The sequence below is a fragment of the Neopsephotus bourkii genome, unplaced genomic scaffold (assembly GCF_033783945.1).
Source record: "Neopsephotus bourkii isolate Nb327-2 ecotype Australia unplaced genomic scaffold, CSIRO-AGI_Nbou_v1 NB_1511, whole genome shotgun sequence".
NCBI lineage: Eukaryota > Metazoa > Chordata > Aves > Psittaciformes > Psittacidae > Neopsephotus > Neopsephotus bourkii.
The window spans coordinates 4,879,808-5,023,986 of NW_026901987.1; the positions used below are offsets into that span (position 1 = coordinate 4,879,808).

The following is a 144,179-nucleotide window of genomic DNA, read 5'->3' on the forward strand; positions in this document are numbered from 1 at the left end:
ATGCTATTGGCAGCTCCTCTTTTGTGCAATTACAACAGATATGCAGAACCTTATTCTTTCCATAGGTCTGCTGCTCTATTCCAGCATAAAAGGCATAAATTTTTCTATTTCAGAAGCTCTTTTATTGAAACATACCTCTCTCCCCCACCCCCCTTTTTTTGTCATTGCAAATGAAAGCAAGGAGTAATTTAAATTACTACGTTCTGCTCTTTAATAACAATAAGAAATGGGAAATTCTTATAAAATAGAGGGACAGCTCTACGGGACTAATGGAAGTTGCACGTGAATGTTGAACAGAAGGTGTCTTTTTTTCAGTTATCATTTTAAGGTTACTAAAGGAAAGATAAGCCAGACTTCCCTCACCCTGCTATTGTTCCTGATGCACTGGACATCTGTTCCACATCCCAAGGATGATAACGGGCCAGAGGTGAGCGTTATCCTGAATTCTGGAATAAGGACAACATAAAAATGAAATACTTTTTACTCAGCTCTTACTTCTATGTATTGCAAAAAGGAAAGGGCAGAGTAGTCCTCTTACACCCTGGAACAGTCCCCTGGCCAATGCCATCAGCATAGACAAATGCTGACAAAGCTCAGGCCTGGTGCACTTTAAACTGGTCTCCTGTCAACATTATTAGTGTTTCTAAATGAAAGGAGGTAATGGGCACAGACCATGCACCAGGCTTGGGGGAACAAAAAGCTTAATGAAATGAAATAACTTGTTAAAACTCCATTGATGTACAGTGATCCTGTAGTTAATTAATGAATGTTCAGAATGGCTCAATACGACCAATTTTTTGTTATGTAAGAAGGGGAGCAGGACTAGGCCCAGGTGTACATGTTGAGGTTTCTCTCAATTTCACCAGGTACTTTATTTTCAGGACCTTTTCACCTTCAATTACAGCAGTTATAACTGCAGTAAACGTCTGTCCTGGCAAATTTCCTCCTGTTGTTGTAAAACTGTAATGCAGATGCTGGGTGAAAGAAGGGAATGCGTGTGCCTTCCCAAGACGTTATGCAGGCCGAGTTGCTTGCAAGAGTCACTGATCCCTGACAAATGCACAGTCCTCACCCATTTGCTGCAAGCCCCTACAGTAGGGGTTGGCGTGCCCCTGGAACCACAGCCATCACCAGCAAAGAGCAACACCACTGCTGCTCAGGGGCAGTGACGTCCCAACAGCAGTTTCTGTTGTCTTCTCTGCAGTCAGTAACAGAGCTCATGTTAATAACCAGTCTTAGCAGTTACGGAGTAAAGCTTAGTACACATTTCCAGGAAGGTGATCTAGGGACATACCTTCCTCATCTGTTGGAAATCATCACAGATCTGAGGCATGATCCTTTTCCTGTAATCGACAATCTTATCCCAGACTCATGGAAGCTTTGCTTAACGGCTCTGCTGCGATACTCACCTGGGTAAAGTGGCAAACAGGCAACTCATCTGTATTACTTAGTGCAGAGCAGATCATCCTGCAAATGGGTCGGCAGAGAAAGACATCTGCCCAGCACTAGTAGAAGCTTCTGGTAACTCATGGCCTCTTGCTTTTGAGATACAAAGGTGCCAAAACCCATAAACCAGTCAAGGCAGTGACACATCTTCACTATGTGGTCTGCCGAAAATTTCTGTTCTGATGCTCCATGGATTTCTCCCTATACAACCTTGAAAGCAGACGTCTGAAACTGCCAGTCCCCACACCCACTGTGCAGAGGTCACTATCAGTGAGCCTCTGAGATGGGTATATGACTTCCTGGCAATACCAGAGGCATCTCGTGGTTCTGGTTCAATGTTAAAATGCTTACAATCCACCTATGCACACACTGGCAGGAAAACGACTCTGAAGCAGAGAGTATTAAGTAAGTTTAACATCAGGGAATTGCTCAAACTTCTTGTTGGCTGCTGTCCAAAGTCACTGCACACTTAACTATCTGCTGAATAACCCCTAATGTGATGCTTTCAGCTGCCCAGGAGCCAAGTTTCATGCCACTATGCTGTTGATACCGGAGAATTAACAGCAGAGTTGCTTCTGCTTTCACGTCTCCTGCTCTGCCTCCAGGGTCCTGTTCAACGTCCTGTGCCGAGTATCACAGTACACCCCCCAATTTCAGCCCTGTCTTTTAAACACCTACTAAACACATTGTTAAATATTTTGTTATATTATCTGCTCTATCTGTTAAAAGTCACAGGTTTTACTTTCGGGAAGTAATACTAAAGTCAGGCATCTGTTCTGTATTCTACAGAGCAGTGGGACTTGAATTTTGGGGACAACTCTGTATATTAATCTTTCTTGCAGAGGTTTTTATTTTTTTAATTTACTTTTTTCTTTTTTTTTTTTTAAAAAAAGCATCTTTTTTGAAGCACAATCCTCCTGAGATGAATAAAACTCCTCCCAGGTACAGCAGCTCACAAGCAGCTACAATGCGAGTTCAATAAGTCCCTTTCATAATGAAAAGAACGTCCATGTTCTGCACTATTAAGTAGCCTAAAGAGGCTTTTAGTTACTGCATTATCTGAAGTAACAATAGCCAATTTAGGCGAAAAGATTATCTAGTTCAACTTGATAAGATTACTGTACTGAAAGAGAAACTGCAGTGATTTTTTTTGTGGAGCTATTAGATACAAAAAGAATCTTTACTTGCCATTAATATTGTAAAGTTGGAATCTGAATAACTAAAAAACCAGGCAGTTGTTGCCCTTTAAGGGCAAACTTACCACTCCCAAATTCCAATAAGTAGTTTTGGAAATACAGGTTATTGACGGAAGTGAAAAACCCAAATACCACAGCCATTAATGACAGTTTCCTGAGAACTTTAAGGGGAAAAAACCCAGACGTTACAGGGCTAGAGCTGTCCCAAAAGGTAATCCATAACACAGCAAAGTATCCGAAAGATCCAACTTTCCAGGCAAACAGGAATCATTACAAGCTTATAATCAAATGGAATAAATTCCCCAAACGAGTTGTTTTCTTTGGAAGTCTGTCCTCGATTCTTTTTTCTCACATCATTTAGAGTAGGTGTAAGTTAAATGGATAATTAGCAATGTCATGACTAATAAAAAGATTGTGGGATCACTAGAAATTATAGGTTTATTTTAAGAACAGAGGATTGAAGAGGAAGAGAACGGAAAAATCTGAACCCACTTTTTCTTATATTAACCCGCACGGACAACAGAAGAGATTTTACACTGGAATCTGAAAGACTTTAATGTTTTAATACAGGTGGAAGGGTAAGACAGCTATATACATTTTGTGCAACATATACACAAGCCTTCTCTTAACAAACAACAGCTCTATCATACTGGTGCAACTCCAGGTGAATGTACTGCATTCCACAAGTTCAGTACTAGAGACTGCTGTTGTTTCTCATTCTACTAAAACAATAAATTAGAAATTCCAAATTTACGATTACTTTAAGAACATGCTGAATAAGATTTTCAAAAGTACAGTTTTAAGAGGCTCACTCAGTGTGAGCCGAGTTGTGAAGCCACTTTGATCCTCATGTGTTGCAATACAGGCTCTGCTTAATATAGACATTTTAACGTAATAAATTTGCTGTATCTTTCAATTACCACTCAATAGTATATTGAGAGTTCCTCTTCAGATGCATGAAAACATTCAAATAACACTAAAACTATGAAAATTAATATGTAACCTGGAAGGAAAAACCAATAGAAGTGATAAATATGTTGCCATTGTAAAGATAAAGGACTTGGCTAGTGTGTAGTAGAGTGTAGTTCTAGGTATCGACAGTGTCAGAATGTTGAAGAGGAAAGGATTAGTCAGCAGCACACTGCTAACCTGTATCATCTTCCAGTTTTTGTATCTCATTTTGTCCAGCCTCTGTGAGGTAAGATAAGAGTCTTTTATAGGCTTCTCTGTTGAAAAAAAAAAAGAAACCAAAAGGCGGTGACATGTTATTTAAAGAATCTCACACAACCTAGGAGTAAAAGCACATAACTCCCAAAGGCATTGTTTACATATTGGGATATTAAAACACAGTAACTCTCCCCCCCCCATCTGTTCAACTACTTGTTTTGCTGTAAATTTTCAGCATTACCAGGTGGGAATAAGAGTAAGGCCTGCATTGTTTATGGCTAGAAGTGTAGTGAAGATGCTTAGGAGTCTACTTGCTTTGCAAACTGCTGTGAAATAGAACTTTTTCATTTTAAAACATGGAGTTTGCAAACAAGTCCTAGATGAGATGACTGGCATTTAGACTTCATCACATTTGCTATTTAATTTCTGTATGAGAAATAGCTCTGTGACTGATGCTACAGCACAGTGATGTGAGTTGCTGGCATTAGGGCCCCAGACTGGCACTGGCACAGATTTAGATCATCCTTCCCAACAAAGGGCAAGGACTATTTTAAAATAAACCTGGAATTCAGAAAGGGACTGGCACTCAAGTAGATTTTCCAGAAAAGTGCATATGTATTGACAAGGCTTTTCACCTTAAGTTCATTCTAATACTCTCCAACTTAGACAATATAATTAAAGTACTGCCTCTGACATTTAGGTCTATTCTAATTATCTATCTATGGCATGAAACATGAACTTGAGCAAACAAAACTGTAGTTTTCATACTAGCTCCTTGCAGTAATAACACTGGACATCACTGCTATAAGCAGGTAATACAACTTCTGAACTTTTTTTCTTTCATATACACACACACACACACACACATATATATATAAATGCAGGTAGTATGAACATCCTGCACATAATGGTACTGTAATTTGACCTTGGGTGAATTCCCTTAAATAAAAGCAAACGTATTCCTTGGTAGAGGATAATAAAAAGTGAGTAATGTGGTTACAACTGATTTAAATATATTTTTCATTAAATGGAAAACGTTGTGACTACCCTTTAATGCCTCATGAGTTGCATTCTTGCACAACTCTGTCTTTTGGGATTTTTATAACCTGGGCCCTGCCAACATACACCTCAAAGCTTCTCCAGCCTGAGGTGGGACTAGGATCTACCCTTTGATAAGTCCCAGTGTGTGCATCACCTCATGCGCTCTTTCCTCCTAATACTACACAGATTCACAAGTCAAATAGTCCTGTCCTAAGTAAGTTCTTAGAAGGCAAACAGAGGAAGTGTGAGCCTGCTGTGCCAGCTGGTGAGAGAAGGCCAGCCTTTCCTGAATGCCCACAACTCTTGTATGTTTGTAGTATGACAGAACTCTTAAAATCAAGCTATGGGTACTTCTTTTCCAAACATCCCAGATCCTACCTGATTATACTGCTATTTTACATAAGAACCATAAAGTTCTCCAAAACAGGGACTGACAGGAAAATTCGTTGGGGCAGGAATTCTTTTTCAGTCTGTTTTGCAACACACAGTACAGTAAGCAGTGGCAACCTGGCTTCCCATAAATTCTACTGGTCTTGTATCAAAACATCGCTGAAAATACTTAGCATACAGATGGCTTAAAATCATGAAAGGCCTGAGTGAAGGGAGATCTCTGGCTAAATACACTTGAAAATCATTTTGGAGTATCTGTACTGCTGTCTAACACTGCTTTCTTTCAAGAGAATAAACCTCTACTGCTCACTGTCAAAGAACAGTAACAAAAATCAAACCTCTGTGCAGTATTTCTTCCAAGACCTTGTTTGTGCTCCGAATCCTTCAGAGACTGTGTGATTGTGGGAATCAGGCTGGTAACTAATGTCTGATCCAAGACCGCCACTGTTTCTAGTATGCTGAAAACCCGGTGATCATACACAGCAGTATAGTCCTGGATAAACTGCCTGAGGGGGACACAGAGGCATTTAATGCGAGGTCAAAACTAGACGCAGAGAACATGCCAAGAACAACTGAAGAGTTTAATCAGAACAAGCAATCTGGCTGTGTGGCAATTTTCTTATTGTTACACTGAAATACTCTACATGGAATACTTTCTTTAAACAAACCCATGCTTTTGAAGGATAATGCTAAAACCCCCACAAATTTATTTTCAAGCAAATTGGCAGACTCTGCTGCTGCTTCTCCAGGGCTGCCCTGATCCAGAGCTCTTCACTTTGCAATGCCTCTGAATGCAAAACTAAGACACGTATTATTTAATAAACAATAACAATTAAAAAAGTAAAAGACCAACAAAACAAGAGATCTAGAGTCAAGTCTGCAGAAATAATGCTGGCATTTCTTATATACCTCCACTGAATCTTAAGCAGGGAGCACCACTGAAGGGATGGAAGTGCACCCATTTGTCTCCCAAGGGTCTGAGGTTTTTAAAGATCACAGATTACATTAAAATCAGAACACAGACCCTAAGGATGACACGTCCCATGAACGTAAGTGATGCATCCTGTACAGAATGGCATGCCCACAAACAGCCATTCTTCTTTCAGTGAGTCCCTCTGGAGCTTTCATCTAGCCATGACCCAATACAGCACCAGTGTTTGAGTTTGCTCAATGTCTTTCGGACTGAGTCCAAAATTCTCTGCTTTATCCATGGTGAGAAACAGTATTTATTTTGCAGAGGTAAGGAATAAGTATAATTTACACTATAATAATCTATTATTTATTGGTCACAAAATCAAAAAATAAAAAATTAAAACAAAAGCTAAGCTTAATTTACAAGGATTTAATCTCCATTATATGCACTTCAAATCAGGCATGCACCTCTTTCACAGTACCTAACACTGATTATCAGCATTCAGGAAGAGATTTTCCCGTTGCAGCAGCACCACACCTCTACTGCATACGCTTCAACACAGTACCTGATCCATGAGAAAGCAGGTACGTTTCTCTCTTTTACTTTTTTTGCTCTGGCTTTCTGGCCAAGCTGTGTTTAAAACCAGTGCCAAAAGCAGCGTTATTTAAATACCACAAACAAGTGACAATGCAGTATGTTGAGGATAATTAGCTATTTTAAAAAACATGTTTGCTGTCAATTGGCTTGCAGGAGTTTCACTGCCAATTGGCATATTTTCTGGTTACCTAAATACAGAAGTCAGCTGGGTGGCACGCTCTCCTCCTGACCCTGCTTGGCAGCCTTCTACCATGTACTGTACAATGTCGGTAGATAGTTTTTTAACTGTAAAAGAAAAATCACAAGATTCACACAGAGCTCTTGAACTGACCATCTGGAGAATGTCTTTCATGAAGACTAACATTTTTAAACAAGAGGAAAAAAATGGGGTTTATCTTACTTTGATGCAAGGGAAACGACTGTGAGAGCAGTTAGTTAGATTGGCTATAAAGAACAGAATGAATCACAGATTTATGCAAAAGTCTCGTTTTCACCACCATTATCCTTTAAACATACAGATTTTTTAGTACACTATGGCCTCTTTAAGTGAAAGCAAAGAGACACCACTTAGTGGAAATAGAGATTTTATTTAAATTTCAGTTCTGTTCGTATTCTTTAATCATTTATATTTGAATGAAAGAAAAGCAGTTATGGCATTATATCCTGCCCAAAGCTATAGAGGCCTACTCCTTACTTTCAATGGTGGGCTATCCTGAAATCCACCCTTTTTTTTGGGGGGGGGGGGAGGAAAGGGGAAGAACCCCCCTAAAACTCCACTATTTTCTTCCCCTTAATTGTTTCCAAATAATTATTTAAATTGCAAGATGCAGCTCTTCCTTTGGAACTGGGTAGCAAGGATGTTTCTACAAGGGTGCAGTGGAGCTCTGCCCAGGCAGGCAACAAGCTAGTGGCTGCAGCCACACAGCACATTCAGCTTATTCTGCTCCACAGCACATTGCAAAGAAGGTACTCTCACAGATTCAGGAAGATATGGCTATGATGGCAAAAGGGGGAAGAAAGGTGTGTGATTATTCAGCCAATTTCCTAAGCATATCTTGTCCTTGAAACTTTCACAGAGGAGAATCAAAAAGTACTTTATTAGATAAAATTCCCAGGAGAAGTCAGAGGTGAATCCCCATTTTGCTTAATGCCTCTGCTGGCAGCAAGAAGTGGAAATTCTGAGCTTATGCACACATGCACATCCATTATACAACTGTGGGGTGAACAGAGTGTTGCATTTTTAGGAACTAAAAATAAAGAAGATCTCACTACCAAACAAAGCATGCTAAAAGAAGAAAGAAGATTCAAAGATGCCTTCAGAGAGCAACAAGCTACTTTTAATCCATTTATGATGCCTCTATGGGGAGAACATATGCTAGTCTTATTTGGTCTCAAACCTTTAGGTGTCAGAAAATTTCCATGGTTACTAAGTCTGGAAGAAATGAGATGGGAAGTATAGGAAGAACGGAAATGCTCTTCAGACTCCCCATGAATTGATCATTAGAGAGCAAAAAGAGGTAGGACTTCTCTGCCTCTTGGAGACAGGCATCCCAGCTAATGAAAAAACAAAGCTTGTCCAGTTTATCAGGCCAAAGGATCCCATTCACATCATCTAAGAGTCTTAAATATTGGTATGAAAGATGCTCTGCAGTTCAAGAATCTTACAGGTGTGCAGGGATATATTTAAAGCAAACAAGCAGCTCACCTTGTAGCTCGTTAACCAGTACCAAGCATTTCAACACAGCAGGGAGAACTAAGTCAATGTCACATAGCTCAATGCTCTGGGTTCTCTGAAGTACATCAAGAATGAAAGCAAGAACTGAGGCCAAGCGAGGAGGTGGAGCATTGCCCTTGAACTGCAAGTAGTTTTCACTGGGAAGACAAAGCAAACCAGAACAAAGTCTATAATTTGTTATTTCCATTCAATGCAAGCACCATATACCTTACAATAACTGGGATATTTAAGCAGGAGGCTTATTACATAGATTTCTATCTTTATCTAAGCCCAAATAATGGCTTCTTTGTCTTAGTCTTAGCAGTGACTCCAAATATATCAGAAGACAGCGATGCCTTCTGACTCTTCTGTGGAGAGGGAAGTGAGAAATAACAGCTATCAATTATACTTAAAAAGCCAAGTTTGACTGCAAAAGTTAAAATAGGAAAGCTTCATAAAGTAATTGAGTAAAGGGAGGAATCAAGATTCTAATACCCTAAAATAACATCGAAAATACAACTGTTGTTCAATTACTTTATTTAGTTTTATGTGCTTTTGTCAACTCACAACCCAACTTGTGGTAACAGCTCTGCTGTTATACTGGTACTGTTAATTTTATTTTTGTCAACAGTATGTTGTAACAGGAAAGCCAATGTTTGCTTTTGCTCCTCCAGAATTAACACAGTCATTTTCGGTATAAAATTTGTCCCAAATACTAAAAAATGACCTGTTAACCTGCAAGAAAAGCAAATTTTGACTTCGTATGTATTAAGTGTTCCAATTCCAACAACTTGATTTGATATTTTTCTGCAAAAGGATACAAGAATCTGAACTACTGTTGATTTCACATTACAAACTACTGAAATCTGAAGACAGTTTAAAATTGAAGCATTCAGGAGAGAAGAGTGCAGGTAAAAAGAACACAGCATTTATGCATCAGCTAGCAAGAGCACTCCCAAAACCTTGAAAAAACCTTTTTAGATATTGAATATTAGGTACCACCAATACTCAAGCAAGGCATGCATGTTTTCCAAGCAATGCATCAAAACCCACCACCCTTGTTAAAAGGAGTGCTTCTACAACTTTCAAAAGAGACCTGACTTTCATGGTTCCGAGTATTTCATTGCACAGCTTCAGAGCACTGGTATAACTTGGCAAATGAAGGTTGTGACTCTCCTATATTTTTATATATGGCTAGTGAACTCTGTATGTATTTACATATAGACCTAGTGACTTTCTCCTGGCCACCCAATAGTTTGTAAATCAGACTGCTGCTCAGTTCTAGGATTCTCCCCAGATCACTAAGGAACATTTAATGTCTTACAAGTCACCAAGTGCCATTACAGTTTCAGAGCTTTCTTTCCGCTCTCAATCCACACATGCATGCACATATTCAAACCAACTTTATTAAGATGATCAAGTTTAAATGTTCATAACTTAAAAACACATCAGAACTAAGACTGCAAAGTCTTAATTCATTCCTTTAATAAGTGATAATACAGGCTTTATTTACAGGATTCCTTATCATATTTGCCTAAGATCAACACTGAAATTCTTTTAATCAATATGTATACAGACTCTTCAACAAACAAAAATACAATTACCATGGATAAAAGCAGTAACTACATATTTGAAGGGGTTTAATTCCTTTCCCAACACAGACAAAAAGCACAGCTTGCTCCCTATTCTGCATTATATAAAACAAAGCTTTAGCCTTTCAGCAGCAGGGAATCAGCATTTAGAGCTGCTGTTGACATTGTGTGAGTAGTGACAGCACAGTACTGTCTCCCTGCCTTTACATCTTCCTCTTCATTCCCACACACCAAATTCTGAATTTCCCTTTTCCAACTGTAAGCACTGCAACCCTGTGACCCTAAATACAGCCTGAGACACAAATATATGATGATGCATATTGCAGTGTAACTTTTCTAGAAAAATACTTGCTTTTCATGTGATCTCATGTGACTTTTTTTCTTTTAGTCCAGGATCTTTACCCTCAATGGCACTCTCATTGGTCACCAGATTTCCCACTTTTACTCTCCTGATGTATACATGTTGTCTTTCCTTTGCTCCCTGCCCAGCAACTTGGAAGCCTTTCCCACAGCGAAACTATCAGTGGCATTCCCTTGCCCCTCAGCTATTTGTGAGATCTGAATAAGTGATGTTTTTTTACTTCAGTGGCCCTTACCTTATGACATGCAGAGTGGTCTTCCGTAGACGGAGCATCTGGGCAGCTGTAATGGAACTGCATAAAGCAGTCAGCATTGGATGCTGGTTGGCTCCAAGCACAGATGGAGAGGAAGGGAGAAATCGTCCAAAATAATGCTGAATAATGCTCCCAAGCAGTTGATTTAAATAGGCACCCTGTGTTTGGGACTGGCAACATATAAAAGACAGCCCCTGTAGAGGAAAATGTCAGAAAATGAGAAATAACAATACTTTTGAATAAATCTTAATTTAACAACTGAAGTTGTTAAAGTGAGGTAAATACACACGCTGTAAACTGCTGCACACACACAAACAAGCATCAGTAATTTGCTGCAGATATGATGGTCTACATAGGGAGAGAGAGCCAGGGAAAGGCTTGCAAAGAAAACAAGATCTTCTACTAGATCAATTAACACATTGAAAAAAAAGCTCTGGGACATGCAAGCTCCCCTTCAAATTTGAAATAAAACCTTGGCATTTCAGACCTGAGAAACCACCTCTGTGCCCAAGAGCTCCTAATTTTCTTTTCAACCCTGTACATGGTCAAACAAAGTACATTAGTCAGGTAAGATTTATGAAGGGAGAGAGAGAGAATACTTCATCTGTTTGTAAAACACCATGTGAAATTTTTGCAGGAATGACATAGCAGAAAAATAAGCACTTAGAATCGTGGTCTGACAAGAAAAATCTTGCTCATAGCATGAACAAATTAGAGTAAATTAGGCACCATTTATAAGGGATTTAGAGGTTTTTTAAAAATCTGTTTAAGATAAGGCTAAATCTGCTGTCATTTATTCAATATAAGCTATATTGATCCAGAGAGAAATCTGTAATGAAAGTGCTTGTCCAGAAAGTGCCTAGCTGAACACTACCTGTAGTTACACCACATACACACGGTACATCTCTGAAAAAAGGGTATTCTTGTTACTGGTACAAGCTGCTGTGAAAGTTAAGAGCTTCCTTCCCCTTCCTTTGATTGCTGAAAGGAAGAAGAACAAATCACTAACAGAAAATAAAAACCTGCAGTGATCTCCTATCAGAAGGGTCACAGTCAGCGGCACAAACAGAAGCCTCTTGAGAATTCAGTTTTCACAGTAGTTCTGTCCAACAAGAATAATGGCACAAAAGAAGTTCAAGCATAGAGTTCCCTAGGCAGCAACTTCAACAGTATTTCAAACTCCCACTAGCATTGCAATTCAGACTCCAGTTGTGGTAGGAGTACCTGCCTGAATACTGGTGCTTGCTGAGGTAAGCTAATTCCCCTAATGAAGGAATGAATAGCTCACCACAAGCTGTAATACAAGGAGTATTTCTGTAGCTTTTCACATGGGACTCCCTCCCCAAAAACATTTTCATTTACATTTATCTGCATGAACATGACAGAATAATTCTTTCAGAAAAAAAAGCAGGCTGAGACATAGCTAAGGGTGTTCTTGGCACTTCCTTGAAATGGGCAGTTCCCACTTTTGGTTCCACAGTAAACAAACACAGGAAACACGAGCTTTCAAGGAATGAGGTGCTTCAGGACATGCCTGAAGACTTGCTGTAGGTGGCCCTCTTGAATACGGACACGTCTGGTTAGGGTTTAACTTCCCATAATTCTAGAGCTCCTGAGTAATTTTGCTGAGTCCCAACGATAAAAGCCACACTTCCTGAACCAGGGCTTTGATCAACAGTTCAAGTTCTCTTCTCCTTTTGTGTACATGCCGCAAAATTCTGTAGGGAAAAGCAGCTGCTACTGTATCAGAATTCTTAAGAACACTGCTTGGCAAGCAGGCTCAGACCATTACAGATGACAGATTATTTAGTATGTAAGGCTGAGTGTTTGGTGTTTTCAATAAGACGCTGCAGCAGGCACGAAGAAGAGTTGCTGCCTGTGCTTTCTACAGTACAGCACTTTGAAAAAGACAGAAAATATTCCATTGCCCCAAAATCAGAACTGGCACTCTTTAGACTGTTCTAACACTACAGGAAGAAAAAAAATCTGTGAGAAAGAGTACGAATCTATCTGATAAAAGGGACACAAAGAACATCACAACCTTACAGCGGACACCTGTAGGAATACATGAAGAACGTAACACCTATGAACAACTAACTTACTGAAATGAGACAGTTCTTCAAATTGAGGATCAACAAATGCCACACAGTGTCAAGAAAAGAGGGAAGAAATCAGCTATTATTAAATAATATGAGTTACTATTTTTAAGAAATGATCCCAATTACCCTAATAGGTGCAATAAATAGCAAAAAATATTAGAGTTTAGATTATCTGAAGGAACGCTGAATAATTTTTGCAGATCTTCCAATAGTTTCAATTGAAGATGGAGCAACAAACCTAGCCCAACCCTTTGTAAAAGCATTTTCATTTTCTGAGTTGAAGTAAACCGATTCTAATTTCTGGGGGTGGGGGATTGGGAGAGATGTAATATGAAAAAGAAGGAAATGATTAAAGGAAAATCAAAACAAACAAAAACCCATCACCAACAAAACAACACACTGCCAAGAGCATTACTGAGACGTAAGACTAGAGAGCTAAAAAAGGACACAAGTTAACTAGTGATGTTTTTCTTTAGTTATCCGATGAGGATTGAGAGGGCTCTTGAAATCCTGTGAGGAGAGCTGTTGTTAAAAAACATTAAAAAAGAAAACCCCTTTTTTTCTGTAAGCTAATCTTTTCTTTAGGAAAGATTCTAGGCTCCTTTTCGATGGATCAGGTAGAGATGCTGCCTCCGAAAAAAGGTCTTATCTTTAAAGCTACATAGTAATAACAAAATTCTCACTTGAAGAAGGATCCTCATAATTTTTTCTTAATGAAAGTTACAAGATTAGCACTAACAGCTTCCAAGATATTAATTCAGTTCTTTTTTCCAGTGATAAAAGTTGCCTTCTTTTTTGTTAGGAGCCAGAAAAACACCCCCAAGCCAAAAAATCCTTCTCTTCTACATAGTGGAAAAATCCACACACCAGCCCTCACACAGGAAGGGCACATCCACAGCACCAAAGGTCTTCAGGGAAGAATCCTCACACATTTGACTCTGAAGTTTCTACTGTTCCCTAAAAGTTTCCAGAAAAGAACTTGGATTTCCCTTTTGGACAAGAAAGCCCATAGCTCAACACCATGTCCTTTATTTTGGACTCCTCCTTTTTCTTACAAAGCTCAAAGACCTGCACAGGTCCGACCACACCATATTCCAAGTGGCACAAGGGATAAATTACCAACACTGCACAGTAGCTGCAAATGTCCGAGTATAATGGCAAAACATTGCAGGCAGTGCTGGCCAGGAATGTGATTACAAGGAAATAACATGGAACTTTCTTCTTTTTAATCCCACCAGTAATTAACAGAGATGAAGGAAGCTACTGTTCATGTGAGACAGAAAAGGAACACATGCTACTGGACTGCAGTTCTGGACCAGAGATCTGAAATCACTCACATCTGACCCCTAGGACAATCCCTACAAAGCAGATGGACTTTAAAGGCTTGATAGAGCCGCTCTCCTTTTCTTAACTATGTTCTTTATCTATCTTCTGAGGTTAAAAAGAGAAGGGAAAAAAAACCCTAAAGAATTTTTAAGGGGAGCAGAGGGGCATGACAACATCTGCTCCTCATTTTAGCAGAAAGGCAACTGACTCCTGTGTGTGCTCACTGCAGGAACCTTTTGTGGCCAGAGCTGCCTCTTTCTTCTGATTTATCCATATATCTGTAAATCACCTGTGGAGAGCGAAGAACCGATTAGTATGGATTACTGGAACTATTCACTGCAGAAATGCCAAGCTATCTAATGATGACTTATAATATCAGTCCTGCTGTTGGAATAAATCTGCTGTTCTCCAATTAATGTTGTACAATTCCTATTAAACACATACTATAATTCACAAAATGTATTAATAAGCTTGCTCAAATATCGGACCACAGATGTGGCTCACAGGAGGGCTTTTAAGGTCTGATCTCTGACAACTGCTGAGCCTGCACAGACTCATTAAAATCACTGGAAAATGTATGTGCCAAGCACTACTTAGAATTAAGCTCTTTCAACACTCTCCTGTATTTAGACAGCAATCAACCATCTGTATTTGGACAGGATCAATGGTGATAAATCAAGCAGGGTATCTTACCTTTCCCATCATTATGTATATTACGCTTATTCCATGCACCCACGCCATATTCTACAAGATATATTTAAATTATTATTTCTTCTCCAAAATAAGTCCTGTACACCGCTTCTGTTCTTTTCCATATTACTGATAAATATGTCCTAAAATTCCTTAGAATAATCCCCCCCAAAATCCATCCAAGTGCAATCTCAATCTGAAATTTCCCATGGTAGGCTTCAGCAATCCACTATCACACAAATCAGTTCAACTTCTTTTTATAGTGACAAAATACCCAGTCTTAGATTTTACATGTCTCACTATCTCATATTTAAGAACACTTCCATAAAATTATAAAATGGCTGTTCATTCATGTTATTGATGTTTTACATCCTGAAGTCCATTATTCAAACAACTCTGAGGATAAATCCGATACTGTATCCCAACAAAATCTTTCATAGGTCATCAAATATCACCTAAAACAGATGATGCAAGTGAAAGAAGTAACAGCCAGACAGCAACCCTTTAGGCAAGAAAGAAAAAATACCAGTTCAAAAGTTGCTAAAACTAAGCTATTTTTACAAGGCAACATCAGTGACCCTGTTTGAAGGAAACTTCTAGATAAGCTCAATGTACAGTGCAGAACAGCCCAGTTGCCCAAGATCTGTCAAAAGGCAGACCTGTATAGCCCAAATTTATATATACAGTAAACACAAACATAACAAGTAAATACAGTCAGTGCGAACTGAGGAGAGAGAAATGCAATGGCTGGTCTTAATTAGTGCATTTGACAATTATTTGTGCTTGTTAATTAAACAAATTTGAAATTAAACAAAGCCTGTTAATTTTGAGCTATTAAAAATAAATGTGTAGGTTTGGGGTGGTGAAGGAAAGTGAGACAGAGTCACCAGTTGTGATGAATTGGGAAGATAGCAATAAGCAATGCTGTCGGTGGAGAAGGAGCTTCCTATGATGTCCTAAAAGATGAACAATTGTAGGGTGACAATTATAGGGTGTTCATTACAGGGTGATGAACAAAGGCGATGCCCTCTCACAGTACAGTACAGTGACAACACTATCCGTGTTTTATATCCTGCTGCCCAAGTTGTGGGGCCAGTTGCATTACCATTACACAGGGTATGTGACTGTTTGGGGAATATTTTTCTACACAATTCAGGAATTCTACAGGATTCCATACCATCACTGCATCAATGAATATGTGAAATTAATTACCTGCTATTAAGACTGATTTCAAATTCCACATAAAAGGATCAAATAAACCACATTAAGACTAGTTATTAAAAGCTCTGGAAAGAGGGAAGTTTTGTAAACCATTGCTTGCAAAATGTTTTCTGAATATTTAAGGAGGCTTTATTGGACAAAGGAGGAGCAGCCCAGGCTGAAGGAGCTGAAGAAGGAGAATTCAGGACAAGAAAAGCAGACTGAGGAGACTGGAACTTTTCAGAAGGCTGGAAAAAAGGAAAAAAAAAAAAAAAAGAATCAGAAAGACCTCTGAATAGAAATGCTACTCAAGGGCTTTCATGCTCTGACTATGAATAAAGAATCTGCATGTATAACAAGATATTTTGCATCGTGTCCAAATTCCTATTTCTTTATTTTCATGTAACTGCCAAAGGATCAAGTTGTAAACTGGAGTATTAACAGGGACAGAGCTATAAAACAACATTTGTCTAACATTACGGTGGGTGAGTTAAGGCTCCTGCACTAAAACACCACTGCTCCACTTCCATGACTGGGCACCAGATCCAGGGCAGCCACCCAAGGAGAGTCTGATCACGCATTTCGCCATAGAATTATAGAACAGAATCATAGAATAGGGTTGGAAAGGACCTTATGATTACCTAATTCCAACCCCCCTCCCATGGGCAGGAACGCTTCACCCTAGACCATATTGCCAAAGGCTCTGTCTGACCTGGCATTGAACACGGCCAGGGATGGAGCATCTACCATTTCTTTGGGCAAGCAATTCCAGTGCCTCACCACCCTAGCAGTAAAGAACTTCTTCCTTATGTCTGACCTGAACTTCCTCTGTTTAAGTTTGAACCCGTTACCCCTTGCCTTATCACTACAGTCCCTGATGAAGAGCCAGTAGAACTAAGTTAGTCAAGGTGGGACTACTAACAGAGGATGCTGGTTCTCTGTCTTTCCTCCCACCACATTTACGTGCTTTCCCTCCCACATACAGTGTTTTATCAGTTTTCTGGTTTGGGGTTCGGTTGTTTTTTTTTTTTGTTTGTTTCTTGGGCTAGCTACTAGTTGAATTAGCTCACAATTTGCTAATCACAGAACCATTAAAGCAAATTAAATGGGAATGCACATGAGGGTGAAAGGGAATGAATTTAGCCCTAAGCTAACTTAGCTGAAGTCAACTGTGAAACGATAACCTGAGAAGTCAGAGGGAGCCTAGAATCCATTTGATCTCAAAGGAGTTCAGAAGCAGTCCTAAGAGAATTCAAAACTGATATGAAAATATTTTCAAGTTGATTCTAATTTGGAATTTTCCACTTTCCAATTAAAGGGGAAGAAAGTATTTTGGAATGAATGAAGCATTTTGAAGCTCTTAAAAATGTTGCAGCTTTGTAAATACAAGCAGTTCATAAAATGTAGAAGTTCCGCATTGAAACAGGAAAAATAAAGTCTTCTCCTCTTTGTCCTCTTTCCCCGGAAGATTTTGTCAAATTAAAGAATTACTTGTTTTCGAGAAGCAGCAACTGCCTAAAATAAACTATTTGGCCAGTAAGATCACCTAGCTTAGCCGGAAAGCACATGGACTATGCAGCAGACTGCTGAAGAATAGGACAGTGAGGTCAGGAAGTCAGAGACTGACAAAGAAAACAGGAAACAAAGGTCCACAACACTTGGACTTCAAAACAACTGGAGTGCTTTCATCTTAACTCTACATCCGTATGTGCAGACTACAGAGAAACAGTGCTCTCCGACTGAAATCCTAAATTAGCAAATAGTCACACTCTGTAGTAATACCAGTGTCCAGATGGCCCTACATGTATATAGCTTCTGAAAATACCTACAGAGCAGCAAAATCATATTTTGTACATCATTATATAACCATATTCACTTCCATGTGACATGCCATCAATCACAGTGCAACTTTTAAAGGAATAAATCCAAGGGATATTTAGACTGTCAATCCTGCATTGTTTCATAATACAATCCTGTAAAATGATCAGTTAAGATTGCAATCAAAATGAAGACTAAGAGCAAATGGAAAATAGTAAGCAAAGAAGACCCAAGGATTTACAAGGAAAAACATGCCATTTATTTAAAAAAAATATATTCTTTTCTCTTCCTCACCAGAAGGATTTAGTCTTTTTCTACAAGCCTCAGTTTCAACAGTGGCAGGTAAGTTGAGGGAAGAATAGGAGGAATAACAGGCAAGGCTTTAGTCATGTAAGTGTAAGCAGCAGGAACTTGACTCAGGAAAACATATTCTCAAACTATTAAGATAAAACAGTGTCATGACATACAGAGAAGTTTCTTTTGTTCCTAAGGGCAATGGAAAAAAGAGCAGTTCATCTTTAATTATCCACAGTTAGCCAAGTCAAGGATGATTTAAAACATCTGTTTGCTCTGTCATCTCAACAAGTGTCTTGCTACATACTAAGATTATTTGATCCACTGCTTCAGAAATCTCTCACATCAGACCAGTGTAAACAGCAGGCTGGCTAAAAGCTTTATGTATAAAGTGATTAGACTAGCAGCTCTGGGGTGTACCACAGCCTAACTGCATGCAACACGAGGAAAGGGTGGCATTTTTCCTTCTAATTCTACAAGAAGAAAAAGCTCCTCTTGCTGCTTCTTTAAATTCAGTCAACGCTTGTTTTGATTAGGGAAAAAGAAAACATCTCTTGCAATATGAACCTTTTCCTGAAGACACATTTGCCTGCTGATAATAGAGTTCAGACATTTACCTGAAGATAAAGAGGTAGGCTTTCCTGGATGGAAGAGAGCAAAGCCACAGGCAGCTCTTTGTCCTGCTGGAGCACAGAGTGTGGCAGCAGTAAGCAATCCACGATGCGGAACAACAGTTGCTGTGCTTTGGAAGTAGCCAGTATTGGTGCCCAGAACTTTACCAGACAACCTGTTACAAAAAACAACAACAACAAAAAATGCAAGAAATCCCAAAGCAATTTAAGTTCCTTGTACTCAATTCCATGCTATTCCTTTAAAAAATCCCAGTCAAGATAATAAAAGTCCATTTACAGTTCAGCAAAATGAACCTACTAAATTGATTCAACACAAGTTTCTAGGGAAGTGAAGCTGCTTTAGGAAAAGTACAGTAATGCTGAAGAAAGGATAGCCTCCCACACCCATGCAGAAAAATTAACTAAACTTGATACATAACACTACCGCAATCAGCACACGTGCACTTAAAACATTTACCTTACTGTGTGCGTTCATCACATTTTTCAGAGTGACACTGCCTCTGCCCTCCCTTCACATCTATCTAACACTGTGGCCATATCAGCAACTACTCACACAGCAATTCAATGTTAGGAAAACATTATATATCTTTCAAAATCTCTTTAATGCATCTAGTTGAGGAGGCTAAAAAGAATGTGGGGCAGCCAACTCCCTTAAACCAGTATGGTTTCTCCAGACCTTTGTCATTCCTAATTCACAAAATGAGAACCTCAAAGAGCATCTTTCTTGTTTTCAGCACATTAACTTCTCATGTATATAGCTCTGAGCCCGTTTTAAGATCTTTCTTCTGAGTTGCAAAAAAAAAAAAGTAAAAAGATATTGATATGTAAATACCCTAACTTTGACAAATAACTTTAATGCAGGTGAGATAGAATTTTTCTTGAGAAAATAACTCTATATATCATATGAGTGTTAATATTAAAAATACAGATTAAATAAAACAAGATTCCTATGTAGTAGCTCTCACAGACATCTTAACTTTATATTTAATTAGAAGCAAGAAAATGTTTGCTGGGTTGAAAATACAGAAGTATCACAAGAAAATATGCTTAAAACTTTGAAAATAATGAAAGAGCAAAAGTAGGCTGTTACAAGATATTATTAGTCTATAGAAGTCATTCATTACCATCCCTAAAATCAACGCTAAGCAACATTAATCTTCTGGAGTGAAAGAAAACACAACAATCAATCATAGAGAAAGAGAACAATCACTTGACAATACTTGTAATAATATTGTTAAAGCTGCCTGCTTCGAAGGAAATGTGCTCATTCCAGCTAGAAGTACTCCTGCTATCACTGCTGCGATGTAGGGGACAGCAGAAGACAGTCTGAACACAGGAGGGAGGTGTTTAGATTTGGTAAATTTCTTGCTCTATCTTTAGAATTTAACAAACCCACAGAAGGTGAAGAAGTGACTGAACTACACCCAATTGGGCTTTTTTTTTGTCTTTTAAACCTTCATTATGTTTTCATAACTAAAAAGAAAGCCTGTCATAACACTGCTTCACTGTCTTGTGATTGTTTCTGTTTTTGTTTAGGGAAACCCAGTGGTTTTCAGTAGTAAAAGACATGAAAACATCTTAAATATTGATTTACAGGAATAATTAAAAACAAAGCAACACAACAAAAAAACACAAGGAGATTAGATATCAGGATAAAACCCAAAGAAAAATCAGTGGAAGAAAATTAAATATCTAACTGTAACATCTTGGTGACTTTGCTTTTTTAAACCATTAAAATGGACAGTATATGTATTTAAAAATTATTATATATATAAAAATATAAAAAGTCACATTTTATTGATTCCGTAAAACTATTTCCTAACAGGGGTTGCAAAATAATTACCTATGATCCGATATGTAAGCTGCAGACCTTCTGGAGGTCCTTTTATTTTCAGGTAAGGTTTTACGTTCTTTAATACATCACCTAAATACTCCAGAGTCTTTGCTACCATGGCAGATTTCTCAGGGAGTGTCTGAAGGCTGCTGTAAGTTCTACCAACAGCCTGAGAAGACAAAAACACTGAAATAAGTAAAAATGAAATCACTACATTTCTTATGAAGTTTGTGTGATTATTTTCTTTCTGTACATGCAAAAATCTGATAGAAGGTTCCTTTTCACTAAAATTGTCCTGTGAGGCTAGCAGAGATGCACAGTACCTTAATGAACAGGACAAGAGCATTTTTAGGATCTTGCTTGAAAACTGACTCTTCTACATGAGCCTTTGAAAGAATGTTCTGTACTTCTGAGAGCCTGAAGATCAGTCTTGTCATTTCAGTCAGCTGCTCCGTATAGGCTTTCCCTGGTTGTTACAAGAGAGCACAGCAGTAAATATAGTGTACAGTTGTGCTTTCCAATTTATCTTAGTCCCAAAATAATAAAATGAAACATGCTTTCAAAATATCTAAAATACAAAGACTCTGCAACAGACTGCACCTCTCTAGACAAAGAATGTGTGTCCAAACTAGTTATTTTTCTAATACAGTTATAAGAGAATTAATAGTTTTAAGTGCAGATAACAAAGTCTTTAATTTCACTGGTTGCTTTCTTCAAAATCTACAAAATGTGTATGAAAAACAGTCGCTGGAAGATGTATTCTACAGATAAATAGAACTGCAGTGTTTTATAGAAGAAGTGATTAAGTATTGCTCTAAGAAAGCAAAATATCCAAACAAAAAAGGGAAGAATTAATTGCAACTGATTTTTTTTTTCCTTGTTTTTTCTTTTAGGGCATTCACAGCATGATTTCTGACTATTTACTTCAGATTTTCACTTTTTTCAGAGCAGTTTCTCCATGGGGGGAAAATAGCTTGTCTCCTTGGGAGCAAGTTTTTGTTCTTTGCTTCCAAGGAAACAAGCTCTTTTATCTTTGTTTGTGATAAATTTGTCATATGCAGAGCAGGCAAACTATCAATAAATAGCACAAGCAGCGAAAAGAAACACATTTTGTAATTAGGTAAAAGTAAGGGAATACAAACAAAAATACATTTTGTAATTAGCTGAAAATGTTTGCCAGTTTTGCAATATAGAATCACTACTGCAAACATTAGGGAAATGCGAACACTTACCAACTGTTCGCTCAGCATCTGTCTTGGCCAGCATACCACTTGGTTGATCTATGAACATTTGCAAAACGCATCGAAACCAAGAACGTACTGTCAAAGCTTCATAGGATGTATATCCCATACTAGAAAAAGCTTCACACAGTGCGCTGCATGGGTAGAAGAATTAAAAGGTAGAGATCTAACAAAAGTATGCAAAAAAGTGCCAGTGGCTCATTTTGCTGCAGACATACAGAAATAGGGCACAGAAACTATTAGAAATAAAGCAACAGAAAGGCCAACTGGCATTCCTTTTGTGTACTCTACAGACTTTGCTCACAATATCCTGATGCCCAAATACAGAGAACATGACAAATTTGGTAATGCCACACATGGTAATATAAAACAATATATATATATATACATGCACATGCTTTTTGGTACATAAAAACAGAGGGGAAAATTCACACAATGGGAAATGCTTATTCTAACAATGGATAATTTGACAATATGATCTAAACTGACGATGTTTGGTGCTGGAAATGGTTATCTAAATCAACCATGAACTTTGTATTGACACTGCTTTAGCTATTCCATCCTTTCAGACAAAGCTAGCTCAGCAAACTCGATGCATGTATTTTCAAACACAACCAGGTGTCAAGCTGGAGTCAATGGCACCATGAACACTCAGTGCACAATCCTTGAACTCTACTGTTCAGTATTCCCAAAGCTTTCCTTGCCTTACCACCATGAGCAGCTGCTGTGATCACTTTCTCCCAAGCATACCAGCCCCACATCATTAATTCCGCTGAAACCCCTTGATAACGGACAGCAGGTCTGTTCTGCAACCTGATTCCAGTTCCTATTGGACAAGCTCCACGTGTGCTTCAGGTCAGTGAAATTTCTTCCAAATAGTTACACCTTTCATGTGAGAGATTTCCTCCCTGGTCAGTCCTAAGTGCTTCAACTTTGATGAAAAATGCTTGTACTCTTTTTCTTGATATATGTACATATAAATCTACTTATTTTCTACAGAATTTTTCCTCATGCTTGCAGCAGAAAATCAGCACAAGGTCCAGATGGGAACCAAACAGGATTCTGCTTCTCACATTAATAAAGCTTTTCCTTCTGTTTAATTTAGTTAAAACCAGTGTCAACTGCATATTTTGAATATCCATCCCTGCTGAGGTACTACAGGCAAAATAAATAGACCAAATCATAGAACAGTTAGGGTTGGAAAGGACCTTAAGATCATCAAGTTCCAACCCCCCTGCCATGGGCAGGGACACCTCGCTCTAAACCATATCACCCAAGACCTCGTCCAACCTGGCCTTGAACACTGCCAGGGATGGAGCATTCACAACCTCCCTGGGCAACCTATTCCAGTGCCTCACCACCCTAACAGGAAAGAATTTCCTCCTTATATCCAATCTAAACTTCCCCTGTTTAAGTTTTAACTCATTACCCCTTGTCCTGTCACTACAGGCCCTAATGACTAGACCATTCCCAGCATCCTTATAGCCCCCCCATCAGATACTAGAAAGCTGCTATGAGGTCTCCACGCAGCCTTCTCTTCTCCAGGCTGAACAGCCCCAACTTTCTCAGCCTGTCTTCATATGGGAGGTGCTCCAGTCCCCTGATAATTCTCATGGCCCTCCTCTGGACGTGTTCCAACAGATCCATGTCCTTTTTATGTTGAGGACACCAGAACTGCACACAATACTCCAAGTGAGGTCTCACGAGAGCAGAGTAAAGGGGCAGGATCACCTCCTTCGACCTGCTGGTCACACTCCTTTTGATGCAGCCCAGGATACGGTTGGCTTTCTGGGCTGCGAGTGCACACTGCAGCCGGCTCATGTTCATTTTCTCATCAACCAGCACCCCCAAGTCCTTCTCCACAGGGCTGCTCTGAATCTCTTCTCTGCCCAGCCTGTAGCTGTGTCTGGGATTGCTCCGACCCAGGTGTAGGACCTTGCACTTGGCATGGTTAAACTTCATGAGGTTGGCATCAGCCCACCTCACAAGCGTGTCAAGGTCCCTCTGGATGGCATTCCTTCCCTCCAGCGTATCAACCGAACCACACAGCTTGGTGTCATCGGCAAACTTGCTGAGGGCGCACTCAATCCCACTGTCCATGTCAGCAACAAAGATGTTGAACAAGACCGGTCCCAACACTGATCCCTGAGGGACACCACTCGTTACTGGTCTCCAGCTGGACATTGAGCCATTGACCACAACTCTTTGTGTGTGGCCATCCAGCCAGTTCTTTATCCACCGAGTGGTCCATTCATCAAATTGATGTCTCTCCAATTTAGAGACAAGAATGTCGTGTGGGACACTGTCGAACGCTTTACACAAATCCAGGTACATGACATCAACTGCTCTACCGCTGTCCATCAGTTCTGTAGCCCCATCATAAAAGACCACCAAATTGGTCAGGCAGGATTTCCCCTTAGTGAAGCCATGCTGGCTGTCACCAAGCACCTTGTTGTTTTTCATGTGCCTTAGCATGCCTTCCAGGAGAATCTGCTCAAGATTTTGCCAGGCACAGAGGTGAGACTGACTGGTCTGTAATTCCCCGGGTCATCCATTTTCCCCTTCTTGAAAATGGGGGTTATATTTCCCTTTTTCCAGTCGTCGGGAACTTCACCTGACTGCCATGATTTTTCAAATATGATGGCCAGCGGCTTAGCAACTTCATTTGCCAGCTCCTGCAGGACCCACGGATGGATTTCATCAGGACCCATGGACTTGTGCACGTTCAGATTTTTAAGATGGTCTCAAACCAATTCCTCTCCTACAGTGGGCCCAAGGTCTTCATTCTCACTGTCCCTGCATCTGCTGTCCCTCCATCTTCCAAGACTTGGGTGGTGCAGTCAGAGCCTTTGCTAGAGAAGACTGAAGCAAAGAAGTCATTCAGAACCTCAGCCTTCTCCAAATCCTGTGTAGCTAGTTCACCCGAGAGCTTCCTGAGGGGCCTACGTTCTCCCTAATCTGTTTTTTTATTTGCTATGTACCTGTAGAATCCCTTCCTGATATCCTTAATATCCCTAGCCAAGTTTAATTCTAACTGGGCCTTAGCTTTCCTAACCTGGTCCCTAGCTTCCTCCCTGTACTCTTCCCAGGCCGCCTGTCCTTGCTTCCACTTTCTATAAAACTCTTTTTTCATTTGAATTTTCCTCAGGAGCTCCTTATCCATCCAAGGAGGTCTCCTGGCCCTCCTGCTGCACTTCCTTCTGGTTGGGATGCAACACTCCTGAGCTTGTAGCAGGTGATCCTTGAAGACCAACCAAGGATTTTGAGCCCCCCTGCCCTCTAGGGCTATATCCCATGGAACCTTACTAAGCAGGTTCCTGAAGAGGCCAAAGTCTGCTCTTTTGAAGTCTAGGGCAGTGAGCTTGCTGCACGCTCTTCTCACTGTCCTAAGGATCTCAAATTCAACCATCTCGTGGTCGCTGCATCCAAGGCTGCCCTGCAGTGCCACATTTCCAATGAGCCCTTCCCTGTTGGTGAGCACGAGGTCAAGCATGGCACCTCTCCTTGTCGGTTCCTCTATTACTTGCAGAAGGAAGTTGTCTTCCACACAATCGAGGAACCTCCTGGATTGCTTGTGCCAGGCCGTACCGTCATTCCAACAGATGTCAGGGTGGTTGAAGTCACCCATGAGAACGAGGGCCTGTGAGCATGAGGCTTTTCCTATCTGCCTATAGAGTGCTTCATCCGCAGATTCCTCTTGATCAGGTGGTCTATAACAGATCCCCACAGTAATGTCTCCCATCACTGTTTTCCCTTTAACCCTGACCCACAAGCTCTCTGTTAACTGCTCACCTGTCCCCAGACAGAGTTCCATACTCTCAGCCTATCCCTAACATAAAGGGCAACTCCCCCTCCGCCTGCCAGGCCTGTCTTTTCTAAAGAGTCTGTAACCTTCCATTCCAACACTCCAGTCATAGGAGCCATCCCACCATGTTTCTGTGATGCCTATAATATCATACCCCCGTAGACGAGCACACATCTCTAATTCCTCTTGTTTGTTCCCCATGCTACGGGCATTTGTATAGAGGCATCTGAGCCAAGGTGCAAATGAAGCCGGCTCACTGGCTGGAGCAGCCGGAATATCTCTGCATTGCTCCGAGCATTTATTATAGGTGCTGGCAACTGACTGGGTGTGTTGGGATGGAATGATGCCTCCCTCCCCCAACACATCCAGTTTAAAGCCTCCTTAACCAGTCTGGCAAGCCTCCTACCAAAACTGCTCTAGACCAGCTCCACCAGCCCCGCTAGACCTGGCCTACAAACTTGGGTCCCATGTTCAAGACACCCAAACCCCTGACTATGGCACCACCCTTTTAACCATTTATTAACCTGGCTAATCCTCCTAGCTTTTTTTAGGTCCTCCCCTGTATCCTGGAGAATAGACGAAAAGACTATCTGAGCTCCAGAGCCCTTAACCACCTCTCCCAGGGCTCTGTAGTCCTTCTTTATGCTCCCCAAATGCAAGCAAATAAAATATAAGAAATGAAATCAAATTCCAGCACCAAAAAAAACAGGATGCCTATAGACTTAATGCTCTTTATAGTAACGTATAAACAATTCCAGCCTTATGTAATCTTGATGTACACAGCTAGTCTACTTGGCCTCAAAGGCTTACAAAATCACTTCCTGCTGTAGTCTCAACTCTCATTTCTTTTGCTTACTGGTAGGTAAGCCACTCAGGCATCTTCCTAAAACTAGAGCGCAATATGCTCCTAATCCTTAAGAAAGGCAAGAACAATAACTACCTGCCAGAATCATGGCAAGTGGTCCTTTTCAACCAGTGAGTTCATACAAATGCCTGAAGTTAGTTTAGACTGGTTATAATACTATCACACATCACACAACAGATATCTGGAGAGGAACTTCTAGGCGTAACTGCAAAAGAAATGCCAAAGCTTGTGTGCATATTCCCAGAGCTTGCAGGGTATATAACAGCATCAGCAACAAAATAATCTTTCTACTTTTCAACTGAGAATGTTTGATGTGAAAATTATCAGAGCGCAATAACAATGAAGTCTTAAGATCCCAGCACTTAGATACTTTGATAACTTTTGCTCTACAACTGCCTAAGGTAAAGAAGTACATGAATCATGCCACAAAAATCTGCCATCTTATTAGCATATAAGAAAATGTCAGTGTTTGAAGTATGATACCTCTGTATAATTCTACCAAAAAAAGTCTTATTTTAGGTACTCATGAGGAAATCCGAGCACATTACAGCTCTGATGATGACGTAGGAACATACCTTTGCCTAGTCTCATACTTCAGTTTTTAAGGCAACTGATAGGGGAAAGAGACAATTCTCCTTGGGGCTGGACAACTGCAACTCCAACAAAGCAGCAAGAATATTTGCCTCTACGTGAATGCTTTCTGTCCCATGCTTCAATCAGGGAAGATTCAGAAAAGTGAGTGAGAACATATGAGAGAGAACCAGAAAGAATGAGAACATACACATATAAGCAAAAGACAAATACTCTCAACTATGGAGCCATGATTTTTTGCTGCTAGTTCTCTCAGCATGGATCCAGGAACCTGACATGGAATCATAGAATCAATTAGGTTGAAAAAGACCTTTCAGATCACATTTTCAGTTACTCCACGGCACAACCTGCCAGAAGAGGGAAAGGGCCTCTTATTCCTTTCTACAGCATTATTTGGAAACAAAGGTTTGAATTCCCTAAGACTGCAAGACCCACTTAACTTGGGTGTTACAAATGTAATCAAGTAATGTACCCCAGAGAGCTATCTCCAGCACTAACTGCAGTTTTAGATGAAATTATGGCAGAAGGGCTGTATGGGGAGCTCAGTACTAGCTACATGTGTGTGCTCTGCACTTGTAATGCAATCGTGCCCCCAAACACCTGGGAACAGAATGTTTTGGCCGTGGTTCCAAACAAAGTAAATGCTACCTCAGGCAGCATAGCAATATATCTGTGGATACATATAGAAGAATATGTCAGGTGCTTAATCAGTGTTGCTAATGAATACTTAAGTAACTTTAAATCACTTACTTGAGTGTTTACTGGGGGAACTGGTAATTAGACTTAAGCACCTAAATTATACCAAAATTCCTGTTTAGGCATTAAAATGTTTTTCTTGATCTCACCTGAAGAGCAACAAAATTCAAAGTGTAAATGGATATTTATGTGCTTAACTCCTATTTCATTCAGCACGTACTAAGTATCTGCAACCTTGCATGAAACTCATCCTACAAAAGATCATACAAGAGAAATACGGCAAATCAAAAGACTGAACACTTCTCTCCTGAGTTTCAAACTAATACATGAGCAACTACATTCAACCTTTTCACATCTCCCTGCAAGAAGGCCATAGCCTCATCTTTGCCTATCACTTTACTATATCCTGATTTACAGTTTTGCTCCTTAGTACAATACGTACCCTAAAAATGTGCAATATTTTTCACTTTCAAATACAGCCTGACATAAACACTCTCTCCCACCTCTCACCTCCCCTGCTTCCAGAGCCTGATTCAGAAGCAGGGTGAGGGGAAAAAAAAAAAAACCATCAACCCGAAACACCACAACAACCACTGCCACCACCATACATCTATCTTAGGTTCCTAGAGGCTCACTTAAATAAAGTTTCTCAGGTATATAAAAGTCTGACTGGACAGCATCTGGACTGGACAGCATTGGGCAAACTTCTCTAGTTAACTGAAGCAGAAGCTTGCACAAAAGCATTGGACAAATTAGACTATTTGATCTCAAGAGTCCCTTCCAACCTAAACAATTCTGTGAGTCTGAAAATTCAACGTTGGCATGTAAAACACAGAAATGTGATAAATCCTCTAAAACTATTATTTAATTTACAGCATCCATTTAGCAGATCTCAGAAACCTGAGCTACATGAATATTAATATGAACTCAGAAAGCGTTCCAAGCTTGTCAAAAAGAAAGTCTTAATGTATGCATTTCTGCCCAACCTATCCTCCTCAGCTTCCTGCAGAAGTTGTTTGTTTTGAAGAAGTCAAGATATTTACACACTGAATACTTACTATATAGCATCTTCAGGTTTCTGTGACGATGTTTATCACGATGCTTTATGAGAAAATTTAAGTTTTTGTGTTAAGTGTAACCCACAAGGGAAAAATAAGTCCAATCCTTTAAATTTACCAAGCACAACTTCAACTGAAGCCAGGGCAAGAGGCAACTACTACCACCTTGCCACACTGTAACAACTTTATAGTTATCCACCTCTTCTACTGTTGCTATGCTTGGGTAACTATGCAAATTAAAAAGAGGTTATTGCTTCAGGCATTTCACTTAATAGGCATTATCGCTCTTCATGGAAGTACTTCTCTGAAGATACTGTCTAGGTTCCCATTTTCTAGATCTGTTAGTAACACTGCTGTCTCCGTTGGGAAAAAATAAGTGTTTTGCAATAGGAAACACAAATAACATTTTCAGAATGGTCATCTTCCTGACAAATTTTGAGTATCTTTACACATAAAACCCCCGAACAGACCACCTAACACAAAAAACACCCACTGTTCCCTGTGAAACATCACGGATGATTTCAAGAATCCTAGAACTTAAGCAGATGCAAAGAACCTGGACCATCTTAATGAAACATTACTGTTCGAAGCAACATTTTCCACAAGCCTAATGAAGGTACTGGAAGAACAAGTAGTGGTAATTTTTCACCTGTTTTGAATTAGGTGACTTAGATATCTTGACACCAGCTGAGGCCACACCATGTCATCCCATCCAAACAGCTGCATCATTGATAGAACGGGTTGTGGCTGGAGATCTGATAGGGCTTTGCTGGGTATATCCAAAGCTAAGAGAGTAAAACCTGATTTTAAAGAAAGAAAAACATTGCACCATGTTAATGGTTTCTCAGTACATCCCTGTTCCATTGAAAAGCATTCTAAATTAATTACAGGTAAGTATGTGCAGTCTGGAAGTACCAGAAATCTCAATTAAAATTGGGCAACTATTCTAACAGACCGCATTTGTACACATGTTAAAATGTAGTCACTGTCCTGAGGAGCTTGTAAGTCAACATGACACACCAAATGCAATGGAGAGAAAATGGATCCAAACATATGCAATTTTAAGCATCTTCAAGAAACCACAGATTATAAATCCCAAAGGCATAGCTCTACCACCAATGCAACAAAAAAAGTCTTAAAAACTTGCTTTTTTTTTGTCTTCTTGGCTTCCCTTTCTTGCCTCCATCCAGCATTTCTTCCCTTGTACATACAAGTACTATTGTGCTTTACAAGGTTGAGTTTTATTTATTTGCTTTGTTGTTTTCATACACTTCTAGCAGTGAAGAACTATACCTGAAAAGAATTCACTCAGTAAAAGCCGGTACCTGTCCTATTTTTAGAACACACTTTCGTGTACCAGAAGTTACTGTGCAAATAAAGTACTATGGGCGAGCTTATCTGCAAAAAAAGGATCTTCATATAACAGTTGCAGATCTAGAAACTGGGACAATACTTTGCACAGAGTTTTTGCTAATTTTGCTGTTTCTATTAGCTCTACTATGGAATCTGTACCTAACACACCAGAATAAAAGATATAGCACATTCTTTATGCTACAAGTGATAGATGCATTTAAGCTCAAGAAGAAAATGTAATCTGAAATGTTGAGCAGTTATTAGGTTATAGGAAATGAGGCATTGAATGAGTGAGAAAAACTGACTTTGAAGGGCAATGAAATAAAGGAGCCCACTAGTTCCAACATTCTCCAATTCAAGTTAAATATAAATGTAATATTAATTTATTAAAATAATGATTTCTAAACCTGCATGCATTGGGAAGCTGACTTTGAATCAGATAGAAAAAACTGGTTTTCAGAAACAACAATGAAGCTATTTTTATTAATAGTATAGGGACAGACTACCTTAAGCTATGAAGGGCTTCACATTTCCTTATGTACCTCAGAATAAAAAAGGGTAGTACAGAGTCCCCGCTCTGCCTTAGGTAAGGAAGCAATTTGTGCCAGCCTCCTTCCAGATTATCACATTGTTTCTGCAGCATCAGCCATGACATGGGTAGGGGGCAACAGGAGACAGAAATGATAATGTGAGTCCCAGGCTATTTGCCTGGCAGGGGGAGCCGGAGAGCTGTGACAGCTGCTCTTCTCCTCTGGGCTGCAACCTCTAAGGCAAGAAGCTCATACAGCATGGGAAGGGTTTGCCTTCCCCTGTAGTATTGCCTAACATATCTCTATAAAGAAGGTCACAACTGCACTCCCCTGCTTTTAAGTGGAGTTTATAATAGGTTGTTCTCCTTGCTGTTTCACTGTGCTAATATAAAATAAGAAGATATAACACTGTAGGAAATGAATGAGAGTTTTGACATTAACAACCTCTTCCTTTGCTTTGTATTGCTGTTTCGATATGTGCTTCAACAGTGTGAGGCCACTACTATTGCACACTGCCTCTTTCATTAATGTTACCTACTAACTACTGCAGAGCTGCTTCAAATGAAGGGTCTTGCCACTTTTCTATTGCTAACTCGGTACTTCTGAGCTTGTAGCTTCACATAATTTATAACTTGATGGGAAAAAATACTATATATTTCACTTCTCTAAATTTTAGTTAAATGGATATAAGATTTCATTGTAATGACAGAATACAATGCTAGCTACTGAAGTTAAAGATCAAACAGGTATTTCTTTCTATTCACTACCATGCTGACTCATTGCACGTAGAGTTCACATAGACATGAAATGTTGTACTACTGAAGATTAAAATCCTTCGGTGTAAAGCAAGATAAATAATTACAGTTAATTATAAAATATTTTCTAGACCATGACTGTAAGGGTTCCGGAAAAAAAATAAAAATCAAGCTTTTAAAAATAGTCTTAAAATATGAAACATTATTTAAAAAAAAATTAATCATAATGAATAATTCAACACAAAATTGTAACAAGCTTTATAAAAAAGTTGTAAACTCTAGATGTAAAGAAGTTATTCTCATTTATATTGTATAGTTTGCAATGTTGATTATAGCCTATGACTAGCAGTGAACAAGAACTCAGACTTGAACAGCTTTAAACCCCTTTGGAGTTCTCAATCTGCTTGCATTCTATTAAATAATTCACAGTTACAATATTCCTTCTTGTCAAAATATTTAGCAGAGAATCTACTTTTTGCATTTCTGCAAATTTAAGTTACTACATGGAAGTAGAAATATCCCAAAATACAAAATCCTTTAAAGTTTGTGATCCAGAAATAAACCAAGTCCAGTAAGTCATAGGGAGGGTCAATGCTAACCTGCAGCTGCATCAGCAAGCTGAGGGGAAGGTGGCATCTGTGACATTCTCTGGCTCTTCAAGTAGGGAAAGAAATTTCTCCAGAGAGCACTGGCGACAGCAAGGTGGTGCTCTTTAGCCACTAATGGAAGCTGTGCATCCGCGGCCGTGGTCCCTAGTTGAAGTCCCTGGCTTACACGTTTATGCACACTCCTACAAGAGAAACAAAAACAATGTTTACGTTCAATAAGTGAAAATTTCACATCTTTTAAAAGCATATTTACAACTACCTTAAACCGTTGGGCCTGAGAACTGAAGGATCATTTTGTGCAATTAAAACCTTTATGCAAAGACATTATGCACACCAGTTATTTGATGGATGAATGATGGCACATTAAGCACCATAAAGTTAATGTTAATTACTAATGTCAACCATTAATTATATGCTTTTTAATATGCCAGATCAAAATGAGAAATAGGCAGCTTTAGAATATCTGCATTTTGCAACTGCTAGCATGACAAGCAAGTCTGCTGACAATCCAAAGCCAGATGCTTTCTGAAAATTTTTGTCAGTATGGCTTTTAGGATAGGGTTGTGTCCAGTAAATAGTGGCAAATGATTTTGAGTAATTGTACAGCTTTTTTTTCTGAAATCTATTTCTCATTTGTAAAACCCCACTAGGTATGAGTTTAGATAAAAGATTCACTTTATTGCAATCTGCTGCAAACAATTAGCTTTGACAGCAGTGCCCACACCTTTTTTAGTACAGTAAGGACAAAAGTTACCACTACACATAACTCCCATCTCTTCCTGAGACAATGTGGCATGAATTCAATAATGCACTCAATTTTCTTTGATTCTTCTAGTACCATTCCTGCTACTTAATCTAATTTGGAAGTTGTGACTTTCTAGAGGTTTAATAGAGATATGTCTGCAGGGAATCAATGTTCTGAGAGAAATGGGGGGGAGAGCATTAATAAATTTGTCTGGTAGAGCAGGATAGGAGGCATTACTGCACCAGGCTGATCAACTAAATAACATGCTTATTAAAAACAATCTGTAGGAACGCACTATCATTCCTGTTCCTATTTATCTTCTGGTCAACTCAATTGAGATTGTGCATTAAAGCACAGGCAGCGTTATTACATTTGCTTTATTAAATTCTATAAACAGCACTGTAAAGTCAGAGTCAAGATATTTATAAGATAATGGCAAACAGCAGAGGCATCGAGACTCGCCTTAACACTAACAGTTGTGGACTATAATATTTTCTTTCTTAATTGCTATTCTCACAGTAGCAACTGTTTCACAAAACTCTTCCCCTAGATCTTTACTCTGTACTCACCCTAATTTGAAATAAACCGAAACAAAACCAGAAAAAACTCCAGCCACCAGTTCCCTTCTGGGGAGCTGGGAAAATTATGAAAGAATTACCCAACTCACAGCACTCATTAGGACATTTGAAATGGAATAATTTTAAATACAGAGTAGGCTGGCTGCAAGGCCTTCCTGAACTAGGGTTGATATTAGAAGCGCATCTCATTATATCAAATTAGTATCCAAAAATCCTGCCTAACACATAATTTAAAACATAAAACATACTGGCTGTCAAAGGTAACGATACCTTATGCCTGTCTCAAGGCATTATTAGTTTCAATCGGACAGACAGAGAGAATTGAGTACCAGCTACTTTTCGAATGGCTACATTCAACAGACATGGAAAGGTATGTAATATCAGGAGGAATCAAGTATTTCTTTGCGAGATGGCGTGAATCCAAACACAGGAACAGAAGCCAGGAATTCTAAACCCAACATTTATTCCCTCTGTGGCTTCACATAAATCATACAGCCTTTGTGAGCCTCAGTTTCCCAGCCATGATATTTGGATAGTAAGGAAGCTTACCCTTTAAGGATGCTGTGAAAACAATCAATGCTTAGAAACTAAGGATTATATTTAGTATGTCAGTTGGTATTCCTATTTACAAGGCATACTCTCCAAGTCAACATGAACTGAAATAGAAGCAAGATTAGCATAAAAAGACAGGCAATATTCTTTGGGAGTATCCCTTATTACAAAAAGCACAATTGGAAGAGTGTAGAAAAAGTGAGCTAGGTCTAGAGGACAATGAAAAAAGTAAAAGCAGGGCTAGAGAAGCAAGTTAGAAATATATTTTTGTCTATTACCAAAAAAAGTTTAATAGCAAAACCAAAGGGGTTTTCTGTTTTATTTTATGAATGTGCAAAGAATAAAACTTCTGGGAACAGAATCTGCCCTACTTACATCCAGACTAGGCTGTAAAATTGCACAAAGACCTTTTTCTCTCCTCTAAATTGCCTCTCCAAAGACGAGTGTCTTGCGTCTCCTTTAGCCATCTATGCAAAGTAGAAGGGTGTACAGACTTCCAAAGTAAGGTAATACATCTCTGTGTCAGTGGAAGGGCAACTCGTACAAATCAGTATTTATGTTTATTCATAGTAACCTACACAAATGCTTGCAATAAGGTAAATGCTTAGAATCAATGAAGCATCAATATATGCCGCAGCCGATGTAGCCAGCTACTTCTACCAACAAGCAAATTTTTTCATTCAATAAAAATATGGATAAATAAAATTTTACATTTTATGCAGGCTTACACATTATTTTTTTAATACTAAACAAGCATAGCATCAAACATCACTTAATTTCTGAAACTATATATAGTTTTCCATTATGTTAAGAGCTTTGGAACCACCAGTTGCCTTGTTCTAATAGCAGTAAGTTGGTGTGATTTTTACTTGCTTTAAACCACGATTTTCCTATTTCTGTAAAAAGAGGTGTGTATTTTCATTTTGCCATCAGATCAAATAAACCCTGGGTTTATTAAAGAAGGGAGTATTTGTGCCACCTGAATGAGGATTGTGCTGGATGTATAGGTATAGCAGCAGCAGGAAGGGTTATTTTCTACATCCTACACCTAAGGAATTGCAGCCATTTATCTGGTTGCAGGTACTGACATCATAAACCATGCTTTTACAATCATAAACCATGCTTTTGCAAGCCTGGATTACTAAAATGGAGTGAAACTTTACGTCAAGATGAAAAAGTAAAACACATAAAATGCAGAAGCCTGCCTATATAATGGGAACTCAAGTCACTATTAGTCTGTAATCTGCACTGGCTCCATACTGGCATCCAGACTTAGTATAATGTAATTTCATTTGATCTACAAGGGTTCAGAACTCCTCAGTATGAGAAAAGACCTCTCTCCTCCTACCAGCATTGCTAGGGACACATACTACAAGGGCTCCCAGGCTATAAATACAGACACTGGTTTCTTCACAGGATGGTACTCCCAGCTCCTCTGCTGATCATGCCAGGCCAGCCATAGCACCCACAGAACTCAGCTGCCCAGTTATCCTGGTTTCAGCTGTAACAGCTGGGTTTGTTGGTGTGGTTTTTTTCCTTCCTAGTAGCTGGTGCAGTGCTGTTTTGGCTTTAGTCTGAGAACAATGCTGATAACACACCAGTGTTTTAGTTGTTGCAAAGTAGTGCTTGCCCTGACCAAGGACTTTTCAGTCTCATGCTCTGTCAGTGAGAAGGGCACAAGAAGCCAGGAGGAAGCAGAGACATCTGACCCAAACTAGCCAAAGGGCTATTCCATACCACAGCATGTCATGCCCAGTATATAAACTGGGGGGAGTCACCCAGAAGGCCAGATCACTGCTTGGGTTGGGCTGGGTATCAGTGGTGACCAACTGTATTGTGCATGACCTGTGTTTTCTGAGCTTTCGTTTCTTCTTTTGTTGTTTCCTATTCTTCTTATTATTTGCATTCTTTCTATTATCACTATATTTTACTTTATTTTAGTTATTAAATCGTTCTTATCTCCACCTGTGGGGTTTACGTTCTTTCAATTCTTTTTATAAAGCCCAGGAGGGGGAAAGGAGGAGGGTGGTGGGGTGGTGGTGAGTGAATGGCCGTGTGGTGCTGAGTTACAGGCTGAGTTTAAACCATGACACCAGTATAGCCAACATTAAGATCAGGAAAGTCTTTTTAAAGGACCTGAATGATCTTTTGATGTTGAAGAAAATAAATAATTAAAAAATAACACCAGGACCAACACCCCTGGATAAATCTTGGGAGACTGAATACAGATATATGAGTGTTTCTGAAATGATAAATGGCCTTGATGCTTAGAATTTCAACTACTAACATCAGTTCTTTCAAGGAAAACTCAGGCAAAGTGAAATGAAACCAAGCATCATCGCACTAAAAGACAGGTAATACGGGCTTTGTGCTCTCTGCAGATGAATGGAAGTTGAATAATACTTGAATTTGAAGATTCTCCTTTCAAACATCCCTACTCTTTTTGCATTACTGTAAGCTTATCAATGCTGTTTCTCATTTTGATATTTTGGCAGCAAATGCTTTGTGCCTTGGTCCTATTTTAACGTTGCCACAGAGGTGGTAACTGCAACAGAAGTGATTGCGTGAACTTGAGGCTTCTTCAGCTGTGGGGCAGCTTTGAAGATTTCAGCAGAGAGAATTGAAGAGATGTGGAGATTAACTGACACAAAGAACAATAAAGTGACAGTTCTGATTTCAGCAGAGATGACAGAAGAGCTTTACATTTTCTCAACAAGCCCCAGACACAGAAGTGATGTCAGCTACTTGGAAATGTACACAACAATAAATTTATCAGCTTAAGCTCTCCCCAAAATCAAACCCTACATTAACATAATCAAAAGCGTATTTGTTTCTGCTGAAAAGATTAGCAAGTTACACAATAAACATGGCATTAAAATAAAATCCAGAAGTGCCAGTTGACATTACTCTGTTTCATAAGGAGTTTCTGCTTCCCTTTCCCACTGTGCAAAAAAACACTATTGCACAGCAAAAGATCAGGCTTTCCTGTAGGAACCTATCTAGTCATATTTTCTGTGGTTGTATAAATCTCACTGCAGTGATGCACTCAAAAATTGTGCCTGCTACAGGTGCGAAACTAGATCTCTGCTAAACAGCAGTCCACTCAGCTTCAATGACCAAATGGTATCTACCAAGCAGCAATTCAGAATTTAGTTCAAAGTTACTCACCCAATTTCATTTTCTTCAAATGCCATAAAATTCTGTACTTCTTTAATACTGCTATTCAATTCTTTTCATTCCATCAGAACTGTTATTCTTACAGTGACCAGAACTGGAAGGGAGGCTTTGGCAGAAGCCACATACATTTCCAGTAACAAGTCCTATCCAAGCTTAAGATGAAAAAGATCCCTGCCCTCTGTATGCCTTTGTAAATAATCCAGTATGGACATTCAAGTAGTTGACTATTATGCCATTTAGTTACATGTTAGTTATAGACATTTGCAACTATAGCACTTAATTCGTTAATCCATATGGATTCCAACTCCCATGATGACAAACTCACTGTTCAGCTTCTACTTAGTAATTTCTTCATAAGCATTTACTTATTTTTATGTCTGTGCTTCTCTATGCAGTTTACATTAAATAAATATACATTTCTGAAATCATAACCTTTTATACTACCACAAAATATAATACAAGTGTGAAGGAGAAAATATTTTTAGAGTTAGATGATTTTATATAGAAAATTTCAAAACGTTCAAGAAAGAAAAGTTTATGTGTGGACTACAGAAGTAGCATTCACAAAGTCAATAACAAAATGTTACATCTGGGTTCAAATCTACTTGCAATCGCAGAATGGCTAGGGTTGGAAGGGACCTTAAAGGCATGTACTTCCAGCCTTCCACCATGGGCAGGGACACCTTCCACTAGACCAGGTTGCTCAAAGCCCACTCCAACCTGGTCTTGAACACTTCCAGGGATGGGAAAGCCACAGCTTCTCTAGGCAACCTGTGCCCGTGTCTCCCCACTCTCAGAGTGAAGAGATGCAGTATCAGGGAGCTTTGCCAAATTACAAGCAACAACCTGTACGATCCTACCTCTCTTATACATACAGATTCATGAAAACGAAATGGATCTGGATTCATGGAAGTGGGAGCTGCACAGTGGTTCCACAATGCCCAGTTCCTCCAAGAAGAAAGTGCCCCAACCTAACCACACTCAGAGACCGGTGGCAAGCCATGGATGTGGCATCTCATGGTAAAGCCTTTTGGCTTCCTGATCAGTGGTGAATGATGTGACCACTTGACCTAATGCGTAAAAAGACAAACCTCCTTTCTCTTGGCCACAGTTACAAACACAGGTATGCTGGGTTGCAGAGCTCTGCACTGAACTCTTGGTTATCATCATGTTTAGTAAGTACACCGACAGCATGCTTACAAGAATTTTAAGTCCGAAAGCATTTAGCTGATGGCTTCAAAGAGCCTAAGCTGGATGCTTAACAACTAAGACCTGTGAAAACAGCCTTAGTGTCTCTGGGCACAGAAGCTTAGGTACCTAGGGAACTTCAGTAGTTAGAATGGAGTCACCTACACACTTTCAGACACTTTCATACTCAGGCTGATTCAGCGAAACATGCATAAAAGAAGGTGACTGAATTCTATCCAAGTTTGATTCAAACATCCAAGTCCTCTTTCAAATCTGTTTCCAAGGTCTTCGGGATACAATTTCTTTTTCATATTCCTTTATGTATCACCAAGTATATTGAGACTGGTATGACTGCAGTAGGAACCAGACAGAAGCAGCAATCCCACCTCAAATCCAAATCTCTTGTTTCCATATCACCAATACACACACACAAAGTATATATAAAGTTTCTGTATCACACACAAAGTATGTATAAAGTTTCTTTACATCTGAGCAACAGCCTTTTTACTCTCTGATAATTAAAAAACCCCAACAAACAAAACTTAAAAGAGCACAGAATTTTCACCCACCTTTATGGAATACAAAAATAGTTTCCAGAAATACAACCAACATGAGAAACTTCAGGCCAAAAATAAATTTTTCCATCTATTGGAAGAAACATTTGAAAAAAAATCCCACCATTTATAATGAAAGCCTCTGCACTGTGTAAGCCATAATGAGCATCATCACCACCACAGAGCTGTACTGCTGGCTGTACAAACAGGAATGGAAAAATCATGATGCAATATTATCAAACATTAGCATGTCCCTGTTTGATCAGTATTTATTAAATCATGGTTAAATGTTCTTCCTTCAGTTTAATTTGCTTCAATAATCCACAATAAACTGCATGTTTAAATGCTTATTGCAAAAAGGATGTCCAAATAATATGCCTGGATATGTATGAGTATGATGAACACTGATTGGCGTGACAAGGCAAAGGCTAACAAGGGAAGATGGATGCCTTTCAGAACTCTAACATCCAGGACTTTTACCAAATGATTTAATTCATCCGATTGTGCTGAAGTTTTTCATAGCACAGACTTGCACATCATACATGTCAGCCTGTCTTCATACAGAGCACCCTTATCCTTGTGGTCCTCCTCTGGGCTTGCTCCAACAACTCCATGTCCTTCTTATGTTGAGGACACCAGGACTGTACACAATACTCCAAATGAGGTCTCAGGACAGCAGAGTAGAATGGAGCCTATGACACCCTTTCTTTCCTATATTATGTCCTAGTCACTAGGTAACAGATATCTAATCACTGGGACTGCTGTCATTTAAAAACAAACAACAAAACCCTCAAAAAACACAAGTACCTATCTTCAGCAGTGGGACTCTACTGTTCTAAGCACACAGATTTCTATTCTTCCCGACACTGAATCAGACATCTCTGGACCCACACCACACACTGGATTCAATCCTTCACTTTGTGTCTTCTGCAGGCTGGCAGTAGACGAAGTCCCACATAGGAGGCAAGAGTGAGTTGTTGTATAAGACATGCATGCTGCAGATGACAAACAAGTTCTATTCAGCTGGGCCTGTTACTGTAGGCCATCAGACCACTGTATCATGGAGGACCCCTACACCATTTGAAAGGAGTTTTCCAAGTTCTGCTATCCTCCTTGCTCACCTGAACAGAGGTAGCAGGCAGGCAGATGTCCTAGTACTCGGGAGTAAAAGGTCAAAAGAGGCCTAAATCACCCATAACACTCTAGGGCTGAGGTGATTCAGACCACAATCTAAAGGGCTTGGTTATATGTGTGTGCATATATATAGAGAGGTAAATAAAAATGCCAGTGCATCTAGCTTAGGCTGCAGAGACACACACAGACATCAGGGCACCATTTCAATTATCCCAGCTTTTCTGTAAAACCTTAGCTAATCACTGCAAAAAGATACTCCACCTTTCTCCACCCAGAAATCTTAATCATACCATTTTCTATTTTGTTGTGTTTTTTTTTTCTTTTGCTCACACACACATCAGGAAAACATCGCCTTAAACATCCTAAAACGTATTTTGCATTATGTTCCCTTAATTGAAAAAATGCCTATTAACAAAATTAAAAAGGCTATAGATCCTTTCAATTTACCATACACCAATTGCTGCCTGAATAGAAGCAGATGACATACTCTCTCCTATTGAAGACAGAGCGGGTTTAAACAGAGCCATTCCAATTCTTTCATTGATGGTATAAATCTTCAAATCTCAGTGGAAGAGCCTAGTATATTCCTTTTGTTAGTAGATCATTGACAAAACAGACTCAACAGTTAAGAAGCTTCTAATGTGACAATTCATATAAGCTGAGTAATTAAAGTATATTAGAAAACCAGATAATCTCCCCCAATCAAACCAATAAATGGCAGCCCATGGGCATTCAAATCACACATTACAATTTAGCTCAGGGTCACCTTCCCAAGGTAAATAATATCAACAGAAAATACCTTAAACTGAATGATCCTTACCCATTACTAAACCTATTCAGGAAATTACATAAAGCTCTTTGAAGACACAAATATTTTAGGAACAGTTAACCACTTTAAACAACTATATTTCCTTTTACTGTTTTGAAGACTAAAGCCAAGTTTAATTTCTTAAACATTACTTGGGATATTCACTAAAAAACACAGGAAAGATAGGGAAAATGTGACAGACCCTTTAAAATGTTATAATGCAAGTAAAGCAGCAGCAATATTTTCTCACATTACCTGAAAGTGCGTTAGTACAGATGATGCAAGTTGTCAGTAACTAAATAATTATACTATCCATAGGTAGAGAATCCTGCTCTTACAAATTTTTACTAATCTCACATGTAACTATATTTTTACTATTTTCTGTTTGGGTTTTTTGTTTGTTTTATGTATCTTTTACAAGCAGGTCCATCAATGGCCTAATTAAAAGCATTTGATTACGTTTAAAACAAGAAGTAAATCAAAACCAGCACTCTTTATCAAGTTTCCCAAGTTTAAGTTCATACTATAAAAACCTTACAAAAGACCCAAGACATAACCATTGCAACTTACCCCACAATAAGTAAAAGTGGAAAATGTACACTATTCAAATTTTAAGCCAATATTAACATATTTCTTTTTAAATAGCAGATGCTATAACACACAGCTTGGCAGCTACTTCATTAGAGAAATATGATTCGAGAAATGTGGCTCTTTGAAACAAATACAAAGGAATTTGGTAGATCTATGTTCTTCACTAAATTGTTCTTTAGATTTAAGTGTAACACTACAAACATCACGCAGCACAGAAGAAAAAAACAAACTGGAAGTCTCAGGATTTAAGACAGTTGTCTTTCCACAGCAATATGGAAACATTAATATATTATGTTAAGATACATAATCAGCAAAGCTACCACTCATTGCTTAATATATTTTCTCAATCAAGGAATCACTAAAATTAGCAAAAGTAACCATGAGCTAATCCACTTCAAAGTTTTCAAAACAAGTGTTCAAAGTAAGAGCTGATAGTCTGTTAAGTTGCAGCATCTCTTAGTACGGCTATCCCTTGAAACTTTAAATATATTATACTCCTTTACTTTTTTCAACAGGAAGGCAAAAGCTGCACAAAGGCCAAAGCACTAGTAGCCTGAACATTCCACGCTTTACTGGAGAGCAGTAGAAGTTCCGACAATGCCACCAACAGACTTGGCAGAGACAAAGGCTATTTTAACTCACGGAGTTGCAGAAAGAATTGTGGAAATTCTCCAAAAAGGAAAGTGGACAGACAGCAACTGCTGAAAAGTTTATCTGAGAAAGAAAAACAAAAAAAAAAAAGCCCCAAACTAAAACCACGCAAATGAAGTGACCCTTAAGTACAGGCAGCTCTCCCTCCTGCATTATATCTCTTCTTTCATCACGTTCTTCCTGCAGTGACCTTTTCCCCATGCTCTATATGGTCAAAGAGAGACCTGGAATGTGTTATCATCAGCCTCTCCTGTCCATCTGACTCCCCCAGATGACTGTGGATGCAGTGAGACTTGCAATGATCCAGGACACAGAGATGCCATAGTTGGGAGATGAAGGTGAAAACTGTCATACAAACACTTGGATTTTCCACTGGATGTTTGATGAAGGTCTTGAATATATGGAGAAATAAGCTAGCAACCTACCAGAAACAATTCTTATTAAATTACAAGAAACAACAAGTATTTAGAAAAGAACTAGCATAAAATAAAATCATGGACAAAGAAAAGAAAATAAAGCTTGAAATTATTTTTACTGGCTGGATTCCACTTACTTTAAAGAGAGGTAAAACAAGTGTCACCAAAACTGTGACTCTACAATGTGCAAATCCGAACATGGGGCAATAAGTTCCAATTATTTTCTATGTACTTAACTCTAAATTTTAGAGGAAAGCTGTTCATGAATAGATCTGCATTCATCAGTCCCTGGCAGTGTTCAAGGCCAGGCTGGACGGGGCTTTGAGCAACCTGGTCTAGTGGAAGGTGTCCCTGCCCATGGCAGGGGGGTTGGAACTGGATGATCTTTACGGTCCCTTCCAAACCAAACAATTCTATGATTATACTGTGATCACCGATACAAAATGTCAACACACCTTAAACTGCTCCTTGAGTCTACTGATTTGTAGGTAATACCGTTCCTTTATTTTTAGACGCAACACCAGGAAATGTTTTTCTTAATTCCTCTAAAATGTTATTGCAGATTTCTTTTAGAACACAAATATTTTCCTAAAGCATTCACTATTTTGCAAGCAAGAGGCATAACAGTTCCTTAGTTAACCGTTGATTCATTCATCCATAAATTGTTTTACCCTCTTTTGAATGGTTTAGGCTTGATGAGTATTCCCTATATACGCCCAAGTGAAGAACTCTCCAAGGTAACAACTGCAGGACCATAAAAATAAAATAAAATAATATAGTATCTGCACATCAAAGAGCTCATCTCCTGATATCAAAGATTCTAAACTTCACTGGGATAGAAAGTGTTAATGCTGTGAATAAAAGGTTCACAACTGCAGTTGAATCATGTGAAGATTATCAATATAGCAGCAATGTACAAAGGGGCTTCAGCAAGGTTACTGAGTTTAATATAATCCTCTCGATAGCTAAGCACAGTAATAGAGAACACTGTGTTCACTGTGACAGCATGTTGTGTGTGCTCAGTAATACTTCTAAAATATACAGGGAGAACAAGAAATCCCCAGCATCTCTACTATGCTCAAAGACAAAGTAAAGACATTAACGGGAACTGACACACAACCCTAAAACACAAAGGCACAAAAAAGCCAAACATTCAGAGCTGCAGAATATTATTTAGCACTTTCTCCTTAGCCTTTCTCGAAGGGTTTAACTACATCACTGAACAGACAAGTTGTTATGACCATAATTTAAATGCAAGCAACACAGCTCTAGCCTGCATGGGCCAGGTCTGCTGGGAGGGGATATTACATTCGCTTCAGCCACCCTAGTAAATCTGTGCCAGAGAGCTGTTGTTTTTTCCTATGCATATTTAACTAAGATAGGGTTGCAAGAGCAGCAAAGACAACACAACCTGCCTTAATTCAGTGCAACTAGTTCGCATTTCAGCTTGTAGAATAGTCTTGGGGAAAACAGCTGATTTGAGCCCAACTGCAATTTTCCTTCATTACCTTCACTGGTATTCAGCCAGTTACCTTCTCCCCTGTACTATGAATGCGTATGCTATGACTGCAGTTTTCCTTGTGTCTTTAACACAAAGTATAAACTGGAACACACAAAACACACACAGTGACTCTGCTTCACAAAATTTCAAGTCCCAGGGGACTCAATCCAGGTAACTGACTTCAGCAGCAGCAAGGCTCAGCCATTCACAGATCTCAGCCAAGTGCTTTGCTAGCTTCTGCACTGTTTAAAGCACTGGGAGTCATCTTGTTGCTTTGAACAAGTAAGTCAGTGCTCATTTTTTTTCAAAGAAGCAACGCAGAAAAAGCAAACAGTTAAAAAGACCTTCAGTTTGCCTAAGCAAAGCTTCAGCATAGGTCAGATTCAGAATTTTTTAATCCTCTGAAAGAACAAATAGTCAAAAATAAAGGAAAAAAAAAAATGGACAGGCTTCACTGAAATCGATACTATCCTAAGCTGCTTTATTCCCCTTTCTTAGTTCACATACATACAAAAATCCCACCTAAACCAAATCTAACATTTCCAAACCATTACCATTTCATAGAACTTAAAATAGCTTCATTTCAATTCTTAAAAGCCTTATTTTGAATAGCAAACTTCAGCACAACCTGCCATTACAACTATTCTCGATCAAAATAAGATTAATTTCTCCAGTGAATTTCTGTACCATATGCAAAACTTCAGAACAGTAAACATGCCTCAACCTCTATCGCACTGTGGGCACATCACCTCACATGATGAGCACTTAAAAGAAAAAACACACAACACACTTGTCCGCCATTGATGGCAGGGGGCTTGCAGGAATCACCGAAATCTCTGTGATTAGCCCAGACCATGAGACACTTCACTCTTCATTTTTGAGGGGTTTGTTTGTTTTAAACAGAGGTCACCTTTTATGTAACAGATTTCTTAGAAAATCACTGAAAAATTGTAATTGCATTTCTATAACTTTAAATTATAGGGACATCATTATTTTTTATTCTTTCTAAATGTAAGACTAAATTTGGCTTACAAAGTATATTTGAAAGAACAGGAAGTCTAGATCACTTTACGTGACCTTTGTTCAAGTTTATAGCTTATTAGGAACAGAAATACTAATATCTGTCATATAGGGAATATACAACATTAGTTGTTATGTATTTAGCTGGAAATAGCAAATCACTGCTGGTACACAAGGTCATTGTTATCAATTTCTCATGACAGCTCTTCCTGCTTGCCATCAGAGCAGGACAGTTACAACCAGAGACTTGAGGGTCATAGCAAATAAGCTGACTTAGCACATTTACTCTCTGTTGAAGCCCACTTCTCTTTAAAATATTCGAAAGAAAGATCCACCCAGCCCCTTCTTAGGCTTCCTAAGTGAGCTCTTTGTTTGCAAAGTTCTAAAAAGATGGCACACACGAAACAATATCCTGTTATTATATGCACCAGTCCTGCCTTGAATACATACTGTTGAGTACAAAACCCATGTTCTCCATTCTCACTGAGAAATCAGAGAATCACAGAATGGTTGAGGTTGGAAGGGACCTCTAGAGGTCATCTTGTCTGGATTGCTCAAGTAAAGACCCTAGAGTTGGCTATCCTGGACCATGTCCATATGGCTTTTGAATATCTCCAAGGAAGGAGACTCAACAACCTCTCTGAAGAACCTGTATCAGTGGCTCGTCACCCCCACAGTGAAAAAGTGTTTCTTGCTGTTTCTTCCTGCATTTCAGTTTGTGCCTATTGTCTCCGGCTCATGATCACTGGGGAGCACTGAAAAGACCCTGGCTCTGTCCTCTTTGCACCCTCCCTTCAGACAGTTCTATACATTAACAAGATCCCCCTGAGCTTTCTGTGCTCCAGGCTAAACAGTCCCACCTTTACTCAACCTTTCTTCAAAGAAGAGATTTCAGTCCCATAATCATGTAGCCCTTCACTGGAATCTCTCCAGTATGTCCATGTCTCTCTTGTACTGGGCAGTCCAGAATTAAACACAGTACTCCAGATGCGGCCTCACCAGTGATAAGCAGAAGAAAAGCTATCACCTCCCTCCACTTGCTGGCTCTGGCTACTGCAGCACAAGACACCATCACAGATTTGAAACAGCACGTTGCTAGCTCAAATTTCTGATGAAGGCATATGAAAATCTTCTGCACCATTATGAGTCATACATGAACATAATGTATAGTAAGAATTTGAATGCCTGTTTATCTGAGAAACTGAAATAAAGTAGAAATGCACTGAAAAAATGAGTGCTCAAAGTAATGCCACTCTTGAATAATCCTAACGAGGGAAATTCCACAACCTTAGAAACTTGTTCCAACATTTGACTATCCCACAAAAATTTTATCCTTATGTCTAATAAAAACTTTCTTCATCACAATCTCAGTCCATCGCTGTGACAATGGACAATCACAATTGTCTGTCACATGTTTATGATGGGTCTGATGCCAGAACTTACCTATAACCACCCCATTACATAGTTGTACAAAACAGTAAAATGCCTCCCCCCATCTCCCATCCTAGCCTTCTTTTCTGAAGGATGAACAAACTGAGTTTTCTCTGTCTCCTCTCATAGGGCATTGGCTCCAGACCCCTTATCATCCTGGTGGTCCTCTGCTGGACTTAAGTTAGTATTTTAATGGCTTTTTTTTCTACTGGAAACCCAATAAGTTGCTCACTTACACAACATAATTTACTTTACTTTACTGGGGCACCAGCAGGGCAGTGAAGTGTAGCTGTCTGTAGCTACACAGCTGCTATTACAACAGATTTTCTGACTTCTTACAAGCTAAGATTTTTACCAATTCCTTACTATCTCTTGTTCGCAAAAAAATCCCATGAGAAATGACAACTACACAGTGTGACTGAAAGGCAGATCAACTAGTTCTGACAGGCCAGTACTGAAACCTATCTTTAACTATGGTCATTTCTAAAATCCTGCCTTTAGTTCTTCTGTGGGACTCTGAGACCAGGGTAACACCAGCTGCCAGACAGCTATAGTGATGGGACAGGTTAATATCTTGTATAAGCTATTGTTTACACTTTTTAAAATGTAAGTTTTCCACACAGTAAAAATCACTAAAACAAAATTTAAAGCTTAACAGATTTACCTTAAACAGATGATTTTTTATGATTGAGAGCCTAGTAGTTTAATGGACTCCCCACACTGGAGAACAGACACCCACATACTGTACTAAAGTGGATAACTGTATAAGCTCATGGTGTTTCAATTCAAACAGATAGAAGCGTACAGATTGCTTTGGAAAAAGCTTACAGTTTGAGATGTGATAGTAAATTTATGGCCAAGTAAAAAAACATTTAAACCCTTCTTAGCCACATTATAAAAAAAAAATAAATCAAAGTTCGGCAAATTGCTTGAAACAAATTCACTGAGGTCAACTTCACCACATCTCTCAGATGATGATTTTTTTTTTATCTAGCACAGCTTTAGAAATGCAGTTTTTCCACACTGAACATGTTCTTACCCAAACTCAAGTACCAAGAAGAAAAACTGGTAAAATAGGCATTCTGGCTGCAGAAATTCAAACGTTGAGTTGGTATCATCTCAGTTGGAATTTCCTGATCTGAGCAAGAGATGTGAAATGGACTCTGAGGATAACTACACAAGAGGGATGCAAAGGAACAGCAGCAAAATATAAAACCCAAATACTGAAAACAAACAAACTAGGAGTACTAAACTCCACAATTATCTCCTCAGACATTCCAAATATAATTTCCAGTAACAGACCTTACCATTACATATGTAGCACTTTGTCATTATCGTGCCATTTATTTATCAGGTAGGAAGCCTTTCTCTTTATTTCAAAAAAAGATTGTATCAGAAAGAGGAACTGTAGTTCAAATAAAGTTGTTTTTTTTTTAAATGAAATTTCTCCAGCTCCTCTATCTGCCTTTGCAGAAAATAAAAAACTATACATATACGGATACTCTCTAGCAACCTGCTGGGAGTCATATACTGTAAGTGGTTTAGGAAAATCTTTCTCTCCAAGAGAGAAAACTGATTTTGGAAGGCAGGCAAACTTGTGCTCAAGATAATGAACTACATTGTTTCCAAATTCTGAAACAAAGTATTTTATTTCCTCCCTGAAAAATCAATTTTGTTCTTTATGGAGTACCTATTGTGTTAAAGGATACAGTTTGCGTAAACCATCTTTTTACTGAAGGAGATTACTTTGGGTACAAAATATCCCCTACTAACATTGTTCTCAACATTGGTAATACAGATGGTAGAGCTAATTTTCAGTCATCCAGGAAGAATGGTAGGCTTGCTAAACTTTTATCATCATCCCTTCTGAAACACAGTAAAAATCGCTGTTAGAACTGATAGTTTATTAGATCAAAGCTACCATCAACAATGTCAATTCTGCCTGGTCGTGTTAACAGGAAAATGTTTTACGAGTTCTACCACTGGGCATCCATTTAACTTCCAGCACCAGCTATGCTATAAAATCGTGCAGATAATTTATTTGGTGACCTGCGTGTGTGGGAAGCATTATCCAGCAAAACTTCTCACAGTCCGACAAAACGCTTTGATTTGCACTGTTCAGATGATTGAACAAAGAGATTTAAGCAATCACGAACAATAGCTTTTCTCTCCGAATGTGTTAAAAGTGTAATATTACATGAGAGCAACCTACTGCTTTAAGACCAGATTTAAAAAAATGCAAGCAATTGGGTAAATACTATTTTTTAAACTTGTACACATTTTTTCCATTAGGCTGAAGTATTAGTAAAGTTCACATTTACCTTAAACATAATTTTTAGCAATTTGCCCATATCACACTCATAAAGTTTCCACAGTGTCCATGGTAACCTCTTTGCTTACATGTAGCTTAAAACATTCATTCCAATTAGGTGAAGTAAACAATAAACAGCCCTTTATAATTCCTCAACTTGTGCTGTCATTTCTTTCAGATACATTCAACAGCCTCCAAAACAGTTCCCAGGTTAAGTCTGCCACATGTAGTTGATGACAGGTTGGTCTGCCACCAAATTCTCCCTTCCCTGCATCAAGACAGAACTTATTTAATTATTCCCAATAATATGCCCAGTATACAAGTGCAGGAATCTAATAAATTCTTACATAATGCCAACAATGCAGATTCAATATCTTACTGTATTTCTTTTCAGTGTAAATATACTCCTACTAATCTGCAAGGCTTGCTAGAGTTTAATCTATTCTTTCTCTATACTATAAAAAATATTTACTTTATAATAGTCTGACACATGCTGTAATGTCTTCCAAAAAGACTCACCTCAGACAGGAAACATGCTCAATAAATATTACATCTAATATTCCATTATATTTCATATCAAAACACAAAGGGATGTTGTTTAAAAATTTGCCACACAAAATTTTTTAAAACTCTGCTTCTATGGGCCAATTTGGTACTTCTTTTAATTCCTTAAGATGCACTCACTGAGAGTTGTGGCTTTTTAAAGAAAAAGCTGAAAAAGGCATTTACTGATGTTTTTACACAAAAACCACTGCAGTGAAAAATCAGCATGAGCCTTGGGACACCTGCTAGCTCCTGTCTCTCTGGGACACCTAGCACTCTGCCTGTGTTTAGTATGTCATGTCTTTGCTACACAGCATCACCTACCACAGACAGATGACACCTTGTTAATAATGTCAGAAATAACTGCTTGAAGTTCTCTGTGCAGCTACTGGATGAATTCAGGGACCTCACAAGACACGCAGAGTTAAATGTTTAAGCTGGTTTTCCCATTTTGCTCTTCAAAACCTTAAACTAGAAAATCCCTTGCGTGAGAAGTCAGAGAAAGGCTACCATCCCTTCTAGGGTTAAAAGATGCTTTTGTAAGATTTTTAGGTCAGATTAACCTTTTGCTCACAATAGGGCTGGCTATTGGTTTTATTTTTTACTTTCTTTAACACAGGTGAAAAAAAAAATCAATATGAAGCGAGACAAAGGGCTCTGGAGGCTCTGGCTACACCAGCTTTTGGTTTGGCTCATACACAATCCTACAACATGCTGAGGCTGGGAAGGATTAGCCTGCTTGTGTTGAGTAAACCGATGATACTCAATAAACAGTTTCTGTTGTAAACCCCTTAGGACGTGCAAAGCCACACTAGTTGGCATTAGACCAGATAAGCTGCCGAACCAGCTGTAATCTCATTTAGACCTGAGCTGATCCTCCTGTCCTTTCATTCCACAGGATCAAAGCAAACCACTGAGGAGGCAGCTGTATTATAGCAGCAGTGCTTGCTGGATGCAGCAAACATTTCATAAATTCCTCTCCTTGAAGCAAGCCTGCACATAATCTAGCCAGAGCCAGTTCAATCAATGGATTTCTGAATTCGTTAGTCTTATTATTACAGGATAACTGTTTTCTCCACATAGTGTGGTAGTTGTTGCAAGCCAAGTTTGCAGAACAGCTCTTATTGCTGATCGTTTCTTTCTGGTAATGTTCCTTTGCATTTTTTGCTGTACCACATGAAAATGATTTAAATCACTTCAATGTAGTATTTTTTAAAAAACTGGCAATAAAACCAATTCACAAATATTCAAGTAGGAAGCCTTGAAATACAGTAAATCCTTCCAAGCATAATTACTGGCTACCTGTTCACATGCTTCCATGCATCAGTAATAATGACCAATGCTTTCTGAGCTCAATGACAGCAAATGATGTTAGCAAAAGCAGAGATTATATCACTGTTGCTGCATAAACACAGACTAAAATTACAGATGTGAAAGGAGTCATGCTATGAAAAAGATTTCTATTTGCCTTTTACTCCTTGTGTTCTCTGGAATTAAAAAGAAGAAATATTTTCATTGTTAAAGAAATGAATAGCACAACTAAATAAAACCAGAAAACCACAAAAGCAACAGGTCTTTTTAAACTAAGCAAATATGAAGTCCAAGACACAATCAAATAAGACTTCAGGGTGCAACATTCAATTTCTGTACACCAGTTGGAGTTTCCATTGTGCAATTATAGCTAAAAAAAAAAAATGTTACAGTGTAACCTTAAGAGCCCTAGAAGAACAGAAAGTGTGTTCAGAAAATGTGTCAACCCCTCCATTTCACACCAGTGAAGCACCTGGTGACACATATTCACAGATAAAGAAAGTAAAATTAGATTTGTAATTTACACTGGAGCAGGGAAATCCTATTGTAAAATATTTTTAAGTTGATTTGCTAATTGTATTAGTTGTTAAAGACCTAAGTTTTCTGGTGCAGACACATCAACAAAAAAGAAAAAAATAAGATGTAAGAAGAATTACGCGGTACAGCAGTGATTTGGGGGTCAAATAACATTAGCGATACCGGGATCACTCCTTGAAGAATGAACAGGAGTCACAGATAAAAATTTGGCCAGAAAAATAGGGGTAAAAATAGCAGTATTTATGACTCGCTGTTATTTGCAACCAGTGTAAGTGTACAATGCGTAAAACAGAAAAGATGAAGCATTCCTCACAGAGCAGTGCTGAGTTTAGAGTGCAAGAGAAAAATCTGTATCATCTTTGCACGCACATCCTAACCTACACTACACAGATCTATGGGACCTCTGTTATCTGGACAATAGTGTTTATACTAAGATATGAAAAAACCTGTCCCTGTAATAAAAAGCTTCAATGAAGTATAATAAAATCAGATGTTTAACACATGCAAATGACTTTTAACAGATTACAGAAATGAGATGTTTAGTATGAAACTTTTTTTAAGCACTAAAACGCAGATGTGCTAGAGCATGTCACAGGCAGCTGGCAACGATGAACAAAAGGTATTTGCACCTATCCTCTACAGATGTGTAAAAACCTAACCACACATCTCTTCCTCAATCACTTTGAAACCATCTGATGTGTTAGTTAATAATTCCTCTCTCTCCACTTCATTTTCCAGACATAAAGGGGTCCTATTTAACATAATCACTTAACAGCAAAGTGATGGGTATCAGAACCCTAATTCTTCTAATATTTGCAAAATCCGGCTCTTTTTAATAATAATAACACTATGATAGCAAACTGTAAAACTGTGTAATTATACTTTAATTGTATTGTGAGGCATGCATTAATCACAAAGTTTAAGTACCAAGGATGGAATTATAATAATTCTGTAAAACAAATTTAAGCTAGCTAAGTAGGTCAGAACCACTAGCATGCAACAGGAGACCTCTGGGAATTTATCAGTTAATGGCTATTTATGTGCAAATGAGTGCCCTCCAACCCTCCCAAATCCTGTGTAGCTGAAGGGTATTTCTGTTAACCAGGAGCATGCTTAACTGCTGAGGCATAAATTAAACCATTTATTGGAATGATTTTAATTCTTCTCTCCCCCCCCCCCTCTCTAACTACTCCCTCCACCCTCACTAGCAGCACAATTTACAGTATTAATTTACATGGAGATAGGATTGCTGAAGAGTTTTCAGAAATTACTTGTTTCAAGGAAGGCAGGGAGAGGGAGAAGACGATGACAAGGAGAGAGAAACTTTCTGTAAGAGGCAGTAGCAGTGCTATACTCAAATCTTCACATCATCCGGGAGGCAGGCTACTAGAAATTCCAGAGGTTCAGTATTACAGCAGTGCAGTGTAAACTCCTTCATAATGAACTCTAATGAAATGAAATTCTATTTTATGTCCTCATAGAATAGTTTAGGATGGAAAAGACCTTTAAGATTATTGGCCCAACCATTAACTTAGCACTGCCAAGTGCACCACTGAAACACGGCCCTAAGCAACTCATCTACATGCCTTTTAAATACCTCCAAGGCTGGTGACTGCAACACTTCCCTGGGCAACCTGTTCCAATGCTTGACAGCCCTTTTGGTAAAGAAATTTTTCCTACTATCCAATCTAAACCTGCCCTGGTGCAACTCTGGGCCATTTCCTCATCTCATGTTCTAAACTAGAAGACAATGAAGCTCAAGGGGACTGCGTCAATTGTATTTTCTGTAGCAATGCTCAGACTTTACACATATCAAAGGCTTTCTCTTGAGAGAGAAAACAACTAAAATTTCTTGGTTGCAGGAATAAACACCTTCAATGTTTGAGTTTGACTTGGAAAAAACTAACAAGTTTTGATGTCTTAGGAAAACAGATACCTTTACAAAATACTCAGAATCAAGATGTATTAAATTTACACTGTGATGTAAAATGGGGATGATTTACAGACAATATAAATTATTTCTCAACACTTCTAATCATAGCAGCAATTCAGTACAGCAAGCATAACCTCAAAGTTCACTTTTAGGCTTATATTTTCATATGCTTGGGGCTTCTTTTTTCTAAGCACATGCACACATTTTCTTGCAAAGCCTAGGGTCCCAGAATAATGAAACAGTAAAAGTTTGATTATCCTAACATCAATTAACCATAGCTCCCTGTTACCCTAAACAGGGTCACGTCTCCCCAGTGTCTAATAATTACATTGTAAAATCCCTTGATTGCCTGAATATAATCACTCTCCCTATGACATATGGATAATCATGGTTGTTCTATAGTTAATTATTATGTAAGAGATGATCACAGTACTTCACTTTCTGATGTCATCTTTCCACCTAATACAAAACTCCACGTAAGTGTAACACACTGAACAAGTGCACACAAAGCATTTCTTCCCCAGGTCAAGCTGTTTTAGAACACCCTTGAATACACTGGGGTGGTATGAATCAGAGGAATTCCATAGGAACAAATCTTTAGCGGGTTTAAAATATTTTTAGCAGATACCTGGAACACTTACTGAAGTATTTTCAAATACACATCACCAATATCTAATCAATATATTCCTGTCCAGGAAAACAAAGAAAGCCAATGAAAATATTTGCTTTTATTCTCATACTTAACTTTATGTAAGGAAAACAAGACTGTAATAAGCAGTAAAAGAAAACCTCATTGCCCTGGCAAGCACATATGTACTTGCCTGTTCCTCCCTTCTCCTGCCCCTCAATAAAAGATGACACATACCCCTGGCTGTAGCAAATGCTCCTGCTGAGTGTATAATGGCTGCCATGGCTGTGTGTGTAGTCCCTGCATTACCATATAGAGAACTAGGAGGTTTCTGTTTCTTAACATGGATTTGCAAGCATACACATTAAACCAGAAACTTCATACCACTATCTGATATCAGAAATGAAGAAATGAACAGAACTATCTGTCAAAAAAAAAAAGAAAAAAGTAAAAAGTTCACTCCTGTATTTTCAAGAAAGAATTAGCACAGCTCTGTTATCAGAGCTTGCAACAAGCCCAGTTACCTCTCCATTTCCTACATGAGGAGATGCTGCTCTGATTATGCCTGTACCTTCCAGCCATTGGCAGGGTCTCAACATTGCCCTAAGGCTTTAATTAACCCTGATTAGAGATAAACAGGGATTTCTGGTTGTGAGAAAAACAGAACAGACAATACCTTAAGCTTTTCAGAGAGCTAAGAAAACCACAAACTGCATTTACCTTTCCTTACTTGCTCCTCCCAGTAACATCAGGAAGGGACCCCCAGAAGATCACCAGATGATGCACAATGTACACATTTCAGAATATGCTCTACTCTTTCCATTTTATTTTTTTTTTTAGGGAGGATAGGTAGCCTGCTATTTTAGGGTCATTTTACATGAGGCACATTTCCACTGTCCCCTGTTTAGTACCACTGGAATGAAAGCCGAAGCATTTAGAAATTGGCAATTAATGACACTTGGACTTGCTCCAAGCCAAATAAAACATGACAACCCACAGCTATGTGCCCTGTATCAGCTAACTAGCTTCCTTTACAAAATGTCTTTAAAAGAATTTTGAAAGTAATTTTCTAGAGAGATTTCAAGACTCAAATACAAACCCACTGAAGACCCAGCACCCTCTTCAGCAGCGCCACTGTGCCTCACACACAGTATGAGACACCCTCACGCTCCCACCCCAGAAATTCCAAGAACTAGTGGGATACAGAAGCATGAAACATGTTCAACTTCCTTACTCAAACAGAAAGGGGGAAATAAAAAAGTAGCTATTTCAGTACTCCACAATTTCTCTTGCTGATGATATTTTCTGTTTGTTTTTGGCTTTTTTTTTTGTTTTTGGTTTTTTTTTTTTTCAAAATATCAAAGTAATTCAAATTCTGGTTCTGCTTTCCATTTGAACAGAGAAACACCCTATAATTTTGCCCACACACAAACTCAAACTCTGTAACTCATTTTCACTAGGTGTACTAAACAGTTCCTTACTGTCAGTGATACCATTAATCACTGATAGTACTAAGGTAATACAAGAAGCCTCATACTAGTTATGTCATATATGAAAATTTTCATTCCCATAGACTCACACCATTTTACAAAAAAACTGTTTGTACTTGTAAAGCTGCTGTTTTCTCTTCCTTTTTTGTTACAATACCCAGAACAAGCAAATTGGAAGTTGCTTTATGTCCCAGAAGAAATTTCATCATGAACAAAAGCATCCCAGGGAAAGAAGAACCGAATAACCTGAAAAAAGTCAACTGAAAACACAGAATGTATTTAGATGCATCCGTTCATTTAGTCACTGGTTTCATGAGAGCACCAAATTGCTTTTCCTGATGAGGTAGTCCCATGAATTGTAGCAAGAGTAGCTGGCATTGATAAATTACAGCTGTCAGTAACAGAATCTAAAAAATAAATTTGGAAAAAAGAAAGCAATTGGCTCTTTATCCTCATTGTAGCTATAATCCAGATTCCAAAGCACCAGTGATGGAGGTGAGTGGAACAAAACCCAAAAGCTTGTTCTACTGAACCACTGAAATGAGTCTTTCAGAGCTGCACAAACTACTACTGCTGTTATATTCAGCACCTGGCAGGTGCTTTCCCTGCTTTTCATTTTCCTCCATTAAGACAAGTATATTCACGTGTTCAGTTTGCATTAAGGATTCTCCTTTGAGTTCGGTCAGATTTCTTCCTCCTCTTTAAAGGTCAACTTTCTTTAAAACACACAGACACAAATTAATTCTACTCTCCAGAGATGACCTCCTTTCACAGGAGCTAGCAACAGAGAGAAGAGTACAAAGGGAAATATTTTGTGCAAAGCAGACACATATGTATATAGATGGCTTGTCTAACCATTCTTGAAGATGGCAATGACTTAACTCTTTTACCCATCTTAGGGATTCTCTGCTAAGAGAATAGACCAGAAACACATGGGAATAGATGGGCAGAAGCACAAAGTGCACTTTGGTATGCTACAGAGCCTGAGAACGTTGTCCCGAGCCAGCTATCCATACGCTGTCTATACCCTTCTGCACAGACTGTCAGTAGGAGGCAGCATTGACTCTGACAGCAGCAGCTCCGCAACTGCAAAGTAGTTGGGAGCTAGCTTCATTCTTCTGTCATTATATAAGCAAGATGACACTGTTCTCTAATCCAGCCAAAGCTGATAAGTACCATCAACCTGTCACTTCCTACATTTCAAATTCTAACATTGCAGCATCAAAGAGTTTTTACATTTCGATTTCTTTTGCTGGCAGCGGTCGGTAGCCTCTCATTCTCCCACGGTGTTCTAATGCAGCATTTGCACACCGGGGTTACTCCCAGCCTGAATAGCAGGTCATCCCCTACTCACTGAGCTCATCTGCGGCCCATGTGCTAGGCAATTTAGATCCAATCAGCCCTTATTTAGCTCAAGAGTAATGAGCAGCATAGTGACACAGACTTAAGCCTGACCCTCAGGACACTGCTCATCAAGCAGTAAAACTGTGACAAAATCATTCATCTTCCACCCGCTGGCAAGAAATAATACTCGCACTCACTGTATTACTTTTTCAAGATATAGAAAAAAAAAAAAAAGGTCCTGAATTTTCATGATGTGAGACATTAATTTGCAGAAAGCTGAATTCCCTTAAACCCCCCTGTTGCTATGAGCTCACCAGGGGGAAATAGGCCTTAGGAGACTGAAATGGAATAAAGAAAATTGCTTCAGCTTTCTGTTCATTTTAAATAAGCCTTAAATCTGACAAGAGATATCCTAAAGAGAGAAGAAATATATATCTTGTAAGGTAACGAAGAAACAATCAAAATTAACAGATTAGAAGGCTACTTGCACATAATGTTTTTATTGGCAAAAGTATTTCTTTGTTTAATATCCACAACCAAAAAGAATATTGCATACGAAAAGCCATTCTCACACCTCATGTGAAGACTAAAAGAAGGAAAACTAAGAGGAAAGTTAATATGGGGAAAAGAGTTTCAAATGTGTGACACTTCCATCAGAAAACAAATCTGCAGATTATGTCCTTCAGGGAACAAATATTTCCCTGAACAACTGCAGGGTCCCAAGCAGCATTTTCTCAGTACACCTGGATATGATTTTACTCTCTTTTTTAGTGGATTTACCCTTTCACAATAGCAAGTCTTGTACTGCTGTCAGGCAGGCCACAGAAAGCTTATGTGGATTAATTTTTGGTAGATAAAATGGATACGATGGATGAAACACAGAGAAGTGTTTCAGTTTGTAGAACAGGGGACAGAGCTGTGTATCTTCATGATTGCTGTATGAATACTAGACTTCAGTTTCTTTAGCTTTGGGCATCTACCAAGACTGGCTTTGTTTGTGCTTAACAGTCAGAAGGTCCTCTGGCAGCTTTTGTTGTTTCAGTTTGGTCTTAAGTGATTCTAGAATAGAACAGAACTTTTCAATTGGAAGGGATCTACAACAACCATTGAGCCCAAGTGCCTGACCAGTTCAGGGCTGACCAAGTTAAAGTATGCTGTGAAGGGCATTGTCTAAATGCCTCTTAAACACTGACAGGTTTGGGGCATCAACCACCTCTCTAGGAATCCTGTTCCAGTGTCTGACCACCCCCTTGGTAAAAAAATGCTTCCTAATATCCTAATATCCTATCCCCAGATGCAGCTTTGAACCCTCCCTACACATCCTGCCACTGGATACCAGGGAGAAGAGCTCTTCACCTCGCTCTCCTATTCCCCTCCTCAGGAAGCTGTACAGAGCAATGAAGCCACCCCTCAGCCTCCTTTTCTCAAAACTAGACAAGCCCAAAGCCCTCAGCTGCTCCTCATATAGCATTCCTTCCAGCCCTGTCATCAGATCTGTTGCCTTCCTTCTAAGGCAGATGCTCTCTTATTACATCTGAAACACCAATATGAAAATTATTTTAATCAATTATTCACATGGCTTTGACATGGCCACCTACCAATTCAAGAAAACAGTGAGAAGTAGAAATGAATATTCTTGCAAACCTGAACCAATGCTAGACATACCCAGGAGCTTTCTATAGGTAAAGTATTAGGCACACAGCTCCAGTGCACACTACTATTTCATTTCATTCCTTTGCATAGTAATACTCTCAGAGCACAGAATACACAATCAAAACACATGCTGGTTTTAGATATTCAACTCTGAAGATCAGAATACAAGGGACAAAGTTCAAAAAACTTTAACTTAGATCCCCCCAAAATCCCTGGGAAAAAAATAAATCTTAAATCCCACATAAAGTACGAAGAAAAGAAATTCAGTTTAATTACCAGAGCCACACCTTAAGACAGCTACTGTAGCTAAATACACATTCAATATTCTCAAAGATGATGGGAACAAATTACTTTTAAGTATTCAGACACAACAAAACTCTCAAACTGCTGCTATATTTTAAAGCAGTGGCTGCTTCCCAAGTATATACAGACTACATTTTCTTTGCACTCATTCAAACCTCAGTTTTATTAATGGCATAACTGAACTTCAAAAAAACCCCAAACAAACCCAACCTAAAAATACTTTAAACCATAGGTTAAAAAAAAAACACAAAACAAACAACTAAAGATACTTTAAACCATAGGTCAAGTTAGCACAGCAAGATACACTTGTCCCCCAACCATGAGGTCCATGTTGTGAAGTAAAAAAAGAAGGACTCACTTCCTTTTCCCTCACAGGTAAACAAAGTTCATAGCAACTTTCAAGGACTTTCTGACAGTAATTCTTTAAGGGTGGGAGATCTTGTAAGGTAACTTACAAGAGCCAAACTAAGATCTCCTCTCTATCAGTTCAGTGGTTTAGTCATAGAGTTGCCCCTTGTGCTTATCAGGACATCACACCCTATTAGCTGTAAATGGGATGGGATGGGTAAGAGAAGACACATGCTCTTCCAAACTCTTCCAGATACAGTTTTCCAGAAGTTCAACATCAGAAAATACATTTTACAAAGACTAACTAAAGCCCCAGGGGGGAGGGAGGGGAAGAAAAGGAAGAGGAAGGACCTTTCTATTCCCCTCCTGAGCTTATCTGCTGACTTACACAGTAAGAGAGGGGGAGAGAGGCTTCTTTCGTTCTCAGAAAGCTTCCCACAGGCAAGTAACACACACAAAAATTACAAATTACTATCAATTTCCATAGCAAAAATATATTGCATAATCCATTCCTTTAGTGATTTCTCTCACAACCTCAAGGCTAGACACATTCTAACAGATAGAAACATCCAGTTCTGCTGTTCTCTATGGCCCAATTATTAAACTAACTTTTAATTAGAGACAGGTTTATCTGATTAGTATTCCTGTAGAGCTTATGAATTTTACCGAATTTTCCAATAACTTTTCGTGTCCTTCAACACTGGAAGAACAGTACAAATGGGCATAAATATGCCAGAAATGTTTTTAAAATAAAATTACCATTTATTATGTTATTACGTCTGCGGTACTTCTCATTTCTCCTACGGGAATCAGTGGCAAGTCTCCCTGAAACTAGGCAAAAATGTCTGGAGCACAGCAATGATTTTACAGCTGGACAAGTACTAGCATTTTATAAACCTGTAACTCAGTGCTAATACTACAAAACCCAAATGCCAGGATAATGACAATAACAGAAAGCTCATGTCAAAGCAATACCAGATTACAATAAAAGACATTTGAACATGTTTCAAGCACTTCTTTAAAGAATAACATATTGCGATGCTACAACCTGCTGTTTCCAGGCACTCAACAGATTTGAGTCTGTGTCCATTTTTACAGTGAGTTCTGTCAAATCCATTAAATGCCTGTATTTTTATTAACCTAGGGTTTCTTTTTCTGTTGTAATGTATTCAAATGACTAGTGCCAGAGATTTGGAACAAATGAAAAGAACATATGGGCAAGCACCCTGAATTTACCTTTCATTAAAGATGAAAGAAACAAAGAAAAAACAACCAAACAAAAAAAAAAACCTGCATTCTAAAACACTGCTTAAAAACAGAAAAAATAAAGTGAAAAATTATGTCTGATCTTGAAGCTGAATGCTCCAAGTAAACATAGGAAAGAAGTGCTCTGCATTTTTATTTTGGGGAATTTCTTTATTGTTTGTTGTTTATTTTACACATTTTCAAAATGGAGACTGTATTAAAATACAATCTTGTACTTCATACTGAATCTCACTATGAAGATCAAATACTTGGAAGTGCCAGCAAGTAGCATCTTGTTTCCAATGTTCAACTTGCCATATACCAAACTCTGATAAAAATGAGTCCTCCTGCCAAGTCATAGTTCTATTTAAATATATGGACGCCAAAATGTCATAATGATAGTAATAATAATAATAAAAAAAATTGTTTAAAAAAGCTTATTTAAAACCGTCTAAACATAGGTAAATAGAACAATCAAAAATAGAACAACTAAAAGCTACCAATACTTTTCTAGCAGACAAGAAAAATACCAGAAAAACATGGAAAGGGTTATTTCAAAACACAGTACTGTAAAAATGGTGAAGGTGGGGGCATCTTTTCAGATGTCTTGTAAGAAAAAAGACAGGAAGAAAACAAGCGCCCTTTCAAAACCTTATATGCCAAGTTTTAGCCCAGAGCAAGTTTTCACTATGTTACAAAACCCTTGAAAATAAAGGTTGATAATGGAAATGCTGACAGACCCTTAACCATAGCAGCATGAATAGCTATAATTAAAGAAGAGCTTTTGGCTACACCTTGCTCTGTAAATGAAAGATTGCCATTTTTACCATACCCTCAAATAAAAGCAACTGGGAAACCTGGAATGTGATTTTAGCAATCCAACAAGGTATGTTAAAGGGGACCACTAAAACTGTCATTTTAAGCTTTAAATACTGAGGCATTTAGTTAACGCAACCAAGTTAGTATTTTCATAATGCTACTTAATAAGCAATAAAGAATGCTCCTGTGAGCTATCATCTGGGGTTAGCAGAAAGTGGCACATGAAGTTATTATTTCCTAACAGCCTAGAGGGAGCAGCTTCTCTCTTTAATCAGTGATCTGACTTACTTCCTACCTGCAAATTCCCTGTCATGCAGTTATAAAATTATTAAGAGTGCAGGGTACAGAAAAATTACATTTATGAAAGACCTACTATCTTATATCTGCCTGGATTTTTCAAAACACGAGAGAGAGTGGCATTGAACTATTTATCCTTCTGCAAGTCTGCAGACAGACCAGGACCAATCAGTCTGGTTAAGCCAATAATAGTTTAACATCTGGTTGGCACAGAGTCATCCAAATCTTCTGAATCAAGAAAGTGGTTTCAGTGTTGTTCTACTTGTATAGCAACAGAAGCTTATTTGCAGTCAGTCTGTCAAAGTGAGTGAGAGAACCCGTAACATTTTCATGTTCCATCCAACCCGAAGATCAAAGCATTTTATAAACAATAACGAATTCAGCTTCTCTGTAGGTGGGATAAATAGGCAGGTAAATGTAACCAAATGTATAAATACAGAAGCTAAAATAAAGAATTGTTAAATACAAGGCTCTAACAATCTCTCTCATACCAATTAGTATTTGAGTATGTTGGTAATTCAAATATTTCAACAGACCTGCTTTTTGTAAGAAAAGGTACAAATACTGTCCTGTACCTTGTATGCAATGACCTGAGAAGTCTGCAATGAACTTCTATGCCCTCCTCCCTATCTTACAAGAGGACCACTTAACCCCCTGCTCTGGAAAGCTTCAAAATACTGTCAAGTTATGAAATAGGGAACTTTTTCACCAGTCTCAAATTTTTCCCCATTTCATCTCTAAAAACAACACAACAAATGCCGTGTGTTAGCTAATGGAAAAAATGTCAAAGTATTTTTGAAGTCTCTGATTTATTCCAGTAAATACATTCAGTTGAACTGAAATACTAAATAATAAATCAACTAAACTTAGTTTTGTGCTTCATCTTTTTTCAAAAGACTGCCAGAAAAACAGTTGTCTTGGGATCTATGAGCTATTGACAGCTGCAGTCAAACTACTAGGCAGTAACAAAGAATCTAGTTAAAGAGAGATCTTGCATACAGGCCCCACTATTCCTGTTATGCATCCTTTCACAGCTCTTTCCACATGTTTCAGTCTTGCACATTTGAAGTAATGGAAGATCAATAGCTGCCTCGTAATATCTTATAGAAAAAAAAGCAGTTAGGGCTTCAAACTGGAGGACTACTCAAAGGCACCAGTAGACAAAAATATGCTTATTGAAGGGCACTGTGAATGTTGAAAACTGAACAGGTACATCAAAGCAAAACTGTTTGAAAGTGGTAAAATACGATTTCCTTATTTCCTATCAACCCCCAGACAACTATTTAAATTTCCATAACTGTTGTATTTTATTGCAACCCTGGTGAAAAATTATAATACTACAAAAAAAAAAAGAGACTGAAAACTAGAATAAATTCAGTGAATAATAATAACAATAAAAAATCCCACACCAAACCCACCCAATTTAAGTAATTTAGTACAGATAATAGTTTTGAAATTTCTTATGCCAAAGATGGTATTGTCTGAAATAGGAGAACAGGATGATTTTCTAGAAAGCCACTAATTCATAACAAAATATCAGGGATGTCAAACCTAGTGTCCTGAAATAGTAAGAAAACATTTTTAAGAGTCTAAATATAGTGAGGTATTGGTGGATTTGGAAATTTAACATATATCATGCACAGTACTCCAGAGATTTAAATTTTACTCTATTTCAGTAAGAAGTTAATATGAACTACAGTTTAACTCTAAACACAAAACCAACACACCGGTCTATATCCACAATTTAACTAAATAACTTACCGAAGTCTGGCTAGAACAACCTGAAGAAAATTTAGGACCATACTCAGTTCAGCTCCTCGACAAGCAGGCAGCAGCATAGTAAAGCCATCATTTAGCAACTTTTCCTCAGAAAGGCTTAAGTAGCAGCTGGTCTCAAACACTTCTTGGACACCATCGATGTAGGTAGAAAGTACAGTCCAGAGATTTTGTTTCTGTGTGTAGTCATTTTTGGTTACTAAGAACTCCTTTGCCTTCTCATGGAAAGCATTTGAGAGTTTCTCAGCTAAAACACTAATGTCCATGTTCTTCTCAACATAAAGCAAAATGAAGGCAAAATGACCTCTCCAGATGAGAGCTCTTTGAGACACAGTGAGGGAGGATGGAGTCAGGAAATCCAAAAGATCCAACACTCGACTCACTATATCTTCAGTTTCTGCAACAATTGCCAGCATGAGGAACAGGTTAAAAAAGTTCTGCAGCCCCACTTCTGTCAGCTCCTGCATTCTTCTCCGATGGAACTTGGAATAAATTCTACATTAAAAAAACAAACCAAAAAAAAACAGGAAAGAGAAAGTTTTTTCTTAAACTATGCAATTTTCTATCTGCTTGATAGACTAAAATTTTATTTCCATGCTTTTAGTTTACAGTTATCCTCTTCAATAACCCCTAAGTTTTAACCATCCCCTTTTCCCTCTCCTCTTGTACTACTCCTGGAACAAAAATGCTATTTTATTTTCTGCTCCTAATACAAGGTACATGCTAAGTTTTCAACTCCAGGTACATCCTAACCCTTCTCCCTTATGCAACAAAGTTGCGCACAAAGTTATGAGCAGACTCTCTCTACCTTGTCTGTGATGGGTGTCCTCCACACCATGCTTTCACATCAATGAAATTTAGCCCATAATGGCTCCTAAGAAAGGAAGTTGCCAAATGGTATCTCTTTGCAACAGCAAACAATTAGAGTACCCCAACTTTTTCCCTAAAAAACTCCCTTCTTTTACTGACCTGTACTGCACTTCTACTGTATGGAGTGTGGACCACAAGTTTGGAAGAAAATAGGGAAACTAAGGTGTTTGGGAAAGAATCCACTCACCGGCAGGAAGTTATTAAGAAACTTTAAGCTGCATTGCTTATATGACAGTGCTCAAGTCATATGTAGTTGATGGTGAGAAGCACTGCTACTTTGCAACTTTAAAGTGGTTGACAAGAAGCACAAAGCTTTTACACATATCTCTTTTCTATGACTTTTGCTCAGATCCGGACTTTTTAAAAAATGTCACTATTCTTACAACAGAGGATTAAGGTGAAAATGGCTTGCTTAACTTTTTGATTTCTGTGTTTAAAACCTTGGGTATATCCTTCACCTTTAATTTAAAGTACATTCCACATACAGTAAGTAAACATCCATAAGTGCCGTTTTCCTGTTCTGCTACCTGGAAAAATAGTGGGAAGTGGTGCTGAGGTTATCAAATTTAGCCACCAAAATTTATGGCAAATCCAATTAACCTTGTTTAATAGTAAATTATTACTGGCAGGCATTTATGTTCTTCATGCATCAATTAATGCTTGGTTAGCTGCTGAAAACAGAGTTCATCCCAAAATCATAGCTGCAGGCTGTTAAATTTTGCTACTTGTGTAATTGATTTATCCAAGGCAGAGAAGGTGAATACTGGTTGAGCACACTGACACAGTGTGTGTTATCTATTATTACTCCCCCTCGTAAATTAGGGAAAGTAACAAGCTATAATAGCACAAAATAATTTGCTTTCAGTAAAAACCAGAACAGATTAATTAAAATTACTAATTACATCCACCATGTTTGTTTGTATGTAACAATTTTTAAATCCAAACTTTATTGACTGTAGCAACTTGTGAAGTGTACATAAATATTAGCTATATTTTCCCTTTCTTGAAAGAAACATACCAAGTAACTTTGTAAGCAGATGTGCATTCACATGTGTAACTTTTCTGTATTTGTTAATTGCATACAAAAAATACATAATAAAAATTTGATTGATTTTATTAATGCTTAACATTTTTTTAAATCAAAACAACCCCCCAAAAAAACATTTTTAAGTCTTCTGTAACCAATGGGGAAAAAAAAATAATCAGTACAATCTCATTATTATAATAAAAGTTGTAAGCATTCAATAAATCTATATAACGTCAGGATTTTTATTTAGGCCATATATATTTTATGGGGGGTTTTATATCATGACTGAGTGTACATCTTAATTAGTATGTTTCAAAATGAAATGAAAAATCAAAACCCTCAAAAAAGAATATAATGAGAAATTTTGGAAACCATGACAAAGAAAATGGAAACATAAACTGCAGGCCTAGCAAGAACCAATCTGCATGTTCTTGGACAATACATGGCTTGCATGCAGTTCAAATAGAATTTCTGTGCTTTAATTACATAATCTGTCTGGCAATAGGGCTGTACCACTGCATAGGTTGCCAGTGTACCAAATTCCTGGCCTGTGGGACAAAGTAAACTATCACAAGCTATGGATGCCAAGGTGATTCTTGGACCCAGCTCCTGGACTTTGTCACAGCCTCTGCTGGCACCAGAAACTTCAGGGAACAACTGCTTTCTTCAAATTATGAATCATCCTGGATCCCTCCCTCATCCCCTTTACTTTCTCATGAGCACAGTACCCCCGCTTGCTTTGATGTGTGGCTGGAAGGGCCACATTCAGTCTGACTGACTAGACCTCTTACAACACAAGACAAATTAAATATGGGCCATACCGTCCTTTAATTTGTTTCCAAGGATGCATGCCACTGTTCTCTGCTTCCTTCATCATCCGTGCCAAAATACAGAGAAAAATGAAGTAACTGTTGCTGGACTTGTATAGGGTGGGGACCTGCTGTTCACAACAGCAGCTTTTCGCCAACTCAAACATTAACAAAGAAGTTTTACTAACACTTGCCAGACCCTTCAGACCAAGCCAAGGAACAGTAAAGCAACTGTTCTAAAAGAATAAATAAAACAGGAAAGATTGTAAGTAATAATAAATGCTAATATCCCAAACGCAATAAGATGCAATCCACACAACTAAAAAAAAAAATAAAAAATAAAAAAAGACATTGCAACTATCTTCACAAGATCTTAAAATCAGTAATCTTGACGAAAAATAAGAGTCAAAACCAAACTGTAATTAATTCTATTGTTACACGACGTAATGGAACATAATATTTAAACATGATTTCTTAATTAAATATAGCAAATCTAGGGAAACTGCTATTTACTAAATATTGTAAATATAGTTTACAAAAGTATAGCCATCAAGCTTGGCTAGAGGAGAATCAGAATTAATTAATAAAAATGGGGTACTGTCCACATGCAATTCTACATTGTTATATAATCATCTACTTACCAGGTTCTTGCTGTAATAATCCCAGAGTATGGTGACAATAGAGAGGTTCAAGTCCCAGGAACTACACAAAGTTAAACAGCACTGAAGATGCATTCGTAAATGTTCCTCTAACACACCAGTCTTAAAAAGGGAGTAAGAAGTTCATTGTAGGTGGGGAGCATCACCTTGTCTACATATAAACCTGATACTACCAGACTCTTAAGAATAATTTCCTAATATAATTTTTAATTTAAATTACATAACATTGAGTCAATGCATCTGCTAATACAAGCCATGAGCTAGAAGATAAAAGCTGACAACTGCATCCTGCAATCCAGCCAATAACAGTTCATCACTATTTCAGGCATCCGTAGAATTATAGACACATTAAGATAACAGCCAACTCAATATTGTGAATCTAACTTCAACATGACTGCATGGTGCATAATCTTGCTAAAAGGTATATGGGGGCATTAGCTATACTGCATGCAAGTTAACACTTCAGCCCTTCTGTTATGCAAGTCCAAAAGAAAGCTCAGTTGCCACTGATACAGAGAGAAAGTACAACTATGTGAGAGCTCATGTTTGTCTTAACAGTGTTCCAAACAGGAAAATCTCTTCTGTCTGAATCGTGCTCCTTCTCAACCCTGTGCAACATGGCTATAAAGCTAACAACCCAGACAACTCTAAATCAAGGGCAAATAAGAGTCTGAAACACTGTGGGGGAAGGATGGAGGTTTGCACACAAAAAGAAGGTGGCTCATAGGAAAGAAAATAGGAAATGTCAACCAATTTGAACACAGTCAAGTGTTCAGGTTGTAATCATGGGATACTGAGAGTGAGATTCATTTAATCCAACTTCTGATATCAGCAAAACTGGACTTGCATGGGAACTAGGATATTAGGAGCTCCCGACTCAGACGGAAATCACGTGTTTAATTATCCTGTTTTAGACACTGGGATAAATACAGGATGACAAGCTCTGGAAGAGCTTTATTGTCTCCACTGGCTATAAAAGTGGTTTAGTGGACCAGCTTGTATGTAGTTGTCTTAAGAAAAGACTTTCACACATGTAGAATCATAGAAGAGTTAAGGTTGGAAATGACCTTAAGATCACCAAGTTGCAACCGGACACCAAGGGCACGGGCACCTCGCTCTAAACCATATCATATCCTTTTATTCCTCTAGTTTATTTTATGCTGTTAAAAATTCCAGGCCTGTATAGTGTTTAGGTCTATTTGAAAGCTAGAAGTAGGTCAGGGGTTTCTCTTGTTACACAACAAGTTTCCTATTATCCTGGAGATGTTAGACTTACATCTCATCTCATCACATCACGAGACCATCTCAAAAATCTGAACGTGCACAAGTGCATGGGTCCTGATGAAATCCATCTGCAGGTCCTGAAGGAGCTGGGAAATGAAGTTGCTAAGCCACTGGACATCATATTTGAAAAATCATGGCAGTCAGGTGAAGTTCCCAACAGTTGGAAAAAGGGAAATATAACCCCCATTTTCAAGAAGGGGAAAATGGATGATCCAGGGAATTACAGACCAGTCAGTCTCACCTCTGTGCCTGGCAAAATCTTGGAGCAGATTCTCCTGGAAGGCATGCTAAGGCACATGAAAAACAACAAGGTGCTTGGTGACAGCCAGCATGGCTTCACTAAGGGGAAATCCTGCCTGACCAATTTGGTGGCCTTCTATGATGGGGCTACAGAACTGATGGACAGTGGTAGAGCAGTTGATGTCATCTACCTGGACTTGTGCAAAGCGTTCGACACTGTCCCACACGACATCCTTGTCTCTAAATTGGAGAGACATCAATTTGACAGATGGACCACTCAGTGGAAAAAGAACTGGCTGGATGGCCGCACGCAAAGAGTTGTGGTCAATGGCTCAATGTCCAGCTGGAGACCAGTAACGAGTGGTGTCCCTCAGGGATAGGTGTTGGGACCGGTCTTGTTCAACATCTTTGTTGGTGACATGGACAGTGGGATTGAGTGCACCCTCAGCAAGTTTGCCGATGACACCAAGCTGTGTGGTTCGGTTGATACGCTGGAGGGAAGGAATGCCATCCAGAGGTACCTTGACACGCTTGTTAAGGTGGGCTGATGCCAACCTCATGAAGTTTAACCATGCCATGTGCGAGGTCCTACACCTGGGTCGGAGCAATCCCAGACACAGCTACAGGCTGGGCAGAGAAGAGATTCAGAACAGCCCTGTGGAGAAGGATTGGGGGTGTTGGTCGATGAGAAAATGAACATGAGCCAGCAGTGTGCGCTCGCAGCCCAGAAAGCCAACCATATCCTGGGCTGCATCAAAAGGAGCGTGACCAGCAGGTCGAAGGAGCTGATCCTGCCCCTTTACTCTGCACTCGTGAGACCTCACTTGGAGTATTGTGTTCAGTTCTGGTGTCCTCAACATCAAAAGACATGGATCTGTTGGAACAAGACCAGAGGAGGGCCACGAGAATGATTAGGGGACTGGAGCACCTCCCATATGAAGACAGGCTGAGAAAGTTGGGGCTGTTCAGCCTGGAGAAGAGAAGGCTGCATGGAGACCTCATAGCAGCCTTCCAGTATCTGAATGGGGGCATATAGGGATGCTGGGGATGGACTCTTCATTAGGGACTGTAGTGATAGGACAAGGGATAATGGGTTAAAACTTAAGCAGGGGAAGTTTAGATTGGATATAAGGAGGAAATTCTTTCCTGTTAGGGTGGTGAGGCACTAGAATAGGTTGCCTAAGGAGGTTGTGAATGCTCCATCCCTGGTAGTGTTCAAGGCCAGGTTGGACAAGGCCTTGGGTGATATGGTTTAGAGCGAGGTGTCCCTGCCCATGGCAGGGGGGTTGGAACTTGATGATCTTAAGGTCTTCTCCAACCCTAACTATTCTATGATTCTATGATATTTCTGCAACTTTAAAATTGAAACGACAGTTTCAGTTGTCGTAGAAAATTATATATACAAGACATTACATATAACATACAAAACCCACTGAAACAAGAAAGAAAACTCTTGAAGAGAGACTTGCTAAAAGATGTACAGAATAAGCATGCATATATAATAAAAATGGCTACAAGAGAGGTGATTTTCAAGTATTATTTTTATGTATAACATAACTGTAACTATTAAACTAGTAGTCTTCCCTAAATAACAATAGTATACAAAAAAAAGTCAGAACCTCAGCCATTTTCTACAGCTGCTGTTTTTTAATGAATAAAAGAGTTACGATATAAGACCAAAAAAATTGCAGCTGAACATATCTATTTCTCTAGAGAGCTATCTAGTTATGAAAGACGTAAAAAAACCACCCCCAGAAAACAAACAACCAAATCAAAACATACACCCTTTAGAAACAGAATGCTTAGTCTTAAAGCTCTAACTTGTGCACAGGATTATATTTAGGATCTAATTCAACAAACAGTGACTGCTTCAGTTAAATTAATTCAACAATAAAAGTGTTATTGTGAACAGCTTCAATTTCAACCATTATTTATCTAACCAACAATAGTTTCAGATGTTTCCAAAACAGAGATAGTACTGAAGGATTTATCTCAAATTTAATATGAAAGTTCTCCAGACTTCAAATATCCCTGGGATTAATAGATTCTCTCATTGCTCTTTGGCTTAAAATGGTCTCTTGCACTGCTGGATATACTATCAGAACTCTTGAGGTAGTCAGCTTTTAATTTATCACAGAAGGGAGGAACACCAGATATCATCAAAATGATAGTATTATCTAAACACAACATTTTTCTCTTATGACCTCCTACTGTAGTAACAAAATTAGTTTCCTAGAACTCCAACAAATACTTCTGTATCTCCTTTAGAGAAGAATTAAAGAAGAAAATATAGTGAAGGTATAACAAAATTGAGGCAGAAATGAAAAAACACAAAGCGTTTATTTTCTAAAATGAGAGAAGGCTAATAAGACAGACTGCTATTAGTTCTTACAAAAAAAAAAAAAGCTTTTGATTCTCACAATACAACTTTGTAAACATAAATTCTTACACTGACAAGCCATGAATTTAGTCAGTTTGATGTTGCCTGATATACAAATACAGCTGTTAATATTCCTAGTATAATTTTCATTTTGTAGTACAAACAGCATTGTAAACCAGGTATACATTTCTCATTAGCCCAGTAACAGAAATCCAAGTTACAGCAGAGGTAGGGAATACCTCATGTAACTAGTTTCCCCATAAATGCCCTTTTTCAGTGTTACAGATGGGAGATCTTTCAAACAAGCAATTGCCTTCAACTCTATCCATCAAGAATTATAAAGAGAGCAGTTCCTGGGCTGAGAAACCCATCATTGTATCAACTGTTTGAAAGTGAAAGGATGTATCCAAGGAAGCAGCACTCTGCATTTTCCCAGGTATCTATTATTGTTCCCATCTTTATTTACAGATCACAAATAGAATAGTTTTGCTTCACATCCCCATTGGTCCCCTAACCTGAACAGCATCTTCACAGCTTATCCTTACTCAGGAACAGGCTGGCTATAACCTTATGAAGTTCCTACCTGAAGACAAGGAACTGCAGCACTCCTCTGTCAGCTTCACCTGGACATGGGATACCTTCCTCAGGAAGTCTTTATTGCCCACAGATTTAGGCATATGCTGGATGAAGGTGGCTCACACTGGTAGGAATCACTAAACAGTTTTACTGAAACTACCAATATGCTGTAGGTTTAACACTGGTTAGTCATTCCAATACTTAGCTGTCTTAAGAATGTTAAAGCTAACTCCAGCTTCTGGTGATTCATCATTATTCTTTTCTCTGTGACAACGCTACCTTAACCTCAAAACCCAGGTCTGCAACACTGCCTATCATCTCTCATAACACAGAGATTGAAGCTTACATGAAGCAAAATGGACAGTTACTTGTAGGAGAGAGATCACCAATTTACATTACAAATGTATGATCTGCACCTTTTTCAGATGCTTTTGAACATACAGAATTATGCATACTTGATTTCACCTCCATTTCCTCCCCTTCCTTTCCATATTCCCATTCTTCTCCTGAGCATGTACAGTCTACAACCTTTTGAAGATAGGGAGCAACAAGCACAGGTGCCTTAAAAGGATGATGGACATAGTATGTTGTAAACATTATTAGGTTTTAAGCTCCCATATACTTAAAAATTAAGTTTCTAACCATCAGTTCCTGACCTCTCTTGCAAATGAGTAATTCTGCACTATCATTTCTTCTAACTTATTTTGCACAGCTATTACTGTGCACAGTATAGACAACAGAGGATATATGCTGAAAAGTATGGCTCAGGTAGGTTGCACTAACAAACAAGCCATGCGTTAGTGGGTAGTATCATCAACACATTCCTGTTTTTCATTCAAAAGAGCACTATTCTCCCTATTGCTTTCTCCTGCTTCTCCATGTTCCATTTCATTGTTTATTTCTTGAGATCCCATTGTGTTTCTCATTCTTACATTTTCTGGTCTCAAAAATACTCAGAGATATAAAAGGATAAGATAAAAGGTAAGACTGGCCATATGAAGCCAACAGATCAGCAGAGAAGACAGACACTGTCTACTGATAAAAGAAAATCTTCCTAGATGCTGCTAAGAAGGCTGGTGTTTAGAGATAGGAAGCAAGATGCATTTTTTCAACAGAAGTACCTACATGCACTTGTGCATGCACACATAGGGACTAATGTTCTCCGAGGAGCATTTCCTACAAGCAAGGAAAATAAACCAGAAAGCTTCTTAAGACAACTGGTAACAGTTGCAAACATGTCCTTGGCAAATGAGGCTTTTAATTCTAACAGCGATTGTCTTCAGAAATTAAATCAGGTATTTTCCTCATATGACTGTCTCATGATTGACGCATTCAAATCTTCTGAACTTGGCCATCTAGCTGCCTTGCTAAACTACCTAAATTCAATACTTGTTTAACAGAAGCATCAAAAAGCTGTATCTTTTACATATACTCCAGAGTAATCTTTACTCAAAAAGATATTCACAAGAAAAGACAAATATTTTGAATAAAAACATTAACTACACGTGTCTTCTTAATGTTTCTGACATTGGTGACATACAAAAAATGCAACACAAGAAGATACCTAATAAGCTACTCGTAATTTCTATGCCTCTTGCCTAAACCTCTCCAGTTTCTCTCACAAGTAGTAAGCACCCAATAAGTGATGTTATCACTGTAGTTTTAATGTATATACACAGTGTGTATTCAGGTGCATACTGTGAAATCATTCAAAAAGAGTTAACCTTTCAAGCTGAAAGATTACATAAACAAATGTGTTTACGTACAGCAGGATTTTTCAACTTTTTAATACTTTAATGAATCAACTATCCAAACAACTACAAAATATCTTTTTGTAAAAACTATAATAAGTATTGTTCCATACTCCAGCTTCAACCACAGTTGCTGCTATGAGCAAGGCAATAGTAATAAAAAGGAATAACTGTTTCCTTGTCTAATTTCAATAACAGAACTTTGGAGATTCTTTTTTTTTCATCTGAGGAAGATGTTTATTCCCTTCTTAAGCATACAAAAATTTTTATAAGTGTTGCTGATACAGCATTTGCAACCTGTACCATGCAACTTCAGAACAAATTTATAGAGCTGCAACGTAACGTATTTAAAAGCAGGATGAACAGCATATTTAAAAGCATTTTAAAAGGAGGTCAATTCTGACCTCTGGGCCATGAAGCACTGCATTAACAGTTCTGCAGAAAGAAAAATGATAAGGTATGAAATGAGTGCTCAGAAACTAGAACCTTATCAGTAAGAGCTCAATTCAAGCCTGTAAGACAAATTGCACAGCAAGGCAAGTCACCTTCCTGCTGTGATGAGGATATAGCTGAATTTTCAATGCAACTTACTATCGCCTTCATCATGTCTCCTCAACTTGATATCCTCACATTCAGTATCTGGTTTACATTTTCTAAGCATCCAGTTCTTATTCTGAATACATCTTGTCTGAGTAGCCATATACCTACCCTTCCAGGATAATTATCTTCTTCGTTTATCTGACAATTTGGCATCAAGCACAACCACTTTTAAGCAAGTGTAACTGCTAACAAGGAGGGAACTGTATGCTGCCATAGTTCACCTACATCAAGGATGCTCATTTACCTTGATAAAAACACTAGAATTCCCAAAATATACTTATCAGGTGGACTTTGTTTCATGTAGTGTCTTTTCCTGAAAGAACCCCTGACACCTTGTTCATTATTTTTTCCTTTACACACTTACTTGAGCATCAGTGGATTTTTTAAGGAGTTCCTCCACAAATTTCCAGTTGGATTCCTTCTGTTTCTGAAAAATAATGATTATCAGCAAGAAATAGCATTTGTATTCCTCACACGAATCATTATATAACAACATGAAGATAAGGAAGCAAGAGATTTCCAGAAATGTTTCATTTCATAGCTGCTTACTGTAGTAGTCACTGAAAGTAACTTTTTTGTTTTATGAATGTAATTGATAACTATTCTAAAAATTAGGCCTCAAAACCAAATGAAGAGCAAAAACATAAGGAGGACACAATTTAAACTGCTTTAACTTGACTCATTTACAACCCCAACCTTCGCTTTAAGTAAAGAAGCAAAACATTCAGGCGTTTTTGATTTCTGAGCAGTACATCTTACAATTTCTTTAACATTCTATAAAAGGAAGATATAAGTGGTAAGAAGGAGGAAGAGGTACAATCTCACCTTTTCTTGTTTTTCCCTTTTCAATGAAAAAAAGACTTCTAAGTTATATTTCCCTAGGCCAAACACTAAGAATTCTTTTAGCTAGTTCAGTAAGAAGTTAGCCATTTGGTAATGGTCTATAAAGATAAGAGAAAATACAGGATATGTCAAATATGGCTGATAATTCATACTCTTCAGCTTGGGAAGACAGCGATCTAACCATTCAAATCAACTAGACCGAGCTACTGAAGTAAGAGAGTTGCAAGGTGAAGCATGTTAATAAGGAAGGGAAAAGAAAATATTTAGGCAAAGTAGGAAACTAAAGGGTAGAAGGTTTTGCAACTAAGACTATTTACTATTTCCCAGGGAAAAAGGCAACCAAGCCAACGTACTTCCAACTCTAGGTCCAAGAAAAACAAAAAAAAATCTCTTACACTCAGCTATATATGTAGCTTGTGTAGATAACTAGATGTGTGAACACAGATCTTTCATCAGTGTCCTGCCTTATACTAATTCCCTCCGCTACCACGACTGTTAAGCCTTATGAATTATTCTGAAGATAACTATTCTGTAAATGTATAGAATTAACAATAAAGAGCATCTTATGCTTTGGTAATTGAAATATACCTACTTTCCAGCAACAACACCATCATGCCCCACCCTCTTCTGCTACTGATTGCGCTACTTCATGCTGTGACTTCGTGACAATTCCACACAGAACTTTAGAATACCAAGAGAATTTTAAAGATGAACTCTTTAAAAAGATATACTAATACATAAGATAATTTGACTATTGGTGGCTTTATATTTTTGCACAACAAGAGTTATGAAAGATTATAGATGGAAGCAAGTGCAGTCTATGGACCATCCATGGAAAAAATATGAATGGACAGATCTGCAGAAAATTACACTATAGCTGTGATTTCACAATTCAGGAACTTGAACTGTATCAATTAAGGAGTCTCTATTGCTTCCTCCTCATCCTGCCAGCTGTTCTTCTTGCCCTCACAGCTGTAGCCTGCCATTGCTCAGTTGTTCCGATACTTCTGTTTGTGGGACACAGTGTGAACCGGATCAGTGAACCAACCTAGAGCTTTAGCAGAGAAAGAATGAAAAGGAGAGGAGAGCCTGACCTAGGTCACAGAACAGGAACACGAATAATTGTGCCAGAACAGTAGAGAGCATACCACGCTTAGGGTGGCAAACAGAACTTAAGCTGTGACTGATGCCTAAGCCTTTGTACCAAGAAACCAGAGCTAGCATCCTGTCAGTAGAAGCATCCTGACAGGATGCATCAAGAAGTAGCCAAGGAGTAAAGGCTGCACTCCGATAATGAGTAAAAGCCAGGAAGCACAGAGTCAGCATTCCCAGACAGTTCTAGCTGTTTCATCAGATTTTTCTCTGGTTCCATCAGACTTTTGTCTACTGTATTTTAGAGCTTGGCATTATGTGAACTCCTATACACTGTCATGGTCATACTGCAGACTCCAAGTAAACCTAGTCAGCTGCTCTAAAGTCAGATTTATAAGAGATGAGTAGATATTAGAGATATTCACACTAAATGGCTACAAGACCTCTTAATATCCGGATCAGCTTGTTCAGAACGTTCTTTTAGCACTCACATAGTCCAAGGACACACGATCTATACAACATATGTTTATTGCCAAAGTTCCAGCTCAGCTGCAGTATGCAAATCACTTTACAAGATCCTGGAGTAATCTAGGGCAAACTCCTAATACCAGCAGGATTTTATTACAAGACTGCACCCAGGTTCAACCCGAACTCAGGAAATAATGACACCAACCACCTGCTGCACTCTTTTTTTTATTAACCTCAATCATCTTTGATATTTTAGCAGACCTGTGTCATTCACATCCTGGTAGATTTACATCCTAACAGTATTCCCTGCTACACTGTCAATATGGCATGGCAACTGTGTACAATTCATTCTTGCCAGACAATACACAGAATCTACATCTCTTACTCCAAACCTGCTGGCTTGTAACAATCTCCTTCCTCCTCCAATGTGTCCTAAAACCAACTAAACCTAGAGACTTTACAGTCCATAAAAGTGCTGCTAAAACCAAAAAAAGTAAGCGAAGACCCTTCGAGTTTGCAGGAAGAAACTTTTTCAAGGACTAATAGCTGACTACCTGGAAGAGCCATTCTAGGCTTCTCATCTTGAAGCCTGTGTTTGCATATCTTGTCATGTAGTCATTTCACATTATTGCATGCAATGCAAGAATTCTTAGCCCCAGGTAATTCTGCCTATATTTTCCTAGCCCACAGTATATTGAAATTGACCCCTGCAATGTTCAGAAGTAGCAAATATCCTCATCAGGTCCCATTTGGTTTTTAAATGTACAAATCCTGCTTTTCAGAAGAGTGAAGTGAGACCTGAGTGAGGGGTTATGGAAAGAGACATGTACTGTATATACCTTAGAACAGAGTCTCAAATGGGAGACCTGGCCAAAATTTTTTAGTTTTAAGAATATTTGTTTAAAGTATATGAAATATATATTCAATATATATGAATCATTGCATGTTTGAAATTACATTATATGAGCTGAAGGGGAAGAAATAAAAGGAAGCAAGTCTGAAACCTATTTAGAATTTTAAAAGCTTTCATAATAACCTCAAGGCCATGAAGACCACATTAAAAAATTGAAAATCTTCCACAGATGACATAGGCTTAGAGGCAATTTTTGCTACACAGCACATGAATAACCATCATCATGACACATCACCCTCCCACCTCTGATCACAGTTAATTAAAAGAAAGCATGTGTCATGAAGCTATCACATCAGATGTTTAACCAACAAAACAGGACTACACTGAGCCCTGATGTAATTCCACTGACTTCACAAATTCATAATCACATACTATTTTATTTTCAAATATTCAAAGAATGTTTGAGGCTGTAATTTGAGGGAGGAAGAAGACCTGAAGAAACACTTACGATCAACTATCTATGACAGACTATATTCTTGTGTGTGAAAAGTCACTGTTCTTCCTGACAGAATTTTTTTGTAAGCACCAATGGCATTTAAGAAAACAGGGATCCCTGGACAAATTCACAACCACACTCTGATGCAAAGCACAGCTAACAGTTTGAACAGAAAGACTACTGGAATCATCAAGAGAAGTGTGCACAGGATGGTCTCATGATTTGCAGATAGAGATTTGGAAATTATGTTTTCACAAATGGGCTCTAAGGAAAAATTGTTATTTAATCCTGGACAAGTCACTTCCTGTCACTGTGTCTCGAGATTCCTACTTTAGAATAAGAACAACAGGAATTCCTTTTTTTCCATTCTACATCTGCTTAGCTCATTTAAATACAGTGCCTGAGGCAAAAAATATTCTCTCATGAGGCTAAATACATAGTATGTATCAGTACAAGAGACAAGAAAAAATTCCAATGATCAAAGTAAACAGTATCACTGCATTTTGATTAGGGCATAAAATATAAGAAACCCAGGATAAATATCTGCCTCACCCTGGTTTCTATATTCAACCTGGGAATAACCTTTCTCTTCATTTAAGCTCCTCTATAAGCAATAATTCTATCTAAAGTTCCTCTGAAATACACAATGGACTGTGGTCCTTTCTGACTACCATAGTAATGGGGCAAAAACAAGCAAAGCTTGGGACAACCTTCAACAGTCAGATGTGGTCTGCAATTTTTCACCATATGACTGTGTAAGAAGTTGCTTCATTTTGTCATGGTATTACTGGAAAAGTCTGAACAACATGGTAATGTGCAGCCTGCCATGGGATCCTAAGGATCTGTCAACCTGCATGCAGTGGAAGCATAAGTATCATACACTCATCAAGTCCTCTAGTCACCCAGAATGGTCATGAGTTTTTCAACTAAGGATTCAAGCAGCGAGTTACGCCTTCTCTATAGTTTAGGTTTTTGACAAATCAGGGAATTTGCAAGTTAAAAATAAATGAAAGTAATCCTTAACTTTATTAGAAAGTCTAATTTTACCTATGATTAAAAGTATTCACAGAAGTCCAGCATTTTTCATTCTTTCTGTTTATATACTAATGCTTTTAAAGATCCAAAGACGATGGGGAGAATTTTAAGTTATCAAAAAAAACTGATCACCTGATGTGATCAGACTCTTCTGTTTTTACAGATCTGCAGTTTACATATGTGTTCCAATGCTTTAACCTTTTCTCCTAAGTCAGTTTAGGAAATAATGCTAAAGATCTTAACAGGAAAAGGGTATGACCTTTCCAGCTTTAAATTAATAATATTAAATTACAAATAATGAAAGACACTTTACAAGAAACTTCAATTAAGCCAAATTCATGGAAGAAGCAATATATAGCTGGTGCTTGGCTAACTAGAGAATATAAGCAATCTAGCTGAAATGCAGAAAGAAAAAAAACACAACAAAACAAAAGAGAAACCCAAGCAAACAAAAAAACCCCAAACACTACAGTGAGGCAAAAGATAAAAGAACAGAAGGACAGATGACAGAAGACAGCATGACCTAATTCTCCAGAGTGAGAAAACCACTATGAAACAAAAAGCCCCAATAAACCAAAACACTAGATTTCTGGGTCTACACCTATCTCTTTGGCTTTTAGTCAGCTCCCTCTATGGTCAGTTAAGAAAAATTGACAGCTTTCACACCTCTTAAAATGGATGAACTGCTTCACCAAGTGCCTATTTCCTTCCCAATGAAGGAAATTTAAAACTAGGGAGAGGCTTAAAGGCCAAGGTTTACATGACCATAGAACTGCAGAAAACTATGTTGAGGTCCATGAAGGAATTTAATAGACCAGTACCAAGTATGGCCCTCATACATCTTATAGGTATAGGAATGTGATGTGCGGGTCTCATCTAGGCCCCTTACAGAATTCATGGTAATATCAAGTCACTTACAGTGAGGTTCACAAACGAGAACCTGATTCATCAGGGACTAGGACTAGCCTGCTCCATCTACCTGGAAAATATAAGGCCATCTAAAAGCAAATAACTTGCAACTTACTTCCAGAACTTTCTAAACTGAAGCTGGAATTCAACAGTTGCTGGACAATGCCTATTGATACCAACACAGAAAATTAAATTATATGCAAAAATATATATACACCTCATCATACCATTGCTGTGATGCAAAGAGAACGCTATTAGAGTGGAGTTTATTCAGAGCAAAGCCATTGGTTTAAAGAGTAAAAAAGTAGGATTAACAATTACACGGTCAATGTCTGAGGTTTATACTTTATGGGGTATAATCTAAACAAAACCAGTGAAGCATTTATCCTGCAGGCAGGCCGTTTTAAAACATATGCTACATCATTAAGTCTATGTGTTACTAACTAGTTGGGATATTTCAAGTTTTCTTAACACAGTAATCTACTGAATATCTGGTATATAACATCAATATGTCAAAGGCTCTTGGAATGTTTACTGACTTGTACAAAGCACACCTTAACACCACCAACCTCAAAGGACTTTCTTAAGGAGTGTGAAAATTCCTTTATTAGAACATGTATTTTGTCTATCAACAAACATAACCAGACACCTCAATAAATTACAACAACTTTTAGGTTTTTAGGAAAAAAGCATACCTACCTTTTCATCTAGGTTTCCATTACGGTCAAACTGGCAGAGTGAGGCCAGATGACTAATAATCCACCAGCTAAAACTCAATGGGTCTTTACACTGAACTGTTTCAAAACCAGACATCCTTTCAGAACTACTCAGCCTTTCAAAGATATTCTTTAGAGCTCTGTTCACCAAGCTCCAGAAACCCTGTGGAAACGTAAAACTAAATTTAAACTGTGTTGAATAACAAAGCCTATGTTAACAAGTTTGCCTACAGTACTGTCCTATTGATTCATTTGCTTTTATAGAGAATAAGTGAGATGGCAGTCATTTAAAGAAAATAACAAAAAAGCAGCGTTCAGTATTACCAGGTAAAACCAGGAGCTACTTTTGAATGTCCTCTCTAAAATGCCAGTAGAAAGCAACATGAAATGACAAGCTTTGGTAACAAGAAGGAACATGGTGCGAAACTTCACAGACAAAATTACAAGCTTTTGGAATGCCAACGTGCAGACAGAATGGTGCAACACTCAGATGAGAGAAATTAGAGTTCATTAATGAAGACTTTCATAACAGATTTTTGAAAAACTTTTAGTGGCAGACTAACCTAACCAAGAGAAATATAGTAGTATATAGCAGAGAATCAGTCTGAAAGACAGCAAACTGAGGTTCAAATTCCCTGGTTTACTTCGAATCTCTTCTAGCACTGACAAACTGATTAATTCTCTTTGGCTCAGATTCCTGTCTATCCCACATACTGCTTCTTACAGACTGTACCTACCATCCCTAATTATATGAAACTCTCTGGGACTTTGCACCTGCATTTCACCCACCTTAGCTGGGGCCAGATATCAATGCTGATCACTTATGCTTCAATGTGCTAGTGCAAACATTTAACATGTATGGAGGTTCACCTTCATACTTTTACATATGTTGTCATTCATGAGTAAACAGCTATCAGTACAAACACTCTACTGTGAATTACTTCATTCTATACTAAGTGAACTCTGTGCAGTACTTATTGCACAGAGGGTAGGTTTGGTTTTATAAAGATTATTTCAGAAAAAATTCAAAGGATTTTGACATTTCTTAATATTAATTCAGGGAAACATCATATCAATTCTAACCAGAGGTCAAGAAAGAAAAAAAAATAAATCAAAATACTAGGAAATATAAGGAAAGGGTTAGGGTTATTATCATTATTTCAATGTATAAAACAATATGGCCACCTAACTTGGAATACTACATGCAATCCTGGTAGTCTGCCATTTGAGACAGGATCTACTAGTATGGAAAAAGGTTCAGAGAAGGGTGACAAAGATGACCACAGATAAGAGAATGGTGCTTGTAAAAAGAATGACTGATACAGTAAGACTTTTCAGCCTAGAAAAGGTAGAAGGTAGGATATATCAAAAGTCATATAAAGTCATACCAGTATAAGGAAGGACAACAGGTAGTGATTGGCTCTTTTAATAAAAGTATAAGGGGTATAAAAAGAAGTCAGCAAGTACAGGCTCAAAAAACAAAACCCAGGTTGTTCTTGTCTAAGTAGTTAATGTATGGGTATCAAAGACCGAAACACGGGCTACATACATCATTGGTCTGACTGTACTTGTGTTTCTAATGCTTGGAGATGAATCATTGCATGACATAACACAGAAATGGCAAATATTTTTTTTTTTTTTTCTAATGGGTAAAGACAGTTTCTTTTCTTTTGTTCTACCATACTGCTTTCAGAGTCTGTTCCTTTGCTTTACTTTCCTCAGTACAAGGAGCACTCTGTCAGTACCCTACAACATTACCAAACAGTACACTGCAAACCTAGAATCAGGACTTGATGCACATTTAAGATGGAAACCTAAAGCATTATAGTTAGCATGCAGTCCTCCTAACACAAACATGAACTTCAGTTCCATCATATGTGAACTCATGCATTCATGGCAATCTGGGAACATTTGGCAACTGCATTGCATATGTAACACGCATGCATATGTAACAGTATTCTTCCATTACCTCTGTGTGAGACCCTTTATTTCTGTGGTCCAGCAGTTGAATAAGGAGAACCCATAATTCTTTAATGCAGGTACAGGGATAATGGTGACTAATTAGAGCCTCAGAAGGTCTCACCTGAAAGAGAATAGGCAATACAATTATTCAGAGAAGTGTCATTTTTAAATTGCATTTTTTGTACCAATATTTTAGTTGTTTGGAATTGGCTGCAGTTACATAATACAGCTAAAATGACACATTAGAAGGTGCATTATTTCATTAACATCCAAACTGTATCTCATACAACAAAGACCATTTCCTAATGCTACATAAGTTACAGGTGTGCTATTTCTTAGTTTCTTCTAAGCCACTTTCAAAAATTATTTAATCATATGAAAATGGAATTCTGAGGCCTAAATGAAAAGGAATCGCAATAAATACTGATTCATTGTCTGACAGTAGGGAAAAGATGAAATAATTGATTAGATTTTCTTAATGTTCTTGGAAGATAAGAAAGACTTAAGATGATTTAATAGCTATTACTGTTGTTATTTTTAGCTGGAAAATACTTAGTGACTAGGCATAATGCTAGTAGAATATGTTTTTGTTGGCATGAGGATATTAATGTTCCTACAACATTTCACAAAATCTGCTTTTCGGTAAACTTACTGCAAGGCATTCTTTTAATATGCAGAAAACAGCATATTTCAAGTTGTGTACGTTATTTGATTACTATTCCATATTTAACAAAATTCACTCAGACTGATGCATTTCAAATGCAAAGCAGTCTTCTTGTGATTCATCCTTCAGCTTTACATTCCCTGAATTGTGAAACAAAACAGCAAAAGGAATTCCTAATTACATAAAAATTCTCTGTGTGCTTTAATGTTTTTAATACCTACCAGCACTGTATTTGAAATAATCATAATACAGACAAAACTTTACTTGCACTGTTTTCAGACCTATGAATCCACTGAACTGCATTCAGAAGCAGCAAAAAACAGTGAGAAAAGCTTTGCTGAAATCGCATAATTAAGCACATTTTAGCTTCAGCAGGGACACGATGGCAGAAATATAGAAAGAAAAGAGGCAAGAAAAGGCAGCTCATACTTGGTTTACCCCTAAACAATGAGTAGCCCAAGTCTGAATAATCAGCCCTTCTAAAGCACTTCTAATAGTCACCCAGAGAGCCTAATTCGTCTAACTCAGGAGAAAGAACTGTTCCTATCCTTCCCTGACAAGTTAAAGAACCTAGGGTGACTAGTTTAGACAACTGACTCCTAGACACTCAGATCTGATGAGGTGAATCCTGAATTTTTATAACCTCATGCTCTTCCTGATCCATTCATGCACAGCTGTTCTCAAATCACACTGGTACTTAAACTCATTTCTGAATTTGTAAATCTAATGGTGCAAATTAAAAACAAAACCAAATACACAATGCCAGGGACAGCAGTAGTGTGTGAAAGAGATGTTAAAGAAGTGCAAGTAAATGACTGAAAACCACATTCCCACAATTAGAAGAACAAGTATATTAACAATAATTTCAAATCTGTACAATATTCTGTAAGTACACAGACTTTTTATTTATCATCCATGACTACTGTTTTCATACAGCTCCAAATCAGGTTTAAATATAAAATAATTATAAATATTGAATGCGTTTATAAGTGGCACATAATTAGTTTTCCTCTCTCTGTAAAGAACCCTTCTTAGCCTATGAAATTGCCAGGGTGAACCCTGACAATTTATTTTACAATATCATGAAGACTGAAATATTTAAAATAATTCTATTATTCACACTCCACATAGGCTTTAAGGAGTTTTTCATGTGCCTACACCTCCTCATGCTTTTAGTTAAAGATCTGTTGTGAGAATCTCTCAAGAACCTGAATTAATCTTACGCTAATACTATCTTAAGAATAAACATCAGTGTTACCACTAAAGTTTATTGAAAAATTCATTATTTAACTACTAACTGCCCCAAACTGAAGCGCCTCAAAAATATTCTGGTTATGATTCATCACCAAAGAGCAAAACAGATTCCTCAGAAAGGAGAAGTCTGCTTATTACAGATGCACTATAACACTGGAGCATTTTACAAAAATATTAGGTAGATAGACTATATTACAAGTGAGAGTTTTAGGCCTTTTACATGGAGTGCTAGTTGTTGCAGCATCTAGGTTTCTTCATCTACTACTGTGGTCATCTACAAGACAGCAAGATCTCTTCTGCAGGAGATATGCAGTATTCATCCAGGATAGAGACTGACTAGTAGTATCAAAGTAAGACACTACACAGGTACTGGCTAGACTGAGGGTCACTGAGACATTGTTTTCTTCAGAGGTAGTCTGAATTCCTCTTGCAATGTCCCCGAGTTCAGTACCTTGGTTATAACAGTATGGTTGTAACTTCAAATTGCAGTACTTTTGGGACAATAGAGCTCTGGTGCCAAATATATGCCTGCTGAAAATGAAAAGCAGATATCCAAGAATACATATTCCTATGTCAAATGTATCTCAGAGCACAATGGCCTCAGTTACTGATCCAAGTAATGCATCTTGATACCAAAGCGGTCCAAGAAACAGATCTGATGAGTTTGGAGGATCAGTGTTTATGTCCCTCCTTCTACGGATACCCACATACATTAAGAATTGCACTTCTGAATATTCCCAGCCAAAAGCTTAATGGCATGTTTTAATGATGAGCTGACACTGTAATCTATTATAGGTACCAGTTGCGTTCCTAAAAATTTTGAGACATTATTTCAATTACTTATTATAACAATGATTAGAGGAGGCACTAGCTGAAGAGACATTATCTAACTCAAGCACAAGCTCTGCTTCAGAAATTAATCTCAAACAGAACTAGATTGGCCCAAGCCCAGGCAGAACTGAAGAAAAAGTGGTGGCAAAACAATTTCTCTGTAACGTGTCTCTGTGGAAGTAGAATGAATCTGCCATTTTAACATCTGACATTTCAAAGTCTATTGTCAAGCATAATGGTCAAAAGATGCTATTTGAATCTTCTTTTTAAAAAATTACTCCCATCTATTTACCTTTTCATAGGGGAGAAGGCTGCAGTATTATCTAATAATTTCATAGCTCAAAACTGATTTAAAAAAAGGTAACAGTTCTCTACAGATACCTTAAAAGAACAGTGATCAAAAGTTCACACAGCTATTCCCTTCCCACCCCAAACAGTAATATGAAAGAAAGGGGACTCCATTTTCCATGTCTTTGTACTAGAAAAACAGAAATTATGCAGTGGTCAGTGCTACTTATTCTCAGAATTCAGTCCTGTGCCCATCTAAAGCTGTTTTCATAATGATACAAAGATTACGTAGCTCTTTTACTAGCTGCTATATAGAGCTATTATGACTTTCTAGCTTTGGAGTGCTCAAAACAAGTGAGAAAAACACTGCAGCTATAGAAAGAATGAAAAAGAAAAGAGAAGGACAAGTTTTCTCTTGACAAACAGAAGTGCTGTAACAGAAAGACGAGGTTGCAGAAATAGGAGCAGTGCAACAACAAACCGTAATATGACATTCTGTAAGTGTCCAGCTAGCTTACTGGCAGGATTATAGTTACTCTCTTTCTGTTCCTTTTGAGAGAGCTTGAAAAGATTTTTTTTTACATCTATAGCTGTAAACCTTTTAGACTGTGCCATGTTTGGCACTGAACCTGGAACACTGAACTTACGAAATGTGGCACTCACTTCTGCTCTGTACACAGTGCATTTCAATATTACTCTCTCATTCAACTGCCAGATGGTCATGAATAAATATAACACAATTTGAGCTCCTAACAAATAACACTCTTTAAAACATTGAGATATAAAGCCATACATAACATTTAAAACCTAGCAGAAGTTATCTGTGCATTGTTGCAATATCTAATTCATATTGTTCCTAATACAAGCATATAACTGCCTGTGTCCTATATAAACAAAAAAAGTTACCTTCATATACTTGTTGATGGACAAGCTGATTAGATCAGATATGAGATTTCCACAGTGTGCTTCAAATAAACTGACACTGGTTAAATTCTCCCCCGTCACATTTATGAAATTGTTAGCATATACAACTTGTCCTAAAACACAAAAGAAAATTACACCTATTTAGTCCTGGGTTTGGCTGTTTAATATAAGAAAGTTTTTTTCTATTCTATATATTTTAGAATTGGTTTGTTGAGCTGTATGTTGTTGTAATTTACAAATTCATTTGGGAAAGTTCTTCAATTCTAAGTTCAAGCTAGTCCCTTCCTTACTACACTGAAGTCTGGTATTATTCTGGTTGACAGTAAAATAGTTTGGCACTTCACAGCCTTCTATTGGCACAGTTTTTGCAGTGGAATAAAGATTTATTTATCTGCAAGTTCCTCTTTCTCACATGCCAGTGCGCATGTTCTGAAATCATGACATGTTTTGCAGATATGCAAGTTGATGACAAACAATTCTGGAGAGGTCTAACACTTTCCTACGGATGTGTTGATGTAAAAAGCTGGCATGAACATACTCCAACTTGAGCATTTGTAGGCATTATCACAGATAAAATGGTAAAATTAAAAGGCTGTAAGATCTTATCCCACTAGCTTTCAACAGTACAACTCCTTTCACATCAGTGAAACAGAAGATATGTAGAACTAAGCCAGTATTTTATTCATGGAAATGCAGGGTGAAGCCCTGAACCTACTATCCTGCCATTGGTCTTAGTAGTGTGAAGTTTCTACTCAGTATATGCTACACAACAAGACAAGATTACTGCACTATTACTCAGAATTTTATCTAGAAATCAATATAGATTTCTGAACAACAGACTGCCTCCAACAGTTTCCCTACCCATTCTCCAAAAGGCCCCCCAAAAGAAAAACAGGTTATCCCACAGCAGATCATACAAGAAATTTAGAATTATAGAACAGCCAACTCACACATCATCCATTAGCACAGACATGCATAAACAGAGAAGATGCTTTAATGTGAGCAAGGCTGTGTTGTGACAGCACTCAAGAGCACCCAAAAGCTAATCCAAGAGTTCAGATTCAGTACCAGTTACCTGGACTAAACATACAGTGTATTCTTTCTGGACCTCAACATTACTCCAACTGTTGCAATTCCTATATGGAATTTATGTTGATAGTTTATTATAAGGGGGAAGGGGGACTGTTTGTAGTGACACAATGATTATAAAAGAAAATACATTTTTATGATTTATTTTGCTAGCATGGGCATGCTTCACAAAGCAAAGTTCTTTTCTGTATTTTAGCAGTTCTTCAGCAAACTGAACTACTTTGAAGATGGGTTCTTCAGTTGTATTGCATTCTATGACCTTTTTTATCTAGCTTCTATGAACAGCTTAGTCTTATCAATCTTTGTGCTCTTTTGAAGGATTTAAAAAAAAATAAAAGGAATTGCCTTGGCTCTTTTTCTTGATGTATTTTTACAAGCACCTCTGACTAAGGCAACATTCTTCCTTTCCCCAGTATTTTCTTAGTGTCTCATATGGTTAACAATACAAATTCTCTCTTCTGAGATTCTCTGTTCTGGTCCATCCTCTGACACTTTTCCTACATTGTTTTCATCAAACTGTTGTTCACTGTTATGCATTCTGGGTCTCTGCAAACGTATTTTTTTATGTGATGTCAAAATGTATTATTAAATGTTATGTTGTAAGCATCAGTTGAGCACAAACTTCATCACCTTGGTTAAGAACAAATTCCTAAATAACATTTAATTTCATTTTCATTACATGAAGATTCACGAAGAACTTGCCCTCACTGTATTTGAATTTACCCCATCAAATTTTAGAGCAAGGTGTCCCTGCCCATGGCAGGCGGGTTGGAGCTTGATGACCTTAAGGTCCTTTCCAACCCTAACTATTCTATGATTCTATTCTAAATATAGCTATGCTTAAAAACTACCAAAAGCAGTAAATGATTCTGGATAAATTGAGAAATATAGGTAAGTCATATACACAAGAAGTAGTTCAAGAAAAAATATCTGCATACTCACTCATCATTTTTTCATCTAGTACATGAAGAACTTCCAACAGTATCCAATAGATATCCAAGTAGAGATGTAGTAAATGCCATGATGGGGGAAAGAGCTGTGATTAGAAATAGACACATTAATTTATTTTTCACATTTTTTTAGCAAATTCTGAATACTGAGACACACAAAGATGGGCATGCATTATGACTGCAGGGAACATTATCGTTATCTATGATAAATACATTGTAACATACAAACATGATATTCAGTTAATGAAAAAAAAAAAACAAACACAAAACCACAAACCCTTCATGACAACTAATTCTATCTGTAGAGGATATTCTTGAAGTCTTGAATCTGATCTAAACTATAATTTAAACACAATGTCTTGATACAAGCTTGACAGATTAAAGCACCCTTAGTCATCCTTTCCTTTCCAGAAAAGTATTAGGTAGCACACAAAATGCTAAAGTGTGTCTTTTAGTAATTCCAAAATTTCAATATTCTCTTCCTTACAGTTTACTTGAAATTGCTGTTTCTTTCATCAGTTCAACAGTGGCCCTACTGACAAGCTAAACAAACAGGAACATTCAAAATGCTGCTGCTCAGCAGATCATTCCCCTCCAGATACTAGTTTATACAACCTAAGACTAAACCCCCTTTTTTCTCTCTAAAAGATTTGAAGCATTTGTTATTGTACGTATGCACAAATCTTAATGATGTACACTTCACTAGTGTTTAATGTTGCAGTGTCTGCTTCCATGTCTGCACTTTTCTTCTTTATATACCTGATCTTTTCCTATTTTGAGTCAAGATTTCAGAGTGTAGGTTTTAAAAAGTGCCCCTTTCCCTGGGAAAATCAGAAATTTTAACTATTAGTAAGGACAAACCAGAGGAATTTTTTAAACATGCAATATAAAGTGTAACATAAATTTCAGCCTGAAGAAATATGAAATGTTATTCAGCCAAAATTTACCAAGTTGAATATGTACTTTTACACAAAAAATAATTTTAAATTATAAAAGACATTAACCTTTGCCTGATGTTGAATAGTAAATGCTGCCAAGACACTACTAGGGAGTTCACAAAGGTGACCAATGTGCATGGTCAAAGCATGAAGCTCTTCCACCAGTGCTGATGGTAACTGCGCTTCTAGTTCTTCATATGGATGGAGCATTCCATCATTTTCCTCTTTAGGGGGTTCCAGATACCTGAACACACACAGACATACAATCAGAAAATGGGTAAGAAGCAGCCACACAAAGTTCAGTACATATATTGTGTGCAAACCTTACCTGAAGATGAAAACTTTCACATAATTCAAAAACTGAGTACATCGATGCCTGATGCTCTCTGCTTCAGAGTGCAAGTTTGCAGCTTGACCTGAAGTAAAAGAGGTTGATAGCTTAAAGCAGATGTGCCCACACTATGACTCACATAACATATGCATTCTCCACATTAAGCAAACCAAACCACTGGAAAGCCACACTATTCTGAGGACAACTTGGGAGGTAGCTGGTGGCGAACACCCACTTCTCAGTATCATCTTGCCAGAGGGATCCATATTTCATCTTATCCTCTCAGGTGCATATCCAGATACAGACAGAAAAGAAGGCATCCAGTCCCTCAGGAAAGGAGGCAGAGGCAAGCAGTAAGTGCTGGAAGCAGTCATGCAACCCTACCACCCTGCTCTCTGTCCGCTTCCAAGACACCTTCAGAAAAGGTATGTGTGAAACAATTTCTCAGCATCCTTTTCTCTTGGGGGACTTCAGCAGGTAGACTTATTTGGAAACAAGCTTTGTAACTTCTCTTCCTAAGAAGCAACGCATTGTTGCACAGTCCCTTACACAGTGTAATGCCAAGAGTCATCCATTCACAGTCCTGTAGCCTGCCTTTCACCTGCAGCTCTGTACCCTTTCAGCTAGTTATTGCAGCTATGTGTCTCTCTTCCTTTGCTCTCTGAAGCTGTTCTCATGATCTTACCTTCCTGATATTGCACCTGCAAGCTCAAACACCATTATTACAGCAGAGATTCATTGGAAGCTACTGCCACTGGTGTGAGAATCACTCATAACTCCCACACCTTGCAGGTAGCTTTCAGGTTACATTAGAGAAAAATGAAGCTTGGTCCATAACAAAGCAGAGAGAGTCATTTAAATACCCACTAACTACTTCCCAATAATGTACATATGCAAATGCTTAGCAACCAGTCAGCCTGCAACACTTCTGATGCCAGTCACTGGAGCATCATAACTGGTAATAGCAAATAAGGAGTTTGAGCAGGTCTCCAGTCAAAGTGTATCATACTAGAAGAGATGGGTGGAAAAAACTCTGCCACCTGCTGCACTGAACTCCACACCCATGGAAAGGCAGCTGCCTTTGCTCCTCTCCCCAGCTCACCACTGGGGAGTCTTTCTCTTTGCTTTATTGGTCTCTCTGTTCCCTTTTATTTCCCCCCCCACCATGCCCTCCAGGTAACCTTGAAGCTAACCTATGCTACTTGTTACAGACCCCACAAAGTTTTGTCTGTATAAGCCTATCCCAACATCTTTTGAGCAGAAACACTCACTCACAGAAGCAAATTAACTGGTACAAGTACCATAATATTCCAGTGTAGAGCCTACCCTCAACTACATCAGAAGCCATAGGATCTGCCATGGTAATGAACATAGGTTTAAAGGCGCAAATCACCGCTCTAAATGAATTTTTTACTGATGCTACTGCTGCTTTGTAACAGTAAAAAAAAATATATAAAAATCTTAAGTTCTCAGAAGATCTGTTTAAGCAAAATTTTATATTACAGTATTCTACTACAAAATCTTTTATAAAGTGTCATAAATCATTGAACAATGAAATACGCAGAACAAACCAGCAACACTAGAGTGTTAAGAACAGATCAGGCACTTTCAAAACCAGACAAAACAACACAGAGCATAAGAAAAGATTTTATATGGTTTCCATACTACACACTTCTTAGTACCAAGACTCCAAAACTCATTAAGACTGATAAGGTATGAAATTAAATGTACAATACTGGTATCTGTATAAATATATATGCACAACAAAGATATACTGAGGGTTCTAGCAGTGGCAACAGCACAGTTATCTACAACATCTACAATAGCACATTTATCTACAACATCTACCTAACATCACACTGCCTGCGGTATAAAGGGGGAACTGAGTCACAGATGTATCAGTGACTTGCTATAAGTAACAAAAAAGCCTGGTGCAAAACATAAAATCCAACAGTTATTTATTTTACCAGCTTATGTGACAAAAGGAAGAACAGGATAGAGACAAGAGAACCAAGCAGATGCTTAAATTGAGGGGGAAAAAGACTACAGAACAGTTTCTGGGTGTCCAGTTACCAAAAAAAAAAAAAAAAAAAAAATCAACTGTAATTTAAAATAAGGTTATTTCCACATGTATTAAGCATCAGCAAAATTAGACTTTCAAGATACAGTCAACAAAAGCATATGATGGAAGCTGGATAATAGATTCATACTGATGATTTACATGGCAGAGCATGCCAGTATCAAACCAAAATAATAACAATGCATAAAGCTATTCACTCCTACTCTTAGAATACTAGCTGTGTATCTCAAGCAATAAGATACCATAGTCAGTTTATTTCTGAGTAATTCTCAACTTGCTAAGTAATTCAGCCTTCAACCTTACAATAAGCCCAAGGCTGCAATAATCCTTCAGAAACATACTACTTCTCGTGCTTTAGTATTTAATTGAAATAAAGTGTTTTGTAGCAACCCCATTTTATCAATCCTGCTGCAAAGATAAATTAAGCTTGTAAGTAACTTTAAACTAAACAAATATTACTAACTCATTTAAATGTAAGCCAAGAGAAAACTGGAAAAAGTCCCAACCCACTACCTTTGTAAATAAAATAGTTATTGGGAGCTTTGACGCAACTTTCCATTTTTATAAATGAGTTAACAGTTTTGCCAAATTCTACCTCAGGGATGACATCTCAGCTCAAGTTAAATTAATGCAGAATCCACCACTGAGGTCAGAAGGGTCAGTATTGCCCTGTGCACCTACTATACAGGCGGATCTGGTTCCAAACTGACTCTCAACGTTTTCCCTATTTTCACACTACCTTACATCACTTGGTTGCCTGTATTTGCACCTTTACTGCAAGTTTGTTCTGGCTATATGCTGTTCTGTGGCACAGTCCATGAGCCCTCGGTCAAGAGAGAAAGCACAAGCGTGATCTGCAATAATATATTTCACTAATGAAAAGATAGCGATACCTGTCCCAATGTCAAATTAAATGTGTTAAACTTACCAAAATCAGAAGAACTCGTTTGTACTAAGTCTTCCAGTGTGTATATCTGTTGCCTAATTAAAGGAATACAGAAGTTTATCGTATTTATATAAAGAAAAGTTATTTAACTACATTCTAGTAAGGTCTAAATAAAACAGAGAGAGGTGAGAGGTGTTTTTTACTTTGTATTTCTGAATAATCTTACCCTAGAAGGCAACAGTCACATACAAGTGTGAAGTGATGACAACAGAATTTTTGCTTGCTTTTAAAACATTAATTACAGTTACAACAGATATAAACCTAACTAAATACTTGGGGAAGAAAAAAACAACCGCACACACAAACTCCCTGAAAGCCATTGCCCATAGGTGACCTTTCCACAAGCATAAATCAACTTTATATTTGACCACAGAATAAACCTGAAAGTTAGCCCTCATGGCATACACTCGGAATACACTAAATTAGTTCACTGTGAATGAGCACTAGTAAATTCTGTCAGCAGTTATTCCTGCTTAGGGTGCTCTGCTGCTTAACTTGAGCATGAAAGATAAACCAACAAATTACAGTAAAGGAATGTGTCTCTAGAAAAATTAAAACTCAGTTGAGTTTTGAAGGAGAAGGAAAGCATTTTTAAAGGAGCTGCTAACTGACACTGCAAATGAAAATTAAAAATAGCTGTAACATAGGTAAGTACTCAGCCATGTTCTGCAACAGTTATTTTCAAGCGGTCTTCAAGTACAGTCTCCACAGAGATAACATGGTACTAAACTGAATGCATGAAAAGCGCAACTGTGCAAGACAGACTTTTGAAAGAAAATGCTGCATAAATTGAGGAAGAAGCTCTCTGCCTCGTTTCTTATGCAGTCAAAGCAGCAACTACTGAAGGATACTTGGATCCAACCCACATCAAATGTTCGTACTAAGAAAAAATAATAAAAAAATCCAAACAGAAAGAAAAAACCTAAACCAAAGCCCCCAAAACCAACACCCCAAAACAAACAAACAAACAAAAACAGAAAATTCCCCCAAGGATCCAAAACCCCAGGTTGTAACCTGGCAGGTACACATTAGAATTATCTCCCTTCCTGGGATAAAAATCATGTCAGCTACCCAAGATTACTTTCAGCCATTTAGTTGGATTGTGGGGTTTTATCTGCTTGTCTTGTTTTGACATGAAAGCTGAATTTCAAGTATTTAAACCACGTAGAAAGGAAGAACGTCTAAAGCAGGAGGGCTGTTGAGGATGAAGGTTAGAGAGGCAGTGTCAGAAAGGAGCCAGGAGATAAAAAAAAAAAAAAAAGGAAATACTCTCCACTAAATTAAGAAAAGGCAGAATACAGTGGGCTGATAAAATACAACCACAAACTGAGCATGCCAAGCATAACAAAGATATCATCAGTTAAATAAGTAATTTTAATTTTAATCTGCATTTGTACCTCAAATATTGATCCTCACGGCTGTTAATCGTTAAATAATTTGGTTTACAAATAAATATTCTGACAGTTCATTAATCAAAGATCTTTATTAATCAAAGATACATTGTCTTAATATACCCACTTAAATGGCTATATAGGTCTTACTCATTTCGACTCACACATCATCAATGATATAAAAAACTCACAGGTAAGATTTTTTTATTGCACAATTTATGTTTTTAATTGCTGTTCTATCATATAATATTGTTATTAATTAAAATATTTTAAAATACTAAATAGACACATTAAATATTTACAGACAGATTAAAAAAAATAGGTTTCTGTAAGCATGTATTTAAACATAGTTCAGTTTATGAAATACAGATGATATCTATTTTCAACCACCTTGTCCTCAAGAATAATTACAAATTGTACTTCTCCCATATGAATCTCTACAATGGAAAAAGAAGATTTCCTACTTTCAGTTGTCAACTGGTCTTTAAACAAAAGTGTTCCATTTCATGACTGAACAAATGAACTGAAAGAGAGAATATCTTTGCAGAGGGACTTGTCACACCGAAAGACAGTTTAGCAAGCAAACTCTCGTATACAACAGTCAGCTGAAATCCATTACTGCTACCAGTTCAGTGGGTTTTAAAACATGTATAGCTTGAATAACTTAAATATCACAATAAAAATTATGCCTTATGTTCATCTCTATTACAATTACAGAGCGGTTGATATTACAAAGGAAAAAAATCAATTTAATTCAACAGATCAACACATTGCTGTGTAACTGCCTAGTGATTTCATGTTAATAAACAGATCAGACTAAATACTGAAAGAGATACAGTGCTTCTTTTAACTAACTTATCCTCCTATCTCCTTCATTATCAGATTATTTTCTTTTTTTAAAAATCACACTGAAGTCAAAGCATGCATCAAACAAGCAAAGCTAAATAAAACTGGGTTTGATATACTTCCTGCCATCTATGCCATGGTGTTTCAGTAAGTCAGACCCTATTAGTGATGTTTCACATCATCCCCTTGGGCATACCCTAAAGAGACAGAAGTACCCACTACAATCAAAGGAATGATGGAATATACCACGAATTTGTGGAATCACACAAAAGCTCCGCTCCCATCCACTCTCTGTATGTGCTGTACATCCTGAGGATTATCAGTAGCAAAGAAGATTATCGGTGATCTGTGTATTTGCACTGACCAGATTAAACATCTACACTGAATTAGTCAAACACCGAGTAACTGTATCTGAAGAGATTGCCAAAGCTATCCTAATCCAAACAATTGAAGGAAATGCTGCATCGAGCATTTACACTGTTTGATTTTTGACCTCCACTTTTCTTTACATATAAAAAAAAGACTTCAAATCTTCAAAAGACAACTTCAATTATATGGGTAGCACAATCTCATTCAAGGAAACCTTATAAAGTGTGTTCACATATTCTGAAGCTAAAACCTTCTACATCACAACACTGTTGTAATAACTATACTTACCAATTTTTATCTACTGATGGCTAAGAGATGCACCACACTGATTAAAAATATGTGGAAAAATTCACTTAATTCTGTAATTCCATCTGTGTCTCATCCATCACTTACTGGAGATTTAGACAAACAGCATAATCTTTCTGGATGCTTTACATAGCCCATGGTCTTTTATAATTTCACTATAGGAAACCTGAAAAGTTTTTTTACATCCCTATGGTGAATATGGTTACAGAAGTGAATCAATTATAAAATACATTATCATACCTAAGTAATCCAAAGAGAAGTCCACAGGATTCAACTAATGCCATTTCAGTAACCCACTGAAAGCCAAACAATTCTACTACATCATCTTCATAATCATTTGGAGAAGGATCTAGTCTCAGCAAAACCCTGTAAAATAGAGTAAACAATATTCATATTGCCCAGTAATAAGCCCACAGAATACAACATCTACAGCTGTCTTTAATAACGCTGATGTTTTAACAATATATCAGCAGCACCTATACTTTAGATAGGACGGAACAGACAGCAGTGCTCTCAAAAGACTATTATACCTTTTACAGCAATATGTTACACAGCACATAAAATATGACAACACCTAGCTTCAAGAACATAAAACCATACTATAGTCACAAGGCACAATATATTTTAGAAACAAATAAAAATTAACAAGCTACCACCTTGAAGCATCTTTATCGTTACAAGGGGGCTGAGACATAACATACAGGCTGTCCTTAACAGAAGAGGCTGCTACATTAGATAGCGTGCTCCACTCTACATTTATGGTTGAAATCTGTCTTTGTGTACACTACATAAAATCATAGAATAGTTAGGGTTGGAAAGGACCTTAAGATCATCTAGTTCCAACCCCCTGCCATGGGCAGGGACACCTCACACTAAACCATGCCACCCAAGGCTCTGTCAACCTGGCCCTGAACACTGCCAGGAATGGAGCATTCACAACTTCCCTGGACAACCCATTCCAGTGCTTCACCACCCTTACAGTAAAGAACTTCCTCCTTATATCCAATCTAAACTTCCCCCGTTTATGTTTTAAACCGTTACCCCTTGTCCTACCACTACAGTCCCTAATGAAGAGTTCATCCCCAGCATCCCTATAGGCCCCCTTCAGATGCTGGAAGGCTGCTATGAGGTCTCCACTGAGCCTTCTCTTCTCCAGGCTGAACAGCCCTAACTTCCTTAGCCTGTCTTCATACAGGAGGTGCCCCAGTCCCCTGCTCATCCTCATGGCTCTCCTCTGGACTTGTTCCAACACTTTCATGTCCTTTTGATGTTGAGGACACCAGAACTGCACACAATACTTCAGGTGAGGTCTCACAAGAGCAGAGTAAAGGGGCAGGATCACCTCCTTCAACCTGCTGGTAATGCTCCTTTTGATGCAGCCCAGGATACGGTTGGGTTTCTGAGCTGCAAGCGCACACTGAAGCCAGCTCATGTTAAGTTTCTCATAGACCAACACCCCCAAGTCCTTCTCCACAGGGCTGCTCTGAATCTCTTCTATGCTCACCCTATAGCTGTGCCTGAGATTGCTCAGACCCCAGTGTAGGACCTTTCACTTGGCATGGTTAAACTTCATAAGGCTGGCATCAGCCCACCTCAGAAGCATGTCAAGGTCCCTCTGGATGGCATTCCTTCCCTCCAGCGTATCAACTGAACCACACAGCTTGGTGTCATCAGCAAACTTGCTGAGGGCGCACTCAATCCCACTGTCCATGTCAGCAACAAAGATGTTGAACAAGATCGGTCCCAACACCGATCCCTGAGGGACACCACTCGTTACTGGTCTCCAGCTGTACACTGAGCCATTGACCACAACTCTTTGCATGCACCCGTCCAGCCAGTTCTTTATCCACCGAGTAGTCCACCTATCAAATTGATGTCTCTCCAATTTAGAGACATACTGATAATTAATGTTAGAATATAGATTTAATAATATTTATACAGAACACATTGATAAAAGCATATTAATAAAAGCACACTTCTAAGCAGGTGAACTGAGGAGAGTCATAAAATGTGACTTCATAATTATAACAAACTAATGCTAGACCATGGCTACCTTTCCCTCTGGCTAAGGAAAAGATAAAGAAAACAAGAATTACCACTTTACTCAAAATGGAGAAAATCAAACATCTGTATAGACTGTTAAACCAGAACTGTGTAAATATAAAAATATTTCATTAATGTGCTTTCAAAAAAAAAAAAAAAATCACAGCAAGCTGCATAGTAAGATCAACAGAGGCATCAAAGCAAATTATTTCGAAATTTTCCCACTACCCTTCATTAAATACTTGAGCATGTCTGAAAAGGAAATCACTAATATGCAAGAATTATTTCTACTTTTAAAAATGACAACAAAAAATGTTCTGGGCAAGCATTTGGTTTTCATTACATTACAATCCAAATTCATATTCTTCTTGAACTATACACTATTACCAATTCAGTTCTCAGAGGCAAAAACAGCATCTGCTGAATAATCAGCTTAATCTCCCATAACACCTGTAGCTCACTTGGTAACTGCCTAAACATTGGTCTGTTTTGAAGCTTTTAGCAATTACATCCAATTACTCCTGTTCTAGATAATGAAGACAGAGGAGTCCCTCACGTGCAGGCTTATCCAAATTACAATTCAAGCAGACAAGGTGAATAAACAACAGGAGAACAGTACTATCATGACTGCAGTGACCTGGGAAACTTGTTTACATACAAGCTCCTGACTACTCACTCAGTACTCAAATTATTTCTCTTATGAAATGCTTGATGTTCATGCAGACATAGGCTCTCTCACTCCTCTACCTGGCATAAATTTGAATTAATGTGCTCTGATATAATAACAATTAAAAAAACCACCCTCCCCATACAATAATAATAATAATAAAATACAACCACAACAACAACAAAAAAGGGAATCTCTTTTAAGGCTTTACAGAAAAGACTGTGAAATTAAGGTTAAAGAAACCCAAAGTAACAACACAAAACATGAGGCTTGACAGGAGGACAGACAGAATGAATAAGCTTTTGTAGGAGAAACAAGAAAACACCTCCAGGATCAGCAAATGGCACAGAAAACCAAGTTGGATCACAGACAGTAATGAAGGTATTAACTAAACCAAAGTAACTTTTTAGAATCTCATGGAAAATACTTTCTTTTCATCTGGGTTCTGAACCTTAAATCCAGAATAAATGCAAAAGTAGAATGCTTTGAGAAAGATGGTTCTTAAAGTTACAAAGGACAGTACCAGCATCTGGGGAAGCTGGGCAGAGGAGGTTTGTTTCTATCATGTGGAAAAAGAGAGAAGTGAACAGAAGCGAATCTAGAACACTGTTCAAAGCAGTGTATCAACACAATTGCCCTTCCCACTTCGGTATACCAAGTAAGTTGATCTCAGGATCATAATAAGAGCTGAAGAAAAAACTGATTTGGAAACCCTGACAGCATTTAGAGGCAACAAACACCAGTGGAAAGAACATCTTAGAAGGCTATTATATTTGTAATTAAAAAAAAACCCATACCTCTTAAGTGACCCACTTGCTAAATAAGAGTCTGCAGAAAAGCTTCTCCCTCCATTTAGGTTGTCAAAAGCACAGGAAAAACAAGGTGGCTTTGAGTTCTCATTCTCCATTTCCATTGCCATCTCCAAGCTTTCAGTGAGAAATGGGGGTGCAGAGGAAGCCGTGAAGTCATCATCCATTGCTTCCACCTGATAAGGAAAATAAACAGGTAAATTTAAAAAAATTCATAATGTTTCTTCAAATAATCCTTCAGCTCAAGTGAGGACACAGAGCTGACTAACTGTACCATCAAACTAACAGAGATACATCACCAAGAGGCAATCATGGGCTCATGACCTGCCACACAATGCTGCCACTTTGTGCAATTTTAGCTTCCTCCATCAAGCAGACATACCAGTGACACAAAAAAATCAAAACACGTTAATTTTCTGGTTTAAAGTAGTCATGAGGTTAGACCAGTGCTAGAGTGAAATAAGAGGCAAGAATGCACAAGACCTAGGTGAACTACTTTCAGCAACAGTCCATTTTGCAATCAGAGTATCTATGCCATGAAAATACATCATATATTACAGGCTGGAAGCTGTCCAGGCCTTTAAGGCAACGTTACAGTTCAAGTTCCTCCTAAGAAGGAAAAAAGCAGTAAATGTATCCTGTGGGATCATGATGGAACCCTGAAATGCTAAAGTTTTAAAGTTCAGAAAACGACTGTATGGCTGATTTTGATATAGCTAAAATTGGAAGTTTCTATTTAAAAAGTCTGACTCCCCAGGAATCTTAAAAAAAAAAAAAAAAAGGGAAACAAAAGTAAAGGAGAAGGAAGATCAGGTCCAAAAGAAATTAACTATATACTTGCCCATTAGTGAATTAATATTTTAAACAACATAATGAAAGAGTAAAATTAGGCAACAGGTTTCACAATATTATTAAACCGCTAAATTAACTTGGCAGGTTTTGATACTGCTCTTGCAGAAACCAGTTTACACCATGGATAGAAGTTTGTAACAGAGAGGCCTGACTGAAAAATAAGCTCACTGGGAAAAAAGAAAAAAAAAGCTTCTGTCCTACTTTTCCCCATTCATTCACATTCCTGTGGTGCTGAGCAGCAGCAGCAGTACAATTCTTAAGCGAAAGAATGACTTCAGTGCTTCAGTTTACAGCAGGACCCTATGCATAGGTGTGTTAGCACAACCGGCAACTAAGAAATAAGCAGCTAAAAGGAACGCCCTAACTCAGAAGTTTCTAAGAAAACTGATCAGTTTAGGGTACCAAAATCCCCACACACGACAGAAGCACGGCGAAGAGAAGTGCAGTAAGGGTAGCTCATCACGGTGGCAGTTCCCGTCACTTGTGTCCACCACATCCTGACCTAGCGGAACCCATTCCTGACTCGAAGTACCACAACTTTCATTGCCGGCCATGCTAGAGAACTTCCCCGGCTACTATCCGTGGGCGGGAACTACAAACCGGTAACAGAGCCTCCTGGAGCAGCACCCCGGGAGCAGCAACCCCGACGCCAGACCAGGCTCCGGGCAGCGGCTACGAACACGACCCTCTCCCGTCAAGTCTGCAGCCCAGCACGGCTCTCCTCTCCCCGGAAGCGCTACCCCCCCGCGCCGCGACAGGTCGCGTCGGGCCGGGTCGGGTCGGGTCGCGCCTGGCCTGATCCGAGGGATACACTAGACAGCGGCAGGCCAGGACCGAGATCGGGAAGCGGGGTGCGAGTAAGAAGAGCGGCGGATACCTGCGCGCTGGCTGGACGCCACTCCACTTCCGCGCCCGGATACTTTTCCGTACGTCCCGCGCGCCACCGTCACCCCAGCACTGCGCAAGCGCCGCCGTGCCGATTGGTCGCCAGCCGCTCCTCCTTCCCCGCCACCCGGCTCTCCTCCGCCCGGGAGAGGAAGGACGGGAGTTGCCTGGCCGCCCGCTCGCTCGCTCGGTCGCTCGCTCCCTCCCTCCCTCCCTCCCGCGCCGGAGCCGCCCCGCGCCCTAGCCCGCCCTCCCACCTCAGGGTTCAGCGACGCGTGCGCCCCGCAGCGGCGAAGCAGGCAGGCCGACCGCCCACCAGGAGCCGTCCTACCAGTGCGTGCCTCCGGCTCCAGCTGGGCTCTGGCTGCTGCCTCTAGGGCCTCCCCACGACGACCCGCCTGCCCGCAGGCCCGCTGTTTTTTCATCAGCGTGAATTCTGCCTGCCCCCGGCTTTGCCCCTTACCGCTCCTTTCCATGCTGCGGCTGCAATCCCCGGACCCTGTTAGTTCCCAATGCTTCATACTTCAAATGTAGGTGGGGTTTAGTAGCAGTCGCCTTTCCCAGCCAGCCCGTAGCGCTCACGCAGCTTCTCTCGGTGTCTGGCCAGCCACCACAGGTGACTCCTGGCTGCCTCTCACCTGAACGCCACCATCTTGCCACTGCTAGTAAGCGCCCCAGGTCAGGCTGCTACCTCCTCGTCTTCCTGTGCTTCAGCTGTCCGCTACCTTCCTTCGGTTTCCTTGTCATCTAGCCTGTACATGAACATCGTTTTCCTTCTCGGCCTCGTCATTTTCTCATCCCTATGCTTGTTCAGTCATGGGCAAGAGGTCCTGGTCTTCTCTGATGCCTTACAGAGCCTGATCCAGCCTTCTCAGGTTTGTCAGGTACTGCTCCTGTGGGAAACAGATGTAATTGTCATCAGGCATGGGCAGTGGTGTTTAGTAGACTTGAAATTCAATCTGGGTATTGTTCTTTTAATTTACTGAAGAGCCTTCATTGGGTATGACAGTCATCACAGAGTAGGGGCCAGGTAGAAAGTCCCAAAACTTGTACCTGGCATAACGTAGCTTAAAATGCATACTGTGCACCTGGCAGATTGTGGGTATTTTAGAAAAGTAGTGCGTTATTTTCGATTGCCTTGGTTTGATATAATTTCAAAACTAATGCTCTTCAGTTTCGCGTGGTTTTGGGGTGTAAATTAGCAGCAAGCGCATGGAACTAGTTTCTAGGCAGAAAGTTGCTCTGAAAAGTTTTGCTGTTTCTGCTAGAGCTTACTGTGAAAACTCTCCTGTGATTAAAAATGCTTCCTTTGGTCCTGTGTCTGTAAGAATTCCTCATTTCCTTCTTTAAATTCCAGTCTAATTAAAAAAACAGTACATCATGGTTAAATAAAACTGTACCCAGGATAACCCTCATTTCCATATGCAGATTTATCTGCACTGACAGCCCCCTCTCTGTCTCTTAATCTTTCTGTTTTCTCTCGCCCTCCATCTCTTCTTCTTTCTCTTCCCTTCTCTTTCTCTTCCTCTTCCCCTCTTTTTGTCTCTTTAGGTCTATTACATTATGCCTGAATAATTTTCAGCCCTGGTGTGTTTTTTTTTCTTCCTTCTTGCATGCACATGCTAAAACAACTAGACAAAGATGCAAGGTGGTTGCTGCAGTCACTGTCTCTCGGACAAAACCAAGACAGCTCATGATTGCAATGCCACCTTTCCCTTTTTTTTTTTTTTTTTTTTTTTTTTTTTCAGCCGTGCTCGGTGATTAAACTTTCCCAGGATGGGGAAGAAAGAGGAGCTGGAAATGAAATAGGGTTGAGGAAAAATCCCATTGCAGCAGCTGCAGCCAGTGGTGTGTGCTGCCAGATGTGCTAAGGTTCCTGGGGTCCTTGACACTGAAAGGCAGTATTAAAGTATTTGGAGACAAAAGCTGCATCCTCCGTGATCATTTTCTTTATTTAACATGGCAACAGGAGCCGTGTGGGGGAAGAACAACGCACTGGATCTTGAATTGGACTTTTCTCCTTTCTGGGATGAGAGCATGTTACCTATCCCGTGCCAAGAGGGAACTGAGGTAAGAGAGCTGATATAGCTCCTGCTTTTTTGCAGTATATTTCCTAAGCATCTTTTCTGAAACAGCCTATACATATGTATGTATTTATACGTTTCTATGTTTGTTTGTGTATTCGGTTTCAAGTCAGTAATGCTGGTTTGGGTTTTTTTCTGTCTTCACATCGACACAGAGAAAGTTAATTCACAATATATATTCAGAGCTTGCTCAGAAGGATCGTTTTGTGGGGATTTTTCCGAATACGTTTCTGTTTCCAGAAAAGTCTTCAGCAGTGACATCATGGTCGGCTGCTGATATTAAAACCGATTTTCAAAGTCTTTAAAAAAAAAAAGAAAAAAAGAAAAAAGAGCCCAAAACCAAACCCCGAGTAACTTTGCAATAAGAAATTGTGCTGGAGAGTCATATGCTGTAATTTTCGGTTGCACTCTAAATACTGGAAGTCTTATTAAAGAGATAGTGAGGGCTTTTTTATTATTATTATTTCTAGCACAGAAGCGATGAATGCTGCATAATTAAGTACAGTATTTAATTTGGCTGTTGTGAAGCAAAAGAATAAGGTAATAATTTTTATTGTACTAATCAGACTCAAGATGTTCTCTGTGTTAATTGGGTTAAAAAAATTGCAGTACTTATTAGAAATTCTAATTTCACGATGCAGCACTGACAATAAGCTCAGGCAGTGAATTATTCACATCTTTAATTTGCTCTCTTAATGACAGTGTTCTGTAATCAGAGTGCAGAGACTGCTTCCTATGCATTATGTATGATGCTCAGGACTTAAATGCAGGACATTATGAAGCCTCTCAGTGGCTCAGTAATTAGTTTTCCACAAGACGGGGCTTAGATATTCACAGATAAAAGTCTACAGCTGAGATAATGTTAAGGTGGTGACTCATGCTAACAAAAGCAGGGAAGTTCAAATTTAATGCTGAAACTGCTCACCATTCTCCCTCATTGTGCGTAGGTGCAGGGGGAGGGGAAGGAAGTCTTCAAAACTAGCCCGCCATGGTGAGTACGCTGCGAACAGCCCAAGGGGGCAACCCGGGGGCTCTTTTCACTTTAGAACCGTGTTTTTGGCAACTTGACTGTTTGGAGGGTGGAGGTGGAGTTGCGTTTTGTGTCTGTATTTAGAGGTTGTGAAAAGGGCAATAATGTACACACTATCAGAGAGCACTATCTGTAGGAGGGATTAAACGTATTTTAAAGGATTTTACCGCAGGCACAGGCGTTTGTAACTTCGTCAAATTACGATGTTTTGAATGGGAGCTACTTTGTTATGCGTAGAAACTTTGTGAACACCTCATACTGCTGTGTTGCTCTTATACCTATTTCAGCTGCCATGGCCTTTACTACATACGCATTTTAGAAAACAAGTTGGTTTTTTAATGGTTTAGTTCTCACCATCCAAAAGGTGAATCATAATGTAGGTTTGCTCATTTTTCCTTGGATAGTTTACCTGATGTTACATCAAGTGATTTAAATGTAGGCAATATGCATGGTTATGCAACTTTTCTACTTCTGTATGCTGCTTGCTACAAAGGCCAAGAATATTGAAATGAAGTTGGAAAAAATGTACTTTTCCCATACTTAGTCACTAATCAGATTGACAGCTATACATTTGTCCTGTCTTCTCACAATTAGAACAATAATAAATGCTTACTGGAAACAAAATGTCTTGACTGGAGAAAGTTGTATACTTGTTTTGTGTTAACTCTCCGAAGACTAGACTGTAATAAGCATGTTTACAGGATTGATGATCTACCAATGTAAGTTTTAGGATTAAGGTTAAAAAAAACCTAAAGTTTCGAATTTAATAGTCAAGTACAGATACTGGATTAAGAATTTTTAGTACATCTGGACTTCTGAAGCAAAATACTTTGAAACTATTTCCTTCAAAAAACCACCACCAAAGACTACTTCTGGAATTCTGGTGTTATGAGCAGCTTTTGCTACTGTTGTCTTGCCTTAAGGCCATGTGCCAAGTTACTATGTAATTCCTCTTAGTAAACAGAATGCTATTTGTTGTGATGGGATTACACATTATGTTTATGTATAGTCCAGTCCTGAAAGTAATTATCATGAAACTGTTGAGTAAAAAAGATGCAGGTTAGATCAATGTGGCTGGACAATCCATAGCTATATCCAGAATCCGGGTGATAGTCTACATGACGAAATTTACTGAGTCTTTTGCAGAGTATAACTTTTACTCCAAGTCAAGATCCCACAGCAAGTGATACTGTAATATGGTATCGCTGTCACTACATAGCTACATTTCTTCATTCACTTCAGCATATAGAATCATACAGTTGGAAAGGACTCCAAGAAGGCATCATGCCCACTCTCTCACTCTTTCTTCAAAGCCACGATCAATAAAATCTGTACTTTTTAATGAACACTTACCTGTCCTTGTAAAGATTTACAAGTTACCCAAGTTATTTATTCCAATATTTCACTGGTCTTCCCATTAGAAAGTTTTTTCTACTTTCTGATCTTAACTTTCTCAAAGTAAATTTCTTGAACCTATTACTTTTTGCACAGTGCTTACAGGCAATTAATTTTCCTCTTTGCAGCAGACTTTCCATATTTGAGATTTTTAATCATGTTTTCACTGTGTTCTTCCCTTAATCCCCATTTGTTTTTTTTGTCTTTAGAGGGGAAAAAAAACCAAAAAAACCTGTCTGGCCTTTTATTATTTCTTCTTTCTTAAAATTCACTGCTCCAAACTTTTTTGTGGATAAAATGATGTCTGTTAGACCAGGATACAATCTAGTGTAATATGAAAAGTCACAACATGTGTTTGAATAGGTTTTTAATTCAAAGAATAATGCTCCTAGTAAAAGTATTCTTTGAATATAGTATTCAGTAGCCTTAACTGTCATGGTAAGTGCCTTGACTGACTAGTAAGTGACTGACCTGATGGCTGGATGTGAGGTCATCACCCTAGTAAGAGTATGTGAAGTGTTCAGTCCTCAGAGGGTTGTTTCAAGGTGTAGAAGCACTACTGGGAAGTCAAAATTTTAGGCTGTGCCCCTGTTGTAAAGCAGGTTGGGTGGCCAGAAGAAGTTAAAATCTGAACTTTTCCACATAACCCCAGCCAGATTGTACAATCTGATTTCAAGGCACTACAGTAGTTGAGTGAGAAAACTTTTTAATGAAAATGGCAGCAGTGTTAGTGGCAACCAGAAATTAAAGTCCAGGGTTAACTGTGCAGCAAAGGTGAACAGTGTGTTTTAGATGAAAAAAAGCAAGCCCAAACATTAGAAAGTTACTCCATTCTAGCTAGCCTAGAAGACTGATTCTACATCTGAACCATCTATCTGGGAAAAAGCAAGTTGTCTACGTAATCTGTTAAAGTGGAGGCCAGTTCATTTTCAGCCCTAAGAAGGGAAGGGCCCAATATCATTCCTAAGGCAGAGGAAAACAGACAGTTCATACGGTCCTTGAGTTGTCATAGCATGGGAAGAGAATGACAATTCTGAAGCCAAAATCAAAGAGTCATGTTTCTGAAGAATCAAAAATGACTTCTGATATTTCTAGGGGGTCTGAGTTAATATCTGGTCTGTGGTCATTTTGGTAGTGGTTACCAAAGAAAACTTTATATGATTACACAGGTATCTATTTGTTCCTTAACCGTTTTATTGTCCTCTTACTGGCTTGTAACTTCCCATGTTTAGGAAATCGCACTGAGGTTTTTTGAGTGAGCTTATTCATATTTCTGTATTTGTTCTTCTATCAAAAAGCAAAAAAGTAGTTATAACTTGGTGTGATTTTTAGTGATATCTCTAATAAAAAGTTAAAAAAATCGATAATGTACTTTCCGGAGCTGCATTTTATGCTTGTATTTATATTGTTCCAGGCTGAAGTACCGTTGTAAATATTAGGTTCTGAAGTAGCATGATGACTTAAGTGTTTCTAAATGTCTTCTTTTAATCTAACCTAATAGTACAGTCCTTTCATAAGTACAACTCCCATGAAAACCAGTGGGAGTACTACACTGTAGAAGGGGTAATGGATACATATGCCAAGATATCTCCCTTTTGAGTCCTTGTTTTAACTTGATTGACAAAGAATAGTGTTAGTGAAAAGCAACAAGTGTTGCAAGTGGAGAGTTATTGATAATACTTTGAATTCCAGATTTACCTATTTCTCCACTGAAAGATGTATCCCAGTGAAATGACAGTAATCAGAATATCTGATAGAAATCTCAAATGAATTTCCATTCACTAATGCTTTCCAGGAAATATTTCAAAAGTAGATCGTATGCATTCTAGACAGAAAAATTCCATACAACTGACTCAATATTAAGAATTCTGAACTGTATATAAACCTATGCATATATTACAGAAAATAATGATGAATATTCAGACTAGAAATAGGATAATATACTGTATAAGTTCACATACTCAATCTTCTATTAAAAAAAAATTAATAAAACTTTGCAGTTCTTATTTGCATCCATAGTAGGCCAGGAAAACAACCAACATAGTAAGAATACTTAATACCACACAAAAGCATCCTGTGGCTTCCAACTGCCCTTTCTTCTACCTCATCATCTATACATCCTTTCCGTACGACTGTCATCCTAAGGGCTACTTTGTATTGTCATTAAACTCCAGCTTTCCTTGCTCAATTGCTAATTTTTCAAGACATTCTTTTTAAACTTTTCCCCATGCTTTGTTTGAAGCTCAGAAGGCTTTTACTATAGCAAAAGCCTTTACTGTCCCCAAAGGTCACTCTGTACAACTCTTTTGTTATGTTGCTGCATGAGTTGCCAACAGTTAGACTGCTGATGTTCTTGAAATCTCTTCCTATCATGCTATCATTTTCCATTATTTTCTTGTAGTATTCCTTTCTTGTCTTTTGCAGTGTTTAGATTGCAACATCTGGGGAAATCGCTGCGTGGGGGGGGGGGTTCTGTACTTGTCAAGAGGGTAAAAGAAAGGCCTTTTTTAGGTTCTGTCTTAATGCAATGAATAATCACAACAGTAGTAATACAAATAACAAATGCAGTTAATAATTTTAGCTGCTACCCTTTTAATTCCTAGTATTACAGATGGACTTTTCAACTCCTAATAACTTCTTTGCAATAGAATTCTCTTGGGTTCCTGGGAAGTTGACAGGTTAGGGCAGTAGGAAATGGATGAAGAAGGGGGCCAAATACAAGCAAAGCAGAACTATTCCTCAAAATATTTCTGTTCAGAGTTCTGTATTTATTATCTTTGCTTCTCTTGTGGAATACTTAATCAGAAACACCTTAGGTCCAATAACAGTTGTTCTGAAAGCTTTTTGGATCTTGGGTACATAAATTTTTTTCTGGTACATGGTACACAGTGGTCATACAGACTCTGTAGGTATGGCTGAAGGATCGTATGAGTAGAACTGTAGACTTGAGGGTTTATTTGCCAGAAGGAATAGCTTTAGCTGAGAGTGGTGGTGGTGGATCAAAAAATTTCTGTAAGAAAGAGACATAAAGCTGTGTGGAGCAGCACACTGCAAACAGGGCTCAGAATTTTGAAAGTCAATGCAACTTGCTGGCAAAGGGACTGGTAAGGAGATCCATGAAGATTTGCTGGACAAGGAGAGATAGAAATGGGACTGAAATAAATAGGACTCTAAGAGCACTGAGCTCTTGAACACAGATGTGTACAGCCTTTAGAATCAAAGTCAGACTGGGAGAAGACTATAAAGACTAGGAAACATCAAGGAGGAGTTTGTTCAGAGGGTGAGGGGAGAAAGCTATTGCATAGTTGTGGAAAGAACCAATGCTTTTAAAATGTTGTGATATATACATATTCTACATGTTGGAGGCTGGTTGTCTGGCTATCGATGTTTTGGTGTACTGTGTTTTGGTAGTATTAAATATGAAGTTATGCTTGGGGAAGTGGAAGGCACAACTCCGCAATCCAATATGAAGTGTAGCAGGAACCTCGGACTAAACCATATCACAAACATTTTGGTGCAGAAATTTAAAAAACAGTATCTGCTTTACCATCACTGCATGTATTTGTAGCTGACAGTATTTGAATGAAGGTGATTAATTAAATAAGAGCATAATTCTGTGGGATCAGCTATCGCTCTCCAATTCACACTGTTTAATGTTGGGAAGCAAGGCTGGGCTCTTGCCTTGCTGTCAGGAATACTCTTTTTCTCCTGGCTTGTCCAGAGGCTGTAGATTTATAAAGCATATCAGTGATATGATGAATGGACTACTCGGTGGACAAAGAACTGCTTGGATGGCTGCACACAAAGAGTTGTGGTCAATGGCTCAATGTCCAGCTGGAGACCAGTAACGAGTGGTGTCCCTCAGGGATTGGTGTTGGGACTGGTCTTGTTCAACATCTTTGTCGCTGACATGGACAGTGGGATTGAGTGCGCCCTCAGCAAGTTTGCTGATGACACCAAGCTGTGTGGTTCGGTTGATACGCTGGAGGGAAGGAATGCCATTCAGAGGGACCTCGACACACTTGTGAGGTGGGCTGATGCCAACATCATGAAGTTTAACCATGCAAGGTGCAAGGTCCTCCACCTGGGTTGGAGCAGTCCCAGACACAGCTACAGGCTGGGCAGAGAAGAGGTTCAGAGCAGCCCTGTGGAGAAGGACTTGGGGGTGTTGGTTGATGAGGAAATGAACATGACTGGCTGCAGTGTGCGCTTGCAGCCCAGAAAGCCAACCGTATCCTGGGCTGCATCAAAAGGAGTGTGACCAGCAGGTCGAGGGAGGTGATCCTGCCCCTTTATTCTGCTCTTGTGAGACCTCACCTGAAGTATTGTGTGCAGTTCTGGTGTCCTCAACATAAAAAGGACTTGGAACTATTGGACAAGTCCAGAGGAAGGCCACGAGAATGATTAGGGGACTGGAGCACCTCCCATATGAAGATAGGCTGAGAAAGTTGGGGCTGTTCAGCCTGGAGAAGAGAAGGCTGGGTGGAGACCTCATAGCAGCTTTCCAGTATCTGAAGGGGGCCTATAGGGATGCTGGGGATGGACTCTTCATTAGGGACTGTAGTGATAGGACAAGGGGTAATGGGTTAAAACTTAAGCAGGAGAAGTTTAGATTGAATATAAGGAGGAAATTCTTTCCTGTTAGGATGGTGAGGCACTGGAATAGGTTGCCCAAGGAGGCTGTGAATGCTCCATCCCTGGCAGTGTTCAAGGCCAGGTTGGACGAGGCCTTGGGTGATACGGTTTAGAGTGAGGCATCCCTGCCCATGGCAGGGGGTTTGGAACTTGATGATCTTAAGGTCCTTTCCAACCCTAACTATTCTATGATTCTATGATATTGTGGATATGAATATGGGCATCACGCAAAGGCACTCTGAGTGCCTTGAAAACTGCATTTTCAAGCAGGTGTCTAAAAAGCAAAATGGCTAGCTTTAACCAGTGTGACTTGAGAACTACAATAATCGTTCAGGAAAGTGGATTTCTAATAAACTTTATCTGTGGTTTCCGAAAGTAAACTGTTTTGTCCCTTCTTGTGTCATCTGAGTAATATTCCTTTTCATTTTCTCAGTGCTTTGTGCTCTTTGCCTCAATGTAACCACCAAAAAGAAAATTTGGATGACTGTTGGATACTTAGCATGACTTCAAGTATTTGAATTAAAAAAACTGTCAGATTTTGAAGTTTTTTTCTGTATTTGTAGTAATATTTATATAATGGAAGGAAGAAGTGTCCTGCATGTATCAGAACCTCATTTAGCAACTTCGAAAGAAGAAATGTCATTACCAAAAAGCATACAAAGGCAATGGCTCAAAGTCAGTTTCTCATTCTACGCAGCTTATCTTTATGATCTCAGGAACTCAGTTCATCCTTGTGTCTCGTTTCTCAAATGCCTAATAGAAAAGGACATCTTCCTACTTTTTTTAGAATCTGAAGTTCAAATCTCTTGAATTTTAATGTGGGTTTTATCTTTTAGAATGTCATTAAAGCACACCAGTGACATGTTACTCTCATTTAAAGTCTCCAGGAAGCTCCCAGATGCTCTAGGACTTGAGCAAATGTATAAAAACAAGTTGGTATTAACAAGTGTTTCCAATGGTCAGTGAAAAGAAGCTGTGTTGAGCATCTGTCTAATGAGATTGCTGAAAAGCAATGGGAAAGAGCTGATTTTTAAAAGGAAAGAGGGAGAGTCTGTGAAAGTGGTCATTTAGTATGCTTTTTTAAGAAAAATCTTTTTATAACTGTAGTGTACTTCTAGATTTGCAAGAGAAATACGTCAAATTACTCATTCTTGAAAGGTGCTCTGCACTGGGGTCTTTGGATTGACTTCTATGGTTTCTTTTAATTTATTGTTTATTTTATGTTATCACAACCATGTTTATCTTGCACACCTATATCATGACTTCCCAGTGCTCTGTTTCTTAGAAGTTGGCAACAGCACAATCATATGGCCCTGAAGCTTTTCTTCATCCATTTACATTTCATCAACCTTGATACTTACTTCAGTGTGTGAGATGACTCTGTGTCACAGAGCTACTTTTTAGTTAACTGTATTAAAAATATAAACATAAAACTATTTCCTGTTAGTTTTGTTGGTTTGGGGTTGGTGGTTTTTTCTGTTTCTTTTTTCTCGTTGTTGTTCCCCTCTCATCCCCTTAAGAAAAAAGTGAATACTGAAGAAAGGAAGACCATTCTCTTTAAAGGCATTTCAAAGTCTAGTCAGAACCAGTAAAACCAATGCTTTTAAAAATGTATATGGAAATCAGCACGGGTTGTCTGCAGATGAGCTATTGCACAGTTGTGTTAATATGCTGGCTACAGATACCACTTTTCATCAGTTGATGTCAAAGCCTTTTCCTGAAGTAAATGAGCTTAACCTTCATTTTGCAGGTGCCCTGACCTAATCTGTAAGACCTGGGTGTGAAATGATGTAATATTTGTTTTGACTGTAACCGCTTAAATAAATATCACTGAAACAGACATTCTGGCTGAAGAGTTTATAATAGCAAACTTTAACATGGCTGTACAAAGGAACTACCCTGAAGGGTCCATCTTGGAACAAAAAAATGATTTTTTTCCCCAGTATCTTTATCTGGCTTTCAAAGGAGTAGGTCTGCATGATAATTGAAAATAATGGTGCTGTGATGATCCTATCTCTAGATGTCCATACTATGATCTGAAAAGGAGTTGTCTTCTCTGCAGAGGAAGGTCTTATGAGATAGGACAGTGATGATGGTGTCTGATGACTAGATCTGAAATCTCCAGAGGCAAATTTCTTCCTGGCAAGAAAAGAAAGTAAGTTTGTCTATCTGCCACTGAAGTAATTCTTCATACTGTCTATAGTATTTTTAGTAAACACACACACGCTTCAAGGAATTGTAATTTTTTTTAGAGATTTCTTAGGTTTCCTGATGAGAGTTTTGTACTGTAATTTGACAGGTGTGTTTCTATGACTTACAAGTACATTAAACTTTCCTTGTTGTCAGTTTGACATGTGATGTTTAAACTTGGAACAATGGAAGCAGAGAATAATAAAAATAAATTGACAGCTGTCTCACATAAAGCTTAAAGTACAGAAATGAAAATAGATTATTATGAAAACTGTATTGGAACATGTGTTTCAAATCAAATTAGTGGGTATAAGTAATGAATCATGTCTAATTGCATTTTGTTTATTCTAATAATGTTAACAGTACTTACCAAACATTACCAAAATACGGAAACCACTATTTTTGAAAAATTAAAACTGTGAAATGGTACGATACAGCAGATTAGATCTAATAATTTCAAGTAGGTTGATAAAAGCTGTAAAATTGTTCTATAATTATGCTTAGAGGTAACCATTTTTAGTCAACCTTATTTAGTAAAACAACACTGCAACGATATTCTAATTTATCCCCTGCTCAGATTGATGTGTTTTTTTAGCATATGGCTGTCCTTTGTTGACTAAATTAGCAAAATAACCTCTCCCAGTTCAACACTGAGTGAAAATACAAGCTGAATGTTCCAGGAGATGGCAGCAGCCCATGTTAGAGAAAGGACTGATACAATGGTCCTCTCTCATCATTATTTCTTTTGGAAAAAATGCATTTTCAAAGATGTGCTGAATGAATTGTATGTGTTTCACCAAGGGATGAACTACAAGTAGCCCTTGAAACTCTGAGTGTATAGGGCTCGCTCTTGCACTTTGACAGGAAAAGCTCTTGCATTGTCCCTTGTTCTGATGTGTGAAAAATATGCTTCTCAGAAAAAAACCACAAACAAACCCAAAGATCTAATTTTTTAAATTTGTGACAAAATGTATGGTTTTACCCTAGTGTGCTGGATGGCTACTCTCTGGAGCGGAGATTTGAATAATCAGGTATTTGAGAGTAAATTCTTCGTACACTAAAAGAAGGAAGAGATCTTGTTTTGGCTTGAGCATAATGAACTCCAGACACAATATTGTTGGTTGAAATGGTAGAAATGGTTTTGACTTTAGCTGGGGGAAGTATTGCCCTATTTAAGTATTTAAGTGTAATTTAATTTTCTTTAGTGGAAGCATAGAGCATAAAGAAATAAACAAACAAGCAAGCAAAAAAAGGCCAGCAAGAAACTTACTGAGAGACTTGGAAAAGATAATAAATGTTCCTGCTTAACTGTCATTCAACTTCTTAGGTATTCATCGATAGGGAACACCTCTGTACTGCTCAGTAAAGCAGATGGACTACAAAAATTTACCAGGATAGGGGAACAGAATGGGTAGGAGAACTTGCAGTAAAAATATGACAAATTATTTTAAAATAGATTTGGTTTAGAGGGTTTTAAAAATAACAGCTGATACTTAAAGTGACCAAGCTTTCTAAACATTTATTCTCTGGAAATTTTTTCTTGTTTCTAAAGTTTTACAATTCATGTTTCTGATTGCTTGTGGATATTTTAATCTTGATTTTTATTTAGTTAAGTTTTACTTCAGATATTCACAGGAAAGCAGGGAACATTTTTAGATAAAAGTTGCAAGTCATCTTTACTAATTGAATTGTTGTGTATTAGCACAGCAATAATCATCTTTTTGAAATCAATACTGTATTTTAATACTTCTTAGAGCAAGCTATTATTAACACTGAAATCAGCTAGGTATGCCAGATAATCATAATTACACAAAAGCTACCTATCCATTATAAGTAAACAGTATGATAATTAACCCACAAGATTTATCTTGACCCTAAAATGAGGGTCAGTCAGGCTGATTATGTCATTATTTGAAGTGTAGAGACACTGGCTGGGGTCTCAGAAAATAATATCATTAAATTAACATATTGTTTTGTCCAAGCTGATGTATTGTACCTCTTAACATACCAGTTAAATTGACACAGCTTTGTGCTGACACAATACTGCTGTCTAATTCTGCTTCAAGAGCTACCTTGATCTGACCAAATTTGTAGGGTATCTTCCCAATACTCTGCTGCAAACGTGAACTGGAGTATCTCACTGTATTAGTTTTGAAATAGAAAGATAGAGTTCTAAAATATCAGATTCTGGAAACTCGAACTATTACTACTTGGGAAAGCAAAGTAGTCTTCTATTTCACTAGTGTTAACACTGCTTATGAACTTGCTTTTATTCCAGTTCAAATGTAAAGATTGTTAATAAAGTTAAGTAAATTGTTGTGCAAGCCTCATATCATACCACAGTCTGATAGATTTTTTCATTTAAATTTGTAAATTTAAATATGATCCATATTTTTTTAATAACTGTTCTCTAACTGCTGCTTTCAACATGTATACAGGACTGTGTAATGTCTTCCAGAGTGGTCAAGAAAAATGTAGATAGCGGTAAGTCCAATTCTTAGGAATTTTCTCTCTTCCTCCATCACATCCCCCCAAGTAATTTAGTGGGAAATAAATTGCAAAATGTCTGACCTTATCTAGTAGCTGTGTATGGGTTTTTCTGTGTCATCTCTCAAGGCTGTGGTGGTTAAGATCTTAGCTTTATTCATGAACATGTTTTTGGTGCACCTCCTCATCTGTTCTTTCCTTTAAATAGAACAGAGGGGTCACTTATTTAAGCAGAAGTGTAGAACTGCTACGTTTCTGTACCCTGTGAGTCATCAGCAGCGTAAGGCTCATAGGAAAAATGTTATGACTACAGCTTCAAGTTCAGGAGATTAACAAAATTTCAGCCTTGCACAAACACAAATACTGATTGCTGGGAGAATATTGCAGGGAAAGAATTCTGGTATGTTTGTTATGTTCTTCTTTCCCTTAGGCTGCTGTCAGAAATGCTTTCACAGGCAGGATATTGAACGAGTTGGAGTTCTGATCTGATCCCATTCAAACGTTCCTAAAGCAACTAAAAAATTTTACCTAAAATCTGATTCAAAGGATAGTTGATTGACTTCCTGGTACAAAGAAAACAGTAATAACATAATAGTAAAATGCACATTTCCTTTCACACTGTACATTTCTCTCTCTTCTTGGTAGAATGCTAGTAAGGGTAGAAGAGACACAAAATACTTCATACCATCTTTGAGACATTGTTTATGTGCATGATTCCTGATGATCAAGAGCAGTGAGAACTAGATTGCCTGTCTTGATGATAAAAAGTAGACTTGTGGAAGTTTAGTGTCTAAATCCTAGGAAATAACCCAGCGCTCTCACAGCTGCGAAAATCTGTGTGTGCCTAAAACTCAGCATATATATGTTACTATGATCTTAACTCCCATGGACACTTAAATTTAGATTTCTGCATGTAGAACTGCAGTGTGACTACTGGATCATTGTTTCTGCTTAATATCTGTTAAAATCTAGAGATTAAAAAAGTGTGGCACTGCAATGCTGCCGTCATCTTTGGAAGTGCCTGATATGTTTTGGGAGAGGTACTCTGTGCAGATGGGCAGGATTACGTTTTTCATGAATTCCAAAGCATGATCACGTATCTGTTTTCCTGTAGCCACTTTTAACTATGAGGTTGTTCAATAGTCTGATGAGGATGACTGCAGAATGGGAGCTGTCAGGTATTGGGGCTCTTTGGTACTGCCCCACTGTGCAGACAGGAGTGGCAGATTCACAGGGCAAGGGAGAAAAAGAGGGAGTGGCTGTCTACTTGCTGGAGGGACAGAGGGAGGGAAAGGAGAATACTGGTCTGTGTACTTTGAATTAAAGGATTTTGGTTTAAGAAATAGTTCTGTTAAGATTAAATGCATCCTTATTTCTTCTGGGTTTGTATTTGTGAAGTGATATTTTGAGTAACACTCAGGCTGCAGTATAAACGTACCCTTTATTAGACAAGAGAGAATCAATTTGAAAGAGAGGGCTTTGACTGAAAAGTAGATTCTGCACTGCATTCATTTCAGTTGCATTCACTTTATTTAGCTAGTAGATATTCTATCCAGCTGCCTGCTTTCACAAAGTTTATAGAAATGTTAAAGCTTTGAGAACTTTTCCCATGTACTGGACTTAGATGGAATTGGTTACTGGAAGTGATCAAGAGGACCTGAACAAGGCAACAGTATTCATTTTTCAGGAAACCATGTAAAAAAGAAAATACTCTTTGGTCCAAGGAGCTTTTTGTTCTCTTGAAGCCTACAAAAATGCTGCTAAGTTTGGTGTCTAAGTAAAGATATGATGTTTCTTTCATTTATACTTATTTAAATATAGCCATTATTTCTCAGTTGTAGAAATCTGATCCACATCCTGAAGAATCAGGTCAGGAGCCAGGCTTCTAGGGGTAACAGCTTCTGATGGAAAGCTATTACTGCTGCTTCTCTCTGTTCTTACCCTAGAAAACTGCACTGCACAACCTGCATTCCTATTTCCTTACTCTCCTCTGTTCTTTATATCTCTATTATTTTACAGTTTATAGTCTTCACTGTTTTATCCTTCTCTGAAATGATTGTTTTACAATGGATTATTCACTTTTGTAGGTCAAAATAATCCATTCCTTTCCTTCAGTACTTCGTAATCAATGGCAAAAAAACCCCAAATGTAACCAAACCCAAACAAAAAACACCGTGCCTTCCCTCTCCCCCCAAAGCCTGAAGTCACTCTCAAGTAGACATCTTGTGTGCTTTTTAAAAGCATCAGATTTCTTTTTTATTGCTTTAGAAATCTTTAGAATTTTCAGTTAAAATTGTCATTTCACATTATTGCTGTGTCATCAATTGTCTTAATCTAGGAAAAGAAAACAAATTGGAATGTATAGAAACATGAAATGATAAATAATAAGAAGTTGACAGTTGGCAGTAGCATTTTATTAGAGTCATCTTTGATAACAACTCCTCTGGTACCTGTTATGTGCGGTCATGAATAGCCACTGAACTAACACAAAACATCTGCTGCTTTGGCTGAATTTAAATACCCCAATCTGATATAACCTTGTAGAGAAACTTACTATTTGCTTAGAACTGAAATGCATGTACCACTCCTGATCCATCAAGGAGAATGAGATTCCAGACGTCCTCAAATAGAAGCCAGTAGGTCCAAATGCAGAGCCATATTTTAAGTGTTGAGGATTGTTTTATCATTACATTTTGCATAGGAGTTCCTGTTTCAGAGGTAAAGAGTACTGTAACTGCACAGGTAAATATGCAGACACTGCCTACAGTGTAGCCCTAGGAAAAAAAACAATTAGAATAAATAGTTTATTTAAAATTTGATTTACTGATACATGCATGCGTAGATTTTATAATATGTAATGCAACTTTACATGAAAGATCTGCTCTTTTTTATTTTTTTTATAGAATTCTTCATCTAAGCAACAGTTAAATGTTCGTTATACAGTAGAACAGGCAATCACAAGTTGTTTTGGGGAAGCATTTTATGTGCTATATGTTGAAATTAATTTTCTGAGACAAAAGAAAAATAGCACTCCTACATACTTGTGCATTTTTCTGTGATTATCCTTGCGATATCTTTTGTTTGTTGTCAGTTGTGTTTGGCTGAAGCTTTTACTCCAATTCTGTTTATTCTACAAAGGAAAGACTAATATTTATAGTTAGAAAGCAAAATAATTTAAGTTAAATCTCTTGGGCAATGTGCATTTGAAAAATGATACTTTTCTTATCTCTTCTACTGGTGAAAGTGATTGACTAATTAACGTTTTCTTCTCTAGAAATCACTGAGTGGACTTACAGTTTTTCACTGCTTTTTCAAAAATGTAATTTAGACTCTAATGGAGAGTCTGTTTTACTTACTCTAAGCTTTCTGTTATTTTCCATCTTACGCATTTTAACTTTTCCAAGGATTTACTAGAAATAATTTTGGTGTTATGACTTAGGAAATCCTAAGGTTGTGTATTTGCTACAATTACTCTTCTTGCTCTTCTAGTGTGATTTTGTTTGAGTTTTTCCCTAGCTGTTCCAGCCTGATGGCTTGCTGTGAGCTGGAAGAAGAATATTGGAAGGTGATAACTGTAAATCTTTTAATCTGTGTTGGGATTTTATCTGTTTCAGATGTTTCCACACTTAGCAACAAATAACCACTTTAGTCTGTGGAAGTCTGTATTTTTGAATCAAAAGGAACAGTGGGGGGGAAAAAAAAAACCAAAAGTTTGCAAAGTTTGTTCTGTATTTGATACAGTGTTTGTAGAAAGTCATTACTGGAGCAGGAAAGAGAAACTGTTTAAAGATCAACTTGCAAGTTGTTGTTGTAGCACTTCTGGGAACTGACCCAAACTTACTGCTGTTTTCTTGGAAAAAAAATGTAGCAACACCCCATTTTTCCAAGTGTATGAATATGCAGGAATATAGGGTGAGTATACATATTTTTAGGTGGGTGTGTTTGTGTATAGTTGGTTACATTGTTGTTTTCTAGAGAACTAGTTCTTTCAGTGTCATCCTCTGCTTGATTCATTTGGCTGAATGGTAATATTATTCCATAAATAAGACTGTCTTCAGTCCTTAATTTGAAAAGGGAAAGGCAGAAGCTTTTTGTGTGTTCTATATTTTTTGTATACTTTAACTTCAAATGTTTTGTGTATGTGCTTGTGTGTGTGTTCCTATTCCTGTCATAAGAACAGTTCTGCTGTAATAAGTTTATATTTTTTCCTTTTGATTATATAATTTTCAATGTTTTACAAAATTCTCAGGGTATGATCTTGTGAACGAGGAAGAACTTTATGATCACATGTTGCTGTTCATTCTCAAGCCCTCAGCTTTGAGGAGAAATGGGTTACATACTAAATACTTCTCTGGTATATTGCTTGCTGTGTAGGTAGTAGATGTAGCAATCTGTTATCTGATCATGAATGAGAATTGCAGCATTCTGTGCAAAGTAAAAATTGTATGCATATGCATTAGGGGGAGGATGGGTGGTGCCCAAGACAATTACCACATGAAATCTGAGTATTGTGCATTTTTTATTAATTGCATTGTTGGCTGTTTTAAGGCTTTCCTTTTTTAGATCAGAAGTTCTAAGAGGCTGAGAAATCTGTCATGTCTAAGATGTCATTTTCTGATATGAAAGTTTGTCAAAATTCCAAGCAAGCTTAAGAGCTTGGCTATTTTTTCCTTATCCATTAGGTGTCTCTCTTTAGCATATCATTAGGAGGTTTTGGTGCTGTCATTTGTTTTAGTTTTTGTAAGATTTTTTTTTTTTTTGTCTTTCTATTTAAACACACTGGCTGGCTTTACAAATACAACAGGGTTTTGCAAGCGGTTTTGTAGATGACCATACACAGTCTCTTTGCACGTTTCTTCAGATGTGTTAAAACAGTGTCTTGAGTTTCAGGTTTGATACCAGTGAAGCTGCGTCATCTTTCCTCTTTCCTAAGAGCATTCCATGCCATACATGTTCAGGAATTGAAAGATGAAAACTTACAACTTTCTTTGGCAAAGTGTTTAATTTTAAATTCAGACTGAAAGTATTTTTTTGTTGTTCTTATTGGGTTTGGATTGGGTTTTTGTTTGTTTGTTTGTTGTTTTTTTTTTCCCCTTCAGCTGTGCAAATTCCAAAAAATGGAGTTGGCACCAAGTGAAAGAAGTTGAGTTCCAAAATTGTGAGATAACAGAATTTAGAGCTCTTTGCACACAGGGGCTATGTATTAAAATGAATCCAGCATTATTCTATTGCTTATAGCTTTATTATTTAATCAACACCAGGAATTATTACACTTAAACTTTTCTTTGACATTCCACATCAAGAGAAGCCAGCAAAAGTTCAGTATTCCTACAGCTGTTCTGCTGCTAAAAATCAGTATTCATTTTTCTGTCTGGCTTTGGGGGAGGGGGCTGCCATATATATTTACACTTGCTATTGCCTGCTGAGATGTGGAATGTACATGTGATAACGAAAACTAAAATTTGGAGGATCGTTCCACACTGGTCTGTGAGGTATGATAAGGTTTCGTGTGCCCAGCCCTTGCATTAAACTAACAAAAGCAAACATCAGCAGATAATACTTTAAACTCTAGTGAGATCCCAGTGTGCTTTAAATACTGCATCAGTGTCATGGTTTAAGCCCAGCCACGCAACTTGCTCTCTCCCCCCCCCCATTCCTCCCCGGGGGGACTGGGAGGAGACTCGAAAGAATGTAACTCCCACAGGTTGAGATAAGAACAGTCCAGTTAATAAAGTATAACATAAATCACTGCTTCTGCCACCAGTAATAGTAATGATAAGGGAAATAAAAGGGAAGAGAATACAACCACTCACCACCCAGACTGATACCCAGCCTGACCCAGAAGTGATCTCACCCTTCCAGGTAACTGCCCCCTGGGCATGATGTGCTGTGGTATGGAATATCTCTTTGGTTAGTTTGGATCAGGTGTCCTCCCTCTGCTTCCTCCCGGCTTCCCCTCCTCCCTGGCAGATCATGAGACTCAGTCCTTGGTCAGAGTAAACATTACTAAGCAGCAACTAAAGACACTGGTGTTATCAGCAGTGTGCCCAGGCTGAAAGTCAAACACAGCACTGTACCAGCTGCTAAGGAGAAAAATGACTGCTACTGCTGAACCCATGACAATCAGACATCTAAAATTAAAGAAAAGGCACAAAACTTACCTTGTGAATAAAATTGTCATATATGTAAAGAGGAACAGAATGTACAAAACTGAGGTCAGTTCTACTTTCATTTATCTCTTCTATTTTGACATTTTTGTTAGTGAGCTAGGAAATCAATGAAGACTAATTTCATTGGCAAGGATTAGAGAGTACATAGGAAGGAACACTCAAGAAGTCTATAGTTGCTCTCAAGGGCACTTTGACTAAAACATATTTATAACAAAGTAATTTGAATGGTTCTTTTTGTCTAATTGACTCATATATCAAGCATTAATTCTTTAGAATACTCAATATACAAAACAAAATTTGTGACGTTGGACATAGAGAAAATATTTTGTTTATTTGAGTTACTTTCAGACCTTCATAATGAATGCCTATCTGGTAATATGAGCTCTCTTATAAAAATCATAAATCATAATAAATATAACTCAAAGTGTCAGTATAATCCAGGAAGTGTCCTAATAACTCCTTGTTAATCAATAAAGTTCAAAAATTAAGTATATTCCATGTGCATAATATATGATGTAATTTCTTTAGAAGAAAAATGCAGATTTTGTATAGGAGATTAACTAATTGTCATCTGGAAAGTTAGGTGCATTAATTCTGGAGTTAAGAATGTGGTTGCACACTGAATACCCAGCTACAGAAAACACTGATGTTGGCAGGAGAGAAAAATAAATTCCTCAAAGCTGAGGAGGAGCCAGATGTGCTTTCAAGCAAAGCATCTGGGCCAATTGACCCCAAGCTATGCAAGAACACCAAGAGGAAATGGTGAGTGATAGTATTTGGTTACTCCATGCAGTGGGGGTTGGAGGCAACAACCATATGCCAGCCTGACCTGCTGTATAGAGTTTTCTGCTTGCCTGGGATCTGGGAAACTGTGGAGAGATTGCCAAAGCTTGTCCAGATCTGTGGCTGTTATCTCCTACTGTTTTTCTGTGTAGGCATCAATGATACTGCCACGGGTAACCTGGACAGTACCAAACTGTCTACAGAGCTCTGGAGGCAATAGCTAGGGGTATGGGGGCCCTGGTGTTGTTCTTAATCTTGTGGGGAAGGGGTGTGAGCATACTGCATATCAACACTTGATTGCAGAGCTGTTGGTGGTAACAAGGATCTGGTTTCTATGATCATGGGACCCTGCTTGAGGATCAGCATCTGTTTAGGAGAGATGGGGGCTTACCCCTGTAAGAAGGACAACAATATCTTTGCCAGCAGAATGCCTGACCTGGTAAGGAGGGCTTTCAACTAACCATGCCAGGGAGAGTGAGCGTTACTGCCAGCCCTGTAAGAGAGTGATGGTCAGGACTGACAACAAAATGCCTGGCGTGATGTGGATGAAAGGGAGCACAAATTCTGCAAAACAAGGCTTAAGTGGGGTTATCTCAAACATTTGTGTGTAAACAAGGAAGTGCCTACAAGGCACCATTATGACAAAAAAAAAGCCCAGACCCTTTCTGAGAAAAGCCAAGAGAGACTTAGGTGTCTTTCTGTTGTGCCTGTACACTAGTGTGGAAAGTAAACATGAGAAATTAAGAGATGTCTGTGCAGTTGCAGGGCTGTGATCTTGTTGGAATCATTGAGATGTGATGGGGTGGCTTTCATGACTGCAGTGGAACAAGTTCTTCTGGAAAGATAGGGAAGATGAGGTGGAATTGCACTTTACATGAGAAAACAGCCGGAATGCATGCTCTTTTAGGCATGGCTCATGAGCTGACTAAGTTCAGTAAGGATTACAGAAAGGACAAATGGATGAGGCCTTCTGCAAAAAGCTAGAAACAGCCTCACATTTGCAGGCCCTGGTCCTAACTGGGAACTTCAACTACCCTGATATCTACAGGAAGAGCAACACAGCGGGACATAAGCCAACCCAGGAAGTTCCTGAAGAGCATCAGTGACATATTCCTCACCCAAATGATAGAGGAGCCAGTAAGGAGAGATGCTCTGCTAGGGATGTGAAGGCTGAGGGCAGCCTTGGCTGCAGTGACCATGAGATGGTGGAGTTCAGGATCCTGAGAGGAGGGAGTGGAGTAAAAGACAAAGTCATAATCTTGGATTTCAGGAGACTTGACTTTAATCTCTTCAAGGATTTGTTTGGAAGAGACCTACGGAATAAGACTGGAGGAAGAGGGGCTCAAGAAAACTGGTTGATGTTGAAGGAATACATCCTCCAAGCTCAAGGGCAGTCCATTCTAATGAGCAAGAATTCAGGCAAAAATACCAGCAGACGTGCATGGATCAGCAAAGAGCTCCTGCAAAGCTCAGACTTACAAAGGAAGTGTACAGAAGGTGGAAATAGGGACAGGTAACCTGACAGGAATAGAGAGGCACTGTCCAGTCATGAAGAGATATAGGAAAGCCAAAGCCCACCTGGAAGTGAAGCTGGCAGGGGATTCAAAAAGCTGCAAGAAGGGATTCTGTAAGCACATAAATGGCGAAAGGAAGACTAGGGAAAATGTGGACCCACTACTGAATGGGGCAGAGGCCCTGGTGGCCCAGGACATGGAAGAGGCATAAGTACTAAATTCCTTCTTTTCCTCAGTCTTTTACTAGCTAGTCTGGCCTTCAGATGTGGCAGACCCCAGAGACCAGGGGAAAGTCTGGAGCAAGGAAAACATACCCTTGGTGGAAGAGGTTCAGTTTAGAGAATGCTTAAACAGACTGGACATACAGAAGTCCATGGATCCTGGTAGTGTGAATCCGCAAGTACAGGGATTACAGATGTCAGATAGAGAGCTGACATGTTATTGAGGTCCCTCTCAATGGTCTTTGAATTATCATGGTGACTGGGAGAAGTGTCCATGTAAGGGAAGAAAGCAAAGACCACTCCTATCTTCAAGAAAGGCAAGAAGGAGGGCCTAGGGAACTACAGACCAGTCAGCCTCACCTTGATCCCTGTGAAACTGATGTAATAGCAGATCCTGAAAGTAAATTCCAGGCACATGAAGGAAAAGGTTATCAGAAGTAGTCAGCATAGGATACATCCTGCATCTGGGGATGAATAATCCCATGAACCACTATATCCTGGGACATAAAAGTAGGTCTGCAGAAAGTTACCTGGGGTTGTGGTTGCAATCAAGTTGAACATGAGCATGGCAATGCGCCCTTGCCACAAAGGGATCTAGTAGTATTCTGGGCTTCATTAGGAGAGTGATGCCAGGAGGTCCAATGAGGTGATCTTTGCCCTCTATTCAATACTGCTGAGGCCACACCTATAATGCTGTGTACCGTTCTGGGTACTGCAGTACAAGGTAGATGTGGAGCTACTGGACGAAGTCCAGTGCAGGTTCACCAAGACGATGAAGGCACTGGAGCATTTGTGCTATGAGGAAAGACTGAGAGAACTGGAACTGTTTATCCTGGAGCAGAGAAGGCTCATGGGGACCTTATAGACATGTACAATTATTTCAAGTGAGGGCATGAAAAAGGAGCCAGGCTCTTTTCAGGTGTGCCCAGTGACAGGACTAGAGGTGGTGAGCACAAACTGAAACAAGTGGGTCCCTCTGAACGTCAGGAAAAACCCTATAAGGGTGCCTGAGCACCTGCAGACATTGTCCAGGGGTGCTGTTAATTCTCCACTCTTGGAGGTACTCAAAAGCTATCTGAACATGGTCCTAAACAACTGAGTCTAGGTACTTCTGCCTGAGCAATGGAGTTGGACTAGGTAACCAGAAGCCCCTTCCATCCTCAAACATTCTGTGATCCTATAAATCAGCTAAAGTTAATACATGTTCCATTAAATTCAGTAGTATTCCCACATCTAAGTCCCACAGACTAAAAATTATCTAATATTTTAATGTGATAAAAGGAATACATATTTGGGAACCCCAAATTCCACATTATTTTCTTTTTATTCAGCGTCTAAAAAAAAGCATGGACACCTATGAAAAAGCAATCTATTTAAATAATGAGAGGAATATGGCTGTACATATTTTAAGCACATTCTAATTAAATATTCTATCATGAAGAAAAGCATGAGTACTTAATTCATTGTTGGCTTCCTCACTGGTGCCCAGTGACATACAAGACAATAAGAGCACCAGTTTGTTTTCAATGATGATTAGAATCACATGGCCTCTTACCTAGCTGTAGAATAAGTTTGTGAATGCAAAACATTTGGAGATGAACTATCTAGTCCTATAGTTTTAGCTGTGCTGTGTTTAATGCTGTAATTGTGAATGAGCAGTCAAGGAAAGAATTCTGGTACATCCTTACTGTGTTTAACAAACTACAAGGGAGACTAGACAGGACTTTAAACCTTCTTATTAGTGTTTAGGAGTGCAATGCATGCCCCTGCATCACATCACTCAATCATACTTTTGGGCCTTAAAGCTTTCCTATTACTCCCATTCGAAATATTGAATGGACTGTCTATGCCATCAGGTAATTGTATTACATACTTCTAATGAATAGTGAAAAAGGCAATATAGAGAAATCTATACTCCCCTTGCACAACTGGCACCCTGCTGAGCAAGTATCTCGTCTTACTCTAGGACAGCCGTGTTACATTACCTGTTTCTGAAGGAATTTTCTCATAGAAGTTTAAAGAGACTTGTAACAAAAAGCTTTTTGGATATTTTTTTTTCCTATTATAGGAAGTGTTTAAAAACATAGCTGTCCTTTAGAAAAGATATTCTGTTTTTCATACCTGATTAGCAGTACAGTATAAACATACTGTTCATGTCGTTTAATTTATTAAACTACTGAATATATACATATAAGTGCCTCAGTGTCCCACACTAAATCATTACTTTAGGAGATATTTGTGTAGAGATGTGACATGATGATTTCTTCAGAGAGACTAATGTGAAAACCACCTATATACCAAACACCTCATTGCAATTTCATTGAAACTGCATACACATTAAAATTAAGCGTGTGTTTGCAGTGAACTGGGGACCCAAGCAGAGAAGTGGCAGAAAGATGAGATATAGTCAAAATACATAGTTCTAGGCATATATTTCTCTGAGTACTATGTTGATAAAAAAACTTCAACGCACTAAATTTTATACAAGCAAGAAGTTTTAGAGGTAGTGTTGTTTCAGTCTTTGTTCTCTCTAAATCTGTTTGTCGTGTCATCTTTTTTGATCCTTCCTATTTTGTGTTTATTTATATTCCTTTTCACATAACACTAAGACCTTTAGTGATTTGTGGTCAAATAGCTCTGGACAGTGGAATTCTGTTAGGCAGATTCTCACTTCACAATAAATGAAACATTATAGAATCATAGAATAGTGAGGGTTGGAAAGGACCTTAAGATCATCAAGTTCCACCCCCCCTGCCATGGGCAGGGACACCTCGCTCTAAACCATATCACCCAAGGCCTCGTCCAGCCTGGCCTTGAACACTGCCAGGGATGGAGCATTCACAACCTGAACATATTTTATATGTTATACATATGTTATGCTACATTATTAAGTTGTAATGATACCTTGATACCCAGGTGTTAGCCATCAGAAGGCCTTTTTTCTCTTTTTTTGAATATACAGAAAAGAGTTTGGGAGCTGAGAGTTTATCTGGCTGTTAATTATAGACTATTATCATGACAAGACTTAAAACCTATTGTATGGAGTTCAAACAATATTGGTTAATGCACATCATAATTCTAAAACTGGAACTGGGACTAAGTAGAGCTTGTAACACTTATCACTTAAACGATCACTGTAAAACTTCATAGGGTATTTATCATACTGTGTTTAGCATGGTGTCAGGTTTCATTACTCGATTGCCTGTTGAAAATGCATCTTTGTTACCGATAGTTATTTAGCTAGGAAAAAAAAACAGTTAATTTTTACAAGTTTTAGAATTAATCAGTCTGCGTAGCATTTAGCAACAGAAAAGCAATATTGCTCAATTTTTAGGAATAAGGGTATGTTGATGTTGAACAATTTTGGAGGGAAAATTCCATCAACCTGGTCCACTACTCTTATGAGACTGATGATGTTGAATCTGCCATTTTTTATGACCTAGAATCTGCTGCCACCAGAATTTCATCTCTTAATGTCAAGGACTGCTTTGGCAGTGAGACAGGGGTCATATTGTGGATCCGAAGAAAAACAATTTTGGCGCCAAAAGAGATGAAACAACCAGTGCCTAAGGTCAGCTGATGTTCTTGCCAATTGCTTCATGGCATTAGACCCTTCTAAACCTTTCTTTTAAAATCTTCCATCAAAAGATTGGAATACATTAATCTTGTTCTTTATTACTCAACAGAAAGGAAAAGTACTTCAATATTAAATTTTAAACTATTTTTCTCATGAAAAACAAGGTAAAGACTTTTAAAACTGGCATTCCTGTCTTTTACCAAAGTAATATTCTACTTTCATGCCTTTCCAACCTGAGCTGATAGCTATTTCATGTATTTGTTTTAAAAATTGGGTTAGTTATTTTCTGTTAAAACATGCCTAATTATGAAGAACTAATAACATCCTAGTGCCTTTAAGAGAAACTACAGAATACTTTCTTTCCGACAGTTTTATCTAGTGCCTGGTGAAAACAGCAAACCATAATTCCTACTTACATCCCTAATATGTATTGTTGCTATGTTTGTGCTTGGTGTTATCTGGCTACTTTCTTTGCAAAACTCTCTCTGAATTGGTTTCTTCCTGATTCTGTTTCTTTTGCATGCACATATACGAAGACAATACCTGCCTAAATTTTTCAGTCCTTGTGTGCCTAGTAAGGATCTTAACCAAATTTGTAGCACCATCTTATTTAATCTATTTCTGTCCTAGTATTTCTTATCAGTTTCAATGGTGAATTTTGTAAGATTGAAGTTGGACAATTGCTAATATGCTTAATGTAATTTTACACATTTTAATACACTCTAGAAATTGATAGGGAGTTGTCTTCATAAACATCCTGTAGAAGACTGTTAAGGTCATGTTTATAGGGAAGGTCATCTTGGGGCACTAGTTTAACTCTGTGGTAAAATACTGTGCAAACATACAGAGTTGACTGTGCATGTATGAAAGAGGAAAATAGTAGTAGTGATATTTTCAGTTGCTTTGATTGCCAGTTTATACTGCCAGAATATTCTCTAGTGGCTTTGCTTTCCTTAGACTTGGGCACAAAACTGGGCCAGAATCAAGCACTCATCTGGAAGCTGGCAAGAGATTTTGTTGGCTTGCCCATTTCTTTTGATAAGAAGGGCTTTGTTCCTTAGCATAAGATATAGTTGACCTTGAGTTGTCTGCAATGTTGTTAATGCTGAAGAAATGACTGACAAACAGCAATTATGGAGAAACATGTGGTTGTTGCTATTCTTGTGCTCTTATCAGGTATTGTTACGCATTTGAGGTCAGACTGTGAAAGGTAACATTCTGGATGAAACAATGAAGAGGAAATAGCATTATTTTCAAACTCTTTATTCATGACTGCAGATATTTTCTATATGATTTGCCCTTTCTGTCACAGTGACCTCTACAGACCTGATGATGAAAAATATTAACAAAAAGATAACAACTGATAGCTGGTATAAGAAGTTATTCATAAACACCAAGCTAAAAGCAGACAAATAATTGCATGAGCCGTTGTTGGCATCACACTAAGTATAAAGTCAGATCTGGTTTTCAAATTTACTAGTATAAGGACTCCCTGCTGAAAACATGTACCAGACACAGGATTTTATCAAGGTTAAATGTGATTGTAGTGCACGCACACATACAAAATAATGAGATCTTTCCAAAAGGTAGTATACTACTCTGATTATCCTCTCTATCTTTAGGATATGCTTATGTTAAGTCTTTATACACTATGGTTATTGAGAAACTGCATTTAAACTGATATTATGTTATTGAACTTGAGGATCTGTGCATTTTATTGTATTACATATAGAAAATATAAATTCATGTAAAGGATCTGAAATTTTACTTCTGTGTGTCAGCAGTCAGAATTAACTGTTGTGTTTTTTTTTTTTCTGACTCCTTACACATCTGCAATAAGATAATAAAAATCACTGGAAGATATTAATGAAATGGAAACTACTGTAAGAAAATGAAATAGATATGAATAAGTAAAGTTCTGTGTTCCATACCAAAACCGTATTAGTTCGAATTTATTGCTGTCAAAATCAGTGACTTTAAAACTTCAAAGTAGTGAGGTCTATCTTTAAAAAATATATCATTATCTCTCTAATATTATGGAGTGATAGTTAAACACAGAGGGGAAATAGTGGACTGGTTAGATTGCCATAGCCAGAAGGTTTCTGAAGACCATGTCTACTCTAGTGATTTGTCCTGGTGCAGTAAGAAATATATTATATGATTTGCCCAGTGGTATCCATTTGTCATATGCTAGTTCAGATCCCCAAGTGGTGTACACAAAACAAAACAAAAATTCTTTTTTGAGGAAATTAAATCAGAAGCCCTGATCCAAATATGTTCCAGTGCTAACACTTTTATGTTACACGTCCTTTTCTGTAGTGATTTAACAGAAAGTATCTGTGAAACAAAACCAAGTTAAAATTAAGTTATGCCAAGCTAGTGTCAAATGAATGAAATTATGGAACTGAATGCATAAACTGATTCAGGGTGATGCTACAAATAGTTAATTTTCAAATGAACTCTTTTAAACAAAGCAGATTCTACTGTATACTGTACTTGGTCCCAGCTTCAGCTCAGAAAGGACTGAATGCTTTCCCCATTCAGAGTAACACCATATTGTGCTACCCAGAAGTTTTTCACATGCCTCCCCCAAAACAGTTCTATGCCTTCAAGGCATAACTAGAGCTCACTGGAAAGCTGTTCCTTTAAAAAATGCTCATTGAAAGATGCAGTTTCATTGAAATGGAAATGTACACAGTTTCATGGATTAAAAAGCCAGAAGGGAGTACTGTGATCATCTAGCCTGGCATACTGTACAACAGAGACCTCATGGCTGTCTTAGTTTCTTCCCATTTGAACTAGGTCATGTCTTTCTAAAGATAAAAATCCCCTCCACGTTGTTTTTCAAAAAGCACACTTCAATGATAGGAGTATCTACCATAATTTTCAATGAGGAGCTCCTCATTGTTAATTATGCTGTCTAAGTTTGTCTGTCTTCTCTGGGTTTTCTCTGGGTTATGCCTCTCTCTGTGAGATTGAAATTAATCTTCCTATGAATATATTTACAGACTGTAATCTAATTATCAATTGTACCAAGGAGGTGAAAGTTGTTGATTTTCTCACTTGTAGGTCATGTTTTTGAGTACTTTGATGGTTATTTTGTGAACACTTAGCTACTCACCAATGTTATTTTTTGACTTGTGGAAGCAGAAATTAGATGCATTATTTGGATAGTGAAGTAGCCAATGTTAAGTAGTGTCTCTGTTCTTGCCTGAGATTCCCGTGTTTGTACAACCCTGCTCACATTCTTTTTTGACTGAGATTAAGAAGAGTTTGGAGCTATCCAGATGGTCAAAAACTGCAGGGAGCTCTTTGCCTGACAGCTGGTATTGTAAGCTTATAGGTGTTTATAGTTTACAGCTCTGTTGTCACCTTTGGTGATACTAGATCAGACATTGTATTCTTCCTTGATGCCAAGTCCTTTTAAGGACACAAATTCTGGGAGAAGTTAAATTTTCAAAAAGAGACCTAAAACTGCATTTTTTATTTACTTAAATACAGTCTTGGGTCTCTGGTTTTGGTTTGCTTAAAGCAAATAACAGTTTGGGATTAGTTTATCCAAACAGCAGCTTTCAGGAAAAATTAAAAAAAATCTGAGGAAGAAGGGGAAGGATTAGTCTGATGATGTAAATGATAGTTGTATTATCACATCCATTCTGTGTGAGAATATAGTGGTTAGAGTGTTCAGCCCAGATGCGGGAGATCTTAGCTCACTTTCTGTCCTTGTCTTGGGAAAGACAAACTTTCATTTCCTGTTCTCTGTGAGAGTACCACATGGACAGAAAGTGATTTTGCTGTCTGCCAGAATGTATATTTAAGTGTTTCATGTAAAGCTGAGTAGATGCATGAGTTCAGCAGAGTGCTTCAGAATATCTCCTTTATTCCTTAAGTAGAGCAAAGAGTCACATTGACCTATGAGATCTCACCTCTCTTTGAAGTGTCTTGGCCACTGAGACAATTATGATGCAAGATTTTTAGTGTGGTGGTTTTTTGTGGGTGGATGTTTTTTTCCCTTTGTGTTCCTTTTTTCACGTTTGTTTTTGTTTTTTTTTCTGATCACTGTTAAAAAATTAGAATTTCCCATTTATTGAAAAAATATTCTCACATCTGTGTTCTTTCTCTTGGTGAACCGTGAATCTTTCTAAAACACAGAATCATATGCCAATTACAAATAATTTGGTCTTTGCAAAGGAGCATTATTTCTTAAGGAAGAATGTGACAGGTATACTATAGAACCAGTAGCATCATTGGCCTATTTTCAGTTATTTACAACTTGCCTGAGAATTTGTCGCAAAATTTCACATGCTGTTGTCTGCCTCAGCTGGCTTATAGTCATTACAGCTAAAAAGGCCCGTCATTTCAGAGAAATAAATTATAAAAAAAAAAAAAAGGAATAAGAAAGAAAATTGATTCTATTTTCCATTTATTTTTCATTGAAATAATTTATTGTCTGTGTGCTTCGACATGGGACTAGTTTTTATATCAGTAATATGACATGGTTGCTCAGGAGAAAAGGTCTCTATCCAAAGCTTCCACCTTCGTTCTTCATTCCCTATTCCCTGCCATCAACATTTATTGTCCTTTGAAAAACTGTGTTCTCTAAACTCAGTAAGTCAGCAGAATTCCTTGAACTGAAATGCTAATACTCTGCCATCACTAAGCATTTTTGATTCTCTCATAGTTGGTAATTGTAACAGATGGCAATGGTTTATACTTCCTCCCTTTGCATCTCCTACATCCAACAAGACCTTGTGCATCAACTCCAGACATTCAGTTGTCTCATCACTGCTAGCCCCTCTGCTGTTCCTACTGAGCTACTGAACATGCTTCAGAATAAATTTCCTCCTTAGTGCAGTTTTGAGCCAGAATAGCTGTGGGGCATTGGAATTGCGAGTTGCACTGCAGTTCCTTTCAGTTGGCCTATTGCTAGCCATAGCCTGGCTGCTGGTGCTTAGGTAAGCCTTATGTTGATAACTGAGCATGTTCTGAAACTAAGACTTTAAAGAGAGTGAGGGAAGCTCACTGGAAATTGTAAGAAATTGAGAGTAATTGTGAAAAAGGCTGTTTTTGGAAGTTGGTTTTAGGCTGAGGAGCTGAAACAGAGATGAGAAAGATGAGAGTTTCATTTGCCAGTGCATCAACTACACAGATGAATGTATGAGAGGAACATGCTTTCCAGCAGGATTTCACAGATATTTATGGACAGCACAGGACAAAACATCCATAACCTTGTCTTTGATTTTGGGCTTTGGAGGAAAGTCCAGTGTGGTATGGACTTTTCTGCCCAGTCCACGTCAGTTTCACCCATATCACCTTGGCCATGGGTCCTTATCCAAGTCAATCCAAACCTTTTATATCTCTCACCCACTGCTGTGGGTTCCCATTATGGCATATTTCTCATCATGACCCATGGACCTCATCAAGCATGCACACTTCCTGTCGTCTTCTCATCAAATTTCCTGTCTGACTTCTCAGCAAATTTCCCTCCCTACCATCTATGTGGCAGAGGCTTTCTGATCTAGTATAGGTACTAAAATAGGAGTGCTTATCTCTGTCCTGTTTTTGTTTCTTTTTTCCAGTTTTTGCCCAGCTAATCTTAAGTTTATCCACATCCTTTGGCATACTCTTTCCTAACTCCTTTTTCTGTCCATCTTTTACAATTTTCCTAGACCAGACGGTCTTGACCTTTTCATTCCCTCACAGTTAAGCAAATCCTAGTGAAAATTCCCAGACCAGAAGTTATGCAATTTAGATTAAATATAGGTCTCAGTTCCTGTATTTCAACTTTGTTGGGCTGTTGTTTGAGGTGTAACCTGCCTTCTGTGTTGCTCATTTTTTGCTCTGAAAATTGAATTGCTACATTTTCATGCCACTTGCTATCCAAGTCTTCATAATCTTAATTATCGTATTTTTACAATCTTATAGAGAAATACGGGAGGAAAGAGAGTGGTGTTATCCATATAAAATAATTCCACATATGCCAATTGAAAAACTTAGAACCTATTTTTTTTTTCAGGCTGCTTATAGGCTGTGTTTTAACTCCTGTATGTTGAAAGAACTTTTCCAGATTACATTTGCAGCTATGTTACCAGCATTTCTGCAAAAGATATTTAACAGGTAAGTTGGGACGGGATATATGGGGGGTGCAATTGATGATGCCTCAGAGAAGGTTGGTTTAAGTGCCTTATCAGTGTATTTAAGGCATCCAGTGGAAGGACACAATCAAGTTTTCCAGGGAAGCTATCACTTGTTCTGATCATGATACCCTCTTTTCAATTGTGGAGTTGTTTATTACACAATTTCCAGATGCTGCAGCAAATGAAATAAAAATTCTACTTACAGTCATGGTTTCCTATCAGAGCAGATTCATCCTGAGCATTAAATGAATCTGGAGTTCCCTGGGAAAGAATAGCGGATGTTCATGAAGCACCACAGTGCTGTTATTTAAAGGTACAAGGGAGGCTGAATTACTTCTGGATTGGTGGATATAAATCTATTTTGAATGTTTGATATGCAATCCTACTAGCATTCTATTAATTTATCAAGGTAACTGTGATATCTGAAGTTGAAATGTTCATCTGTTGCAAATAACTACCTCACTGTTATAAGCTTTGGAAAAGCATTAAATGCTAAGAGGACTTATAAATATAGTAAGTGGCACACAGTGGAGATGGATGGATCACTACAGATGTAATTTGGGTGTAATCATTATAAAATTCAGCTGCTATAGATTGCTGATAAGCAGGGCTTTGACAATAAACATTAATTATCTGAGATTCTTCCACTGGCTGTAGCACCAACAAGCGTGTTGACATGCAAAGTGTGTTTACTGGCTGCCTAACTCCTATAAATGGAAAGGGATATACATTTGGACATTTGGACTTCTATAGACCTTGGTGCCTTTTTTGACATAAAAGGTAGGACTTAATAACCAAAATACAGGTGTCCAGTGCTATTTCAAATGCCCAACCACACTTAACCTAGCCTCCAGCTGTTACTCCAGAAGGACTCAGATTTCCTCTAACGTCATGTCTTTCACCCCCAGGTCTCAGATACCCTCAGTGTCTGAAATGTCACGGGCTGTCTTTGAGCCACTGAATCATAGTTCCATGTCCAAGATGTACGTTTTGGAAATAAATTGTACGTGTTCTGGTTTGGCAGTTATCCTTTCTTGGAATGCCTTTCAAGGCTTAAGTGATTTGGAGCTCAGAGTTCTTCTGAATTAGGGGTATTTTTTTTCTTATTAGGGTTTTTTATTTTTAATAGCCATTGGCAGATATTTGTTTCCACATGAATATTTAGATTTTTTTTTGAGTAAAATTTAGCATTTACGATTCTGTTCCCAGAGGTGTAATTTAATGATGTTTCAAGGTTTATCTTCCTTTTGTTTGTTTTTAATCTTCTGTTTGCTATTTCCCTTGCTTGTTTCTCAGAAGAGACAGTGAAAAGTACTTGCCTGTTCACTTCCTTAATGCCACTTCTAATACATGGACTTTGGTATGTCCTTATCTCTTTTCAAGGCTAATGAATCCTGGTCATTGTACAGAAATTATATCAACTTTGATCCATTATTTGCCCTTTTCTGTACCCTTTGCAATTATGTTGTATTCCTTTTGAGGTAAGGAGGACCACCAGAATTATACACAGTGCTACTAATGTATTCTGTGGCATTATGGTTTTGATATTCCTTTCATAGTAACTTTCGTTTTTCTCTTTGCTTTTTTTTTTACTATTATTAAGCATATTCCTGATATTTCCAGGGAGTGATGTGTTATAACTTGAAGGTCTTACTATTAATTTGTAATACTTCAGAGTCTATCACTATGTATGTAAAGCCAGAATTATTTTTTGTTTTGTTCTGTCAATTTCTGTCTGTACTGAATTTTAGACTGCCTCTTCGTTGCCTAGTCGCACAGTATCTTGATCTCTGAAACAATCATTCTTTTTATTATCAAAGTGAGCAAACGTAATTCTTTAGTGTTAGATCAGATCATTTATGAATCTTTTGAACAGCAGGTCTCAATACAAATCCCAGTGAGATTCTAAATTTTGTTTTACAGTGAAAATTGACAATGTATTCCTATGCAACTGGGTCCAGCATGTTCTGCAATGGCCCCACAGATGGCCAAAGCTGAGCCCCTCAAGCTGGTGTCATAGAATCATAGAATAGTTAAGGTTGGAAAGGAACTTAAGATCATCTAGATCCAACCCCCCTGCCATGGGCAGGGACACCTCACACTAAACCATGCCACCCAAGGCTCTGTCCAACCTGGCCTTGAACACTGCCAGGGATGGAGCATTCACAACCTCCCTGGGCAACCCATTCCAGTGCCTCACCACCCTTACAGTGAAGACATATTTAAGATAGGGCAGAAAATACCATATGGAGAGGGAAGGAAGCAAAAAGAGAGAGTAACAGCAAAGGCAACACCAAGGTCATAGGAGGAGAAGATGTTCCAGGTCTTGGAGCAGATACTCCCTGCAAACCTACATCAGAGATGACTTTCCTGACAGGAACTGCAGCTTGTGGAAAGCCCACATTAGAACAAAGAAAGAAGTAGCAGTACAAGGGAACTGCTGTGTGCTGACAGTAACCTCCCATCCTCCTCTGCTGTACAGAGAAGTTTGGAGGACAGTAATGAAGTTAGTCCTGAAAATGTAGGGAGAAAAGTGTGTTTTTTTAATGTTTATCTTTTTGTTTTCCCCTGCCTGAATTAGTAATTCCTTTTTCATTTCAATGGACAATAAATTGATTTCCCCACAAGCTGAGTCTGTTTCCCCTGCAACACTCATTAGTAAGCAATCTCTCTGTCTTTATCTCAACCTACTTGCGTTCTCATTCCTGGGTTATCTTCATGCTTTCACCCCACTCCTGCTGAGAAGGGAAGATGAGTGACTCTCTGGGTGGGATTTTGGCTGTTAGCCAGGGTTAACCTACTCATTACCTTTGCTTTCTCCTTATTACTCATAATTAGTACATACAGGTATTTTTCCGAATGGAATTGCACGAATTCTGAGAAGCAACATTGTTGAGTGCAGGCTGAAAATTAGGAAAAACCCAACAACCAACCCAAAATCGAGCAAAACAAAACCAAACAACAAAAAGCAACACCCCCAAAAATAAATGCTCCCCCTCAATATTCCACAACACCCTCCTAACCCTCCCTCCCCACCACCCCTCCTTGCAAAACAAAACAAAAAAAACAAACCCTCTCAACCCTCTCTGGTCTATATACATGTCTATTTCTTTAGAAAAACTTAGTAGATTTGTAAGGCTCAATTTTCTATAAAACAAATTATTGTGTCATAGTTATTAATTTATCCGCTGGTACTATTTTGTTTTAGAATATTAGCACTTTATCTAGAATGGATGTTGTTCTTACTTATCTGCTTCTCTGCTGGGCTCCTATGAAATCCCCTTTAAAAAATCCATGCCATATTAGCATTTTTCAGTCTCTGAGTGCCAAAGCAATTCTGAGTGAGGTTTTATAACATTCTTAGTTCTGTTATTCTTGAATAATTTAGAAACTTTTGGTAAATATCAATTAGTAGTGAGACAAGGGGGGGGCACGAAATTACAAAATGGGATATAGAAATCTTTAGAAGTAGCTTTAAGCAGTGTTAAGTTTGATGGCTTTGTAACAGTAGCAATGGAAAATTACTGAGGTGCAGGGTACATAGAGAAAAATATATAAAGAGAGTACAGCTAGAGAACATACTGAGAATTCTCACAAGATAAATCGTTATAGTTGACATAGCTTTAAGAAAAAAACAGTCTAGAAGAACAGGACACAGGGATAAGGGGTATCTGGGAACTGCAGGTGTCCAGGATGGGCTACAGTTGAACTAACAGATAAGTAGGAGGATGGGAGGATTATTATGTCTCTGGTGCTAACGAACCAATTAAACTGGTATGAGCATCTACTGCGCGTGCTTCAAAGGCTGCCAGAAGTGATGAAGATCGTTGGAAGAAGTAAACGACCCTCAGAGACCACCACCACAATTCTGTACGCATGTGGGGAACTCTCTGGAAAATGATGTAATCCATATGTAGCCTCATGAATATGTATGTATGCCCAGGGGCTATAAAAGGACAGCTTGTGGGGCAATTAGGGAGATACACGCTAGGTGGAGTTATCCCCCATGTCTCCCAGTGCCGTAATAAAGAATCCCTGCTTGTCAGCTTGAAAACTTTGTTGGCAAGTTTGTTCCTGGAGTTTTCTCCGAATCAGTAGATAGCAAATTAGTTACTTTCTCTTTTGATTGTTTGGAGGTTTTGTAAAGAAGGGCTTTATGCAGGGTTTAATATGAAACAATTGTTAAAAGATCCATTATCCTGGATGGTTTCCTTGTAAGGGATGCAACCCTTGTTGACTTTCCTGGAGCTAGTAGGTTTTTAAAGTGCAAGCACCCTCATTCTGTTTTGACTTTAGAAAAAATTCTCTTGTACAGCTTCTGTCTGATGCCAGTTCTTAATATATCCTTCTTCCTGATACCATTTATTCAGGTATGTGTGAAGATTTCTACTATGTCTGAGCTAATAGCTGATACTGAGAACATCTTGGAGAATGCTGCCATGGAGCTTCTTGTACTCAGTTTCTCCCAGAACGATAAGCACTTTCCCTTTGGACTGTTCTTGTCTTCTTTTTTGAATCACCAAGCATCTCTTAGCCCACTAGCTTCCTGGCGTTGACATTGACCAGTCACTGCCCACTTGCACCCAAGAGCCTGGCCATCAAGTGGCACCTTGGAAGTCACAGATATTATCAAAGTATAGGCAGGTTTAACCTGACTGTAACATGTCATTCCTTCCACTAAAAATAGTAATAGTAATCTGCCTTCAGATTTCAGGTTTGGAAGCCTGCTTTTTGTCTTACAACATTTATTTCTACAACTCACTTGTTATAGGATGTTTGGAAGATGGGGTTAAGTTACCTATCTAAAATGTGTGTATACACAAATGTAAACAATTGTTAATAGTTGCTGTTATTTGAAATATGATAAAACATATCTTTAGCAAAGCTGTTCCAAATAAGTGCCCAAACAGCTATAATTTTAACTGTATAAAATCTTGAATAGATAACCCTATTAAAAAAAGCTCACCTAGCATGCAATTTTCTGTAAGGAAAGAGTGCCCATCCCTCAGTTTTCTACCTCTGCAAAGCTGAAACAGATCAGGGCTCCCAAGTTATTCTCTGCTTCACCTAGCTTCTGAGAAGCAGTATATAAATGAAGACAGTCATGCAGCTATTCTAATGAATACTGGAAATTTTATAGGCGCCATCAGATGTACGGCACAAAAATGGCTTAAGCCCATCTTCTTTCCCCTATTTTCATTTCTGTCCCTGTATTGAGATATTTATAGTTATGGGTAACACAGCAATATCCAGAATATTTTATGTAGTTCCTGCTGTTGCATGATTTATGATGATGTTCATCCCCATCAACCTCACATCTATATACACTGTTCTTTACAATTAACTTGTATAACAACAATAGCTTGGTTTCTGTGTTAATATAACCACTATAAACTTTATCAGTTGATAATGTAGGTAAAAGCTTCTAACTATATGTATTAACATTCTGTCTGACCAAGTCTGTATTACTAAGAATGGTCAAACGTGACAGTATTCCAAAACTGGCTGCTGGTAAATCCATCAACATTTTTTCCCTTGATTGTCAAGTGGTAGAAGCCTCTTAAAGTATTACGTATGAAAATTAAACAATATCCCTGATTATAAAAACATTACGGAAAAATGATGATATTTTAACGAGAAGCATGAATAGGAATCTAAGAGTATCTACGTAGATACGTAAAGGTAAGGATAGGGTGCAGATAGATCACATGCTAAGATGCTGGTAGTGAACACCAGTTAATACCTGTCATCTGTGGGAAACAGGCATAGAGTGTAACATTTAAACATAAATTTTGCTATTTTATGCTCTGTAAATTTATTTCAAAATCTACCGCATCACATGCATGAATAACAATATGCATGTGAATTTCTGGTGTATATTATACCTCCAGTGTCATATACTGGCGTATGTATGGTGGCAGAAAGATGACAATATTCAGAAGAAAACTTCATGTGATACAGTCATAATAAAAAGTGATCTAGCAGGGGAAATCTAGGCTAAATGGGTAACAGTGTTTATAAAATCCTGTGAAACATGGTCTATGACAGCACTTCAGCCTTCATTTTATACATTAGTCTAGGTGGTACATATTATTTTGTAGATAAAAGTATAAATTTGACTATACTGCTACTGAGATACCATTTAATTATGTTTGTGTTGCTATATGGCACTGTTGCACAATACTGTTTACCTTAGAAGGAAGGGTCACTGCATTGCTTCTTAGAATAAAATATTACTAAAGTTATTATATTTAAGGATCTTTCTATTATCTTTTCTGTTAAAGCAATAGACTTATAGCTCACAGTTTCAACTGTACCATTCTCAGACTTTTGCTCCATGAAACATTATAAGATAGTTTTATTTGACATAATATACAGTTTACCTTTTTCTTTAGCACTTGTTCCCTTTTTCTTCATCTGTATCTGCTGTGATACAGTAAGCATTAGAAAAATGGCCAGTATATGTCTTCTCCCCCTTTTTAAGATGAGTCTGTGAAGGTAAAAAGTATTCCACAGTGAGTGTAAACATTTTATTATTTATTTAACAGCAGCATTATTGCTAACTTTCTCACAGTGACTCTGAAACATATATATCTACATTTATATGCACCAGTCAATAAATACAGTATGGACATGGTGAAAAAAATATTTTCCCTCTGAAAGACTCTTCTCATTGTATTATAATGTCTTTAAAGTAAGTCACATCTTAGATCTAAACTACTTGACAGGTAGCCATTTTAAAGACATTTATGAATATAATCAATGCAATTCTCAATAGTTATATTTCTAATAACTAATTTGCTGACTTCATGTTCTTGTCAAGATAATTTATACACATACACCATATGTTCAGTGAAATTTTTCTTTGCCCAGGTGAGCATTTAATCTTCCTTTCTCCCTAAAGGAATTATCCATATCTCTGAAATCAGAGGATCCTCCACTCAATTTTCCCTTCTGTCAGGCATTCCAGTCTTAAGACCTCAAGTCATAATGATCATCTTCTCAGCAGAGGGCAGCATATGGCATTCTCAGAGTCCATCAATTCCACTGTTTAATTGGCTGTAGAATTGGCTGTAGAAATCATTGTTGAGCTAAAGGTGATTCTGAAGCACTTCCAACTCTTCATGACTCTTAGGCAAGAATCAGATTTTGGTATGCTTTGTGACTATATAGACTATTTCTGAGGGGAATGTTCCATAGTAATGAGTCTATTAAATAAAATGAAAGTTGTTTTTCTGGGGCTTTTTTCATTACAACAATACTCCTCTGTTTGGAATTTTCTTACTAATGATAGCAAAGTTTGCAGAAAATATTAGTTTGTTTGCTAAAAAGCTCCATATCACATAGTTTTCATTTTTGGTCATCTTAGGTCCTTGTCTTCATCATAATGGCAAATCCATTAGGGGAAGAAGGGCTCCGGAAGCCATTTGCTGTTGCTAATTAGACAGCCTAACACTCTGAGATACTAATTCTATTTTACAATAATTTTCAAAACCCAGTCAGTTTATTTTTTAACATGTATTTTTCCATTGTATTTTGTATAGAAAGAAGAATCAGTTTATACCTCTGTTTTCTTATTCACATTCTGATTTTGTTAACTGGATCCTGTAGTTCATTTTCTGACTTACAGACAAATGATACAGTTCACATACTAAGTAATCACCTAATATCCTGCAGAATCTTCAGGATGATCGTCTCCTTTCTGATATTTTTCAATCACATTTTAAGTATTTTGTATATGGAACACTTATTTATTGATCAGACCAGACGCAAATTATGCTTCTAGTCCAATATGTTTAAATATATTTGGGTTTGAGCAGCTAGTTATAACAGTTTCTTTATTAGCCTTAGGATATAATTTTATTGCCTTGCTTGTTAGATGTAAAAAAAGATCTCTCATGGAATGTCCAATGAGATGACATTCCTCATACTGATGGTAATATGAAATAAATTTGCTCTTTTTATTTCCTTTTTTTAAGTAACAGTTAATGCTATCTGATTTACATAAGTTCAAGTTCTCAAAATGATGATTAAGTAGTTTAACACAGCTTTACAGTATCACACAGCCTCTGTTTTCTGGAAGCTATAGAATCATAGCATAAATTGGGTTGGAAAGGACCTTTAGAGGTCATCTAGTCCTAGCTTCCTGCAATGAGCAGGGATGTCTTCAACTAGATCAGGTTGCTTGGAGCCCTATCCAAGCTGATCCTGAATGTTTGCAGGGATGGGGCACACACAGAGAACTGTATGGAATAATTGACTCTTGTCACCTTGCTGATGGAATAAAGTGAGAGAAATAAATGTTTTAAGAAATGTTCCAGATTTTTTTTGTTTGGTAAATGAGGGGCAATATATTATTGTCTTCTTAAAAAGATTTAAGTATCTTTTGTTTTTCACAGAAGGGAAGAAAATTCATAGATGGATCTTTATTAAAAATTTAATGCTAACAAGTGGCTTAGCAGTGAAAATGAATGCCCAAAACTCTGATGTAGAAATCATTTATTGTTCTTATATATCATACTACCAAGATGATTAACATGAAAGAAGTATTTTTGAGTTACTGAAAAAAGAAAAAAAAAAAAAGAAAAGTAGTAATTTGCAAATCTAAGCAGTTAAGCTGGCTCTGAATTGATTAAGTCAGAAGAAGACCAAAAATCTGTTGACTGTAAGGTGAGAGATTCTAGAAATACATAGTTGACATTTAAGCCAAAACCTTGTAAGAGGCTTTGGAGGTAGAACTTTCTTGTTCTAATTGTTGAAAGGATTTTGTTTGAAGTGCTTAAGTTGTTCACCTTAGAGTGGGTATTAAGACTACAGGGCTTGATGAAAATATAGTTTTTTGACATGATGGTTAGTTCTCATAACATTTCCTTCTAGCCCCTTAAAAATATTTAAAGCATGACTTAGTCATTTACGTGTTTTCTCATTGTTAATATGATCCTTGTTTGTACAGTTTTGCTATGCCTCCTATTTATTCTGTTTCTTCTTTTTTCATGCACATATAAAGTTTCAGATATATTTTCTGTATATTAAATGTGTAACATTAATTTGTCTTTTTTAAATTCTCAAAGGGAGAAGCTGTTCTTTCTCCCCTTTGTTACAATCAGGTATCTGTATCTTTTTCATAGGATTTTTTTGCGGCCTTATTGCTAACTATGAAGTACACAGAAGCTAGCATGACAGCCTAGGTAATTTAGAACACTTAATTTATCTATTATACCATCCATTGAGTGATAGCATAATTTGGGCAATTTTAAGTGTGGGATAACCACCTAGTGAGTGGTAAAACCTCTACAGCATAGCATGTTTGAGATGTGGTTTGGCAGCTGGAATTTACTGTCTAAAACCCCCCCAAAAGATCTCTTGGAGGACTTCAGCTTGGAAAACTTCCTGAGCAAAACCAGTGTTTGTGGTTCTTCAGTAAAGAAATCTTAAAGCCTTCAAACTACGCTTTCAACATGTTTGAAAGACTATTTATGCCTCTGCATAAGCTAGGAAAATGTTCTTCTAAACCAACAGCAAGTTTTCAGCCGTTCCTTATCTTTCATGGCCCTGAGGTTAATATGGATTCTGGAAGTTCTTTAAAACAAGCTCAGGAGTTCATTGAGGTTACCTTGGGTAAAAGATTTTCTCGAGTTTTTCTGGATTTTCTCTCAATTTTATCAGAGCAGAAAGAAGCAAGTGCTTAATACCAGGTATAAGTTTTTCATTTTCTATAATGTCCTATAACCATCATAGTTAAATAATTTTCTGGTATTATTCAAGACTGGTTTAAGGTTATTTCACACTATTCTAACAGTTGAAAATGGCTTAAGTGGAGCTTTTGCATAAGTTCTGTTTCTGGGAATGAACACACTCTGCAATTAAAGAGAACCTTGAAGTAGGATAGCTATACAGGTATTACTGAATTTTTATTTCTCGCTTGCATAGCTGTGTTACATTAGCTTTAATCCAGAACAGCCACTTCATCTCTGATCTCTCAGCCCTGCTGCTCAAGGGAAAAATACAAAATACCTTCAAAAGATAATTCTGGAACTAAAATTCATAACTCTACTGGGCACTAAAAAACATGGACTCAACAGAGACATTGTTTTTATGGCACATTATATTTTTTTTCCACCCCAGGATAACCTTCCCATGCTGCACAGACAATAAATTATGTCTCTGTCTCTCCTTCCCTCCCCCCCATAGGAGCAAACAAATGTGTTGTCTTTCCCTCTCTAATATTTCTACACCCCATATTTCTGAACTATCTGATCTTTTAGTTAATTGAATTGGCAAGTTTGAGTAAATTAAAGTTGAAGCAATTGTTCTCAACTTTTATTTTGTTTGGAAGATTGCTAATTCTGCTTGCAGACTGCATGCCTGAAAGCTTGTCATTTTCTTCTCAAATATATCATTTAGTGTAATAGATGATAGTAACACTTCATATAAACTGTGTATATTTATACTGTTATAACACATGGCTAGAGTAGAGCTATTTAATTCACAGTAAAATGCTGATTAGACGTAACTAATTCCTCCCTTTCACTTCAAGAACTTTTATACTAGTTCAGTCCTTTAATAAACAGTTTGGCCAATCCAAAAATCCTAGATAAGTGTAGATTTGTATTTATTTTTCTATTTATTGTTCTCGTGTTATTGGTGTGTGGTTTGTAAAATATCTTGAGAACTGTATAATTGTGGTGTTTCTTATTTTCCAACAAAATTGGTAGCAATTAAAGAAACAAAATGCACTCCACCATAAATGTCCCTGTTTTCAAGATTAAACTATCTACAGAATTTGTTAATTTCTAAAGTTTCTTGTTGCTCAGTGATGTCCTCTGAAAGTGTGGTAAACACTGTATCAGTAACTGAACTTTTCGGTTTCTAGCACAATTAATAGTGCTTTGATAAAGCTGGAAAATGCTGAAATGCTGACAGTTTCTAAGATAATTCCTTAAAAAGTGGTTGCCAGTACCAATACATTTTAAAACAAACAAACAAACAAACAAGATTGCACAGTAAAATGATGTGTGCATTATTATACACTCTTCACTTCAGTGGCTCTAAAGTGAAAAAACACCCAAAATCAACAGTACTCACTGTGTCTGCAGGTCTAAGACATCACAGGAGACACTTCTGAATACACCCTTATGGTCTGGTGCTTATTCTTAATGGGCAGAAACTGCCATAAATTTGGATCTTGCCTCTGTATCTGGTTTTATAAAACTTCAGTCAAATAAATGAAAGAAAACAAAGAAGGTACAGTATCTGGACTCATGGCATTATGACATATCATCTGAGTAGACAACATGAATAGCCTGCAGCATAGATAACTTTAACTACAGTCTTGTCACATTTCATAAACCAGAGCAAAACTGGGCTTGTTCAGCATATGATACAAAGCCTGTAAGAAAACTGTTTGTAATTCTAGAAGTGGTGCATGTAATTCAGCTGTTTTTCAGTGTTTCCTCAAAATCTAAAAATGTCTCACCAAAATTAAAGGGCATCTACAAGAAGCAAGACAATTGTTTTCATTAAAAAAACCTCCACCCTCGTGTTTCTTCTGTTTTTTGTTTCCTAGTTAGATTTCATTGTTTTATAAAACAACAGACACTTCTAACAAAAAGTGGAAATCTGCTTCTGCTTCACATGTAATTTTTTCCTTAACTTTTGTTGGAAATATTTCTTGAGGTAATTAGTGGGTTTTACTATTGAAACATATTTATCTTCAATGACCTTAAGAAATTTAGGTTCACATCTGAATATTTTTCTTTGTGTGACTGTAAGCACCAATAATCTTTTTTTGGTGTTTATTTGCTTATGCAGTAAAATTGCAATTCAGAAATGTAAGCATGCATTGTGTAATTACTTCAGGAATCTACTCATTTGTTGAAGGATTTATGATTCGTATTTAGAATTTAAACTAAAATCTCCAATATAATAAACCCAGAATACTCTCAAGACTATTAACTGTAAAACATGATGCTCA

The 144,179-nt window shown here is 38.1% G+C and overlaps 1 protein-coding gene across 3 annotated transcripts; it reads right to left on the reverse strand.

Annotated features, from left to right (window-relative positions):
• Positions 1–3,179: 3,179 nt before the first annotated feature.
• Positions 3,180–100,149, reverse strand: MMS22L (MMS22 like, DNA repair protein). 3 transcript variants are annotated; one of them, XM_061369848.1, is made up of 26 exons: positions 99,975–100,143; positions 98,234–98,421; positions 94,967–95,092; positions 91,797–91,849; positions 88,786–88,873; positions 88,524–88,701; positions 87,512–87,605; positions 85,463–85,593; positions 81,527–81,640; positions 79,541–79,720; positions 73,510–73,572; positions 66,297–66,416; positions 65,668–65,891; positions 62,935–63,444; positions 32,057–32,247; positions 29,469–29,619; positions 21,796–21,938; positions 20,887–21,029; positions 20,573–20,732; positions 18,715–18,884; positions 10,653–10,864; positions 8,456–8,622; positions 6,939–7,035; positions 5,579–5,746; positions 3,792–3,868; positions 3,180–3,361 (listed from the first exon to the last, which is right to left on the reverse strand). In XM_061369848.1, exons 2-26 carry the CDS (start codon positions 98,410–98,412, stop codon positions 3,357–3,359), a joined length of 3,744 nt encoding a protein of 1,247 aa, XP_061225832.1. In that variant the 5' UTR covers positions 98,413–98,421; positions 99,975–100,143; the 3' UTR covers positions 3,180–3,356. The 3 variants fall into 3 exon arrangements, with proteins under 3 accessions (XP_061225832.1, XP_061225831.1, XP_061225833.1); XM_061369847.1 differs by having other exon boundaries at positions 3,180–3,364; XM_061369849.1 differs by lacking the exons at positions 3,180–3,361; positions 3,792–3,868; positions 5,579–5,746; ... (1 more) ...; positions 8,456–8,622; positions 10,653–10,864 and adding an exon at positions 11,283–11,651 and having other exon boundaries at positions 99,975–100,149.
• Between the last annotated feature and the right edge of the window lie 44,030 nt (positions 100,150–144,179).

What these genes read in the sequence shown, in the direction of transcription:
- MMS22L (XM_061369847.1), bottom strand. Translation starts at nt 98,412, where the DNA reads ATGGATGATGACTTCACGGCTTCCTCTGCACCCCCATTTCTCACTGAA. An exon ending in AAAAATCCACTGATGCTCAA is followed by an intron (nt 66,417 to 73,509) that starts GTAAGTGTGTAA and finishes TCCCTTTTTAAG; the next exon opens with ACTGGTGTGTTAGAGGAACA. An exon ending in GCTTACATATCGGATCATAG is followed by an intron (nt 18,885 to 20,572) that starts GTAATTATTTTG and finishes TTTTTGTAACAG; the next exon opens with GTTGTCTGGTAAAGTTCTGG.